Genomic DNA, 144179 nt, shown 5'->3' on the forward strand with positions numbered 1-144179 from the left:
ATAATGCGCATGGGGGCACTTCGCTGCGCGGGATGCGCTAAAGACTCGAGAGGGATTACATATCCCAAGCTGCTTTGAGGCCCCAGGAGCCGGCCATTTTCACCTGCACCTGCACCCACTTGACACCAACGAGTGCTATAAAGAGCGTGGGGGCACTTCGCTGCGCGGGACGCGCTGAAGACTCGAGAGGGACTACATATCCCAAGCTGCTTTGAGGCCCCAGTCGGCAGCCATTTTCACCTGCACTCACTTGACACCAACGAGCGCTATAAAGCGCATTGGGGGCACTTCGCTGCGTGGGACGTCAACCCCCTAACATTTGACCATTCAAGTAGGCATCATTGATCTTAGCTCTATGCGCTATTGCCAACACTGTGCCATCCCATAGGTTGCTTCATTATACTGATACTCTGTAGAACATTTTATCACCAATAACCATCCCAGATGGGTAAAAGGAAAGCAATAGAGGCTGGGGCAGGGGCTGTGCTAAAAGCTAAGCGAAAAACACACAAGCATGCAGCTAGTAACTCCGTTATGGACAGAACTGACTCTCTTTTGGGTGAATGCAAGGGAATTTTAACTACTCCTCAGGAAAATAATTCTAACGGCACTGTGGGGGAGCACTCCTTAACCAATAGGAGGGCTGGCCCAAAGAAAATTGCTGAGATTTTTGTGGAATGTGGGCCACAAGACACAGCCACTACAGGGCAGGGAGAGGGCAGGAAGGTTATCACCCACACTGCTCTATCTCTAGTGCAGGAGCCACCACTGGGCTCCAATGATTTCATCCAGTGCAGCAACTGCTTTAATCCGTTAATTAATGCCCTAGAATCACATGATGACATCAACCCAGGTATACGGGTGGATGGGCTAGCAGCCGCAAGCACACACTCAACCCACATAAACCCACAGCACACTCAATGCATACAAGATTTAAAAAAGGAAGTACTAGAACTTAAGCTCATGGTTAACTCCTTCATTGCAATAGTAAAACAGTTAAGTCATGCAGATGGCACGGCCACCATGACCCTTACCCAATGCCCAACCCTACCAGGCACCATGACAAATCTGCCCATTCTTTCAGCACCCAGCTGTGATGGCCTCCTCCCAGTTGGTGCTAAGACCAAGAACTTACTCAACCCTCCTTCGCACAACAGTTTAGGTGCAGGGAAAACACTAGACAACCATCACAAAATCCCCAAACTCATGAGCAATACTGCCCCAAGATACTCTGCACAGCCTGCCATTGATTGGTCTCAATCAGGTAATGTAGTTCTAATGGTCAACGTTCCCAAGTTAAACACATCAACACAGAAGGAAGGGGTAGACTCTATTAAAAACAAGGCAATCCATTGGATTCGCCATGGAAGAGGCTGTCGCTCTGTAATACGCGAGGACATAATCAATGTAGCAAGATGGCCAGAGCCGGGAACACACTTTGACATTTTAAAACTGACACTCAAGGACGGGACCATGGTGAACAATTTGGTGGCCCTAGGTGCTAGAACAAGCCCACCAGCACATTTGCGCATCCAGTTCAAATACCCTAGGCCACCTGCGCACTACGGGGATTGCCCGAGCTACTGCCCAGCAAAAAATGTATCTACCCTTGGCGAGAATGTTTGACTTAAAGCTTCATCTAAAATCTACGCTGATGAACCACGCAACCAACTAATATCAATCACCCCCAGGTCTGCTGCATTCCCTAACACTGCCAGTGCAAGTATTCTCTCTCCCATTCATGACATATTCCCCAAGACCTTTGACAGTTTACTGTGCAAATATGACAATACTGCACCTTTCATCTTGAAGGAATATTGCCCACCAAATCAAGAACCGATAGCCAAGCCTGCAAGCACTTCCCTCACCAGGGCCAGGTCAGCTCCACTAGAGGAACATCACCACTCACCCCAGGTCTCACTGACCAACATAGGCATTGATCTAGTGCAAAAAAAAAGGGAGCACACTGCCTCACACTCCAGCAAAAAGTTGGCCCCAATGCATTCTAATGACTGCATTTACCATGATGCTTTGGGGCTATTCGAGCTGAAATGTAAGACAGGGTGCTCCCTTTTTGGATTGTGTATTTAATGGCTCCCGGGAGCCTTTGAGCTGACGAGCTCTGGTGAAGCACCTGTGCGCCTACTGAGTGGTACAAAAACCTGAGAATACGTTCAGGCTGCATTTCAAGCAACCCCGTCTGCCACACTCTGCTCTCCGCTGATGACGGCTGAAAGCCAGAAACATGTGTCCGGAGATACGGCACTCGCCGCACCAACTTATGGTGAAAAACTTTCTACAACATTACAGCACTTGCTGCACCCATTTATGGTGAAAGACTTTTGAAAGATTATTCTAATTCATTCTAATGACTGCATTTACCATGATGCTTTGGGGCTATTCGAGCTGAAATGTAAGACAGGGTGCTCCCTTTTTGGATTGTGTATTTAACGGCTCCAATGAGCCTTTGAGCTGACGAGCTCTGGTGAAGCACCTGTGCGCCTACTGAGTGGTACAAAAACCTGAGAATACGTTTAGGCTGCATTTCAAGCAACCCCGTCTGCCACACTCTGCTCTCCGCTGATGACGGCCAAAAGCCAGAAACACGTATCCAGAGATATGGCACTCGCCGCACCAACTTATGGTGAAAAACATTCTACAACATTACAGCACTTGCTGCACCCATTTATGGTGAAAGACTTTTGAAAGATTATTCTAATTCATTCTAATGACTGCATTTACCATGATGCTTTGGGGCTATTCGAGCTGAAATGTAAGACAGGGTGCTCCCTTTTTGGATTGGCATTGATCTACTTCTTCCCACTCAACCATACCTGCCAAATCAATCTCTGGCAGCTAATCATGTAAATACCAGGCAACTAGACAGGATAGTTCAACCACTCACTGGGGTACGACTTGTCTAATGGAACGTGGCAGGTTTGAAATCTATTCCCCCTCTTCCATCCTTCACCTCTTTTATTGATGAACATGACATATGCTTATCAAACTTCTACATCCCTGCCGTGCTCAGTACTAGAGGCAGGCCATCAGGGGGCTTGACTATTTGGATCAGAACATCACTTAACTGTCATATATTTCAGCTACCCACCGATTCTCCCGACTTGTTAGGTCTTCGTCTATCATTCGGGCCTGACACTGTTGTGAACATTTTCAATATCTACCACCCGAGGGGTCGGGGGGGGTCAAGTCTCCAAAACCCTTTGTGTCCTGGCAGCCCTTTTGCAAAACTGTCCCCGCCATCATAAAACCATTGTGGCAGGTGACCTCAATGTCACATTCGAACCTCTAGACTGGAATGATCTCAGGTCCACAGATGAGGAGGATCGAGCTTGGTCTATCCCCACCCTGTCCATTCCACCCATTAAAAGATGGACGCAGGTCGCAATCCAAGTTAAGTTACTTCAGGCTCAGGGCGTTAAATGGCAGAACCAAATCAGACGCCAAAGGCCATCACACATTCAACAAAACCAACCACACCAGCAGAATCGACTACTGTCTATTTGACATTAGATTATGGCCCCTAGTCATCGATATGACGATCGTTGAAAGAACTGAAAGTGATCATAATCCTCTCTCTGTTCACATGTTAGCCTTGGGCAACCTCTCGCCCATGATTAACTTCTCAGTAGCAGCACCAGAGGGTATTAGCCTGGTTAACGACAAACAACACTTAAAGTGGGACAAGGTTGCGGCTCGGCCCGCACTCATCAACGCAGCCAATAACACCCTAAAGACTACATTAATGAACCTAGAGGTGGGTCCCGCAATCCCCTATTAGGAAATAAGCTTAATCCACACCTCATGCTTCAGGGATATCGCAGCCCACTTCTCAGTATCCACAGACTATGATGGCAAGAGACCCATAGGTAGGTATCGCTGGTTCAATAAAATGTGTTGGTCCCTAAATAAGCGCTTAATCCAAGCTATTAAATCTAAGGATGCCGCCACTATCCGCCTAGCTAGAAAGTCCTACAAGTCAGCCATACGCAAAGCCAAGCGTGACCAAGACGATAAGTGGTGGACAGCACTTAGTGACGCTGTGCGCGAGAGGAACTGTAGTCTGTTCTGGTCCCTGGCAGCGCGAGGCCCAGAAAGCAGTGGATTGGACATTACAACCAACATCGCCCCGAAAGACTGGGTAGATCATTTTAGCAGGCTGTACTCCTATGACCATGATAGCCCCACTACTGCCTGCATGGACCCCTGCCTAAACACTTCTTTAGCACCCACAACTGAAGTACCCCAGCTGTTCTCTCAAAGTGACATAACTTATTCCCTAGGCATCATAAAACGTGGCAGGGCCCCTGGCTCGGATGGTGTCCCAGCAGACCTGTTTTCAACCGACATAGCATCCTGGTCAAGATACCTCACCATCATAGCGAACGCAATAGCATCAGGGGCGCCTATCCCTGAGTCCTGGAAAGGGGCTATTGTTATCCCAATCTTTAAAAAGGGCGACAGATCACTCCCCTGCAACTACAGACCAATTAGTCTAATTGACTGTGTGCAAAAAGTCTTCTGTCCCTGCCTCTTGGGAAAGATCGAAGACTGGATGACTGAACATGATATCCTTAGTCTCCTCCAAGCCGGTTTCCGGAAGAAAATATCTACCACTGATCAAGCCCTCAGGTTCCTATTTTTATACTGGAAAACAGTGCTCATTGGTAAAGGGAGAATTTACGTTGCTTTTGTGGATCTAAAGTCTGCTTTTGACCTAGTACCTCGCAACAAACTGTGGGACACTCTCTCCCGAATGGGAATCCCGGAGCATATCGTAGCAATATTGATACGGCTCGTCGAGGTCAACTACGCATGAATTAGGTGGGACAACAAGGGGCAACTAACTGATAGAATCCATGTATCAAGGGGTGTGCGGCAAGGGTGTGTCCTTGCCCCGACCCTCTTCTCTCTGTATATCAATGAAATCGTCCCTTCCCTGCTTAGAATGGAGGCTGACGCACCATCACTTGGCACACAAAAAATCCCTGTCTTGCTCTTTGCAGATGATACTCTCCTGATATCCAAGACCCCTAGTGGACTAACAAAACTCCTCACGTGCTTTGAGAAATTCTGCTCAACGCGGGGACTTGAAATCAATGCCTCTAAAACAAAACTAATGACCTTAATCCCCATTGATCCTTTAGAGGGAAGTTTACACTAGAGGGCACCACACTTGAGAAGGTGGGCATTTTCAGCTACCTGGGTATAACATTGACTGACAACATGTCTTGGAAATCACACATAGGAAAGCAAGCCTTAAAACTAAAGCAAACAACAGGGGCACTATCAAAAAACTTCCACCTCTCATACACAAAACCAATTCGCTCAGCAATACAGATATATGAAGCCCAGGCTGTGACCTCAGCACTTTACGGGGCTGAACTATGGGGTTATGCCAAAATCCAAGACAAAACCATTGCTGAGAACAACTTCCTGAGAAACCTTGTGTCCCTTCCGCCAAACATTCCACTGTTCCCCCTTTTTAAGGATCTTGGCATAAAACACATCGGTCATAAAGCCCGCCTACACCCTCTGCTGTATTGGCGGCGTCTCTGGACTACCCCAGAGCTTGAAACCTTTACTGAAGCCCTGCAGGTTATTTTAAAAGCTGATCATCTTCACAGAATCCCCTGGCTACGATACATCAAGGGGTCACTTTACTCACTCGGGCTCAGTGAACTCTGGAATTCACCAACCACCGCCGTCTTTCCCTCGAAAAGCTAACTAAAGAGACTATATTGGCAAATGGCAGATCACGAAGATATAGGGGCCGCACTTCACACTACATTATCTTGTGATTTTGTTAACCTAAAAGAGACATGCAAGTATGAGGCTTTTTGGGACATAATCACGGTCCCAGTGGAAAGGAAACTGTACTTTCAGCTCCGCATTGGAACGCTACCATTAAGACTTTTCACCAGCCGCTGGTCACACAAAGAATCAACCGCCTGTCCAGCCTGCAAAGCCCCTGTTGAGAATCTCCCTCATGTCCTTTTTGCCTGCCCCGCGTACACTGCCTCACGTAGGAAATGGCTGGCCCTGGCATGCACACTGCTTGGAGTCCACAGCTCTTAAATCGCCCTGCGACTCCTCATTCCAGACACTAGGCCAACGCTAGTGATCGCCGTTGCCAAGTTCCTCGGAGCTAGATGGTTTGTCAGAAGGAAATTCTTATCCGGCTAATGATTCTAACAAGAATGGCCCATCACACTGTGTGAGTGTATTTTATCTTTATTCAATTTTTTTATCAATATATTTATTACCTTGTGTATTTATTTGTATTTATTTGCTGCTATGCGCTTTTATGGCTCTTGTAGCCGAAATAAAGTTTCTTTGACTTTGAAAATATATTAAAAATGTATGTTAAAATGATGTTGAAAATATATGTATATAAACAACTTAGGTAAAGTTTAAAAAAATGTCAACAGTGACAAGTTGAAAATGTACACCAAACAACAGCATTTAAATATAATGTACATGTTTTGTTTAATAATAAAAAAGCCCTAAAGATGGTTTATGGATTTAACATTTTGTAAATGTTTATTTTTAGGAGGAAATATATATGTTTTAAATGTAAAAATATAAATTCAGCTTTGAAAACAAATACATTGAGAAAAATGTATTATGTCCTACATATATACTACTAAGGGCCCTATTACAACTTTGGCAGTCCAATCTCCAGACAGCCCATACGACCGTAGTGAGACGGTCGCCAAGCTGGCTGCCTCCCCATTGCCATACTACAAAGTCCCCACCGGGCTGGCTGGAGGACACAGTGCGGTGGCATTGGCTTCGGCTCTCAGAGAGCACCAGCAGCAAACTCAGAATGTGCACTGCCTGTTATGGGTGCTGAAAGGGTGGCCCCACCATTGCCTATGCCATGGAAATAAGTAGTGTAGCGGCCCTCTGTGGCCCCGCCACTGCCTTTCTGCCGGCCTTTCCATGACAGGGTCCCCACCATGGAAAGGCCATAGAAAGGTAAGACATAATCTGCATGTGGTGCTGAACTCGACACCACTGTAGTTAATTACAACTTGCACTGCCACCAATCTGACGAAATCTCTGATCCTGGTGGTGGTGGAGGAGTGCTGGTTGTCCGACCACCAGCATCATAATGTGGCGGTCGGACCGCCAAAGTTGCAATGGTCTCACCCCCACTGTGGGTAATGTCGTTCATGGACCGCCGTATTCATATTTTTCTTATGTTTCCAAACACAGACAATACTGTTGAAATAAAGCAAAGTATTTCTACTGCATACAAATATAATTGCTACCAAGGATTTTAGAACAAAAAGAACAACTGTTTTAGGAAAGTGTTGGGCACTAAAGGAGTGAAATTTACTATTCCCAAGCTAAGCTAAACCAATTTTGTGACGATGTTTGACACTAAATGTCAAGTAATTTATACTTTTTTAGTGCCTCATTTGCATCACTTTTTGATGCAAAAGCGGCACAAACTTAAGTTTGCACCACTTTTGCGTCAAAAAGCGGCACAAATGAGGTATTAAAAAAGTATAAATACAGGTCTTAGTATTTTCATTCAAATCTATAACAATTTGGGAAAAGTGTTGGACCCTAAAAGGGTGTCATTTACTAATCCTACTGAAACCTATATAAATTTGAAGAAGGTATTGGACACTAAAGGGGTGAAAAATATTATTCCCTTTCTACTCTAAACCAATAGAGGGACAGTGATGGACACTGAAGGAGCAACATTTAATGGGCCTTATTATGAGGTTGGTGGGCTGACCACTGCGCTGCCAACCTCGTGGAGAGAAGACCACCCCTAAGCTGGCAGTCCCCCCGACCACCATAGAAGGTTCCCAATGGCCTGACCGGCAGAAACTCCAGAAATCTGAGGTTTCCTTTGGTCAGCCCAGTGTAAATCATGTGGCAGCATTGCCCTCAGCTCCTTTTGGAGCCGAGGCCAATGCCGTAGCACAGAGGGTGCTCCCAGCACCCTTGGAATTAGCACTGTCTACTGTAGCAGACAGTGTGCTTCTGAAGGTGCTGGCAATGGGGCCCTGGCACAACCCACAACATGGTTGTAAGCAGGGCAGGGGCCCCCCTGGCGCACCCACCACCGGCTTTTCACCAGCCTTTTCATGGTGGGCTCCTACCCTAAAAAGGCTGGTGGAAACTGAAGTTGTGATCAACACGGTCGAGCTGCTTTAATCACTATTGTGGCTGAGCACAACGTAAACCGCCACCTACCCATTGGGAACCTTTTTCCTGATCGTAGCAGCAGTGCCCTGGTGGTCGAACTGCTAGGATTGTAATTTGGTGGTCAGGCTGCCAGGAGCATGGCGGTCCCACCACCAATGTGAGTCGGGCGTTCTAAAGACTATCAGACTTGCAATCAAGCCCTTACTATTTCCACTCCAATCTAAATCAATTTGGGAAAGCATTAGACACCACAAAGGGTTAAATTTACTATTCACACTCCAATTTATACCAAGTTAGAATATGGATTGCACACTAAAAGCATAACATTTATTATGACTACTCAAATCTATGCCAATTTGAAGAAGGTGTCAGGCAGTAAACAGGAGGAAAATACTATTCCTACTCCAATTTAACCATATTCGGGGAAGGTGTTTGACAGTAAAAGGATGACATTTACTACCCCCACTCAAATCTATTCATATTGGGGGAAGGAGTAGGAAACTAAGGGCCTCATTATGAGGCTTGTGGCCCAAGGTCTGCCAGCCTTGTGGTGACAGGTGGACCACTGCAACTGTGGCAGTCCAACCACCACATCACGAATCTGAAGATCGGATCACCAGGAGAACTCCGTCCCCACTGGGGACATGGTTTCAGATGGTCTGACGGCAGTCTGAGTTGTACTCATCCAGGGGGGTATTGAGTTCAGCACCACCTGGCTGATTACAAAACTACTCACCACCAGCCTTTCAGTAAGCCAGTGCTAGGTGGCCCCTGTCCAGCACTGTCGGAATGCATCAGAATTCTGAGGGTGTTGGAGAGTCCCCCTGTGTGACGGCATTGACCAATGCTGATGCACAGTTTCCACTGGGCTAACTGGCAGAAATCTTGGTTTCTGCCGGTCTGCCCAGTGGAAACCTCAAAATGGGTCTGGTGGGGAGCTCCGCAGGGGTCTCCTCACTGCCAATCTTGATGTCGGCTTGTCCGAATGCCAGACTAGTAATGAGACCCAGAGTAAGTGACACTTACTATTCTTACTCCAATTTAACAATATGAAGGGATTGTGTTGAACACTAAAGAGGTGGACTTTACTATTCCCACTCCAACCAAAGCCTATCTGAAGAGGATGTTGGACGCTAAAGAAGTTAAACTTACTATTTTCCCTACAATCTAAAACATTTTTTACAAGATAATATAAATTAAATAATTGATATACACAAGGATACTCCATAGTTACACACAAATTAACTATAAAATATACTCAAATGTAATCTAAAAGCACAATATCCAAAACCGAAAACCTATACATTCAAATTTAAACATTAACATATAAAAATAATTTACTATTAAGAACTAATATATTTTTTTATATTTACAACTATCCCTAAACTTTAATCCATAAAAAAATACAATCAAAATCCAAAATTAACAATCATAAAATAAAAAAATATATATTTTTTATCAATTAAAAAAATCTGAAATATTTGTCTTATTTAAATTTCCCATAAAAAATATAAAAAGCACAATTCTTATATAAAAAATATAAAATTATATCTTGTGATTTAGCTGTACTTTTTAAAGATATTTTATATTTTCTGGTGTAATTTTTAAAAATATTTTGTTTAATATAATACTATTCATATACATTTTAGTTAATTACAAATTTGGATCTATTAAAAATGTTGATATAACAAAATAAACTTAAAAACACATTTAAAAATGTAGATAATATTTTAAATAGCAATAAAATAATTGACATAAAATTTACTATACCATCATTATCCCCTAAAAACTCATGATCCTGTCACTAGCAAAATGATAAATCAATTATTTGTATACATTAAGACAACTAAAAAAACAATTTTCAACAATTTCATGACTAATATATTCTCTTACTAAAACACAAGTAAAAAAATTAATAAACCTATAGAATCAAACACACTACAAATACTTACAAATAATATTACATATATTTTATACATCAATATTTTTAACAAAGATGTTAAAACACCACTTAAAATGATATTGTATCATTAATATTTCTGTTGATGACAATAACATCTCAATATGCTTGACACAATATTATTGTACTACATTATTTTTTTCCAACATTTTGTTGAATCACCCCAATATGGCATCATTAGACATCAAACAAATGGATATATAAAAAAAAAAAAAGATCAACCAGGAGTGATACATGAGACTAATAACTCTAGATATGCTGATTGGTTATCATAAATAATCTACAAATAAATTGACTAAACTTAACTGTTTTTAATGAACTGGAAACTAAGCCACAGCTTTATGGAATGTTAGTTAAAGAAAAAGCATAACCACAACAACGTTCAGTCAAACCAGTGTTTGAAATGCTGTACCTCAAAATCATTACAATGCCCACCCTCTTATAAAGTCATAACTAAACACAAATTACATTACTAAAGGCCTACATAAGGTAATAAACAACACGATCCTACAACCTTCAGATATGCAGACTATAAACTACTAAGGCCCTCATGTATGATTTTAGCATTCATAAAACTTTTGAAATGATAAATCACAGGGTTAGTGAATGCTAAAATCCTTTTAAAAATATGTTTTCATTATTTGAAAAATGTTTTCTGAATCATTAAAAAAGTTTAGAAACCAATTATAAATCAGTGTATGATAGGGGCATGTTAAAGGCATCCCTTCACAATACCGAATCATTTTCGAATACATTAATATTTTGTTACCAAAATATAGTTGTAAAATATATTTTATCACAACCTCAAAGAAAATTATGATCCCTTTCCAAATGGGAAGGAGTCTGCAATGGAACTCCTACCCTTTGCGAATGTTTAAAAAAATACTTTATATGAGTAGGTACTGGTCCACAATACCACTGCTTACTAGTCAAATACGTTTGTAACACATATCATTTTTCTTTTTATATAGGTCTTATTTTACATGTAGGAAAATGGCCTGTATGTAAAAAAAAGTTGCTTTATTGAAATCACAGGCACAGTGGTTTGCTGACCCCAGCAGGCCACCATGCCTGTGATTGTAGCTAATCATATTGGGTCGGGATGCGTAACCTACCTCATTAAGAGGTATGAGGTAGGTCAAACTGTGACCCACTACTGTTCTGTATTTTATGAGCTGACCTATTAATACTTAGGTCAAGTCAAGTCAATCTTTATTCGGCCACTATACTCCACCATAAAAGAATAAAATCACATTAGCACATCCAAATTAAACTATTCTTCAATTGAGATAAATATTAAAAAATGTCACAGCAATTCAACTACTAGTCATCCTAAAAATACATAAACTCATCTAAACAGACATGAGCACTTTTAGGGGGATATTTTGTGCAATAAAACAATATTCACAAACATTAAAATGCATAGGCTCTTCTTATGGCAAGGGCAGAAGTTGCATAACTGAGCACAGCAGAGCAAATATTGACAGAGAACAGAATTGCAAGTAAATTAATCCCTCCTTATAAGATCAAAACTTTTATTCAACAAAATGGGGTGCAAAAATATCAGTCTGGGTGAAACACGAAACTTGCAAAACACCATTTAGTGAGGGGTAGATTGTTCTGTCAGCCCATTGCAAAGCAGACAGTAAACATTGCGATGGTACTGGGCAGAGGGGCACCTGCACTGCCCATGCCAAATGCATGGGCAGTGCAGTGGCCCTCCTGTGACTCTCTGCATCTGTTCTATGCCAGCCTTTTCATGGTGGTGTTACCGTCAAAAAAAGTCTGGCAGAGAACAAGGTCGTAGTCCGCAGGGCAGCTCTGCATGTAGCGGATCCTGGCATTGCTGGTGGTTTCCTGGCGGTCTGAGCACCAGGGTTTTATTAACAACAGTGGCAGTCCTGACTGCTCCGCGAGTGTGGCAGTCTAAAGATCACCACACTCGTAATGAGGCCCGAAATCTATGTTCCAGTTTAGTTATCCATGACAAATATGGCTCCAGGCTAGGGACTGTGCGAATTTGCATCTACCTTGTGACTGTGGACATATCTAAAATGCCAACCAGTCTGGATTCCTCCTTTGCAGAATCATAAAATGATATTAATTTTGCTTTAGAATTAGCAGCAATGTTCTCCGGGTTATCATAAAGGTACCTACAACCTAAATTATAAAAAGTGCATTTTATCGATGCCACCCATGGAATTAATGCCATGTTAGCCAATCTTGAGCAGTCAATCAACACTATTCTGGAAAATTGGGCTTGGGGGGGTATTCCATGTTTTTAACGATAGAAGAAGTGTTGCCAACTTAATACAGTCTTCTTTGAACCCTCCTTCTAATTCCGCGTGAACAATAAAACTTGCAGTTCCTCTGTAGCCTACACAAAAACCTGCTTTTGGCAGTCTGAAGTTTCCACTATGCTGAATGGCCCCAAACATCAGCTACTTAAGTTTCTACTGACACTTTGGCTCTCTTTATGGGTTTGGCAGTCTGTGGACCAATGTGGCAGAGTTGGAGGTCCGACTGCCATCGGGTTGATGGTCAGACACCCGTATTACGAGTCATGCTGGCCTATTGAGCAAAGACTGCTGAGGTCCCGCTGGCACTGCTAGGCAGTGCAGACCACCTCTATCATGAGGCAGCACCAAAAGGCCAGCAGAGACAGTGTTTCCGCTGGATACATTATGAGGTACCGGTCCAACCACTACATCTCAGCAGGAGGAACAGAGAGTCACTCACCTGCAGGCAACCTTACATATCCGATGCTGCCCTGGAGCCCATCACGCATGTTGTGCAGCTGCTGATGATCCTCAAAGGTGCACAAAATCCACACCACCGTGGATGCAACTGACTGTAAGTACACACAACTACCTGATTCATAGAGCTCAACAACAGATCTTCTCACCGTCAGCCACATCATATGGGGATAGAGCTACAGGCACAAACTACCCTTGTCATTGTGTCCCAGGTCAGAATCAGACACAAATAAGGACACATTCACAGTCACAATGCACCCCCTTTGGGCAAGTCACTAAAAATGCACTGCAACACTACACAAAAACTTGTCTACTGAACTCAGGCATGGGGACATTGAAGGGTACACAACATTGCCACACACAACACCAACAACACAGCAACATCACATCTACAATTCAACTCACACTCACACATTGTGCATGTGCCATGGACTGTCATCAAATTCAACACACATATGTATTGATGTGGCAGAGAACACAAACACCACTACCATTAAATAGCTCTGCAATGGACCCACACATCACCCACATTTCAACATAATGGAAGGAAATGGGGTACACAATACACAGAGAGACAAATATACAAAGATCACTATGCGAACAATAACTGCACAATAGGGGTGGCAGCATCAGGAACACTCAGGGAAGGAGGCAGCACTGGGACACATATTACTTTGCACAGGCCACTAAAACAAAATTTGAAGAGGAACTGGCCCTACATGTATCTCAAGGACATACACTACTAGAGCCAAATGACATGCCTATCTGTAAAATGTGGAAGTGCAAGACAACAAAGCACATCCAACTCCAACTGCATGGGGCATACATCTACATGAAGTAGCTGCAAGGTACACACAGCTAAATGGACACATGCACAGTCAAATGCAAACAAAGGTTGCACAATTTAACACTCTCCATGTCTGCACAAACAAAATTTAAGCTGCCACACATTAGATGAATCCATAATCCACACCAGGGCCTAACACCATAAATGCTCACATTGCTCAACACAAGTTGAAATACTTATTATGACAAACAATACACAATGCCATGACACCACCATTGCATTTACACTCACGTATACATACAGTCAACATATAACCTTGTCTTGGGGGACACCATCACTGACCACAAAGTCAGATACTGCAAACAACAGCAAATTGCTCAGCTAACACAAGTTATCCAGGAATAGCATAATGGTAGAAAGGGAATTGCAGTACAAATGTGTGCCCGACAAAACAACAGCTTGATTTATTCAGAACCAAATTGGAAAAGTCTGAGGCCATTGACCAGTCCATTATGAAGTGTCCAGGTACAACACTTTGCTATAACTTTACTCCTAACTGCCAGGGAACCTACACCAGAAGGGGCATCAGACTGTCCCCTCTGGGATCATCTTTGGAGAGGGGGGGGTGGATTTGGGAGGGGTGGGTTTGTGTTTCGGAGGGGTGGACTGCTTCTTAGGAGGAGTGGGCTTCTTCTTGGGGAGAGAGGTTTATGGGTGCTTGCAGAGGGACAAGTTTGACAGGGGAGGGCTTGGAGGTGGGAGGGATGGGTTAGGAGGTGGGTCAGGCCTCTTGGGTTTGGGATGGGGTGGAGGGAGCAGGGGAAAGGTCAAGGTCTGTGTCAGAGTAAATGTCATGGGTGTGTGCTTGTGGGAGGTATGCTTGTGTGTAGGTGGTGCGTGTTGCGTGGGTGAGTGTGGGCATTTGTGTGTCTTGGGGGCTGGAAGGTGGAGTTGCTAGTAATGTAGGAGTGGTGGATGTGTGTGTGGCTAGTGGGGTGGTGTCTCCGGGTATGCTGGTAGTGGTGGGTGTGTCACTGACTGTTGTGGTGGTGCCTGTGGGTATGATTGATGTCGTGTGTGTTACAGAAGGGCTAGTGGGGGTGTCTGGGGAAGTAGTGACTGATATGTGTGTGGGTTTCTGTTGTTTGCTTGCATGCTGGTGTGTTTTATAGTGCTTGTGTCTCTGTATGCTGCTCTTGTGTTGAGGTGGGTGCGTGCAGATTGGTCTGTGTGCTTGGATTATGTAGGGAAATGGGGGATTTGGAGTGGAAAGAGGGAGGTGGTAGGGTGGACGGAAGGTGGGGGATGACTGATTATCCTCAGTGTGGGTGTGAGAGCCTGAAAAGACATCTGTAGGCCAGACATTGCACCATGAATGCATTCCAGGAATCCATTGGTCTTCTGCAGTTGGATTGCCAATCCCTGAATGGTATTTGCAATGGCTGCCTGACACACAGAGATACTTCTCATGGGTCAATAGCCTCCTCACTGAGGATGGCAGGGGTAACAGGGGCTGTGGCAGAGCTGCCTGTGGCAAAGGAGATGTCCACCCTTTTGGGTGAGTGGGCACAGCCAACTTGGTGGGGAGCAACGGGGAGGGTGGCAATAGAATTGGGGGTGGCGGACAAAGATATTACAGGAGTTTGCTCTGATGGGTCCAACACCAGTAGGGAGAGGCCACTGGTGAAAGAATCTGATGATAAAGATGATGTTGTTCTGGTCCACCATGGCACGTCCCTCACCCTCCAGGCCACTGGGTCCTTCTGTGGTGTTGTTAGAAATTAGGGGGCATATTTATACTCCGTTTGCACCGAATTTGCGTCGTTTTTTTCGACGCAAATTCGACGCAAAACTAACTCCATATTTATTTCAATTTCAGCTTTATTTCGGTAAAACAATACCATCAAAGCATGCCGACACAATTCATACATTTCTAAAAGAAAACAAAGGTAATTTGGTAAAAACAGTAAAATCAGACCCATCATAAGATTAAAGAAAATAAAATCCAGGACTCCCCCAAGGCCATACAGTACAGTTAGATAAAAAAAAGAATAAGCAATTGATCGATTAAAACACTATAGAAATACACAGTACACATCACTTTACAAATCACCATAAGAATATTATAGAATAACCATGAATACAATCTATGTGCACAAAACAAATGGGATTGATATCTGACTGTTAATAGCAACGGCTGTGTACTGGCAAGAAAGTTCACTTGGTCTCTAGAACTATAAGTAAGCACAAATAATGACCATTATGAAAATAGAATTTCGTGCTTCTTTTGTAAGACATTAGTCCCTAGCATACCAAAGTGCCTCTAAGAATCTTGGCAATGTGCCTACCATCATCACATGTGGTCTTGTTTTGCTAGTTTTTAAGAGCTGAGTGAGAATCCCTAATGCCCAACGATTTATTTTTCCCATACATGCCTATATTCGGCTGAAAGCCATAAAAGGCAAACGATCAAGTATTACAAAAGACACATTATTCCAACAACAATTAATATTCATTTAGCTACTAAAAACCGACTGTCTGGATAAAAGCGAATATTAATCTTAAAAGCTATAAATAGGAATCAATTACAGTATTACATTTTTATAAAGCCCTTAGAATTTGCCTCCAGTGCCATCAGGCACTTATTTTGCTTTGGTAAGGGAGGACTATTTAAAATAAAATTAATAAATAACTGAATCCTAGAGCCTTAGGCCCACCTTGTCTCTAATAAATGAAATTGCTAGTAAAAACCGGCTTAAACCAAAAACAACATATGGTATCGTACTAGATCTCAAGAATCTTGCTGCTTCAATATAGTTCCTGATTCCAACGTTCCTGCAAATAGGTCGAAGCCATTTCCTCCTTGGTTTATCATAGGCATTGCAGTTTAAAAGGACATGGTCCGTCGTTTCAGGAGTCTCCATATTACACAGCCCACAAATCACCTCTTGTCTTCTCCCATTGAAGGGGCCCCATTTAGAAGTAAAAGCCTTAACCTGGAGAGTCCCATATCGAAGCTTCATAAATAAAACTTTTGCTCGTCTAGGTTGGATAGTATCTATCCATTCCTCAGCATACGGTAATGGTTTAATATCCAGGAAACTTAAAGTAAGTCTACCTAGATCCTTGCTGTAAAGAGGGCTGTTTAGGGTAAAGTCCCAAAATACTTGTTTTAGTTGATTCTTAGATTGTTTTGTTAGTGTATGTGGTTCTTCCCAGTAAAATTTCAGGCCAAGAGTGTAAAAGCATTGTCTTATATAATGGAGCCACGGGAGGGAAATTGCCTTGTCCAAGTCTATAATCTCAATTAGCGCTTGCCTATAATGGATTAATTCAGGGGTAGACCAGAGTCTACACCAGTAAAGCAAGGGCCTCAAGGCTGCCAATTTACCTATTTGTTTCATGTTAATATCATAGGTTAAAGGAATCAGTGGAGTAGATGGAGGGAGACCCAGTACCCCCCTCATAAAATTATTTTCCTGGGTAACCAATGGAGTTAGATTTATGAATCCCCAGAGTTCAGCACCATATAGGGCAGCAACCTGTGCTTTGCACCTATAAATCTCAAATACTGGTGAAACAATACTAGACCTTGAGCATTTGTAATTTTTGCCAATTGCCATGGAGCTATGCGCTAAGGAAATAGCAGCTTTGTTAACATGCGGTGCCCATGACAATTTGGCATCAAGGAGTATCCCTAGATAGTTGAAATTTGTTACTCGTTCCAATGCCTGCCCTCTAATCCGAATGTTTCTCTTGAGTGCTTTATGAGGGTTAACAGTCAGGTATTTGGTCTTGTTTGTATTCATTTCTAATCCCTTCAGGCTGCAATACTCGCTAAATTTATCTAATAGAGTTTGCAAGCCCATGGGAGTTTGGGATAATAGGATGGTATCATCTGCAAAGAGGAGGGCGGGGACAGGATCACCGTTCAATCTTGGTGAGTCATGGTTGCTTTGTTTCAGATAATGAACCAGATCATTAATGTATAGTGAGAAGAGGGTTGGGGCAAGCACACAACCCTGTCTCACCCCCCTCTTAATAGGTATTGGGTCTGTCAACTCACCCTTTGGCCCCCACCGAACCTTTGCATATGTATTTTCATGTAGTCTCTCTAGCTGGCTCAAGAGGTTCCCTGGCATACCCTGTTTCCCTAGTGCAGCCCATAAGAAGTCTCTTGGCACTAGATCAAAAGCTGCACGCAGATCCACAAATGCGATATAGAGATGGCCTTTCGTTAGTCTAGTATATTTCCACATTATCGTCAATAGCCTAAAGGCCTGATCGACTGTGCTCGTCTGCTGTCTAAAGCCAGCTTGGTATATAGTCAGTATGCTGTTTCCATCTATCCAGCTGTTAATCCTATTCAGCAGCTGTCTAGCATATACTTTTTGCGTGACATCTAAGAGGCTAATTGGTCTATAGTTCCCTGGTTCATCCCTGGAACCTTTTTTGAAGACTGGGATTATTTCTGCCCCTTTCCATGTCTCGGGCACAAGACCTCCCCTTGCTATAGCGTTACTTAAAAGATTTAGATAAGGTGCCCAAATTTCTAAACTATGTTTGAACAGATCCCCCGGGATCTTGTCCAAACTGGGGGCTTTCCCCAGCTTGATTGCTTCAATGGCGTTCACCGTCTCCTCCAGGCTAAATTGTAACTCGGGTATGATGCCCTGAGTAGCTAAGGTTTTATGTCTTGAGGGATAGAAATCAAGGCTGGGGGGATCAGAATAAAGGTGTGTAAAATAGTTAACCCATGAATTGGGATCTATATGATGATCAGTAGAAATTATCCCCCTTTGCTACCATGGGAAACTATTTTCCAGAAGATCCTAGCGTCACTGGTTTTTGCTGCTTCCAGGAGATCTTGCCATTTTTGATCCTCCCAGTTACTTTGGGCAGTTGCCAGTGTTTTCTTGTAACTGGTCCTTGCCTGTTGTATGGCCAATTGGTTCTTTTGCTTTAGAGCCTCTATCAGCTCTCTTTTCCTCTCCCTACATTTGATAGTGTACCATGGGCTGCTTGGGGTGATCTGCACCTTCTCCTTTTTGGGCTTGTACCGTGGCTGTTTGGTCAGGAAGGGTCTTAGTGCAATACTCATTGATTGGTGAATGGCCGTGATGGGGATATCAGTAAGTTCATTTTCAACATAAGGCTCTAGGAGATTAGAATATGTATGGTAAATATTTGTCATAGTCTCCAGATTGCCTATTATTGCAGGCCATTTTATATCCCGTCTGTTGTTACTGAGGAAGGGTTGTAACTCCACCTTATTATGTTCTACATATTCCAAATCCAAATCTAGGAGGTGGGCGCTAAGTTCAATTATTAACGGGAAGTGGTCGCTTTCCCTTCTTTTATCTATTTTAAAAGTCACTAATCTTCCCCATGTACTTATACTATGTAAAATATAATCTATTTTCGAGGTAGAGTTGCCTCTCTGGAAGGTATCCAAATTAAGGCCTCCTTCACCCACTCTACCATTACATGCCCTCAGTCCATGTTTTAATGTAAGGCCCATAAGTTGCAATGCAGCCACTGTGCCTGGAACAGTTTTTTCTATTGTTAAATAAGGAATTGCTCTGGCTCGATCTTCTTCTTCTGCTAAATGTTCAAATCCAGTTATGGGTTCATAATTACAATTAAGGTCACCCCCTATCATAATTGTCTCTCCTCCTGGGATCTTTTTAAGCAGGTCGTCTAATAGAGTTATTTCAGGCGACTCCAAGTTTGTCCTTCTAGTTCTTATGTATACATTGAACAAGTGGGATATTATCTTATTTTTTCCCCCCATTACCAACCATAAAATGTAATCTGACTCTGTGGCTTGCATACGTATCTGAACATTTAGTGAGATTTTCACCCAAACAGCCAGTCCCCCCGACGGTCTCCCTCTGGCAGCTGAAATTGCACTAATAAAGTAGGTTTTATATCCTAGCTTATACGGCGGGTCTTTAAGCCAAGTCTCTTGAAAGAGACAGACATGGTATTGATCAATATAGTCCTGCCATTCCGGGTCTGTAAGCTTATTTTTTAAGCCTGCTACATTCCAGGAGATCATAGTGATAGGACCCCTCCCGTTTGGGGTTGTAACATTAGAAGTAGGGCTCAAATATGCTGTCGAGTCTTTCCTACGGGGCAAAGACTCCACTACATTCCCTGCCCCTGTAACATGAGGATCAAACCCTATGTGGGGCTCACCTACTGTTGGGTCCCCAATTGGTCCCACTTGTGCCTGATCGATCTGGAATCCATATTTATACTTTGGCGTTAAACGCGTCTAGCGCCAAAGTTCATGGAGTTAGCATCATTTTTTTGCGGGAACACCTTCCTTGCGTTAATGATATGCAAGGTAGGCGTTCCCGTCTTAAAAAATGACTCCGATGCATATGCGTCGTATTTATACTCCCGGGCAAAAATGACGCCCGGGAGTGGGCGGGTCTAAAAAACCCACATTAGCGCTGGATTTTAGCGCCTGGGTCAGGGCAGGCGTTAAGGGACCTGTGGGCTCAGAATGAGCCCAGAGGTGCCCTCCCCTGCCCCCAGGGACACCCCCTGCCACCCTTGCCCACCCCAGGAGGACACCCAAGGATGGAGGGAGCCACCCCAGGGACATTAAGGTAAGTTCAGGTAAGTATTTTTATTTTATTTTTTTTGTGGCATAGGGGGGCCTGATTTGTGCCCCCCTACATGCCACTATGCCCAATGACCATGCCCAGGGGACAGAAGTCCCCTGGGCATGGCCATTGGGCAAGGGGGCATGACTCCTGTCTTTGCTAAGACAGGAGTCATTTCAATGGGGGTTGGGCGTCGTAAAAAAATGGCGCAAATCGGGTTGAGGCGATTTTTTTGCCTCAGCCTGACTTGCACCATTTGTGGACGCCCATACGCCATTTTCCCCCTACGCCGGCGCTGCCTGGTGTACGTCGTTTTTTTTAACGCACACCAGACAGCGCCGGCGGCTAACGCCGGCTAACGTCATTGAATAAATACGGCGCCCGCATGGTGCTTCAGAATGGCGTTAGCCGGCGCTAATTTTTTTGGCGCAAAACTGCGTTAGTGCAGTTTTGCGTCAAAAAGTATAAATATGGCCCTAGGTCTTTGGTTGGCAGTCAGGTTATCCCCTGTCCAAGCAAGGGCCCACACTCTAGTCAGGCTAAAAGAGAATCACCCACAGCTAACCCCCACTCATCCCCATGGTAGTTTCACACGAGCAGGCAGGCTTAACTTCAGGGTGCTAGGTGTAAAGTATTTGTACCAACACAAACAGTAACTTAAGGAAAACACCACAAAACGACACAACACAGGTTTAGAAAAATAGAAAATATTTAGCTAACAAAACAAGACCAAAACGACAAAAATCCACCATACACAAGTCAAGTTATCAATCGAAAACCAAAAAGAGTCTTAGTGGTGTTAGCGTGAAAATGTACCTAGGTGCGTCAAAAATAACCCTGCATGGGCGAGTGTGCATTAAAAGGGGTTTGCGATGCATCAATATAACTCACGAGTGAGACTGTGTGTCGTTTCTCCTTTGGTCGGGTCAGCATGTGTCGTTTCTTCTCTCCCTGGAGAGCGGTGCATCGATCTGAATAGCACTCTCGGGTCCGGGCAGGCTTTGTGTCGTTTTTACATGCCCTGCGATGTTTGCATAAGAAATCCTGCCGCACAATGATTAGAAAACCACGCAGCGTGGGTAGCGATCACACCAGCCTCCGTCAGCGATGCAGCACATCGTTTGTCCAGCTGCGAGCATCAAATATTCAGCCGCGCATTGGAGTAGTGTTGATCTTTCCCCCGCACGGCAGTCTGTGTGTGGATTTCTTACTCTTGTTCTGCCAGCTTCTACTTTCAGGGCCCCAGGAACTGGATGGGCACCACTTGGCAGGGTAGGAGTCTCAGCAGAGGCTCCAGGTGCTGGCAGAGAGAAGTCTTTGCTGTCCCTGAGACTTCAACAACAAGAGGCAACTTCACTTTCAAGCCCTTGGAGAGTTCTTCACAAGAAGGAAGGCACACAAAGTCCAGTCTTTGTCCTCTTGAACAGGCAGAAGCAGCGACTGCAGGATAGCTCCACAAAGCACAGGCACAGGCAGGGCAGCTCTTCTTCCTCGGCTCTTCAGCTCTTCTCCAGGCAGAGGTTCCTCTTGGTTTCCAGAAGTGATTTAAAGTCTGTGGTTTTGGGTGCCCTTCTTATACTCATTTTGCCCTTTTAAGTAGGATTAAGTCAAAGAAAATTCTCTCTTGTTTGTGAAATCCTGCTTTGCCCAGGCCAGGCCCAGACACACACCAGGGAGTTGGAGACTGCATTTTGTGAGGGCAGGCACAGTCCTTTGAGGTGTGAGTGACCACTCTTCCCCTCCCTCCTAGCAGAGATGGCTCATCAGGACATGCAGGCTACACACCAGCTCCCTTTGTGTCACTGTCTAGAGCGAGGTGCAAACAGCCCAACTTTCAAACTGTCCCAGATAGGGAATCCACAAACAGGCAGAGTCACAGAATGGTTTAAGCAAGAAAATGCTCACTTTCTAAAAGTGGCATTTTCAAACACACAATCTTAAAATCAACTTTACTAAAAGATGTATTTTTAAATTGTGAGCTCAAAGACCCCAAACTCCACATGTCTATCCGCTCCCAAAGGGAATCTACACTTTAATCATATTTAAAGGCAGCCCCCATGTTAACCTATGAGAGGGATAGGCCTTGCAACAGTGAAAAACAAATTTAGCAGTATTTCACTGTCGGGACATATAAAGACATTAGTATATGTCCTACCTTAAACATACACTGCACCCTGCCCATGGGGCTACCTAGGGCCTACCTCAGGGGTTTCTTACATGTAAGAAAAGGTAATGTTTAGGCCTGGCAAGTGGGTACCCTTTTCAAGTCGAATTGGCAGTTTAAAACTGCACACACAGACACTGCAGTGGCAGGTCTGAGCCATGTTTGCTGAGCTACTATTGTGGGTGGCACAACCAGTGCTGCAGGCTCACTAGTAGCATTTGATTTACAGGCCCTGGGCACCTCTTGTGCACTGTACTAGGGAAATATCAGTAAATCAAATATGCCAATCATGGATGAACCAATTACATACACATTTTGTATAGGAACACTTGCACTTTAGCACTGGTTTGCAGTGATGAAGTGCCCAGAGTAACAAAAACAGCAAAAACAGAGAACAGCACAAATCAACAACCTGGAAAACAGAGGCAAAACGTTAAGAGAGACCACACCAAAGATGAAAAGTCTGAAAGGTGTCTTGACCTAAGGTCTTGTGGCCAGATGCATCCGCACTCAGCACTGCCCTGTCTCCGTCTCTTCCCTAGGCGGATGCTGCTAAATACAAATATAAATAGGGTCATCACATGTCCATGATCATCCATGAACAACAGTTCAGATTAGCAAACATTATCATGATGTCAAGTAGGCCCCAGCATCAAACTTCACCTAATTGGCCTATTCATGTGCCACACCATATGCATGCATGCCATCTGAACTGCCAACAGTTACCAACAGGAAAATAAGGATCTCAGACAATTGCATGGGTGAAGTTGTACAATCACAATAACCATTGAACTAGTAGGAAACCTCAACCCCAAATGCTTTCCCCATGGAACATACCTCAGTGACCTGCTGTCATACAACGGTAGGCCACACAGATCCCACACAATGTCATGTACACATCTGGTTGTCAAGATACATAATGACCCAATAATGCCATGTTGCTGACAAAAGAACATTAGCCTGGAGAAGGTGACATGGAAATACTCATGTGACACTGCAAGCAGTTCCACAATGAACAGTTCACCAAGTGATATATGTCCCAATGGAGTCATGGAGGTAGTACTGGTGTTGCTCAGATAGGCCACACATTTAGCATGGACATGGACTCTGTAGACGTCATGTGCCACATGTCTAAACTCCACAAACAATGAATCAGCAAGCCCTAGGGAAATCACCACTAATATCTGTCACCCCTTACAATGGCATACTCTGAGTGCCTGGGTAGATGCCATTAGTTCCTTGGATGTTGGAGTGGCCTAGAGATTTGCAAGCACTTGTTGAAGGCCGTCAACATGTTGCCCAATTGGAAGGTACATCATTGTCTCCATTATGGCCAGGGAAACCCAGATGTCTTTGGATGAAAGCTTGCTTACAAACACATGTGATTTAAACATAACTGCACGTCACTTAATGATGCAGGCCAAATGTCAGGTTATAAACCTTATTCATTTTGCTACATGAATCTACATCAATGGCATAGATATGCACAGTGTGCGTAAAAACGCTAGGTCTACCTATCATTTCCCTCATTGCTACTGCAGTTGTGCATGCCAAATGACATGCTATGATGCCTGAAGGCTTGTGTCAGCCAATAACTAGTGGTGACACAATCCTGTATGTAAATGTCTCATTCCACAGACAGGTTAACATGAACATACAGGTGATGAAATACAGACATCATCCCATCTACACAGATAGCCCATGCATGAAACAGCAGCTTACAGCTGTTTTGTTAAGGAGAAAGGGACACATCCGGACACATGCAGGCACAAGGAATGTTGGCATGGCCACAGGGATGGCACATAAATCATGCCAACAGACATTCCCCACTTACCAAGGGAAAATGTTGACCATTAGCTGCAACCAAAGAACAATATATGCTCTGTTACATGTATGATGGCCATATTCACATTACAGACTGTAGTGAGGCACCCGCATCTGTCATATGCTGAAGACAACTATCCTCTGGGTGCCAGATGCCAGAATACTCATTTCACCAGACACATGGTCGAGGGCACTGATCCATGACTTCCTTACCTGTTACCTTTGGCTTGTAACACTGAGGAGTAGTGGTCTGTTACATATTATTTACAACCACTACAACAACAAACAGTACTTGATTGATCACTGTACACAGTCACATGTTGTCCCTGGAGATCAAGTTGTTTCTGGATTGTACACAGTTGTGTCCTAGGTCCCTAGGCCAATGGGCCAGGCACAACAGTATACATCACATGATGATCACACAGTCACTCATCAACAGTGTTATACATTGCTCATTCCCTAATCCTTAGGAGGAGCTGTCATAAACGAATACATTCACTTGGCAATGTGAGTGGCAGGAATATGCCCTGTACTCACACCCTTGTGGCTGCTATTCCATCCTCAAATGCCCATCAAGGCCTGGGTAGGCCACCACTGTAATTAGGGCCTTTAGGGGGGTCAGGGTCCGATGTGCACTTGGCCCGCAATGATAGGACAGCCTCAGCTGGACCTCTGCAATCTTATGTGCCCCGCGTCTCAGGTCTTCCCACCTCTTCTGATAGTAGGCACTCCACCGGCTGTGGACCCCAAGGCTCCACAGCTTCTTGCGGATGGCTCTCCATAGTTCTTTTTTCTGATGGCCATTGATTTGCCTGGATGCAAAAGACAAATCAAGAGATTACAATCACAAGGTTTGTTTACAAATAATTAAGTCACAAACATGTCACTAACACCAAGCTACCACTTTCCTGTTTGTTAATACTCCTCAAGTGGTAAACACACAAGCCAATAAGTACCAGGGCCTGACTACAGAAAAGTGTATTTGTATCTGCAGACTAACCCACTACCGTGCTCATGGCCTACAATGGCTAAGCAAGCTTATTTACATAAAGTAGCCCTTGCCCCTGCTCTAGCAACCTATACTGTGACGTGAGCCAGAATGAAACACCACACACCTATGTGGCTTCTGAAGGGTAAATTCCTTAGGCATGAATGGACCAACACATTCACGCTCTGTGAGAAGGACTCACTGCATACAGTCCCTACATGCAACTACCAGAGTACAAACTTCAACATTACACGAGCAACAATCAAGGGGCTGCCATTATGGGTACAGAAAGTGTACTCCTTGTCCATGTGTGAACATGCAGAATGACAAATGTAGATTCATGCAACTTCAGGGTTCATGCAACGTCAGGGTGTGGGCTCCTTTGGACATAAGTGTCTATCCTACAGAAATGGCATCCAACAAAGTCATGCATTGTACAGTGTCTGCTATGTGCCAAAGCTACTGAGTCACATATCATGGCCTCCCAGGAATCAACATACTTTCTGCACTGTTGGGCTGTCAGTAATGCAATACGCCTGTACAAGATGAATATGACCTTTGTGAAGGTGATGACAGAACTGTGGGAGTAAGGGACATCTAATGAGTCTGAGAGACACATTGACAATGATGCTAAATGCATACATGGACTAGATCAACGGTACTCAAAGTACGGCCCGCGGGCCGCCAGCGGCCCCACGGACCTAGCTTGGCGGCCCGCGAGACGCACACCAAACGCCACATCATAATGGCAGCCATATGTAAACATAGAAGAGGGCCGCAGGAGCATGTTCCTGCGGCCCTCCTCTATGTTTACATACGGCGGCCATTGTTTATGGCGTTGCCCTGACGATCCTGGAAGCCAAAGCCCCATAAAAGTCAGCGCTTGCAGCTAACTTTTATGGGGCTTTGGTCGTCTGCTTCCTGTCACCGGCTCCACGTCTGCTGCCCGCCTGCCTGCTGTTCCACATTTGTGGCATCTTTACAGTGCTTTGAGTCAGGTAAGGCTCTTTGGTTATTTATTTATTTGTTTTTAATGTAGTGTGCAGATGGCGTAGTGTGTGTTACTGGGGTAGGGGTGAGAGCAGATGGCGCTGTGTGTGTTACTGGGGTAGGGGTGAGAGCAGATGGCGCCGTATGTGTGCGCGCTGTGTGTGTTACTGGGGTAGGGGCATTGTTTTGAAAAAGGGGGTGGGGTGGTTGTTCCCCCTCTAAGCCCCGCCCCCCGCTGTCACTTCAGTGCGGCCCTCGGCCGCAAACCATACTGCAATTTTGGCCCCCGAGAAAAAGTTTGTGAGTACCCATGGACTAGATTAATGATTTACTTCTTGCTCTACCTCGCCACAGGGTCCTTCCAACATACGGTAGCCCCTTCTGCTAGTATTTCCCAACCTATGTTCAGTCTGGTATTGAAGGATGTCCTCTCAGCAATCTTGAAACAACTTGACAGCTATACCCGATTTCCCCGATGTAAAGTTTAGCCCATATAAAGGCTGACCTTTATGGCTTTGCTCACATCCCACAGTGATGGGGGCCAATGTTGGCACACATGTTCGCTTGGTCCCACTGCAGACCAATGAACAAGTTTCTTGCAGCAGAAAGAACTTCCATTCTAGCAACATGCAAGTTGTCTGAAGGTGGATCTCTGTATTTTACCTCTGTGTCCAGAATGCAGAACAGCACCATACCTCAGCTGATGTCACAACTGTACCCAGAGAGTGCCTGCCTGGGTGGTAAGACATATCTGTCCCAATTGTGTGTGTGCAATGTCAGGTGCTACAATCCTAAAGTGAGTGACTCATTGTTGCACATATGTCCCATTCCTTCACAGGAGACTCCACATATCTAAAATGTTTGTTGGATTTTGACACAATTAAGGAATCCAACTATGCCAGGAAACATCTACGTTAATGAGGCCCATGTAAGAACATGGTGGGTAGTGTAGTCGAATTCTCCAAAATAACGAAGTGACACGAATCTGATAACAATTGAGTATATTTATAAGCAATACAGCCGGGAGTACAGTTCAGTTCTGCAACTGAAACCACATTCATAGACATAGTCTTAGTCGATGTTTAAGTTCCACCTCCTTCATAGTACTTACAATTAACAAAGGTAATAATTCTTTAATAAACATCTGACTGCTTGTTACAAAAATGCAGCTGTAACATTTATAAAATAAGTATACATCTTCTAATGTGCACAGTGTCCTTCTATCTTACCCTCTGAACTCTATCAATATGTCCTCCCTACACGTCGATCAGGCTTTAACGTTTTACGGTCTGTCTCCCACTCCCTGCCAGCCTTGAAACACAAACATCTAGTGCTGTGTCTCCCTTTCAGGCCTACCACGACTTACCCCTTCTCCTAACCCTGGTATCAGAGAGTGGCTCAGACTCTCCCCTGTCTATGTGTCCTTCTAAATTATCTGTGGTATGCGGAGTCTGGATTTAACTGCTTTGCCCTGCACATGGCCTCTTCCTTCATTCTCCATCCTGTCCTTGCATTCCAGTCTAACATCGTACCCAGATTGAGGCCTGTATTTCTCTCGTACAATGTACACTTCTTCATGTTTCCCTTCTAAGTCGTATGTTGACCAGGTTAGGCCTTCTTTCATTTTCTTGAGGCCTATTACAGTAGTGAAGCGGGCTTTTGGGCTCCTGAAGGCTAGATTTTGCTGTCTGGACCGGACTAGTGAAGCCCTCCTTTACTCACCCGGAAAAGTGTGTCAGATCACTGTAGCATGCTGCATGCTCTAAAACATCGCCCTGCAGAGTAAAATTCCGGACATCCCAGAGGAGGAGGATGCTGTAGTGACACCAGGTGAGAATCCTGAACTTCCAAAAGAGCATGACAGTGGTGAAGAGGAAGCAGCTGAGTTGTGGGAAGATCTCTTCAACAGCTACTTCTCATGAGTTTAATTATGTCATGAAATGTAATGACTGTGACTGGACAATGAACTATTGTTGTGAGAATGTGTGGAGTTTAGTGGACTAGCAACAACTAGGGAGTTGATATTCTGCGATATTCAGTGAAAGGCTGCTTGAAGAATTACCCTTTGACATATCTCCACCTTCACCTTTATGATGTTGCTTTGTTTATTTTGGTTTCCTGACAATGTACCTACGTTTCCAGTTGCTTGCTATGTGATTTGTATTATAGGCATTTTTCAAGCCTATACTTCGTGTTTTGTCTTTGTACAGGTACGCTCATCATGACATCCTCGTGTGGCCATTTCAGAGTTGTGACATTGGCAGGTATCTGATGCTGATCCGACATAAAAGGTGGACATGGATTGTTCCAGGTAATGTAGGTCACAGGTTTGAGGTATATGAGACCTGTGCAAAGCTGTTTGCACAGTGTTTGGGTGGAAGGTCAGAAGTGTAGATTGGATTTGTTTTGTGTGCTGTGCGAGTCTGATTGCATCATGTGTGTCATCTTGTGGGAATGAAATATGTGGTCATAGATTGCAACCAATTCATTCACCCTTCACTTTAGATTAACACTCCTCTTGTATGTCCTGTATGAAACTGTAGATGTGTTTCATCACTGCAGGCCACAGTGTCTGTGCCACATCACTGACATATGTTTGGGTCATATCACCAGATGCATGGTCATTGGATTAAGATGGGCCTGTGATCAGGAACTGTTGTACTGCTATCTATCTGTATCTTGGATTATGTGATGTTGGATTACTTTGGTGTGGTATGTGATAAGGCTCCAGTGCTGACCTCAACCACTTTAATGTTTGCCTATTCTACAGGACAATGTGTGACAAATTCCTTCCTTCCATGGTCTGAGTGGCTGCCCCTTGGAATATGTACTTTGACTCAGTATGAGTCACACAATCTTGTTTCAAAAAGTCCAGACATATGGACAGACTATGTATTGTACACTGGAATAAAATATTTGGTGTGACCAGACATTTGTACATATGTGTTTGTGTGCAATGATTGTAATCCTCAGCAGGACACTGTGCACCTGTAACAAATCCCTCCTTGCACAGATAATTTCTGTCTACATCATATGGTCCACATGGTCTTACATCTCTACATATCAAAAGGTGGAAATTAAACAAGCAGACCATAAGTTTGTGATGGGTTGATTTATTACAATGCTGATGAAGGAATATAAGATTTGGATAGAAAAGAAGACAAAATAAAGTGAAGGTGTCAGTTGTGGTGAATGAAGTCATTGAAGTATTTGCCACACCACTGGGAGTCCTCCTCCCATTGGAATTGGTCAGTGGTTGAAGATCAGGCAACAGAGTGAATATGTGACACACAAAGGAGCTGCTTAGGGAAGAGGTCACTTGCTGGCAATGGTAGGTGTCTTGCTATCCGCACCACCTGGATTCTTCTCTGGACATCCCAGCTTGCCTGGTGGGGGGTCTGCTGCTACAGAGGCAGAGGTGTCTGGGCAGGGTCCTTCCCTTCCAGTGGCTGGCACTGATATAGATCAACCTGGTATTGAAGAGTCAAAGAAAGGGGAACATTGCTTTAGATAAGCCCTGCTCAGTACTCTGTGAATGTCCCTCATCACCCTTGTTAGAGAGACCATGTTATTATTATGGGCCTCCCACTGTTCTCACAAGTCCCTATGCATGTCCCTCTGTAGTTGCTTGATTTCCCTGAGTTTGGTTACTCACTGGATCATCAGGCCTTGGGACTCCTGTTAGACCCCCAAGGCGTGGCTGGGGTATCCTGGCCAGGACTAACCCTAGTGGCCACAACCCACTGGCCCACAGCATCCCTCCTTTGTACCCTACGCTCACAGGCCTGTGCCCTTGCCACAGGGGGCCCTCTCCCACTGGTTTGTGGACCCTTGTTGTCTAAAGTGTTACACTGCAACACAGGACCCAGGATTGATGGGCATGAGATGGTACACACTGTGCTTAGTACACAGGTTGGGGGGGCGAATGGCTGTCTGTGATATTGAGACAACCGGGCTGGGATGTGTTGATGTGGTCATAGTGAGACTCATGGTTGGTGTCTGACCCGGTTGCACAGATGGGTCAGAACTGTCCTCCATATTCAGATATCCAGTAGTGTGTTCTTCACTGAGGGCTTCATCCAGGGGGCTAGTGGCTGTCTCTTCTGTGGTCTCTGTGTGCCTCGTGGCAGCTCAACCTGTTGATGTGAATGATACAAATTTAGTGGTTGAATTGTGACATCTACCTCCAACAACTTATTGTTTCACTAAGCACAGACGTTGTACAAAGTTAAATTGCAGTTATTCCTAGTGTGTCAAGTACCCATGGTATTGGTTGTATTGATCTGACATTTTTGAAGCATGCCAATTCAATCTAAGTCAAGCAGCTGCTAAAATGTGGAGACCATTAGCACTTGGGAAGATGGCCAGAGAATGCTATCTTGCTACCAGTGCAGGCAAAACTGTGACTATGCAAGATATATATTTGGCCATTTTGTTGCCTAGTTGATTATGATGCAGGTAGACCTCGGAGTTTGTTGCATATGTGCCTGGAGTCATCATGTGGTCAGCGCAGTGTAATGTATCTGCCTGCCAATACCATTCTTGTTATTCATCTTGAGGACTTTAGGATCTTTAGGATCATAGTTTTGCACGTGGGTAAGCTGCCCTTTCTGTCCTCAATGGTTTACTCTTGGGATTGGAAGTCAAGATGGGGCTAGGTAGTCAGACACATCTCAGAGTTGAGCATGATCTGTATCTTGCTTACTCCTATGTGAGTGAACTTCAATTGAGAGTTAGCAAGCAAGGGCATTTGGACAAGTGACAACTGGTCTGGTGTTTATAGGTACTGAAACAGTGCCTCCTGGGATTTTGTCATGTCACTCTCCATACTACACACACTTGACAAATTCTATCCTCCCAAGAAAGTACACTTCAAATGAGAGTTCACAAATAGATTGATTTGTGCTAGTAAACATTGCTTTTGTGTTTGGAGTGTGAGACACAGGACCTATTGGCTTTGCATTCTGGTCACTCCCTCTACTACCCACCACTATACAAACGTTATCCTCTCAGGTGAGTAAACATCAATTGATAGCTCACACACATGTGTTTTTGGGCACGTGAACACTGGGCTTGTGTTTGGAGTTGGAGAAACAGAGCCTCCTGGCTTTTGCAGTCATGTCACTCCCTCTACTTCATCTATTTGATAAATGCCATCTGTCCAAGTGACTACACTTTATTTGTAATTTTACAAAGAAGGGTATTTGGAGAAGTGAACACTGGACTGGTGGTTGTAGTGACAGGAACAGAGCCTTTGGAAAGTTGCAGTCATATAACTCTTTGTAATACACACAATAAACAAATGTTGTCCTACCAGGTGAGTGCACCTCAATTGAGAGGTGAGGCACAGGGGTATTTGGACAAGAGAACTCTGGTCTGGTGTTTAGAGTAACAGAAACAGTGCCTGCTAGGATTTGGAGTCATGTCAGTCCCTGTACTACACACACTAAACAAATGTAAATATTCCAAATTGAGTAGAGTTCAATTGGGAGTTGCCAAATAGAGGTCTTTGGAGAGGTGAAAACAGGGCTGGTGAGTTGAGTAACAGTAAATGAGGCAAAGGTGAACTATGAACATGCAAAACATAAACTTTTTGTGACATTTTTATTGTTGTGACATACCAGACTCCACTCCCCCAGGTAGTCCTGTCAAGCCCTCAGGATGCAGGATAGCCAAGACCTTCTCCTCCAAGGGAAAGAGATGTAGTGGGGCACTGGGAGGGCCACTGCCAGTCTTCTTGGCCTGCAGATCGTTCCTGGAGAACAGGGAATGGTCCCTGTCCGTGAGGTCATTCCATCTCTTCCTGATGTCCTCCCTTGTGTGTAGGGTGGTACCTACTGTATTCACACTGTCGACTATCCTGTCCCACATTTCCATTTTTCTACTGAGAGGAGTGTGCTGGAATTGTGCCCTAAACAATTGTGGCTCTACTCTTATTTCATACATCATGACTCTTTACTCATCTTCTGAAAAACTTGCATTTTTAGAACATGACCGTTGGAAAAAAAAGTAGATGACAGTGATTTACTAAACAGGGAAAGTGCAAAAGGGTGTGAATGGGTAAAAGTGTATGCAGGGTATTCTATGGGATGGTAAAAAAAATAGGAGTGCCTATAATAGCAAAAAATGGGAAAATGGTTGTCAGTGTTCTTCATTGTGCAGTGGAAATGGAAAAGATTGTGGTCTGTAAAGGGGTGTGTTTTTTTTAAGGTAAATCAGCTTTATTAAAATCAAAATACATATGGGTTATATACTAACAATACAAGATATCTATCATAATGATAGTGATATAATTTTAAAACGAGTTGTAAAAGCTGTTTAACATTTTAAAGTATAAAAAAGGGGAGGAAACAAGTAAAACGGGACAAGACCATTTACAATGTGAAAAATGCATAGGAACTTCAACAGTTAAACATAAGAAAGTAATATTCAAAAAAGCATAAATGTAAGCTAAGTTAAAATTCACTCAAGAACAGAGAAAATAAAGAATTCATGGTGGCTTAAAATGATCAGATAATGTACAATTAGTAGAATTACAAGCAACAGCATTAATATAATCAGTCAAAGGTAACCAGTACAAATCTCTGTTTATGGAAGGGCAGCATAAAGCGGTAAAAGCAATATCTAATCTATGGCAGTGACACACATTATTCCACCAAGCTTTATAGGAAATATTGGATGAATTTTTCCAATTGAGAGTAACTTGTTGAAAGGCCAAAGCTAACATGAGATCCAACAATTTTAAGTTATCATCATCTGAAACAATGTCAGCAGAGAGACTACCTAAAAAAAAACACCAGTGGAGATAATTGGGATTGCCAATGAAAAATTCAGGTAAGTTGACACCAAATTTCCTCTAAAAAGAGACAGTAGGAGGACATTCAAAAAGGATATGCATAAGATCTCCCTTTGGCCTATTGCAGGGCCAGCAACTTGGAGTGGAGGTTACAGAAAATTTTGCTATAGTAGAAGGGGTAAAATAAAGTCTGTGATAAAGAAAGAAAAGTGACTGTGTGGTAAAAGCTGATCGGGATATTTTATAAGATCGATGCCACACCTTATTCCAAAAGGAAACAGTTCAGGTACATCCCAAATCCAATTCCCATTGAGATTCAATTTTAGATTTAGGACGCGTCAAAACAGGAGACTGAAAAAGTTTATAGATATTTGATGCCTTAGGATATGAGATAAGAAAGGAGGACAAAGAAAAGGGTAATTCCAAAGAAGAGGGGGAAGGCAAGGAAAAAAGTACATCAAGAATAATATTAATAAGAAGAAGATATTTAGGCATAAATGAATTAGGACAATGAAATAGAAGTTGGAATTGTGAAAAAGAAAGTGGAGTATTATTTGAGAATAAATCCTTGACCCAAATTATATTTCTCTGTCACCAGAATTTTCAAAATAAGTTTTTTTTATTAATAGTGATAAGGCAATTATGCCAAATAGGGGAATTCAGAAAAGAGGAATGAGAAACCGAAGGAGGTAAATAGTGAGAACGCAGAAGAGAGCAAGTATGTTTAAGAAGCAGAGAGGAGATAAGTGAAATATTATAGGAAAAGGATACCACCTCAATAGGGGAAAAAGGAAAAAGAAAATAACACTCAATATCCAACCATAATGGAGTAAACCTAGAGTCTGACAGGGAGACCCACCTGGAAGCTTGGTGCAAACAAAAGGATTTGTGATACAATCTAAAATCAGGAAAAGTGACTCCTCCCTTCTGTTTAGAATGGCGAAGATGACTAAGAGAAAATCTAGATTTCTCATTGTTCCAGAGGAATTTAGACAATTTGGAGTCCAATTGTGTAAAAAAGGTACCAGGTAAAGGAAGCGGAATCATGGATAGGATATATAATATGTTAGGAGAAATCATAATTTTAATGGAATCAAGATGACCCCACCAAGATAAAAATAAGGGATTCCAAGCCAGAATCAATCTATCAACTTTCTCTAAAGCCTCTGGAATATTTACTTCAATGGACTTTTTAATGGATGAAGTGAACCAAATACCTAAATATTTAATCTTGGAAGAATTCCAGTGAAAACCAGTGATATCAAACGATGCTTTAAAACAAAGTTTTGTTAAAGGGAGGATTTCAGTTTTAGCCGAATTGATCTTATAACCTGAAATCAAGGAAAAAACCCTTCATTTCCCAAAGTAGAGACGGAATAGAGAGCTCAGGGTTTGAGATATATAAAAGTATATCATCTGCATATGCCGTTAATTTTAAATGTTTCTCGCCATACTGGAAACCTTCAATTTTAATTGTATTTCTAATACTGGATAGAAAGGGCTCGAGAGCTAGAATAAATAGGAGTGGAGAGAGCGGACACCCTTGACGTACACCTCAGCGTAATACAAAATATCTAGACAAGTTCCCATTTGCCGATATCGATGCCATTGGAGATTGATAAAGCAAAGAAATAAATGAAATGAAATGAGGCCCTAAATCATGCCAGGCTAAAGCTTTTAACAGAAAAGACCAATCTTACCGGTCGGATGCTTTCTCAGCATCTCTGGAAATTGCCGCTAGAGAATACGACAGAGCGGGAGCCTTGCTGAGTACATTAAAGAATGTTCTAGAATTGTCAGAAGCAAGTCTACCTTTGACTAAACCGGTTTGTTCCTTACTTATCATCGCAGGTAAAAGGGTATCAAGATGTAGGGCTAATAATTTAGCAAAGATTTTATAATTTGTATTAAGAAGAGGGATTGGTCTAAAATTTTTACAAAAAGTATGATCCTTACCGTCCTTTGGAATTAGGCAAATCGAAGCTTCCTGAAATGTGCCCCCTGTAAAACCAGAATCTATGAAGAATTGGAAAAGTTGAAAAAGTTTAGGAAGTAACAGGTCAGAAAAATGTACAAAAAATTCTACTGTAAATCCATCCGGACCAGGGGTTTTCCCTTTTTTTAGAGATTGAAGGGCTTTAAAAATTTCTGACAAAGTAATATCTACTTCAAGTGAAGTAGCATCATATTAGGGTTTGGAATATTCTTTAAATAATCATCAATCTGTAAGGGGGTTGGGACTGACTCAGGAGTATAAAGTGTCTGGTAATAATGAATAAATTCAGCTAAAATATCTTCATCCTTAAAAAGGGACTCACCAGTATCTGAAACTATAGACTTCACATTATGGCGTTGCTTTCAAACTTTTAAATAATTAGCCAGAAGCTTCCCCGCTCTATTCCGACCTCCATAATAACGAGCACTACTACGTAGAAGAAAAGAGGAAGCATTATCCGTTGAGATTTTGTTAAATTGCAGTTTTGCCTGAATAAGTTCTTGTATATTAAAATTGGAGGAGGAAGAATAGTACTGATGTTCTAAGCATTTAATTTTGAGAAGTAGTGCTTGATGCTGGGCATTGAATTTTTTTTTTTTATTACAGACAAAATTTATTATATGACCACAAGCCGCAGCCTTAAACGAATCCCATAACAATTGTGGAGAAATGTGAGAATCTTCATTAAATCTAAAAAAAATTGTCCACAAAGGCAACAAAGGAAGTGGAAAATTTAGAGTCAAGTGATAAATAATTATTACATCGCCACCTATTGGACTTGGGATGCACCGGGAGCAAGTCAAAATCTGTAATGACTGGGGTATGATCAGATATTATCATAGGTTCAATGGAGGAGTTAATAAGATTTTGGGATAATGATTTAGAAACAAAAATATGGTCAAGTCTAGATAAGGAGCCATGTGATGGAGAATAAAACGAAAAATCCCTATTATCAGGATTGCAAGTTCTCCATGAGTCAATTAAACTACATTGTGAGAAAAATGCCTTAAATTTAAATTGTTTATGCATTTTATGGGGAGAAAATGTAATTACAGATTGCCTATCTATAAAGGGATCAAGAATTTAATTGCAATCCCCTCCAATAAGAAGAAAATCATCATTATAATGCAAACATTGTTTAGTGATAGTGGGCCAGAAAAGATAATCTGAATTATTTGGACCATAAAGATCATCAATAGTCATTGTAATCCCATTAATACTAAGCCTCACAAAGAGACACCTACCATCAGAATCCGAGTCTTGTGAAATAACATTAACTGATCATTTTTTATGGCAAAGCACAATTACACCATTTTTCTTTGGGGGAAAAGGGAAAACAGCACGAAAAAGGATGGAAAGTAGTCAAGAAAAAAAGAAGATACAGTACATGTCAAATAAAGACAACTGCAAAAACATACCTGAGATGAATGAACAATAAGGGAGGGGTGGTGACAGCACAGACTGAAGACGGCACAGCAAGGGAATGGAACGCATCAACGGACAAACGTTACGAGCATAAATAATGATTATAGAACACCAGGAACCTGTGGAAAGAAAACAATACATTAACAAAAAAGGGTCTGTAGTCGCGTCAATATAGTATACTGTATAAACTGCATATAAAAGACCATCAATTTTATCGCAATAATAGTGAAAGGGCATAATAAATTAAGAAACGTATAAAGTCAACGTTTAGAAGGACCAGCTGTTTCCATAGAATTTGTAGAGTGTATTCGTAGAAAATAACAAAGAACTGCAGGAGAGGTAAATGAAGTGGTCTTGTTTTGATATGTCACTTTGAACAAACATGGATGGAATAATCCAAAACGAGCTCCCAAGTCACGAAGCTGTGGACGAAGATCCAAAAACTCTTTCCTCCTGTCTGCTGTAGCTTTGGACACATCCTGTGAAATGAAGATTTTATTTCCTTGCCAAGAAATGTGTTTTTTGGTTTTCACTGAGTTAAGAATTCTAAATAAGTCAGTAAATTCAAGAAAGAAAATAATCAAGCCTCTTGGTTTAGATGTGGAGGAATGCGGAGAACAATGACCAATGTGGTGCGCTCTTTGGATGTTTAATACTGTAGAAGATGGTAGATCCACCAACTGTGGAAAGTATAAGGTGAAAAATGAAATTGGGTTACTCCCTTCAAGACCCTCCGGTAATCCATAAAGGCGAAGATTATTGCGCCTATTTCTGTTTTCCAAATCCTCCGTAAGAGTCTTCAAGGTTGCCACTTCCTTCCCCAAACTAATAATTTTATGTGTTTCATCCTGCACGTTGCTGACTCTTTGTTCCAAAGCAGAGACTCTGTCCTCCAGTTGAGACCACTTAGAATCAAGATTTTGTATCTGAGAATTAGTTTCTTCAATAAAAGGACGCAATGCACGTATTTCGTCAAGCACAAGTTCAAGATAGATTGGCGAGGGAGATTTTACTGGTGAAGATGGGTCCTGTTTGGCCCTCTTATGAGTGGATGCAGAAATATGCTGAGTAACTTTAGGCGAAGAAGAAGAAGATGAGGAAGACATCTTTGAAATGGAAGAAGACGCTGCAGCAGAATTGTCCAATTGAAAAAAGTGCGAAAGTTTGTCAGCTGAGGAGTACTAATGCAACAGAGCTTTTATTTTCTAAAGTTTGCCCATATAAAAATAAAAAACCCTCAATAAGGAAGCAAGTGACACAGGAACTCCAAAAATATGTTAGCGAAACAGCAAAAAAAAAAAAACAGGCTTGCGCAAAAAAGAAAGTCAAATATTCAAAAAAAGTATAATGTAATGGTGAGCAAAGCTAGTCAAAATGACCGCATTCATGAGGAGAAATAAGAAAACGTGATTAAAGAGTCAGGAAATATGCTAGGCAGCCCAAAAAATGATGAAAATGCTCACCAAAACATTCCATGGTTGTTTTCAGAGGAACGACATTAAAAAGAAGAAAAAAAACGGCTCAGGCGGTAGAGATTTGTCCGATGAGGGGCGGAGCACCGTTATCAGGCTGCCATCTTGGTCGTCGGCTCGCACGCGGATCCAAGGGGTGTGTTTTTTATTATCCTTTGCAGGTGTGTTCGGTGTTGCAATGTGTGTCAGCTGTGTTGTTTTCAAATTCATTTATGTGTAGTTGTTTATTACTTTGCCGACTGCAGACCACTGTAGTTCGGGCCACCATCGACTGAGTGCCATGGGTTTCTGCCACATTGGCTGTGGGCTTGTGATATGTTCGGAGGTTGGTTGTGGGGCTGTCGGCGCTGTAGGTTGGACCACCATTTTCCAGGCCTCTGTGCCACTGGCATTCTCCCTTTTTTGCTTGATGGTTGGCGGTCCTGCCTGTATGACTCGTAATACGGCTGTCTGAAAGACCACCAACATGGTGGTCTTTTTGGGACCGCCAACATGGCCGCCTGGCGGACTGACTGCCAAACTTGTAATCAGGCCCTTAATTTTGTAAAGCTGCACCATCTCCTGTGCCAGCTTTTGCCCTAGTCTTTTCAAGAATCTAAATATAGCCTCTTCCACTGCCCCCATTTTTAGCATCCCTTGAGTTGCTAGAATATCCCATTTCCCATTTGATCTAATAAAATACCTAAGTAATTACAAGTTTTTGTTTTAGCAATAGGCCTCTCCTTTAAGCAAAAAGTCTTGGAGTTAAGATTTTTGGGGTCCTCTGACATTAAAAGGACTTTTGGTGATTTACCTTGAGCTAAAAACCATCATAAAATTATTAAAACTAAACTTTTTTGGAAGCCCTTGTGTGTATGCGCTAAAAGGAGAGCACCATGTGTGTTCAGTAGTACCGGCACAAACTGGTTACCAATACCAGGCATATCTTGCTGCACCTGCTTAATGCTATGTCTAGGGAATTGATATAAAATTAAAAAGTACATAGGAGAGTGTGCAGCCCTTCCTGACTCCCCTAACTACTCTGATTGGGGCTATACAGTCACCATTCAACGAATAACACACTCTGGTGGTGGATTCCTCGTGGAGCCACTTTATAGGATCTAATAAAGGGGTATCTATATACGCCTGCTCCATAAAGACCCACAGTAACACCCTATCACCATATGGAATGTGCAGAGAGGTCCATAAAGGCCATACGCAGAACACCTCCCCTGGCCAGCACCTATTTACCCAAAATGAGTTTAAGGTCTAGCGACTGCTCTGCAGTCCCCAGTCCCAGACAGAAGCCATAATGTATTTGGATTAATAAATGAGTTTTCCTCAGCCCAAGACTAAATCTCCCAGGATGACCCGGCCAAAAGACTTCATTGTTGAATCAATCAATGAGATTGGGCGATAGCATGGAGGTGAATTCCTGTCACATTTTATGTAAAGAGGAACTATTATTCCTTCCATCCAAGAGGCGATCTGTCCATCTTTCACTGTAGTCCTCAGGACATTTGTAACCAAAGGGTCTCAGAAGTCTAAGTTGGCTTTAATTAGATCAATAGGGACCCCATCTGGGACAAGGACTTTACCAGCAGTGGCACTCATATTACATTTGTGACTGAGACTAGATCTACAAGGTCCACGACCCATCCTTCTTCACACTCATACCCACCTTCATTTCCATTTATTCTTTCCGTGTTTTCTGGGTTAAACACTACCAAGAAATAACTGACCCATACCTGTTCGGAGATGTGACACATGATCTCATCAGATGGACTGTCTGCAAAAAATGGGCAACTAACTATGCTCTTGAGCGGCCTTCTGTGAGTCCTTCTACGCCCTCGCTCTGACTTTATGCATCCTCTGTTTAAGGGCTTGATTATATTTGGATCCTTCCATTCTAATATTTACAATATTGTGCAGAATGCCGCTAATGGTCAATTTGAGTGCTTAGAGTGCTACTGTAATTTCATGAGAAAACCATGGATAAGCCACACAATCGTTTAGTGTTTTTTCAGAAATTAGCTCACCTGATATAGCTTTACAGAGTTCATCAAAGTTATACAAAATATTTGCCGGGTCATCTAACATGGAAAGGCAGCCCAAGGCCTCCTTACAACTTTTAGAAATCAAATTTTCAAAAAATGTATTAGGGTCAATAGAACCCCACTGTAGACAGACCACCCCTAGTCACTGAATAAGTGACTGGAGCTGTTGTTTTCCCAGATGAGCTGGTCATGTAAATAGAAAGTAATTTTAAAACAATAGGCTTGTGGTCACTAAATGGGAGAAATAGGATCTTATAATCAAAGAGGTGCTGGGTCAAATCTCTTGATATCCAAAATCTATTATGAAATCCCTTATGCTGCCTGTAAAAGTGGGTGATTTTTGGTTACCATGCCCTTGAACACCTAATGAAAACATTAAGTTTAGGTATCAAATCATATAGTTAAGGTCTTCACTTTAGGCTCTATGTGTGAAATGGCCACTACTACCGTGCTGAACATCAGTGAGTCCACATATACATTCCACATCATGAGGGCATTTGGTAATGTTGAAATGAACTGAAATGAGCGAACTAAAAACATTCCCTCAATCATCTTGACTAGTTCTTCAAAGAATACAAATATGGTGTGATGTGTAAACTTAAAATAAGAATTGATGAAAAGGAAACTAAACTGACTAAGCAAATGGAGATTTAAAATTTAAAAGCAATGCCTTTATTCTATTAACTTGATTTCTAGGGTCCTGACATGATTTGCCTCAAAAATTGCTAATCCACCCTTCCCTCTTCGCACAGCCATTGGGGTGACATTAATCCTGACAGCAGTTCACATCATAATTCTCGATAAAAGTCAACCAGTCCTCATTTTTCAACTTTTTCCAAATCCCCGCAATTTTTCAGGACAACAAAGGCATGCCTTTGCCAGGCCTGTTAGACTCAAATGTGTCACAATTATCTACGGAGTGATTTTTGGGAGAGGTTTGTTGGTCATTAATATTCACATCCCCATCTGATAATCTCAGTGACCCACAATTTCACACTGGGTAGAGTCAATCACTTATCTCTAGGTCACAGAATACAGAGAAATGATTATTAAGTGGGAGTGAAGGATTTAATTGCTTACTAGTCTAGATGTGCTTCAGACTCCTCACCCCACTTACCCATTGGGTGGCTGTATGTAAATGTCTGTAAAAATACCCAAGTGGAAAGATTGTCAAAGCATCAGATTTCCTTATGCCTACCCGTGCATGGAACAAGATATCCCTCGCAGTCATAGGCTTCAAAAATTCACAATCACAGTGTTGGCTGAATAATACCTCTCTAAAGGGCCAATGCCACCCGCTCTCCTTACAAATAGGATCTTATGAGCAAGGTCCCAATGGGAATTTACCATACGTTTTAACCAACAGAGTACCTTCTTCTTAAAGGATGCTGTTGTTTCCAAGGAACATGGGGATAACCAAGATACATTGGCCAAAATCATGATGTAGAGACTCGAGGCTGGGGAAGGTCAAGAACAGTGGGAGGGTTTGACTCAACAGCATTACTGACTCTCCGGGATCTCTTATTAGATGCGGGTACTAAAGAACTAGTCCTTTTAGATAAAGAATGAGAGGGGCACATAGTTCCCCATGATTTGTTGAGCTGGATTATGATGCTGGGCCCCTCCCTGGGGCCTCTGTTGCTTATATCACAAAAATGCTGTATCTGATGAGATAAGGATTGAGAAACCTTGGCTCCGGAAGGTTGTGGAGCTGGAAAAATTGGAGGCTTGGTAGTGGATGAAGTGGCGAATTTAGCTGGTTGAGCCACCTCTTCATGGTTAACTCCTTCTTTGCATGAATGCACTAATTGTAGTTGTGTTAAATTAGCTTCAATACTAGCAAGGCACTTGCAAACTGGGTGCAGTTTAACATCTAGTAAGTTGCTTATACATGTCTTTAAAAGACACCAAAAGTCACCAGCAATAGAGAGAGATTGAACTGGAATGGACAGCCCATTCAATTTCTGCCCCTGTCTCCCTTCACTGGAAGCCTGCTTAGGTGGTCTTTTCTGCCATTTAGATAGTCTCTCTGCCTCCAGGGACCTTAAAACAGGGGCTAACAGGGGGCATTTGTAAGATTGCAATCCACTTGCTGGGTGGAGACACATGCCCCCCAGTGCTGGGCACCCGGGAGCCCAGGAACCCATTGGGAGAATTGGGAGACGATGTTGAGGCTATAGCGGCCTCATTATATGAGGGCCCTTTTGCCCCCAATGAATCCACAGGGGATGATGAGAGGGTTGATGGAAAAGGTACCAAAACATTCTCTGCAGGTAAAGAAAGGTGGCACTCAGTCAGTTTAATTTAATTTGCCACAAGGTCAAAGGCTCTTACCAAAAAATGATCGAATAGTCAGCATGAAAGCTTTGTTTCCGTATCCATTCCTTCTACTGGGGTTGCCTTTTTTCTCCATGACGTAAGAGAAATAAGTCAGCAGACCGCGATTAATCAGACAGACTTTTTCCCCAGCAATGAGAAATTACCCCCAAATCAGGGTCAAGGACTGAAAACAAGCAGGAGGGCACAGCCCAACATCTGGTGGGCTATGACGGGCTAAGACGAGCCCATCTTGGTCCAGTCTTGGCTCGTGCACAGCCCTTGGCATGTCCTCCACTGCGGGCAAGCAACTGTGCTTAGTTCTTTCATCAGGCCCATCCTGGAGTTGAGGGAGGCTGGGTAATGAAGTCCCAGCCCAGCTGCTATGGCGCAAACAAAGTGTCCTGCTGGGTCGGCATGTCTCACTGTGTTCTGCACTGCAGGGAAGTGACCATGATTATCTAGCATGTCAGGGGCTGCTCTGGTGGTGAAGGAGGCTGGGGGATGAAGTCCCAACCCAGCCGCTATGGCCAAAAGAAAGTCTCCTGCTGGGTTGCTGTGTCTTGCTGTGTCCTGCGCTGTGGAAAAGTGACCACATTTCTCTTGTGCATCAGGGCCCACCTTGGAGGTGAAGGAGGCTGGGGGATCAAGCCCCATCCCAGCTGCTACTGCCAAAACAGTCTCCTACCAGATCGGCGTGTCTCACTGTATCCCAGGCTACGGGAAAGAGACCACGCTTAACCTAAAAGGTAGCAAATCAGGGCCTGCCCTAGTGGTGAAGGAGGCTGGGGGATGAAGTCCCACCCCAGTTGCTATGGCCCAAACAAAGTCTCCTGCTGAGTTGTTGTGTCTCACTGTGTCCCACACTTCGGGAAAGTGTCCAAGCTTATCTAGCGCATCAGGGCCTGCTCTGGTGGTGAAGAAGGCTATGCAATGAAGTTCCACCCCAGCCGCTATGGCCCAAACAGTCTCCTGTCGGGTTGACATGTCTCACTGTGTCCCACACTTGAGGGAAGTGGCCACGCTTATCTAGCAGGTCAGGGCCTGACCTGGTGGTGGAGGAGGGTGGGGTTTGAAGTCCCACCCTAGATGCTATGGCCCAAACAATGTCTCCTGCTGGGTTGGCGTATCTCACTGTCTCCTGTGCTGTGGGGAAGCAACCACGCTTATCTAGCACATCAGGGCCTGACCTGGTGGTGAAGGAGGTTGGGGCATGAAATCCCACCCCATCCACTATTGCTCAAATAAAGTCTCCTGATGGGTCCGTATGTCTTACTGTGTCCCCAGGTCAATTCAAAAAATACAAATGTATTTAATAAACGTTAGTGTGCAAATTGATGTGCCATTTATAGCAAATGCAGCTTTAGTACTTGAAGCTGTAAATTCTGGTCACAAGGGTGGATTTCAATTCCATTTTTTTACAGGGATTGGAATTTCAACCCATGTGTTTTCCACATGTGGTAATTACTAGAAGAAATAAACTTTCTTCCCCTATGATTCTTTCCCTAGTCAATTTCAGCAGATTAAAAGTGATGAAATGTACTCTAGGAAAATGTCTTGTAATTACAGCGACAGGCAGAATTTGCTGGAACAGGCAGGCAATGCTCAGTATCTGAAGTAAAACTGAAAAGAGAAAGTTGTTACTGAACTAGATAAATACCTCACTGTGTGGTGTCAGTGTTTACCAATGCAGTAAATATGTCATCTTTCTCCAGGACTTTCCTAGTCTAGACCTATTCTGTTAAAACAAAGCTCATAAAACACAGAGGTCTAGATTTAAGGAAAGTGGTGATGCACCCAGTGCCACGTCACTTTCTTTGTCCCCCCTCCCCGCTGCTGCCCCCTAACACCACCATGTGTGCACTGTATCTAAGATATGGAGCACCAATGCAGTAGTTAGGGAAACTAGCGTCAAAATGTTTGATGATAGTTCTGTACTTTACTGGATTAGCATCAAAAATATTGATGCTGATGCTGCAAAGCCCATTGAAAACAATGATGTGCCTCCTTTTAAGGCCTGCTCTGAGCAGGCAGTTAAGAGTGCCTGAAAAAAATTTAAGAGCTTTCTTTGTGCCATGTTTTCAGCCCCCCTAACGAGGGAAAGCCCCCTTTGCATTACATTATGCCTGGCACAGGCATAATGTAGTGCAACGGGTTACAAAGTGGCGCAATGCATGCATTGCAGCTCTTTGTAAATCTGGTGCAGCGATTTTGGCTTAGTTGGGCCACATTAGCATCAAAAAAATGATGTGGCACGAGGAGATGCCAGGGGCTGTTAAATCAGCCCCAGAATTTCTAAAACAACCTAAGGAAGAAAAAAGAAAAGCTCAGATTTCCTACTCCTTGAAATCTAGGTCATGTATTTTTCTCACAAAGCGGACATGGACAGAGGTTTAAACTCAATAACCAAACAGATTTGCAGGGCCTTGGCAGTGCCACTCTGCAAAATTGTTCCATTTTGCTTGTGCTATTTAAAGGGCCCTAAATTGTTGCTACATTTCTTTTTGCAGTATGATTGCATGCAATTTCAGGACAAAAAATAAAATTACTTCTGTAGTACATGGCCATGATCCTATCGAACACAAACTGGACCAGCATGGATTTGGACCACAGTAAAGCCACTCTAGGGAATGGACTGTTTTGCAGAGAATGTTTTACCATGCCCGCATCTGATGTAGGTGTGACAATTTTTCAAGCAAGTAATGGATTGATGAGTAAAACAATACTATCTCGAAGTGTAGCTGGTAATGCTTTACTCTCAGTTATGTTTGACAATTGGATGACAACAAAACTAAACTGCATTAGAGAATGTTTTCGTTTGAATTAAATGAATAATTGTAGGAGGCTGGCCTGGCTTATAGTGGGTACCTTGTGGTACTTACACCTTGCGTCAGGTCCAGTTGTCCCTTATTAGTAGAATAGAGGTGTTTCTGGCAGCTTAGGCTGTTAGAGGTAGCTATGGCAAAACAGCTTAGGCTGAACTAGGAGACATGCAAAGCTCCTACTATACCACTTATATAATTTAGCACAATATCATAAGAAGACACAATACTCAGAGTTACTAAAAATAAAGGTACTTTATTTTAGTGACAATATGTATCTCAGAAGATACCCTCACTTAGGAGGTAAGTAATATACACAAATTGTATGTACACAAACCCAAAACAGGTAAGTAACAGTAAGAAAAGTAGTGCAAACAATGTAGAATCACAATAGGATGCAATAGGTAGACATAGGCCTAGGGGCAACACAAACCATATACTCCAAAAGTGGAATGCAAATCACGAATGGACCCCAGACCTATGGGAGGTTGTAGAGGGTCACTGGGACTGTGAGAAAATAGTAAGGGTGTCCAATATACACCACCCCAAGACCCTGAAAAGTAGGAGTAAAGTTACCCTACTACCCCAGAAAGACAGTATACTCGAGATAGGGTATTCTGCAAGAACCACAACTGCTACCAAAGCACTGAAGATGGATTCCTGGACCTGAGGACCTGTAAAGGAAGGGGACCAAGTCCAAGAGTCACGCAAGTGTCCAGGGGGGGCAGGAGCCCACTAAACCCCGGATGAAGGTGCAAAAGGGCTGCCTCTGGGTGGGAGAAGCCAAAGATTCTGCAACAACACAAGGTGCCAGGAACTTTTCCTTTGGTCAAAAGATGTCCCATGGCGTGCTGGAGGATGCAGGAGTGTTTCCACACAGAAATATTGCAAACAAGCCTTGCTTGCTGCAAGAGTTGTGGTTGAGGATTTTGGGTGCTACTGGGGCCCAGGAAGGACCAGGATGTCGCCTCTTAGAGGAGGAGACAGAGGGGGTGCTCAGTAACTCAGAGAGCCCCCACAGATCAGGCAGCACCTGCAGAAGTACCGGAACAGGTACTTAGAAGACCTGAAGACAGCGGTCCACTCAGAGTCACAAAAGAGGGTCCCACGACGTCGGAGTCCAACTCAGCGAGTTGGGCAATGCGGAGCGAGTGCTGGGGACCCAGGCTAGGCTGTGCACAAAGGAAGTCCTGGAAAAGTGCACAGAAGCCGGAGCAGCTGCAAATCACGCAGTGCACATGTTTGCAGTCTGGCGTGGGGAGGCAAGGTCTTACCTCCACCAAATATGGACAGAAGGGCCACTGGACTGTGGGAGACACTTGGACCCAGCACCTGTGTTCCAGGGACCATGCTCGTCAGGATGAGAGGGGACCCAGAGGACCGGTGATGCAGAAGTCTGGTGCCTGCGTTGGCAGGGGGAAGATTCCGTCAACCCACTGGAGATTTCTTCTTGGCTTCCAGTGCAGGGTGAAGGCAGACAGTCCTCAGAGCATGCAGCACCAGGAAACAGTCGAGAAAGACAGCAGGATGAGGCGCTACAATGTTGCTGGTAGTCGTCTTGCTACTTTGTTGCGGTTTTGCAGGCATCCTGGAGCAGTCAGCGGTCGATCCTTGGCAGAAGTCGAAGAGGGAAGTGCAGAGGAACTCTGGTGAGCTCTTGCATTCATTATCTGAGGAACAGCCCAGAGGAGAGACCCTAAATAGCCCAAAAAGGAGGTTTGGCTACTGAGAAAGGAGGCTTGGCTACTAAGAGAGGTAAGCACCTATCAGGAGGGGTCTCTGACGTCACCTGCTGACACTGGCCACTCAGAACTGTACATTGTGCCCCAACACCTCTGAATCCAAGATGGCAGAGGTCTGGGACACACTGGAGGATCTCTGGGCACCTCCTCTAGGAGGTGCTGGTCAGGGGGGTGGTCACTCCCCTTTCCTTTGTCGAGTTTCGCGCCAGAGCAGGGCTGGGGGATCCCTGAACTGGTGTAGACTGGCTTATGCAGAGATGGGCACCATTTGTGCCCATCAAAGCATTTCCAGAGGCTGGGGGAGGCTACTCCTCCCCAGCCCTTCACACCTATTTTCAAAGGGAGAGGGTGTAACACCCGCTCTCAGAGGAAATCCTTTGTTCTGCCTTCCTGGGAGCAGGCTGCCCAGGCCCCAGGGGGCAGAAACCTGTCTGAGGGGTTGGCAGCAGCAGCAGCTGCAGTGGAGACCCCGGAAAGCAAGTTTGGCAGTACCTGGGTTCTGTGCTAGAGACCCGGGGATGCATGGAATTGTCTCCCAATACCAGAATGGTATTGGGGTGACAATTCCATGATCCTAGACATGTTACATGGCCATTTTTGGAGGTACCATGGTGACGCTACATATAGGTATTGACCTGTGTGTAGTGCACGCGTGTAATGGTGTCCCCGCACTCACAAAGTCCGGGGAATTTGCCCTGAACAATGTGGGGGCACCTTGGATAGTGCCAGGGTGCCCACACTCTAACTAACTTTGCACCTAACCTTCACTAAGTGAGGGTTAGACATATAGGTGGCTTATAAGTTACTTAAGTGCAGTGTAAAATGGCTGTGAAATAACGTGGATGTTATTTCACTGAAGCTGCAGTGACGTCCTGTGTAAGAATTGTCTGAGCTCCCTATGGGTGGCAAAAGAAATGCTGCATCCCATAGGGATCTCCTGGAACCCCAATACCCTGGGTACCTAGGTACCATATACAAGGGAATTATAAGGGTGTTCCAGTGTGCCAATGACAATTGGTAAAATTAGTCACTAGCCTGCAGTGACCATTTTAAAAGCAGAGAGAGCATAAACACTGAGGTTCTGGTTAGCAGAGCATCAGTGATACAGTTAGGCACCACACAGGGAACACATATAGGCCACAAACTTACGAGCCCTGGGGTCCTGGATAGCAGGATCCCAGTGACACATATCAAACACACTGACAACATAGGGTTTTCACTATGAGCACTGGGCCCTGGCTAGCAGGATCCCAGTCAGACAGTAAAAACACCCTGACATACACTCACAAACAGGCCAAAAGTGGGAGTAACAAGGCTAGAAAGAGGCTACCTTACTACAATAATATAGTGTCCTCCCGAATGAGAAGCACTGCAAAAATTTTTATCTTAAGTTGTATGAGTTAAAGTGCCCCCTGCTGTACATTATAAGGATATTGCAAGTCACAAGGAGTTCCTATATCAGGATGTGGAACTCCGAGGTCACTTAAAATATCCTCATGTATACAAGGGGGTATCTTATCCTATATAATATATGGTCACACAATCACCTTTCCCAAACCGCTTAATACCTTGTCACATAGCTCTTCCATATGAAAGAGCCAGTACACTTGCAAACATGGAAGATAAAAATAAATCATCTAATGTGAAAGTAAACACAACGAAAGCCTGTTAGATACTTGTTGCAAACAGATATTAGAAACAGTTCAATACAAGACAGTTTTTTTTAAAAAGCTGCATACCTTGGAATGTGTGGAAACTTGCTGGAAAATCCTTCTCTATTTAATGAGAGCAAAAATTAAATATGTTTCCTGTTTGTCATTGTAAGCTAATAAAATACGACAGAAGAAAGAAAAGCAATGTATGTTTGTTGCTTTAAACCACTGTTTTGATTATGCTCTGTTACCTGACCTGCCTTTCACCTCAGCTCCCGTCTCTGGCAGGAGACATTGCAACATAAGAACTTGAAGCAGTAATCTTATAACAGTCAAGTTCTGACCAGTGGAGCCTGCTAACAGGGAAAAGTTGTGGTTGCAGCACAGGACAGTAATTAAAAGAAAACTTACCTGCCTCATGCCGCCTCGCTGCCCAGGTATTAGCCGGGTCCAGCTCCCGATGCACAGGCTCCCAAACTTCCCCGAGCCAATCTAGACATTGCTTTCATGCTGATATTACCCAGAATGAGAGAAGCGCCAGGATTGGATGGAGTGGGCTGGTTTCAAGCTCCAACAGGGAGTGGGAACTTCTGTCTGCTAGTCTCCATTTACAAACCTGGAGATATCTAAGTGTACATAATGGTTTGGCCATCCTAAAAACAGCCAGCCAAAACAACATGTGCCTTTGTGGTGCCCTGTGTCCACTACTACTCCTGCTGCAGTAGAGGGATGGTCACACCCTCAAGACTCCCCTCTGGCTCCATCACGTAAAATAAAATGATAATAAAGCAGTTTCATTAATTGCTTTACTATCATTTTATTTTACAAGTATTCATCTCCTGGCTCCAGCAGTGTGGCAATGCTTCCCCGCCTTAATGGAGGGGCCATCGCTGGTTCTGGAGTCTTTCCTTTATAATTAGCAACTTTGTCCGTCACATGTTGCTAATTCGGAAGAAATTAGTAACTGCAGTTTATACAAGGATTACAGAATCCCATGTATCAGATATTTATTCGGCTATGAACACAGGAATAGAGAGAACTTATTTACGAAGTCTCAGGATCCATGAGAAGCATTCAGGCCTCTATTCAAATGGCCAATAGATGGCACTGAGGAGGGAGTGATGGTCATTGGCTTCTGCAGAGTAGGCATAAGTCTTCACATCTTACTGATAGGGAGAAATGCCTCTTATCATTTCATACCTAGAGTACAATGATAAAAGGGGAATTATTGAAATTCGTTCATGGTATTGTGCATGTTCAGACTACAAGCGAGGGAATCCCTCTGATTTCTTTTTTTGGCCAAGCTTTTGCATTTCTCAGAGATTTAATACTTAGGATGACCATGCGTTCCTTGTCCCTGGAGTATACTTACAATTACTCCAACATGGCTGTGCATGTGAGTCACTTTTGGGGGTATGTGCAAGGGAAAAATTCCAACATGGTGCTTTGCATGGCCAACAGATGGTACAGGTGTAGTGTGGTTAGTTTTACGTATTCTTTGCGCTTTAGCTTCAGGCTTTAGGCCTTTGTGCATTTTGCCCTGAATATGTTTTATTCATTTGCTGACAGCTTACAGCCTCTGTGCACTCTGCTCTACATGCTTTTTATTAGGCTTCGTACTGTTATTTTTCAAATAGCCAGTTCTACGGTGTTGTTTTTTATTCATATCACACTGTTTTGCCTACTTCAGCACTGGAGTTCTCCATAACATATTTACTCTGTGCTTCAGTCAAGGATACAGTCTGGTACATTGCCGATAGACGTGGTAAGAGTTTAGACTTGGCATTCCTGCGTATGAACATTTTGTGATCACGATGACATGATAGTTATAAAATCACTTCCTTGTCCCAATACACGCAAGAGGGAGATTCCGACCAGGGAACCACAACTTGACGCTGACTGCCTCGTTGCAGATGCTGAACCAAGATCACAGGTCTTTGCTCAGGTATGAGGGCTGATATCCCCATAGTGATTCTAATAGGCAAGCTAGAAGCTTAACATGCTGTGCTCTAGATAGAACAAGCAGAGGGAGAGTAGAAACTGTTTGACAATATGATAGCTTTGTTTTTATGTTTTACTCTCCTGGTAACTATCACAATCCTACTGTGTTGTATCGTTCTGGTTATTGCGGCTCACGCCTTAATATCTAAAATACAGTCGTTTTATTAAAACATTATATAAAACTTATACTGTCTTTGTCATTTGTATATGAGATCATATTGGAAATAAGAGAGTTGGTTTGGATCTGAGTAACCACGACTTCCCTGAGAAGTTCCAAAGATGTCATGCGCTCGGCTGCCAAATCATTCCTTCCACATGGGAGAAATGAGGCACTGCTAGTTAGCTGGAGCAAAAACCGGATTTAGGGTGACAGAGTTCTTTACACGTGGGACAGACTCAGTCCCCCACACCGTTATCGATCCTGCTACCTAGAAATCCAGTAGTCTCATTTAGAATAATGAGAGCCCACGCGACACAGGGACATAGGATAGCTGGTACTTACCCGGGTATGCTGAGCTTTTCATGCCCCATGGTTCTTTAGTCATGGCCTGGCAATCACTACAAATATGTGGTTATGCTACTAGCAGCTGCAATGAGTTTTTAGCAGAGTGGTGGTGAGGATTATGCCGGGGTGGTGGAGGTGCGTGCACATAAGTATTAATATAGATGTATCTTTGTAATACAATAAAGTCAAAAGTAGAAAACGTTGGATGTAGGGTGTGAGGAAGGTAGTTTAAAATGGCATTTGATGATTGACTAATGATGCAGTGAAAAATTCTCTAAATCAACATGTATCTGACAGCATCAGTAAACTAGAGAAATAAGGATCTGTGAGCAGTATTACTGCAAGCTCATGGTGAAAAAAGTCCAGAGGCATAAATGCTGAACATACATTAATCACATTATATCCAGATAAGGTTGAATAATACTAGCCTGGATGAAAAATGCAAACACAGGATAATTATTACAGTATATGTTTTCATGTATAAGATTATAATCAATCAAGACCCCTATCATATTCCCTACTCTCATATCTGCTAAATGCCTCTGGGAATATCTCTTTTTCAGTATTATCTATATTGGTTGGAGTGGAGTAGGATTTGTTGACAATGCCATTGGTGGTACTGAATGCAGTAGTTTGACAAGCCTAAATGACTCTATTTATCCAGGTAACATGGTGTCTAAAGGGTTTGTTATAGCATGCTCTGACAATTACCTGCATGGTTTGTAAAATGAGAGACCTAGATCAACAGCAAAATTGTCACTTCTTAATGAAAAAAGAGTATGAGGTTACAAGCCTGATAAAATTATTTTCAAAATAAATACGGACTCATCTATTTCTTATACGTTGGATTATGTGCCTCTTATTCAATGCTGAATACATAAAGGATAATATAGTGTTTGGCTGATGAGGTACTTCATCACATGTGCTGATCTGCCTACTGTATTTAGAGTCCGGCGAGCAATCATGTTCAAGCCCACAGAGTCAATGCTAGTTCCTCTAGCAGAAACCTTTGTACTGATAGCCCCACTGACACTGGGTTGTTGGTATAAAACATCTCTGACCCTCCGCCTGAGGGCAGATGTTCTGACTTGCTTTTTTTAAAATTGTTTGGAACTGCCAGGATATGGCTAGTGGTCAATAACAGAAAAGAATAAAAATAACCCCAATCACTTTGAAACAAAAAAACTCACAAGGCATTAGGCTGTTAAAAGCTTGATGTGAGAAATGAAACATGGTTTACACTCAGCAAAGTTTCAGTGAATTGGTTATGGCATTGGCTCCCTTGAAAGAACACATTTCTCCATCAGACATCTGGATATCTCTTAGTACGGAGGGTGTTCATCTGCCAAACATAAAATAACTATCTGAGTTCCAAACCAACTGTGGAAATGCTTGTGTGGTAACACATATACACCTACTATGTACAAAGAAATCATAACTTCAAGACTGAATATCAGCTACACATTATTTGTTTTCTGTAAAATAAATGAATTGCTTTCCCTTAAGCTTGATCCAAATTCAAAACTTTGGGGACTATTCTGAGTATGGTGGGCACACCACCAGCCATCGGCAGCGGTAGTCGAGAAAAGGCTGCCAAGCTGGTGGCATCCCGACCTCCACATTCCGATATTCCTTGGGAGCTGGGGGTGTGTGGGAGCTGCAGTCATGCCAGCTGCATGCTCAAACTCCAGAAAGATTCAAAAGCCAATGCCGGCCATACTGTGGTGCCGCCAGCCAGTCAGGCGCACTGTGTCCTTGCAGTGTTTTTAGCAAGTGACACATTGTGCACACCCGATTTGCCAGCATTGGAGGGCACAAAGTGAGCAATGGCTCACATGAAAAAGGGGCATAATTGCCCTAGAGCCTTAATGTTGGCAGTGGCTGCAGTTCTGAGGCAGTGTTACCACCCAATTCATTATCGAGAGGTTGGACTGCCGAGGAGGCGGCGGTCCGACCGCCGAAAACTCGACGGCAGAACAGTGCCCATCATACTTGTGATCTGCCCCTAATTTGGGAAGATCTTTCAATAACCATTGATGACGCAGAAAAAGAGGGTCCGACATATATTCATATATCATGTAACCAAAATCGTATGATGTAGTGTGATTTTAGTAAAGAAAATAATGTACGAGGGAAATTGTGCCCTCGGAGTAGTTTGCCAAAATTATAAACGTGCTTTATTAATCAGGAGGAATTGAAAATGTTTAGTAATTCGGCATAATTGCAAATGTGTGCCATTATTTCTTATTGAAACTGTTTGTGCTTAGCTTAAATTTAGTAAAGACTTTGGCCTAGTTGCCTGGTCTCAAATTCTAACTGCGTGGCTTTTTCCTTGAACTAATGTACCATATATTCTTGCTTAAAGTTGTATTTTTCCAGTAGAGATGACTAATACACTTATCTCCAAGGTCTCGTACTAGGCCAGTTTCATCCCCTTTGAAGCAAGGTCAGTCTCTGCAGGTGCGGACAATGAGGGTACAGATACCAAAATAATTGGCAAACCATGTTGCAACTTGTGTTCCAAGGCTCCAAGGACAATGTATGCATAAATGAGTACTAGTAGAAAGACATTTTTCATTGGTCAGTTTGAAGCCACCCTATGAACCCTCCAATGGAAGACCCTGCAGAATTTGGAATGTTTCTTACTTAAACCCACTGGACAAAGAGGAGTCAGCCATTTTCCTTGATGCCATTTTTGATGCCAAATGCCAGACGCCATCTTAGACGACATCTTGATGCCCCTTTTCTCTATTCCAGAGAAAGAGACTTTGAGAATTCTCACCCTAGACACTTTAACTTTAATTTGCCCCGTCTTGCCCATGCAGTAATTTTGACTCAATCTCCTTGCTGCTGCAAGGAAACTTGCCCTTAACTTTGCCCCTTTAAAACTCTGCCCCATGCTGATCGAACCGGTACCTGAAGGATGAAGACTTTATTGAATGCTGATTGTAATTGGTAATTATGAAAGGATAATTGTATTATGCATTGTGTTTTTCCTTTAAGGTACCAACTGCTATTTTGATAGGGCCCAAGTTAGAAGTTTTCCAAATTTGTGTTGACTAAATTAATTTTGCATGAAGCCCCACATGCCAATGCTAATTAGAGATTAGTCGAGGTATGCAATTGATGCACCATGTTGAATTGAAATCTTGTCATGCTGATCGATGTATGAAATTAGTCAAATTCAGTTGCTTATATTAGTGATTTGTATTGCAATAACTGAATGTATCATTATTCAGATTTTGAGTAGGTTGCGTTTCTTCCGCCGTTATGGACAGCTAGTAATGTTTGTATACATATATCATTTGGTTTTGAGACTTATATACATTGTGCTAGCTTTGTTAATATAGGGAAATAAATTCACTAACTTTTAATAAACTGGTGTGGTTATTCATGACTGAAAGGTCATGGCACGTCGAAATACCAACTGTTATTGATTCCTAATGTGTTATTTCGATCTATTAATTGAGTATTGGTTATCGGATACAATAGTTATTGATTATTGATTTAAGTGACCCGACTATTCTAGGATGAGGAGAGCCGAACTCGGCTAAATGGTTCACCGACCTCCAACGTGTCCAGGTACAGGTAATTTATAAGGGCTGGACGCGTTATCACCATTACATGACATAATATGTTCTTAATGAACTGTTAGACATTAAATAGTGATACAGAGGCATTTTTACTAACTTAAATCAGTTCCATTGTTTTGGAGTCCGATTGGCCCAAAATTAAGAAATTCCTTAAATCTTTAAAGGATTCATTTACGTAATAGCAGAAGAGGTCAAGGAACCAAATTGCTAACCCTTCTCTTCAGGCTGGATAACAAAATAAAACAAATATATTTTATGGTGATGCCTTTCCTCCATTTTTAAAATCTGACATGGCACATGAATGATATAATCAGAGAAAATTAATCAGGAAGATGTCAGAGTCGGTTGGCAACCTAAGAGGATCTCTTAGCAAGGATGAGAAATAATTCAGATGCTCTACAGGTAGAATAACTACTATAGATTTATATTTTTGTGTGGAAAATGGCTAAACTCTACAGTAGGTAAGGATAATCTGATTGTGAATAATTTGTTGCCAGCAATAGTTCAACGTGCCCTAATACCCTGGGGACCCATTTGGAAAACAAAAAATCTAATCACATTATTTTTAGCACTTCATTCACACATGTTTAGCTTCCTTTCCCATATGGGGAGCAATTAACTTTTACCATAGTGATACCGCACAAACTCACAAAACCTGTGACTGATATAGGTTTTCTAGAACACCCCATCATAGTCAGCTGGCCAAGGTGCACAGCACACTCACTCATGAAAAATGCCTCTTAGGTGGGTGAGAGATTTGTGTTATTTACTGAACAAACCCAGTTAGGGTACAAGACGTGCTCATCTCAAATGATAAAATATGTCCCATGTTTCAAATACAGAAAATGTTCTTTCAACCTCCTGGGACTAAAACATCTTGATGATTTGTTGATGTTAGCATAGGAGGGAGGTTACTGTGAAGTCCTTTTCAATGTCCTCTCTTTCTTCTGCGCTTGTTTTGAAATGGATGATTAGTGCCTGGCTGCAAGGAAGCAGATTTTGACCCAAGGAGATCCTCACTTTATGCTTTTGGCCCTCTGGGTTTCAGAGTGCTGCTGTGAGTAAATTACACTATTGGAGGCTCACTCATGTTAAACTTCTGCTAAAAAAGATGGATTTCAGTTATGTTCTTTCAATGCCAATCCCTTACAATAAGGTCTGCTGCAATGCAGAGTGGGTTAGAAGCTCAGCATAGGTTGCATATGAAAGTATGTCCATGTGGTTGCATGCTGTCTCCTGACTAATCTTGGTGTCTGCATACAGGTAAAACTGACAGATACAACCCCGAATAAATAGATTATGACCTGCTAAGGCATTATAATTAAATTGAGCTTCAAAAAATATATCTTTTCCTTTCCTTTTGTATGAAGTATAAAATTTATAGTATTTAAACAATTTAAACTGCAATTATAACTTTAGAAATCTTTTTAAGGTAATTAACTGCCTATCCTTGACAAGCAGCTGCAAGTTCCTCTACCAAAGGAAACATGAAGAACAAGAAAACATTTGGCTCCAGTCACAATTGGAGATATCTTTGAAGTTTGGAGAGAAGAAATCACACCTGGGTGGCTGAAGCTGAGCTTAGACTAAGTGATTCTTTCCAAAGATCCTTCACGCTGCTAGAAAGTTGTGCAGGGCCGTGGGACATCCCTAGGGTTGATAATCAAAGGTGGAGAGGTGATGTTGCTTCCCTGTATTGGGAAGGAACAGCCAGCTTTAAAAAACATTTAGCTTTGTTCACAAGAAACAACAGCTGGAAAGAAGAGGAGTAACAAAAGGATGAACTCACCCAGTGAATGAACTCTTACCTGGAAGGACTGCAAACATTTGTTAGACTGTTCCAAATCTAGCTGCAGTTGCACCTGGCCTCCCTTCTGAGTCCTGTAGCAGGTGTGCTTGCTGGAGTCCTGAAAGTGGAAGGTTCCTTTGGACTGTGGACATGCTCTCTGTCCCCAGGTTTATGTACTGCAACCTCACTGTCTACATTCAAGGCTGACTTAAAAAAATATCATTTCCCACAATACTTTAGATAGCCCAAGTATACTTCCTTTGAGAACTTTTTAATTCATTGCATTCTGTACAGGTGTAAAGTTCCCTCTTTTTGGCTCTCACCTTTCAGACTCTTCCTTTGCAGCATCTCACACTTCCGCCTTCCACTGCCTTTCCTCCTGCGCTGCTCTGTTATAATTGGTCACACATGCCAATTTCATCTATTAAAGGGTCAGAAAGATTTTTGAGTGGACTGCAAAGGTCAATGAGGTCGTTTTTGGTATTAACATGTAAAGATGGGCAGTAAGAGAGCATTCTCAATGAAGACCTAAGTTATATGTAGTGTCATAAGTTATTTCAGCATCACTCAGGGACTGGAAAGCGTAGACCACCACATTGGATATGGAATGGTAAGATAGTAAAGAATTTAACCTATAGTATTTAAAATGTGCTGTAATCCAATCATAGCCTGTTCAAGAAGGACCGTAACCTCTGCATCTTGCAAAATGCGCAGTGGTGCCCTCCTAATTTGTCGTGGGGATGATCTCTGGGTTACCAAAGCTGTGCCTTTGTCAGCAAATATAGAGTACGACAGGTAAGAAAGAACGCATCCTTGTTTTAAATCTTTCTTAATAAAAACCTTTTCTGTCAACGAGGTGTTATAATCCCATTTTACCTGTACCCATGTGTTGGTGTACAGAATATGTATCTCTCTGTCTCAGTAATGTCAGTGCAATTCCCCTTGATAGCAGGTTTGATTAGAATCAACTTCCGGCTATAACATCAAATGTAGTTATAACCCTTTCGCTGCCAGGCCTTTCCCCCGCAGGTGCCAAGCCTTTTTTTGGCTATTTGGGGCAGGGCACGCTTAGGCCCCAATGACTTTTTGTCCACATAAACTACCCACGCCAAATTTGCATCCTTTTTTTCCAACATCCTAGGGATTTTAGTGGTACCCAGACTTTGTAGGTTTCCCTGAAGGAGACCAAGAAATTAGCCAAAATACAATGAAAATTTGGTTTTTTTTTTTAAAAAATGGGGAAAAAGGGCAGCAGAAGAAGGCTTGTGATTTCTTTTTTCTTCTGAAAATGGCATCAACAAAGGGTTTGTGGTGCTGAAATCACCAGCTTCCCAGCTTTCAGGAACAGGCAGACTTAAATCAGAAAACCCAATTTTTTAACATACTTTTGACATTTTACTGGGAGATACCCCATTTTTTTCGATTTTTTGTTCTTTCAGCCTCCTTCCAGTCAGTGACAGAAATGGGTGTGAAACCAATGCTGGATCCCAGAAATCTAAACATTTCTGAAAAGTAGACACAATTCTCAATTCAGCAATGGCTAATTTGTTTAGATACTACTAGGGTTTCTTACATAAAATAACAACTGAAATAAAAAAATATTGAAATTGAGGTGATAAAAACAGCCATTTTTCTCTATGTTTTACTCTGTAAATTTTCCGTGCAATGTCAGATGTTTGAAAGCAATATACCGTTACGTCTGCTGACCTCTTCTGGTTGTGGGGCTATATAGGACTTGTAAGTTCATCAAGAAACCTAGGTACACAGAGCCAATAAATGAGCTGCACCTTGTAGTGGGTTTTCATTCTATACCGGGTATGCAGCAATTCATTTGCTGAAACATAAAGAGTGAAAAATAGGTATCAAGAAACCCTTTGTATTTCCAAAATGAGCAAAAGATAAGGTGTTGAGGAGCAGTGGTTATTTGCACATCTCTGAATTCTGGGGTGCCCATACTAGCATGTGAATTACAGGGCATTTCTCAAATAGACCTCTTTTTTACACACTGTCTTATATTTGGAAGGAAAAAATGTAGAGAAAGACAAGGGGCAATAACACTTGTTTTGCTATTCTATGTTTCCCCAAGTCTCCTGATAAAAATGGTATCTCACTTGTGTGGGTAGGCCTAGTGCCTGCAACAGGAAATGCCCCAAAACACAACGTGGACACATCACATTTTCCCAAAGAAAACAGAGGTGTTTTTTGCATAGTGCCTACATGTGGATTTTGGCCTCTAGCTCAGCCGGCACGTAGGGAAACCTACTAAACGTGCATTTTTGAAAACCAGAGACCTAGGGGAATCCAAGATGGGGTGACTTGTGGGTGACCAGGTTCTGTTACCCCGAATCCTTTGCAAACCACACAATTTGGCAAACAAAACACTTTTTCCTCACATTTCGGTGACAGAAAGTTCTGGGATCTGAGAGGAGCCACACATTTCCTTCCACCCAGCGTTCCCCAAAGTATCCCGATAAAAATGATACCTCACTTGTATGGGTAGGCCTAGTGCCCGCAACAGGAAATGCCCCAAAACACAACGTGGACACATCACATTTTTCCAAAGAAAACAGAGGTGTTTTTTGCAAAGTGCCTACCTGTGGATTTTGGCCTCTAGCTCAGCCGGCACCTAGGGAAACAAACCAAACCTGTGCATTTTTTAAAGCTAGAGAGCTAGGGGAATCCAAGAAGGGGTGAATTGTGGGGCTATCACCAGGTTCTGTTACCCAGAATCCTTTGCAAACCACACAATTTGGTTAAAAAAAAACCTTTTCCTCACATTTAGTTCTGGGATCTGAGAGGAGCCAGAAATGTCCTTCCACCCAGTATTACTCCAACTCTCCCGATAAAAATGATACCTCACTTGTGTGGGTAGGCCCAGTGCCTGCAACAGGAAATGCCCCAAAACACAACATGGACACATCACATTTTTCCAAAGAAAACAGAGGTGTTTTTTACAAAGTGCCTACCTGTGGATTTTAGCCTCTAGCTCAGCCGGCACCTAGGGAAACCTACCAAACCTATGCATTTTTTAAAACTAGACACCTAAGGGAATTCAAGATGGGGTGACATGTAGGGCTCTCACCAGGTTCTGTTACCCAGAATCCTTTGCAAACCTCAAACTTTGGCAAAAACAACACCTTTTTCCTCACATTTCGGTGACAGAAAGTTCTGGAATCTGAGAGGAGCCACAGATTTCCTTCCACTCAGCATTCCCCCAAGTCTCCCGATAAAAATGATACCTCACTTGTGTGGGTAGGACTTGTGCTTGCAACAGGAAATGCCCCAAAACACTATCTGGAGACATCAAAATGATCAAATACAAAACTATCTATTTTTGCGGGGGCACCTGCGTTTTTGGTCCTGGGCTCAGCAGCCTTCTAGGGAAACCTACCAAACCCAGACATTTCTGAAAAGTAGACACTGAGGGAGTCGAGGGAGGTGTGACTTGCGTGGATCCCCCAATGTTTTCTTACCCAGAATCCTCAGCAAACCTCAAATTTAGCTAAAAAGTCACATTTTCCCACATTTCTGTGTGGGATCACTGCACCGGGACAAATTTCCTACTACTCAACGTTCCCCTCAGTCTCCCGGTTAATATTGTACCTCACTTGTGTAGGTGGGCCAAGTGCTTGTGACAGGGAACAGCCAAATACATGTTGATATTGAGGTGGAACCAAAGTGGGTCCAAAAGGGCAGTTTAAAAAAAAACATTTTTAGGCTGACAAGTGCAGCAGAATTTTTATTGGTATAGATGAGACAATGCTGGGTGGTAGGAATTTTGTGGATTGCTGAAGATTCCGGAAGGTTTCATCACAAAAATGTGGGAAAAATGTGTGCTTTCCAACAAAGTTGCAGGTTTGCAGAGCATTGTTGGTAAGGAAATGGTACAGGGTGCATGTGAAGCACCCCACCCTGGAATCAACTAGATGTTTCGTTTTCAGATGTGTCTAGGTCTTGTGGATTTTTCTACATGGCAGCGTGCCAAAGTAAAAAAAAAGTGCAGCCCTCACCATGCCAAGTGGGACGATTTTGAGAGTTACCAAGCTCTCATTGCCCAAATGTAAAACAAAAACCAAAAATAATCAATTGTCCTTTTGATTTCCAGGGGATAAGATGTTTTAGTGTGCGGGGGAGAGCTGAAAGACTGTTAGCCCCTTCAGTTCGGGTGGAGGCATAACCAGGCCCATACTGCTTGGTAGCCACCACCCCACTATTTTCTTTTCTTTTTTTCATTCCCTGGCATCTAGTAGACTTTCATTCCCCACGGACTGTGGATCGGGGGTAAAGAACAACTTTGGCCCCATTTATTTGGGGTTGGGGTATGGCCATACCCCCAACCTCTTATTTTGAAAACAAAAATCTTTCCTGGTCTCTGGTGGGCTTTCTGCCCCCCTTGGGGGCAGATGGGCCTTCCAAAAATAAGCCAATCTGCCCCCATGGGGGGCAGTTATGGCCAACAGTAATATGCCCTCATAGGGAGCAACTCTTGCCCAAGAGGCTGCCCCCCAAACAAAACACACAAATACACACACACCAATTCATGGTGTCTAGAAGTTTCTGCCCATGTTGGGGGCAGATTGGCCTAACAAAAATAGGCCGATCTGCCCCCAAGGAGGGCAGAAATGGCCTAAATACAATTTGCACCCCAGGGGAGCGACCCTTGTCTAAGGGGTCGCTCCCCATACATAAAAACATAAAGTAAATGAAAAAATATATAAATCCCTGGTATCCAGAGGTTTCTGCCCCCCGGGGGCAGATCCGCCTAATTATATTAGGCCGATCTGCCTCCAGGTGGGGCAGAAAAGGCCTAAAAATATTTTGCCCCCCCCCGGGGAGTGGCCTGTGCCAAAGGTGCCGCTCCCCTTATGCGTTAGTATAAAAAAAAAATCCCTGGTGTCTTGTGGTTTCTGCCCCCCACTAGACACCAGGGATTTTATTTTGTTTATTCATACTTGCGCATAATGATATTAGGCCGATCTAGGCTGATCTGCCCCCGGGGGGAAGAAATGGTCTAAAAATAATTTGCCCCCCCAGGAGCCACTCTTCCCTGAGGGGTTGCTCCCTACACATAAAAAAATAAAAATAACCATTTTTTTTTTTATCCCTGGTGTCTAGTGGTTTTCTCCCTCACAGGGGGCAGAAACGGCCTAAACATAATTTGGCCCCCAGGGAGTGGCCCTTGCCCAAGGGGCCGCTCCCCTTATGCGCAAGTATGAATAAAATAAATAATCCCTGGTGTCTAGTGGTTTCTGCCCCCGGGAGAGCAGAAAGGCCCAAAAAATAATTTGGCCCCACGGGAGCGACCCTTGCCTAAGGGGACACTCCCCAAACATAAAAAAATTAAAATTAAAAAAATATCCTTGGTGTCTAGTGGTTTTCTGCCCCCTTGGGGGCAGATTGGCCTAATAATAGTTTGGCCCCCTGGGGAGTGGCCCTTGTCCAAGACCAGCTCGTCCGGGGCATGGGAGGGGTTAAAGTCTGTGAATCAGGTAAACACTTTCTGGCATGGCTTTATTCTGCAGTGAACTGCGATGGAGAAAAGGCAAAAGGGTGGCTATGTTATTCGCTGTGCCTCAATTTGGCATATAGCCATTCAGAAACCAAGTAAAATATTCATCTCTGGTACCAACATATGTACTTCTAGCAGAATAATTGATTCTTAAAACTTCAACTCAGTTTCTAATTGACCTATTAGTTGGTGGTTTGCCGGGTGAGCATTAGCGCCCTTTTTTTGGATTGGATGTAAAATGGAGCCATGTAAAAAATGTCTTGTACAAAACACATAGGACCTCATTTACAAGCAAGTTGCACCACCGCTGCGTAAATATTTTTGATGCAGCAGTGGCGCAACCAGTGATCTACACTGCTCCATATTTACAAACTGACCCTTTTAGCACAATGGGTCAGTTTGTAAAGCTCTGCGTTACATTTTACCTGCGCCAGGTATAATATATACAGTGTAGGTGTTCCCATGAAAAGTCACACAGAACTGACACACTGAAATATACAACTTTTAACTCCACCACTTTACGACTTCAATGCATCAACATTTTTTTTTTTTTTTTTTTTTAAATCTGTTTATTAAACTTAAAGTTAAACAAGGTCTGGACATAGCAGTACATTACATATATTTAGGCGAAAAGTCACCTATCTTCTAACTTTTATACGTTACACAGTATTGATACATTTCAATGTACTGGCTTTCCATGAACATCCTATAACCAATAACATTTGACATGATAAATAATATTCTTAAGTATGTGTTTCGGCGTCCATTATGATAGTGGGAGCGTGAAGTTGTACTGGCTCCGAGGGCTACACTACTATGTGTGTTCTTTGGTATAGGGGGATAGTTGTATCCTGGGTCAGTCGTTGGGTGAATGTGATGCGGGCTAGGCCGAGTGATGCAGTAATTTGGATCTATTCTTGAAAGATTCAGTTATTTTGAGTAGATCTAGGGATAGCGTGTTTTGAGTTCATTAAAGGGTGTAGTTCATGGGGGGTATTTGTCATCTCTAGATTCAATTCTAACTACAAAGAGATCCCAATTTTCAATCCCACTTTGTATCTGACCTCTGTGCTGTGATAGCCTCAGAGTTTGAGCTTCCGCCAATGTGTAATCGTGCAGGTCACGCAGCCAGATAGAATGGGGTGGGGGCGTTTGGGGCCTTCCAATGTGTGGCTATCAGACGTTTATATGTCACGAATGCTAAATCTACAAACTTGTGGGTGTGCTTATCTTTTTTTTTCCGGTGTCGTATATTAAGTAGACAAGATTCTGGAGTCTGGATAAGCGGTTGGCCTGATAGGTCTATGGTTGCGTTGACGATTTGGTTCCAGCCAGTGTTGATCGTGCGACATTCCCAGACCATATGGTAAAAGGTCGCCGCTGGGGCAGCGCATCTTGGACATATGGAGTTAGCTCCTGGATATATTTTATGAATATGAGCTGGGGAGAGGTAGGCCTGATGCAAATAATTGAATTGCGTGTATCTTAGTCTAAAGTTGCGTGATACGGACTTAATCGAAGTGAGGGCTGTGTCCCAGGATTTTTGTGCTATTGGTGTAGGAAGAGCGGAGTCCCAGCGAAGTTTGACCTGGGTTAGAGCTTTACAGCTTCTTGATAGGAGTATTTTGTATAATTTGGTAACAGTGTGTTTTGCCTCTCCCATAGAGAGTATTGCAGTAAGTAGAAGAGATTTGTTTGGTTCACTTTGACCACAGCCCAATGTGTTGCGTAGGAGATTATTGATGGCGTTGAATGTCAGAAAGGCTCGTGGCTGCATTGCCCCCGCAGCCGTCAAGTCTACGAACTTGATTGCTCTGGATTCGGTATATAGGTCACCTGTATAGAGGGTATTAACCGTTCGTAAGTCATGATGAGAGGATAAGGCATGGAAGCCCGGGATCTGTGGTATTGGGATCAAGGGAGAAGAGGGGAGTGATGGCATTTTGCCTTGTACATATCTCTTCCAGCAATGCCTGGCCGAACTAAGCAGGGGAGTATTACGTCGTAGATGAGGGAGCCCTGTTAATAACCATGCCAATATCTGTGTAGGGGTTATGTAATCCATTATTGCTGTGACCTCTGCGTTGGACGGCTCATTGAGCCATTTGGTGACCCATTGAAGTTGGGCTGCTGCATAATATAGCTCGAGGTTCGGCATACCTAAACCACCTTCCTCTTGCGGGTATTGCGTGGTGTTTAAAGCTACTCTGCGTCTGTCTCTACCCCAGAGTAAGTCAGTTAGTAGTGAATGCGCTTTATGGAAAAACGAGCGCGGTAAGGCCAACGGGAGTGCCGAGAAATAATATAAAAATCTCGGCAATATTAGCATCTTGACTATTGCTATCCGGCCCATGGGCGAAAGGGGCAAGGAACTCCAAAATGCCAAGGAGCCACGGGTGGAGCGGAGAAGCCTATCTAGGTTACCTTCTCTTAGATCTGCCATAGAGTGGTACACTTGGACACCCAGGTATTTGAAGGTTTGGTACGACCATGTTAATTGATGTGTGGAGGATGATGTTTGTTGTTCAGAGGGCAAACCAGTGAGGGGAAAGATACAGGATTTAGACCAGTTCACACGTAAGCCAGACACCAGAGCGAAGCTATCCAATATATGCATTATCTTGGGCAGGGAGTCAGAGTGGTTGCGTAAATATATCAGGGCATCATCTGCATACAAAGAAATTATATGATATGCTTCAAACTCCCTTATTCCCCATTTATGTGTGTACCTCCTGATCTTAATTGCAAGTGGTTCCATAGCTATTGTGAATAGCAATGGTGATAGTGGGCAGCCCTGTCTGGTTCCTCTGCACACAGGAAAGGCTTCCGATACCATCTGGCCGGTTTTAACTCGGGCAGTTGGTTTGGAATATAGTGTTGTGATCCAATTAATGAAGCCGCTCTTGAATCCGAACATCTTAAGAGTGTTAAATAGATATTCCCAGCCTAGCGTATCAAACGCCTTCTCGATGTCTAGTGACACAGTCACGCTTTCTGGGTCAGTAGTGTGGTGCATGATACGAATTAGGCGCCTTATGTTAATGAAAGTGTTTCTACCCGGGATAAATCCCGACTGATCTGGGTGTATCAAGTCAGGTAGATGGGGGAGTAATCTATTTGCTAGAATTTTCCCAAGAAGTTTGCAATCGGTGTTCAGCAAAGAGAGTGGTCTGTATGATCTGACATCCAAAGGGTCCCGCCCAGGTTTTGGTAGGACCACTATTAGTGCTTCCCTCATGGAGTCTGGTAATTGTTTTCTGTTGCGCGCTTCATTAAACACCTCTAACAGGGGTTGCAACAGGTGAGTACTTTGCGAGTTATAATATTCTGGCGGTAAACCGTCTGTGCCAGGGGTCTTGCCTCGTGCCATCTGAGAGAGGGCCAAGCGGAGTTCTTCGATAGTGATGGGGCCGTCTAGGATATCTGCGTTGTTGACGATGCTCGAATTTTGGGGAATCTGAGTTAGGAATTCGGCAAGTTGCTGTTCTGTGGGAGGTGTAGAAGATTGGTATAACATGTGATAATATGTGTAAAAGGCCTTGTTGATGTCAGTTTGGGTGTTGACCACTATTCCTGTTTGTAATTTGATAGCTCCTATCGGCGATGATTGCGGTGATTGGCGCACTAGCCACGCCAATAGTTTGCCCGATCTATCCCCCTCAGCATGTTGTCTCATTTTAAAATGTCTATAATTGTGTTTACCGAGGCTGACGTCCGTTTCTCTATATTTTGCCCTCAGTGCTATAAGTGTTTCTGGTGGTGTATTGTTTGTTGAGGCTTCAATCTCTGCGCTATGTATTTTGGCTTCCAATTTTAGCAATTCTGAGGACAGCATTTTCTTAATGCCCACCGATGCTGCCAGGCAGTGCCCTCTAACTACTACTTTATGGGCATCTCATTCGGTAGCTCGGGTTGATGTTTAATTTTTATTTAGAGAAAAATAGGTTGATAGGCATGTGGTCAGTTCAGTGTCAAAGGGGGGGTCAGTTAAGGCGTCTGGTTGTAGGCGCCATGTTGGAATGCGGGCATGAATGTATCCCCACAGCAGCATGAAGTAGTGTGGATTATGGTCTGATATGGTGCGGGCTAGGTAGCCAGATGTAGTTACCTTTGGGATTATGTTAGATGTAGCGAAGAACATGTCTAGTCTAGTATAAAGTTTGTGTACTGATGAATAAAACGAGTACTCGCGTAATGTGGGGTGGGAAGTTCTCCATATTTCAGTAAGCATGTTATTAGCAGCCCATTCTATCAGATCAAGCGATGCTCGTTTAGCCGGTGCGCGTTCTAGTGGGGGAATAGAACGGTCTTTTAAAGTATCCAGAACGCAGTTAAAGTCTCCACCCCATATGGCATCTATTGCGGGATCGCTGAGCATGCTACTGCCCGTTGTCCCTAGAAAGTCGCGTTGATTTGTATTAGGAGCATATAAGGTTATCAAGGCTAATGGGACACCATCTAAAGTGCCTTCTAGAACTACATACCGCCCGTCTGAGTCGCACTGTTTGTGGGACACAGTATATGGAACCCCGGGGGCTATCCAGATTACAGTTCCTCTGGCATATGACGAAAAGGTGGTCCCATATAATTGTCCTTTCCACTTTGTTTTAGTTAGTGCCAACAAGGATTTATCTAAATGGGTCTCCTGTAGCATGGCTATGTGTATCTGGTGCCTCCTAAGATATGTGTAAATCCGATGCCTTTTACTTGCGGAAGCCATGCCCTTTACATTCCATGTTAGGGTTTTATATTGTGTAGTATATTGTGTATTTTGCGATGCCATAAGGTTTGAGTAAGATATTCTGAGGGGATACCGCTCGGGGTTGTGTAAGCCCACATTTTCTTTGCTATTTGGTATCTATACCCAACAACTAGCTTTCTAGCTACTGAAGTGTGTGCCTTGTTTTTAAAGTTTACATTATGGTGTGACGCTCTAAAATTAGTACATGTCAATATACATAATAACAAAACTTTCCAGTCAACTACAGCTACAAGATCTGCTATGTTTAACGACAGTAGCAGATGAGATAAAAACAGGGGTATAATAAAACTTGTCTGCTTGGGGTAACAGTCCATATAGTGTGGAGGGTGATCCATGGTTACGGGTGTTGGAGTGGTTTTAGAACCGGCCTATTTTGCGGATGTTGATCTCATTGCCAGGACCGAGCGGCGGCAGACCAGACACACAAGCCAGGGAAAGTATTTATGCAATTGTAAACAACGACAGAGACTAAGTAGTAACAGCAGAAGAAATGGTATCCTGTACGTGGAAACAAGTATTTAACAGATGTCGTCTGCTGTTCTCGGAGTGAGGTTTGGGCCCTGCTCAGTTTTCGTTGAGTCAGAGTTTAACTCTAGTTCAGGTCCAGCTTCTGATTGCTCGGAGAGAGATGTCGGTGATACATTGGCAGAACGCTGCGCAGACTGTAGTAGTAGCGATCCTTCTACTCGTGATTGTTCAGGGGAAGGTTTGTTGGTTTGTTTACTGCGAGGTTTACGTTTGTTTCTCGGGGGTAGGTTTTTGTCGTTAAGTGGTGGAGGATCAGCTAGTCCTTTTGCGTGAAGCCATGTCCATGCATCCTCAGGAGTAGTAAAGAATAGGGTACGAGTGACGTCTTGTACTCGGAGTTTAGCGGGGAACAGCAAGGAGTATTTAATATTGTGTTCTCTGAGACGCTCTTTGACCCGGTAAAAGGAGTTTCGTTTTTTTTGTACTGTGAAGTCTGGGTAGGCGGTTATTTGCGTGTTCCCAAAGTGTATTGGGTTTAATTTTCGGAATAATTGTAATATAATGTCTCTGTCGCGGTAATTCAATAGTTTTGCTATGAGGGGACGCGGATAGGCACCCGGTGGAGGGGGTCTGCCTGGAATCCTGTGGGCGCGTTCTATTGAAAAGAACTTTGGAACGTTATTTTTCGACACCGTTTCAGTCAGCCATTTTTCGATAAAGAGTTCTGTATTTGGGCCTTCGACGCGCTCTGGAAATCCCACAAACCGAATGTTGTTTCGTCGCGACCTGCCTTCGGCTTCTTCTGCTCGTCGCTTAAGTGTCTCAACTTCTGCTGTTAAGGCGCTTAATTGGGATTTAACTTCTAACATAGATGGTTTAAGGTGTGACGTATCTTTTTCAAGTTCAACGACCTTTTCTGCTAGCGCCTGCTGGTCCGTACGAAGCAAGTTAACATCTTCCGTGATTGAGCCAATTTTCGCTTCCAGAGTTGTTTTAGTTTCCAGTATGGCTTGCAGCACTTTTTCGAATTGTGTTGAGTGTGTTTGCAATGTCTCTTCCATTTCTGAAGGGTTTGGTATGCGTCTGTGGCTCCGGGTGCTAGAGGTGGGTTAGTTGGGCCCATGGTTCCTGGGGGTGCACGTGGGGTCTTTGGTTTTCCCATCAGATGGTACACGTTTAAAGTTATTGCCAAACTCCGAATTCAGCGTTGTGTTATTTTAGTTTTGTCAAGGAGGCTAAGTGCTGCAGCGTCGGCGGCGTGTCACTTGCGATGCATAGGAGTTAAACCACGGCACAGTGTCTGCGAATGACAGGCAGCCTCCACCTTTCCCCACACTACGCACTCGCCTGTTGGCACTGCGAATGGCTGTTCCTATTTCCGCTAATTTCTGCGCCGTTATGGTATCGGCTCTGTTTCAGCCTATCTACTAGGTACTATTTTTCTTTGCCTGCCCTTTTTATGTTGATCAGTCTCGCTCTCTCTCTCAAATTTCTACAGCCTACTATGGCTACATCACGTTGTTTTTGGTCCCTTAGTAGCAATATTACTGTGTGTCTAGCGGTTTTCCCAGACGTTTATTCTATCAGCCGGGGGACCATCCGTTCTTTACTGAAACACAAGAGGTCTATGGGGGTCCTTCCGTCCAGTTTCCTTCAATCGGACGTTCGCCGGGGAGGGAGTTTCAGGGATTCGCACCTACCGCCTCTTGGTAGCCCTGTAATGCAAAGCCAGCACGGTTTCCGCCAGCTTAGTTTATCAGATCAGGAGCACTAGAGTGCTTCTCAGCGCAATCTCGCTGCAGTGGAGGGCGCCGCGAGCGTCTCTCGGGACTGTCGCGAGTTAGGCTTCTATGGTAGCTCCCACGGGCCTACGTGCATTGCCTGGTGGGAGATGGTTTTCATCACTATAGTGGGTCTGGACGTCTTCCCCGCAGCACTTCGCCTCCACCTCCGGCCGGGAGCTCTGCTATCCCATAGCCAGCGCGGCACCCACCGCCACACTCTTCCAGGCCGCAAGCGCTCAGAGGCTTCTCGGCACGCCTGCGCGGCGAAGGGGCGTCTTGGGCAGTTCCCACAGGTCTGTGTGTGTTGCCCCTTGTGTCCCACTTTCAGGTTCCTACACTTACTGCTTTGCGGTAGCTCCACGTTGTGTAGTCAACGCGGTTCCGGCTGGCTCAGCTTTTCGTTTCTGAAGTCCACGGTGCCTCGCAGCGCGATCGCGCGGCGCGGCAGGGTGCCGCTGGTAACTCTTCGGCCCGGCGCGAGTCGCTCGGCTTGGTTAGCTCCCTCGCGTCCGCGCCCGATTCCACCGCCGCTCCGCCGGCTCCGCAACTAGGAGGGGATGTTTTTACCTCCGCAGCGGGTCGGATCGCCTTCTTTGCAGGATTTTGATTATAGGCCGGGTCGGAGCTGCGAGTTATACGTCCGACCCGGTCGCCATCTTGGACACGCCCCCTGCATCAACATTTTAACACCTTCTCAGACCAGGTGGAAAATTGATGCATGGCTTTTTACAATGGGACTCTCCTCTGTGTTCGCACACATTGCTGGAGTAGCTTTAGTGCCAACAGATGCATCAAAATTCCTTATGCATCCGTGAAAACGTGCACAATGGAGCTCTGTAATGTAAATACAGCACATCCATGGTTTTGTTAGGGGTTTTGAGACAGGCGCAGGAAATCTGATGCATTGATGACAATGCGTCAGTTTCTTGTAAATGATGGCCATAATCTCCTAGCCCACAAAGCAGGATTTCACTCAAATAGGCCTGTGGGATCTGTGGGTAACCCTAATTGGGTCGGGGGCAGCAGCAAGTAGGCTCGGATTAATGCTACTGATAGCCCTGTCTTGGTCAACCTAAATTGTCCCACTCTCCCTTTCTGGTATCTGGTTGAAAGCTCTTGGATCAGCTTTAACATTTGTAGATTCTCAAATCAAGCCCTTAATAACAACCTCCCTGCTATCTGAGTCATTGATGACAGTCACATTGGTGTGGGCAACATAAGGGGCCTCATTTTGAGTTTGGAGGTATTTTGTCAAGACCACAGCAGTGGCGGCCACAAAAAGAATGCCATATTTGTGGTATTCTGACTGCTGTATTAAGACTACACAGCAAAGCCTGCTAAAATCCAGCCAAAATTCTAAAACCGCAATGACACTGGAGGATGGGAAAGAGGCAGCCCCACCACCAGCACCACCAGCCCTCTAAAAAATCTCCCATCCTATTATGACCCACAGATCACAAGAGCGGTTCTTCCATGGCGTAAAACCAATGGCGGTGCAAACCGCAACAGTCGGCGGTCACATCAGTAATACACCACACCACATTGGATAGTTTGAAAAACCCACACCTGACACACATCCACAAGCATGACACACCTATATACTGCACTATAAAACACACCTCTTCTCACCCCACAATCCTTTACAACAAAAATATGCCATACACTGCTGGATAGAGGCCGCACAAAAAATATTACTAACCATAGAATAGGCACCCCTACTCACCTAACATAGCACTCATCCCACACTTGCACAACACACCCAACACATACCTTAGTACCCCAAGCATTCAACACCACCTGCCAACAACTCACATCGCAGCCCCCACACCTCATCAACAAGTGTTTTTTCTTATCATATTTTTTCTTCCTACCCTTTTCGTCCACCACTACCATGTCCCCACAAAAATATCCCCATTTCACAGGTGATGAATTGAAGGTCATGGTGGACGAAATCATCAGAGTAGAACTATTTGGAGCACAAGTGCAGAAAACATCCATCACCAGGAAAATGGAGCTGTGGCAAGGAATAGTCAACAAGGTCAATTATGTAGGCAGCTTTCCATGCACAAGGGTGGTCATCAGGAAGAGGTGGAATGACCTCAGGGGGAAGGTGTGTTCCATGGCTGCCAGGCACCAGATGGCAGTCCTCAAGACTGGTGGTGGACCCACCACCCTCCTCCCCCAATGTTCACGTCATGGGAGGTGAAGGTCTTGGACATCCTGCATCCTGAGTACCTGACAGGAATACCTGGGGGAGTGGAGTCTGGTAAGTTGCTGCACCAGTATGTCACCAAACCATTTTGTCTTGCGTGCTCACTGATCACCTTTAGACATATTAAGGCAGCCCACTTACTACCCCTGTGTCCAAATGTCCAAATACTCCCCTCTGGCATACCACATGTCATCTAAACCCACCTGGAGGCACATGGTCTGTGAACAGCATGGGCAGTACAGGGACTGACAGCACTACAACTCCCAACCGGCACTGTTCTAGCTGTAAAAAAAAAAACAGAACAGTTTAATAGCTTTGCATGTGAAACTAATAATCAATTCAACCCACCTGACTTCTCCTTATTCTATACTCCATGCTATTCTATACTCTATACTCCATGGCAATGACATGAATGCTATGGCCATCTGCCACTACTATTACAAGTAACACACAGCTACAGCTGTGACCCCGACAAAACTGGCCTTTAAATCACCATCCACACAATGTCAGGTACTCTCCTGGGGGGGACACTGATATGGGAAGCTGGATGTACGTGCAGTACACCCATACAGAGGCTCAGGTATAATGGTCACACCTATACTGTTGGTTAGCTCTGTTACCATAGTACATTGTGCAGCTGTTAGTTGAATCAAAGATGCTATATACCTAACTAGGAGCTGACTTTGCATTCTCAAGTTATTAATTAGATGAGATATGAGTAAATGAACAGTCATCTAACCCCCAAGATACTCAAACATCTTGCATACAAGGTGTATGCAATTGGATATCTCTGTGTCCCATATAGCTCTAAACCAGATTTGGAACCAGGTGTCGTTGTCATATCTGGGGATCATGTAAAGGCTTGAAGACAGTCACGTTGGACACAGCATGTCTAGCAGTCAAACTTTGATATTATTTATAGCATTACTTTCAGCAACTGTGTTACACTTCTCCTACAGGTAACATGGACAATTTCACCATGGAAATGACACCTGAAACTGCCACTACCCCTCTGGATGAAGGCCTCAGTGAGGAATATTCCCCTAGATGTGTGGACATTGAGGACGGAGCTGGCCTATCTAGGACACCCGGTCAGTCAACAACTGTGAGCCTCACCCTGCCCACATCGACTCCTCCCAGCCCTGTTGCTTCAACATCACAGGCAACCATTCATCCCCAAAACTGTGATCCATGGACAGTGTCTACCATCTTGTGCCCCCCAGTACCGGTACCTGAATCTCCTGTGGGAGTGGGAAAACTGTGCCAGGAGCACAGTCATGTGGGGGTAGGGTGTGTGGGAGGGATGGTGTGGTCTAGACCATGGAGGCTCCTAGGTATACAACTGGCCAGGACACCATCTTCCAAGTCTTGAGAGCTTACCAATAATCCCAAGGTGTGATGGGTCAGGTACTTACCATGATTGGAGAGCTCAAGCAGCTGGAGAGGGACAACCACCGGGAAGTCATGCAGCAGTGGCAGGCCCAAAATGCCCACTTGGCTTCCATTGCAGGGGTGCTGAGAAACATGAATACCACCCTGAATAGGTTTTGTACCTATAAGCTGGCCCCTTCTACTAGCAATGAGATATCAGCCCCTACTACATCTGTGGCTGCTAGTGGAATGGAGGCCCTGCCAGAGGAAGGATATGCCTCAGACACCCCTGCCTCTGTAGTTGAAGAACAGCACCTACAAATGTGGACATCCCCCCAAACATTCATGAGGAGCAGATGCCAAGACCAAATCCACTGCCAGGAAGTGACCTCTTCTGATTGGTACCCCTTGTGTGGCACAGATACACCCTGTTGATTGTTTGATTATCCTATTGTACAAGGACACTGGACGTGTGTCTTCAAATGTTATAGCAGCTAACTTGATGATTTTATCCAGCATGACAGCACCCTTTACTGTTTACTTTGTGTTATATTGGACTCAATGTACTCATTTTTCAGTGCACTCCTCAATCATTATTAGTTAACCACAGATCATGTGTGAGAGTTGTTTATCAACCATATTTCACTGTCATCCATAACACCTCTTGCACAAAAAGTTTCCCTCAAATGTGAATCATTTTTTATGTTCCATCTCACATGTACTGTTTAATCAGGCTAACTTTAGCAGTGCCTAATAATGATACACATTGCTCAAATTACTGTTATTGACCTTTCCCACATATCGGTTGGGAGAATGCCACTGATTCCACAGTGAAGTACTGCTGCTAACTTCAGTGTTTCAGCATAGGTGTCAATCACTACCACCCCTCAGACTTCTGAAGTTACAGACGTGCCAGTCTTTCAGTATCCCAATAGGCAAACATATTGGTTCAATGTACCATCAGCTAAAGACTTATCACATACCCATACCATAGCTCCCACTGAGCATAGCCCATGAAGCAGACAGAGTTCAGTACAAATGGCCCCAGCCACTTACCATTGTCAGGTGTCAGTAGGCATGCTACTCACCTATGTCAGTCCTGATACACATGTACAGTGGCCTGCAGTGAGGAAACACAGCTACATACATATTAGTTATCTACAACATAAACCATTCTGATGGTTAAGAGTATAGATAGCACAGGATGACGTGTCAGAGACACAAGACCATACACATGGCACCATTGGGCCCACCTCCCATGGCAAACAGGTCTGTAGTGTGGAATAGGACACTACCAACCCGCTGCCTGACAGTACCTGATTCAATCCATGTTCACCTCACGTGTCAGTCTGCAAATGCCACCTGCCTGTGACACTGTCTGATACTGCCAAATGAGGATGACCCTGTGAAGTAATCTGTAAAATATAAATTTCAAACATAAGGTATAGGCCCCATTGAAACGAAAACATTACACAACCAATTACCGTATACAATTGTAACTCTGACTGTGCATTGTGATAGACTTAGACTATGTAGATTAATAAGCTGCAGACTACTCCATGTAATATTCGGCATGTACATCTTAGTTATGGGCTTTGAAGCTACTTATGACCTCTCTGATGGTCATACTAAGATCATTATCAAGCATTCCTAACCTCACTAATAACCACTGAGTCACTTACCTTATATAACATCCCATACCTAAAGTCAGGTAAAGAAATGATTGATTAAATCAGCCCTGATGTCACCAGCTTTATCCTCATCATAATCATCCTCACTTGGCAAATCTGCATTCTCACCCACAGGAATGGCTGGCTCCCTCTTATCCAGAAAAAATGGGATTTGACATCTCAGGGTGAGGATGTGGATCATGTAGCAGGCCACAATAATTTGACATACTTTGGTGGGCGAGTAGAGGAGGGCTCCACCAGACATCAATGCTATGGAATATTGCCTTTAGGATCCCAAAAGTCCGCTCCATGACATGCCTTGTCCTTCCTTGGGCCTCATTGAAGTGGACTTCCCCTGCCTTGGTTGGATACCTCACTGGTGTCAACAACCAGAGATGGTTTAGGTAAACGGAGTCCCCCGTAAAGAAGAGTTTAGAAAGAAAAACATAAGTAATTGCTATCCACACATTTGGTAGCAAATAAAAGTTCCAGACACAGGACATATGTGACTTACCAACCAGCCAGGCCCTCTCTGTGTATTGTTGTGTCATCAGCAGTGGGACATTGCTGTTCCATATGATGAAGGGATCATGGACTCAACCTCCAGATTTCTTGCACAAACTTGTGAAATGTAGAAGTCAGTCAAACAGGCCACTTGGACATTAATGGAGTGGAAGTTTTTCTTATTCCAATGCATCTGGTAATTGGCATTTCGTGGAACCAAGGCTTCATGTGTGCCATCTATGCCTCCAACCACATGCAGAATATGTCCTAAAGCATAAAAATCAGCTTTCACGAGGGCCAAATCTTCACGTTGTGGAAATCTGATGAAGATTTCCAGGTGTTTCAGCAATGCAGGCAGTATAGCCTTCAAGACCAGACTGAACATAGACTGAGACATCCCTGCAGTTAGGGCCACTGTATTTTGAAAGGACCCTGTGGCCACGAAGTGCAGCACTGACATGACTTGTACAATGGGTGGTATCCTATAGTGATTACGAATGACAGGCATCAGATCTGGCTCCAACTGACAACAGAGATCCATGATTGTATGTCAATCCAAGCAGTAGATCAGAATCACATGTCACTCCTACATGGTCTGCAGGTCTGGCAGTGGATGGTACGCTGGAGGTTCTCTCGCTCTTCTTATGCCAGGGTAACTATGTGGGTGAAAACCAGAATGCATGTCTATCACAAATTCTGTACAGCATTAGTATGATTAAACCCATGTCATATATAATTCTCTAAAATGCCACACGAAATTGTTATAAAAATTGTACATAGAACATACCTAGGCAAATAATGGATTATTCCTGTATTCACATCCACTTTTCTCTATCATGTTTTAGAAATGGAGAAGCATGTCACTGACAGTCTATGTGACAATAACATTCCTAACATGTTGCACATAAATGGTACACTTATACCATATTTCAGATTGTCAGTCTGCTGACTATGCTACTACATGAAGTTTACTTAATACATATACATTTTACATCCTGTACATAATACATGCACATTTCTACATGTTTACTCAAAGCTAGCAGGTAACACAATGTTTTACAGCTTGTGACGCAACTTTTAAATACTTTGTCATTCATTTATGAGCCTTAAAAAGGCAGATGCCTGACCTACTGTTCTGGACTTTAAGAAGTGACCTAACTATGCCGCCTTATGTCATCATGGCAGTAGGCAGATTCAACGGCGGTGGACATTGACATTGGAAGGCATTGCTGCCTTTGGTGGTCTTGCACCAATGGTGATGTCTGCCCGCAGTGAAGGTCATTTGCATTGCGGACATGACCGCCATCTCAGACTTCATCTCTCACTTGACTCCTGCCACTGCTGCCACCAAGACCTCCACGACCTGAGCTGCTCTGTACTGCCTCTGGGAGCAATCATGCCACATCCTACAGGTGATAAGGCCCCTGCCTTCTCCCCAGAGGAGCTTGAGAAGCTTCGAAGGATGACCTAACCCTGTATGGAAAGCTTTATGGTGCATTAGAGGAACAGGTAATTGCAATGCAGTTGCAATGATAAAGGGTTAAGTGTATGATAATGTCCAATAAATGTGTAGGAATGAAGGATTGTGGTAACGTGTGTAGGTAGATGGGCATGTGCATAAGTGTACAGATAGATTTTGGACCTGAGACTTAGTAGAGAGTGTGTGAAGTATGTCCCCTGAATCAACTGCTGATTGTAATACATGATCATTGAAGGTGGTTTTCAAATTATTTGGAAAGATATAGCATGTTTAGAGATATGCTTATGGTCTGGTCCCCTTTCAAGGTGACACCTGGTGCTGGATATGCATGTTGTATACCTGTCTCAACATAACACATGGCCTGACTGCAGATGGTCATCCCTCATTGAAGGGGATGTTGAAGGTTAGTTGTACTAACTTGTATTTTCACCCGGCTTGTTTTGTTATTGTGTATATGGGCATGACACTGTCTACTTGCCTTTGCCATCCATGTAGGTCAGAGCCCATCAGAAAAAGGGGCCAGCAGAGCACCCGTTATAGGAAGTGGTGGGAGGACATAAGACGCCATGCCCAGAAGATCACATGCTGGGGATGTCCTCCCAAGGAGGACGGGGTGCCCATCGGACCTTGACCCACACAATTAGCCTGCATATTGGCGGTGGCCTTCCCAGAGTTAGATGGCCGTTTGAGGGCAGAACAGCAGCCACAAAGGGGGTAAATATAGACTTGGCACTTTTTCATCCCTTTACCAGGTTAGTGTATAATGTGAAAGATTCTAAACTGTGACAATGTGGTAAGTGTAAAGGGTCAAAGATCTCCAAGGAACATACTTATGTACAGTCTCCAACATTGGTACACAGGTGTGCACATACTATTTTGTATAGGGACAAATTACTCTCCTATGTTGTCCCCTCTGTACAGAAGCATATGATAATGCACATGTGACTGTTTCATCTGTATACCACTTTATAGCTTTTATTACCCTGCTGGTTGTTCCTTTACACCTGCAGTTTTATACTCCAACATCAGGATGGTAAGTTGTCCAGGTCCCTGCTCTCTGTCCATTCCAATATCCATTGATCCATACCTATGTGCACCATAGTCTGACAAGTTGTAGTCATTCCTATTTCTTAAACGATTTCTGATGACTGACAGCATCATGTGAGGCTGTTATGTCCATCTGACATTTCACATGCCATACATGCAAAACACATTCTGACTTGTTACAAAGTGAACCCCTTTGGTAAGTGAGGGATATAAATCGGCCTCTGTAATGCGTCATCTGAGTGGACATATAATAACCTTGGCGAAATTGCTAGACTCCTATTGAATCACATGTCAGAGCTATGAATATTAGCATCATGTTCATGTTCTGTAGGTGGGAACTGGCTAGACAGCTATTTCCTTAGCCATAGTGTTGTATGCATGATAAATAGGCCAAGAGATCTTACAGTTACAATCTTAACTGGTTCTTGCTAGCATCATGTGTACATTGAAAGGTTCTGTCATGAATGCACATTGTCATGAGTTATAAACATAATTTCTGTTGCTCTTTTGGATATGTTTTGAATCCTTGTTGTATGGAAACTTATTGTTTGCACAGACACCAATTTGGTGTAGGTGTAGCAGTTCACATACAAAAGTGAGTGGAATGGTATGTGTATTCTGGCATTTGGCTTGCATCAGGTGAGTGTAGTTGTCATGGTAGTCTCAGATGTAGTTTATGTATCAGAGAGCATATTTATACTCTGTTTGCACCGAATTTGCATCATTTTGTTTTACGCAATTCTGGCGCAAACTTAACTCCATATTCATATTTTGGTGCTAGACATGTCTAGCGCAAAAATATTGGAGTTAAAGTCATTTTTAGCCTGCACAAAACTACCTTGTGTCAATGAAATGCAAGGTAGGCATTGCTGGGCAAAAAATTACTCTAAGGCCCTAGCGCCTTATCAATCCTCCTGTGCAAAAATCACGCACGGGAGGAGGAGGGCCTTAAATAATGGTGCTAAGCCTGCTTAGAGCCATTATTTAACGCCTGGGAATGGGCAGGCGTTAGGGGACCTGTGGGCCTTTTTCCATGGTCAGAGACCATGGAAACAGCCCACAGGTAACCTTCCCTGCCCCCAGGAACACTCCCACCCATCTGCACCCACATCTGGAGAACACCTAAGGATGGGGGGACCCATCCCAGGTAAGTCCAGGTAAGTATTTTTATTTTTTTGGCAAAGTGACATAGGGGGGACTAACTTGGGCCCCTCCACATGGCTCTGTATCCAATGGCCATGCCCAGGGGATTTAACTCCCCTGGGCATGACCATTGGGCTGGGGGGCATGACTTCTGTCTTTACTTGGACATGAGTTATGTCCATGGGGGTTGTGCATGGAAAAGAATTACGCTAATCAGCTTAGAGTCATTTATTTTTACTCTAGATTGACTAGCGCCATTCTTTCCCGCACAAACTCGAGTTTCCCCTACGCCTTCCCCACCCGTTTAGTGTCAATAATTTTGACGCTAACTGGGCCTTACCGCCAGCTAGCATCATAGCATAAATATGACGCCCGTCTGGCGTCCAGGAATGGCGCTAGCCGGTGGTATACTTTTGACGCAAACCTGCGCTATCGCAGGTTTGCATCAAAAAGTATAAATATGGGCCTGAGTTTTTCCAAAACAGGTAAGGCTTTTCATGCCTGATGTGTGGATAGTGATGTTGCCATTCAGTCATTGGGGTATTGATGGAATAATAGCATGATACGTTTAACTGTATGTGACCTTCATGGGCATGACAGGCATCCATTGACTTGAAAGAGTAGGTATACTACCTGTGGTTGTGTGTAGGTAAATGCTCTGAGCTTATTAGTCCCTGATATGAGTGCTACAATCTGATTTCAGGGTGACAATAACTTAAATGACTTGGTCCAGAAAGTAGGTATCAGCCTTTCCTACATCACTATTGATGCATGTGTAGGTGACATGTTCAGTGTCTAATCTACATTTGGTTATGCCAATTAGAGTAGTTGAGTGTTTGCCACTGTGAAGGTTGTGAACTCAGTGACATGTAGTGGGTATGGCTGGTATACAACATGCTGTCTTGGGTTTACTATACAGTGAGTTACCTTGCCTGGTACATGACATCAGGCCAAATTGTTAGTATGTGTTGAGTTTGTGTATGTCATATGTAGAAATCAATGTTACCTCTAGTTCCCATAGCTTGGTTGTGGTTTACTATGTTGCTGTGGATAGGTACCCAGTATCATGTGGCCAAGTCACCTTGCCATGGAATGGGTAGTATGATAGCACTACTGATATTATGGTATTGTAGGTGTGAGATATGTAGCTTAGCTGGTATGTGACTACGTTATTATTGAGGGGTGTACATTGAATCTTGTTGTGACATGATGTTGGCAATAAACTGGTTCTTCTTGGGGGTGTTGCACAAAACTAGATGGGATTTTACTAATGCGTACAATGTGATGTAAGTGGCATGTAAAGAATGTGACGACCCTACCTTACTTTCTGTTTTCCAGCATCAGCATCAACAGGCAAAGGAGACGGGGCATAGCTGAGCGAGGAAGCTGCTGACCACGGGACTTCCAGTCATGAGAACACCTACACCGAGGAAACCAGTGGTTCGGAAGGCGAAGGCAGTGACACATGGAAGACTGGATCTAGTTCATCATCTTCTGAATCCTCCTCCACTGGATACTGCCTGACAATGGCGGACTCATCTCTGACCACCCCAGCACCATCTCTGTCTGCCACCCCGCTTCCTATCACTACCCTCCCTGTAGCTCCCCACGCAGTTGACTGTGTCCGCTCCCCCAAGATGGTGGGCGTCTTCTTTGCCACAGGCACCTTTGCCCCAGCCCCTGTTAGCCCTGCTATCCTAAGTGAGGAGGCTATTGACCTGCTGAGATCAATCTCTGTGGATCAGTTGACTATCATGAATGCAACATAGGGACTGGCAACTTAGAAACAACAGAGTAATGCATTCCTAAAGGGCATTCACTTTGCACTGGCTGGCCTACAGAGATCATTTCAGGCTCTGACCTCCAAACTCATGGCAGCCAGTCACCCATTGCCTCCCGCCCCTCCTCCACCTTCCTCTTTCCAATCCCAATACCCCCTTCCCCACCCCAGCCAAAGCACACAAGCAGACAGGCATGCATCCACCTCAACATCCAAGGATAGCGCAGACAAACCAAAGCACCACAAGACACACCACTGGCATACACACAAACAACATACACCTGCACACACAACAACAGTCACATCCTGCCTTGACACCCCAACTACCCCCAGCGTCACAGACAGCACACCTGCAGACCTGCAGACACCACACCAACATTCACAGATCCAGCCACCACACCCATCCTAGATGCAAACAGCAACCCAGTAGACCCTCAGACATTTACCCCAGTCACCAAACCCAGACCATACCTCTAGTCACCACTCCAACAGGCAGCCACTCACCCACCATGGCATCACCCAGCACCTCCAACCCCCTCAGCCCTAGACACATAACCGCCCTCACTCACTGTGAGAAACTGGGGCTGATTGCAGAGGCCCCCTAACTTTTTGCCCCCATTTTCCACTTTATGCTGGTGTTTTCCTGACTCTGATGGTGCCCTGGGTACTGCTAACCAGTCCCAGGGCCTGTGCTCTGTGTAAAATGGATATGCAAATTAGGCTAATTATAATTGGCTAAGTTAACCTACCTATAAGTCCCTAGTATATGGTAGGGCATGTAGGTTTAGGGACCACAGCATAGGTGGTGCACACCTAGGTGCATTGCTGAGGTGCCCAGTGTCATTTTAAAAGCAAGCCTGCCTTGCTGGCTGCTTTTAAATTAAAGTTATATGCAAATTCGACTTTGGAATTAAAGGTACTTCCAAAGTCTTAAACTACCTTATTTTTACATATAAGTCACCCCTAAGGTGTGCCCTATGTGCCCCTAGGGCTGGGTGCCATGTAACTATAAGCAGGGACTTTATAAAAATAGATTTATAAGCCCTGGTGAGGTAAAAACAGCCAAATTCGTTTTTCCCTCATTGAAGTAAATGGCCTTCATAGGCTAGAATGGGCAGACTTTATTTTAAATTTTAAAGTCTCCTTAAATGTTACATACCAAGAATTTGGTATCAAATTGATTGTTATAATAAATCCCACAACTTCCAGTTGTTGGATTTAATATAACTAGTGCAGGTAAAAAGTTTAGACTTTACCTAAAAAGTTGCCAATTTCAGCTCTGCATTGTTTTTGCTGCTGTGCTCTGATTGGCCAGCCTGCAGCAGCTTCTGCCAGGCTACTTTAATGAGGTGTGAAGTGGCCTGACTTCACACAAAGGAATGTGCTTGGGGGAGAGAATCTCCCCTCAGCAGATGGTGAGGCAGGAAGGGGGAGGGCTGCCAAACTGGTCTTCAAAGGCAGAGAAGGACATCTGGAGCACCCAGCAACACCCCCACATCCTGCAACCCCAGACAGCTAGGTGCCCCCTTGATTAGATTAGGAGAGGGCAGGAGAGGGGTGTGTTTATGATTTTTAGCCACACCAGTGGGTGGGCTCAGCCAGATCTCTCCTCCAAAAATCAGATTCATCCATTTTGGATTTTTAGAGACTGTTGCCTTCTGGGATGGATTTTTGCCACACTTCCCAGGAAGTGGTCATCACAGGGGGACGACCCTGTCCCTGATTGGAGGACCAGGGCCCCCCTGCTTTTCACCCAGGAGCAAGGATAAAACTGGCAGACCTGCACCCACGCCTCAGATCCCCACCAAATTTCAAGAAGAAGGAACTACAAGGAGAAGAAGGACTGCCCTGCTGGACCCCTGGCCTGCACCTGGACCCTGCACTCAGAAAGACTGCACCAGCTGCACACTTGGGCTTCACCACAAGAAGGACTTTGCCTGGCTTCCACTGGTTCAAGGAGGGACTCCCTGTTTGCTACAGGTGAAAAATTGCTAAGCAGAGTCCCCTGCACCAACTCCTGAAAAAGTGACCAGCTGACCACTGCCCAGTGGCCAAAAAGGAGTTTGCGCCAGGTGCACTCTGGGAGTTGAAGTCCGCACTTCCCAAGGACCATCACAGAACTTCTGGACCCTTGGGGTGAGCTGTGGACCCCAAAAGAACCTTAAAAGAACATCTGGGTGAAGCCCCAGAAGTTTGGAAAAGATTGGAGAAATTTTAGAAAAAAGCTCCATAAAGTGACCGACTCGACGCGGAAATTCTAGCCGGCTTGCCTCAACCGCGACCCGGCCTGACTTCGTGGTTCGTCCCGGTCAAGAAAAACATCCGAAAAAGAGACTAAGTCCGAACGTAAAAAGTTGACCGGGACCTTCCAGCCATCGTATCCGAGAAGGGCTCCACGGACGTCGGATCAAGATCCAGGTTTACCCCGGTCGAAGGATTTTCATCTCGAAAAAACGACTAAGTCCGAAGGTAGAAATCACCACCGAGGAAACCGACTTCGCGTATCCGGACAAGGGCTCCAGGAGGTCGGATCCAACTGGCAGGTTCGTCCCGGTGAAGAAAAACTTCAAAATAAAGACTAAGTCAGAAGGTAACTTTTTAACCGAGGCTTCCCGCGACCTGTATCCGAGCAGGGCTCCATCGCGGTCGGCCTGAAAGTTTGACTTTGTCCCGGTCCTGGTGCAACCAGATGACCCGATTGGCGCTTTTTGTTTCTATGCGCTAGAAAATAATAATACTTTAAAAATTCATATCTCCGGTTCCCCTGAACCGATTTTAATCGTTTTTGTGTCATTTTAAAGATAAAAATATAAGCTATTTTTATAAATTGGTTTTGGATTTTTAAACTGTTTCCTGTGTTTTATTTAATTACTGTTTTGTGATATTTGAATGCTTTACACTTTGTCTCCTAAGTTAAGCCTTGACGCTCGATGCCAAGCTACCAAGGGTAGAGCTGGGATTAATTTACTGAGACCTAACTGTACTTTTGTGGAGGTTTGTGGCTTGTTGCTAGGTATAGGTACCTACCTGCCCTACCAATAACCCATTTTCCAACATAATTGGAAGCAGCGACGGGATCCTGTACTTGTGTTCAATATCACGTTACAGTTTTAGATAAAACAAATTAAAAATCCTTTAAATTGTCCTAGTGCAAAAATTGTTTTTAATTTTTAATGTTAATTTTTTTTTTTAATTAATTTGGATTAATTTCAATTATTGAATTTTTGTAATTTTTTCTAAATTCTTGTTTCCAATTTTTGCAAAAAGTTTTTGTTGACACAAAACTAGGGAACCATGGAGCTTGATCTGGCTAGCCTACCCACACTGACAGTAGTCCAGCTTAGGGGGTTGTGTATTGAGAGGGGGTTGCCTGCAACCACTAATCTCAGGAAGGAAATCCTGATTAAATCCCTGACAGCATGGGCTGAGGCCCAAGAGGTAGAGACAGAGGAAGCTCCAGAGGAGGAACCAAAAGAGGATGATGCTAACTCTAACCACTCAGGGGAGGAAAGGCATCAGACCCCAAGTGAGGAAGAGGAGGAACGGTCCTCACTGGACACAGTCACTAGGGGCAGACCCAAAGCTAGTGGTAGGAAGAGGGTCCTTTCAGGAGGAGAGAACCCATCCATCAGGGAAAGAGAGCTGGAAGCACAGCTAGCCTACATAGCTTTGGAGGCAGAGAAGCTGGCCCTAGAAAAGAAAAAGTGGGCATACAAAGAGAAAAGAGATGGAAGCAGCGATAAAGAAGCTGAGGTGTCCATGGGTGGGGGAGTTTGCCCCAGATTACCCAAGGGGGTGGTCCCTGCTTATGTAGAGGGGGATGACATAGATAAGTGGCTAGGGGCCTTTGAGAGGGCACTCCAAATGAGAAGGGTTAAGCCTCAATACTGGGGTTCCCTTTTGTGGGAGTTGGTCCCCAACTCAGGGAGGGATAGGCTTCTGACCTTAAGGGGGGAGGAGGCAGATTCATACCCTAGTATGAAAAGGTGCTTAGCCAAGAAGTTTGGTCTGACCCCAGAGCAATATAGAATGAAGTTCAGGGACACCCAGAAGGTCAGTACCCAGTCTTGGGTTGACTTTGTAGACACCTCACTGAAAGCACTGGAGGGCTGGATTATTGGCAACAAAGTAAATACTTATGAGGGGTTGTACAATCTGATCATGAGAGAGCACATCTTGACCAATTGTATCCAAGAAAGGTTACGCCAGCATCTAGTGGACTCTAAGCTGACCAACCCTAGAGAGCTAGGGGAGGCAGCTGATGAGTGGTTGAGAACCAGGGTGGTTGTCAAGTCCCAGGGGGGAGACTCCAAGAAGGGGGGGACAGGTCCCCAAAAACCTAAGGAGGGAGGTGGTAAGCCCACCACAGAGACTCCCTCTGTACCCCAGAACCCTAAGAAGGAGGAGAGTAAATCCCACTCCCACTCTGACATGCAGAGACAGGGAGACCCAGGGTTAAAAAAGCTCTTGGACAGTAGGGCTTGCTTTGACTGTCAGCAGACAGGTCACTTCAGAGGAGATGCAGCCTGTCCAAAGAAGGTGGTTAGCACTGGGCTGTCCAGTGTAGCCATAGAGGAGGATTCCTCAGATGATGAAGTCCTCCTAGCATTGTGCTGGGAGACAGGACCAGATGGTAAGCTGGTGATCCCTGAGGGTGGGAGTAGGCACTTCCACCACATTCAAGTGAATGGGATCCCTACCACTGGCCTGAGAGACACCTGTGCCAGTCACACTGTAGTGAGTGACCGGTTAGTGACCCCAGACATGTATGTCCCAGGAAAGACAAAGAAAGTCAGGATAGCCACAGGGGAGGTCACCTCCAAACCTGTAGCCATAGTGCCCCTAGAGAGGGAGGGTATCCTTGACTGGATTAGGGTGGTAGTCAGTGCTGACCTCCCCCTAGATTGTATCCTGGGCAATGACCTCCCAGAGGTGAGTCTGGTCACAGATGGGGTGGTCGCCCAGGGCGCCCCCCCAACCCAAAGTCCTGGGGAGTCAGTCCCTACAGTTAGGAGACAGGGGTCCCCAAGAAAAGGAAAGAAGAAAAGGAAGGGTAGGCCACTCTTAAAGAGAGTTCCAGGGAGCCAAAGGCCTTCTGCCCCAGTAAGGGGGGAGCCCAGAGTTGGCACTGGTGAGGCCTCACCTGACCCCAAGGAAGTCCTGAGTAGTCAGGCAGCTGTCCAGATGCAAGGTGTTGCCCCTGCACTGACAGAAGGGAGAGTGGAAGGAGGGTGTCTGCCACAGGAGCTGGTAGCCCCCCACTCTAGACAGCAAGAGGGGTACCAGGACCCCAAAGATGCCCCTAAAGCAGCTCAGCCACCTGTCAGTGGAGAGCTTAGGGTGTGGTTCTGGGTACTGACAGCTGTCAGTAGCCTCTGCTGGGTGCTAGCCTTCCTGGCAGCACTGTACTTGGCCTGGGAGGCAGACCCCAGGGCCAATAGCAAAGTAGGCCCCCTGACCCTATTGGTCATGGTGGGGTTGCTCAAGTGTTGGGTGACCTCTTTGGGTAAGCTAGGTGTTGCCCTAGCAAAGTTAGGAGTAGGGGAGGTGGGCACCTCACTACCCAAGTTGGCAGAGAGAGAGGAGGAAGACCCCCCTAGAGGGAAGTTTCAGTTTGAAATGGGTCCTTTCATTGTTGGGGTGGGTTCACTACCCAGAGGGAGAGACCCTGACAGGAGGATGTAAGGCAGAGTAGGCCCTGCAAAGGGACAGCCAGTTTTCTTCACTGTCTTCCTCGCCTAACAAGCCAGGAAGACTCTCCCAGGGTTGGGCTGAGTCTCCTGGGCGTTTGGGCTGGGGGGGGGTTGTGTGAGAAACTGGGGCTGATTGCAGAGGCCCCCTAACTTTTTGCCCCCATTTTCCACTTTATGCTGGTGTTTTCCTGACTCTGATGGTGCCCTGGGTACTGCTAACCAGTCCCAGGGCCTGTGCTCTGTGTAAAATGGATATGCAAATTAGGCTAATTATAATTGGCTAAGTTAACCTACCTATAAGTCCCTAGTATATGGTAGGGCATGTAGGTTTAGGGACCACAGCATAGGTGGTGCACACCTAGGTGCATTGCTGAGGTGCCCAGTGTCATTTTAAAAGCAAGCCTGCCTTGCTGGCTGCTTTTAAATTAAAGTTATATGCAAATTCGACTTTGGAATTAAAGGTACTTCCAAAGTCTTAAACTACCTTATTTTTACATATAAGTCACCCCTAAGGTGTGCCCTATGTGCCCCTAGGGCTGGGTGCCATGTAACTATAAGCAGGGACTTTATAAAAATAGATTTATAAGCCCTGGTGAGGTAAAAACAGCCAAATTCGTTTTTCCCTCATTGAAGTAAATGGCCTTCATAGGCTAGAATGGGCAGACTTTATTTTAAATTTTAAAGTCTCCTTAAATGTTACATACCAAGAATTTGGTATCAAATTGATTGTTATAATAAATCCCACAACTTCCAGTTGTTGGATTTAATATAACTAGTGCAGGTAAAAAGTTTAGACTTTACCTAAAAAGTTGCCAATTTCAGCTCTGCATTGTTTTTGCTGCTGTGCTCTGATTGGCCAGCCTGCAGCAGCTTCTGCCAGGCTACTTTAATGAGGTGTGAAGTGGCCTGACTTCACACAAAGGAATGTGCTTGGGGGAGAGAATCTCCCCTCAGCAGATGGTGAGGCAGGAAGGGGGAGGGCTGCCAAACTGGTCTTCAAAGGCAGAGAAGGACATCTGGAGCACCCAGCAACACCCCCACATCCTGCAACCCCAGACAGCTAGGTGCCCCCTTGATTAGATTAGGAGAGGGCAGGAGAGGGGTGTGTTTATGATTTTTAGCCACACCAGTGGGTGGGCTCAGCCAGATCTCTCCTCCAAAAATCAGATTCATCCATTTTGGATTTTTAGAGACTGTTGCCTTCTGGGATGGATTTTTGCCACACTTCCCAGGAAGTGGTCATCACAGGGGGACGACCCTGTCCCTGATTGGAGGACCAGGGCCCCCCTGCTTTTCACCCAGGAGCAAGGATAAAACTGGCAGACCTGCACCCACGCCTCAGATCCCCACCAAATTTCAAGAAGAAGGAACTACAAGGAGAAGAAGGACTGCCCTGCTGGACCCCTGGCCTGCACCTGGACCCTGCACTCAGAAAGACTGCACCAGCTGCACACTTGGGCTTCACCACAAGAAGGACTTTGCCTGGCTTCCACTGGTTCAAGGAGGGACTCCCTGTTTGCTACAGGTGAAAAATTGCTAACCAGAGTCCCCTGCACCAACTCCTGAAAAAGTGACCAGCTGACCACTGCCCAGTGGCCAAAAAGGAGTTTGCGCCAGGTGCACTCTGGGAGTTGAAGTCCGCACTTCCCAAGGACCATCACAGAACTTCTGGACCCTTGGGGTGAGCTGTGGACCCCAAAAGAACCTTAAAAGAACATCTGGGTGAAGCCCCAGAAGTTTGGAAAAGATTGGAGAAATTTTAGAAAAAAGCTCCATAAAGTGACCGACTCGACGCGGAAATTCTAGCCGGCTTGCCTCAACCGCGACCCGGCCTGACTTCGTGGTTCGTCCCGGTCAAGAAAAACATCCGAAAAAGAGACTAAGTCCGAACGTAAAAAGTTGACCGGGACCTTCCAGCCATCGTATCCGAGAAGGGCTCCACGGACGTCGGATCAAGATCCAGGTTTACCCCGGTCGAAGGATTTTCATCTCGAAAAAACGACTAAGTCCGAAGGTAGAAATCACCACCGAGGAAACCGACTTCGCGTATCCGGACAAGGGCTCCAGGAGGTCGGATCCAACTGGCAGGTTCGTCCCGGTGAAGAAAAACTTCAAAATAAAGACTAAGTCAGAAGGTAACTTTTTAACCGAGGCTTCCCGCGACCTGTATCCGAGCAGGGCTCCATCGCGGTCGGCCTGAAAGTTTGACTTTGTCCCGGTCCTGGTGCAACCAGATGACCCGATTGGCGCTTTTTGTTTCTATGCGCTAGAAAATAATAATACTTTAAAAATTCATATCTCCGGTTCCCCTGAACCGATTTTAATCGTTTTTGTGTCATTTTAAAGATAAAAATATAAGCTATTTTTATAAATTGGTTTTGGATTTTTAAACTGTTTCCTGTGTTTTATTTAATTACTGTTTTGTGATATTTGAATGCTTTACACTTTGTCTCCTAAGTTAAGCCTTGACGCTCGATGCCAAGCTACCAAGGGTAGAGCTGGGATTAATTTACTGAGACCTAACTGTACTTTTGTGGAGGTTTGTGGCTTGTTGCTAGGTATAGGTACCTACCTGCCCTACCAATAACCCATTTTCCAACACTCACCCACCCAACAGATACCCACAAGCATACCTCCCACAGACATGCACCTAAGGCATCCACAACAACACCTCATACAAGCACTCCTCTTCCTCCACACCCAACCACTTTCTTTTACTGTCCCTGTGTGCAGAAAAGCTTTTCTGTCTGAGTTTAACCTTTTCCTTACTCCTCCCCATGACACCCCAAGACGATCAGATTCCCTCCCCAAGGCCATCCCTTCCACCTCCAAAGCCTCCCCTACCCCCCTGCCAGTACCCATACACCTTCTCTGCCAAGAATTTGACCCCTCCCAAGATGACACAACCCTCCCCATGCCAAAACCCCCTCTCAAGCCAAAGCTCAAACCCCCTTCCCAAGCCTAAGCCCAGATGCCCACCGCCCTGGCCAGCACCCCCTCCCCAGTTCATCCCTGAAATGCCTTCCTGCCCCCTTGATGGCCTTACCTGTGGAGGTTATGTGGAAGTCTGGAGTCAAGTTGGGGCACAATATAGTGCCTTTGGTGCACAAGATTGTTTTTATATTGGACTGGCTAATGGCCTTGAACTTTCCTACTTATTGTTTGTAAAATATATATATAGAGACCAACCAGTTATTGATTTTCTGGTTACATCTTTGTCCTGCTTTTCCTTTCCAAGGTTTGAGTTGTTCCTGGCTGACATTGGTTGTGTGTGAGTATTTGTGTGTGTGTGTGTGGTGGTTGTGCCTCCTGTATTGTTTGGTCAGTATGTGAGGTGGTGTGCAGTGCTTTTGGCCCCTGGGATAGGGTGTGTATTGTGTGATGGGCATGTTTATGTTGCAGACATGTTGCTGTCATGGTATTGTGTATTGTTTCTGTTGGCAAGTGTTTGTTGTCGTGGTGTGTGGCTTTGTGTGGTTTGACTGTGTAAGTGTGTGTGTCTTGTGTATGGTATGATAGGTAAATATAGACTTGGCACTTTTTCATCCCTTTACCAGGTTAGATAGGTACAATCTGCTGTGTGTATGATGTGTGTGTCGATTGCTAAATTGTATGATTGTATAATTGTGTGTGTTCATTCCCCATTGGGTTTACATTGTGTTGTCTTTGTAATGAGTCACTGGCCAGTGGCGGTTGTCAGTGCTTGACAATTTGTTTATGTGCGGTTGTGGTGTTGTTATGACACGTTGGTATGTTCTATTGATTGTGCGAGACTGGGTCTGTGCTGTGTTGCTGTGCATAAGTGTGTGTTCTTGTTGTGTGGTGTGTGTGTGTGTTGGCTGCAGTGTGTGTGCTGCGTATGTGTGGGTGTATTTTTTGTTGTATGTGAGTGTGCGTGTCAGTGTACTGTTACGTGTGTTGCCCTCGCAGCTCCCTCCCTATGGTATGTTATGTAATTGTACAAAATGTCACAATATGCAACTGTAACAGGTGATTGTGAGTACTTACGGTTGCTTTTGTCGAAGATTCTGTTGTCTTTCTGCAATCAGGAGCAGCTGCATGACGTCTAGTTGTGGTTCCATGCCAGCTCTGGAAGAGTATGGCTTTCTGGAGGTGAGTGTCTCCTTTTATACAGTTCATTTGCTCCTCGGTTTCCATAGTGGTCCGACAGCAGCGGAAATGTTGGCAGTGTGCAACCTCGTAACAGGTCCGATGGAAACTTGGTGTCCGATGGCCTGCTGGTGTCTTTATTTGCTCGCAGCGGTCTGACCACACTGGCTGTGTCAGCGGTGCTTTGGCAGGATTCTGTATGCACCACCGCCTAAGTCATAATTTGGCGTTGCTCTCCCAAAGCCTGTTGGTGGTATGACTATCAACAAATTGGCCCTCGGACCGCCAAACCTGTAATGAGGCCCAAAATGAGCCACTAATATTGTTTTATTTAGTTTCTGGTGGTTCTGGTCTAATTTGTTCACATATCCCCAAGCTTTTCTTGTGTTATGTGACCTGCAGATGGGGTTTAATACTAAACGATTTCAATTAATTTAGTAGTTTGTTTGAAGAAACACAAAATCCAAAACTGCTTACCTATTTTAGAGAACTGTGTGTGTGTGTGTCTGTAATAGGGTTTTCCTTAGGGAAGTGGCAAATCAAGAGCTGAATATGCATGTCCTTCACCAGGTTTACCTCAATAGCCTATTTCTGTACAGGTTAGTCTCCTGGAGGTTTCACTACAAATTTCGGTCTGAAAGTCAATTATCATCCAGCAGGCAATAAGTTAAATTTCAGTTAAATTGGCCTTTGATTATTTTTCCATGATCAATGTACTGGGATTTTAGTTCAAGGAAGATGATAACATTTTTACCACAAAGTGTTTCTCCCCTGACTGGTTAAAGAAATTCTGCATTAAGATGTTCTGAAAAGAGGTGGTGTTGGCCTTATTTTTTCTATCCATGATCCAAAAACTGGCAGCTTTATCCACAGTTCAGGCATATGGGATAATTCTGCCTTGTTCCTCACACTCAGTATTGCAATTGCTAGTGTTACAAAAGCATATGTCCAGGCAGAGGTCAATGACCCTTGCAAAATTACACCCACAGACCGCACCACCACCCTGCAATACCATTTTCCACTTAATCAAAACATCTGTATGAAACAAAGTATTTTTTGGTTTAGGGGTCAAAGGACCCCAGCTGTATTTATTTACACATACAAACAAACAATGCACTTTTAATCAGTTAAGCACCGTAGACCAACAATTTTAAATAATTTGTTCACAGAGCTCAGATCCTAGCCTTAACAAAGATGCTAATACATGGGAGTTTCCTATCCATATCTAAGTAGTTCCTGTGCATCCTTCAAAAAGAATGACTTGTCAAGTGAGATCATGACTGGTAGCAAAGTTCTCTCCTCCTAGAACAGTTTGTCCAGTAAATCTGGAATTGGGTAGGTCCCTCCTTAGGGGCGGGCCACACCTCTGATTTTCCCAACCAGGGTGTTTCTGTGCAGGGGACACATCTGCCTGCTAGGATATCTACCTTGGACACTCCCTAAACCCAACTTGCTCCCACCAGGGTCCTGTGCTAGCTAGCACCCACTGCGCCTTCAGAGGTGATTGGTAGATAAGGACTGCATGCCAGTGACACCCCCCAACCCTCTGGTCCCCTGGAACCTCTTGACTGTTTGCCAGCACCCCTTGGAGGATCCTGTGACCCCATAGCCACTTTGTTCTAAAAAGAATGCCTTAGATGGCCGGCCCAAACTGTCCCAACAATCATGCCCTCACATGCCACAGGCCAGCATAGTTCACCTACTATCTATCCTACCCACCCATCCAATGGCATGGGCGATGTAATAACCAGGCCAACAAAATTTGTAAGCTTAGTACCTACCTTAAATAAGTGTGCACTATCCTGTAAGAAAGTATGGTTGTCCTTCATACAACCATGTGCTATGGATGACAAACATGCTGATCTGAACAACTTCCCAATCTCAATGTTCATGTGTCTGACCGAGTCTTTAATGGCCTTGACTGACTTACCACCTTTCCAGGCCCACATGGGAACCATGTGTGACCATGCTAAAACAGTGTCTGGTAACTTTTCCGCAAGTCAGCCCATCTAACAAATAACTAGCTTGAACAAGTCTTTCTGTCCAATCTCAGTAAGATCGTTGCTGCCAAGATGCACAATAATAATCCCCAGGCTTGTAAACCCTGGGGGTAGGACTTTGTTCAATGATGTAATCAGGCTAGCCATGTGCAAACCCCCATGACCACAGAAAGTCACTGATAACCTGCTGCCTTAGTTCTAGTTGCGTAGCCAATGGCATCATAGAACTCCTAGGCCCACCTCACATAGGAGTGGCCCAGGATCAGCACAACTGTATCCAATCTGCTTCTGCATAGACAGGAGGTACCAGGGTATCCAGAAGTTCATCATGCTCCTTATACCGAATAACAGGAGAATAGAGAAAAAGGGGAGGTGTAGGAAAACAGTATTAGTAATAAGGAACTTTCTTACATAAAGCTTATAACAATTTGACTGTCCCCCACAGATCCTTTGCACTGGGGGTGCAGCCAGTCCCATCCCTGCAGCAGCAGTCGAGACTCCAATTTTAAAGGAGTGGGAGCCATACTCCAGTAGAATCCAAACCCACAGATTCTAAGACCCTGTCCAACACCCTCCAGAGCTGAAACTTGGTGAGTGGTGTACCATCTGCAAGCACCAACAGCGTCTCCTGTGGCCCGCTAGTATGGTGAGACAATAACGTTTCTAGATTCCCCAGGGGGCAACAGTCATTACCTTGCACCCTATGAAGCAAAATGTGCTCTTCCCTTCCCATCTGGTCAGTCTTCGAATGGGTAATTATGAGGGAACCGTTCTGCAAATTGATATCCACACACTGCAGACCTCCTGTCATATTCCTTTTGTTTTTGGCCACCGACTCACCTACCCTCAAGGCTCCATAGAAAGCCAGTGCAAATGCTGCTCTGAAGAGCCAGACTTCATCTTGTACTACAAATGCCCCGCGGGGCAGATATGATCTCCACCAGCTGGATCATGTCTATAGGAGGCTTTAAAGCCCTTTGAACCAGGAAAGCCTCTGTCCCATTGTGGCACCCAAGCATCTTTGGAAAGAAGTATATTGCAGAGATGTGCCACCTAGCATAGGAAGCTGCTACCTCTACCTCCTCAGGGAGCCTAGAAAAGCAAGGACTGCCTCCAGAGTGAACCAATCCCCCCCATTCCCCCCTCCCAAAAAAGCTGCAGTATGAGCTGCATGCACTTCATAGGACACGCCTCATCTTGGGTGCTAAACTGGCTGCCACGAGTTCTGGTAAAGTGGGGAACCAAGCTGTCACAGTCGCTCTGGCAAGGGTGTGGGGAATTCCGTTGCTCCTGGGTGATGGTACCTGAAAGCCTGCAGCCTGAAATGAGATAAAACATCTGCTGCATTGTTAGTACACTCAGGACATGTTTCGATTTAAAGATGACATTCGGTGTCAATTTCTTTTAGTAAGTGAAGAATCAATTTACACCTGCCTTCCTGCTGATTGATGCATTCCACTGCGGTCATGTTATCAGAGTAAAACACCACAGACTGGTTGCAGAATTGTTTCAGCCAGACCGTGAGGGCCAATAGAAAGGAAAACAGTTCAAGAAATCAATATTGGACAACAACCTCGACTCCACCCACTCCTACGGCCTCGGCTGGGCACACCACTTGGAGCCAAGGGTGTCACTGAAAACTTCACTGCCTGCCCCATCAGTAAATAGCCCTATCTCCTCATTGGACGTGGTAAAGCTGGGCCACACTGCTTCTACATTAAAGTCTTGTATAAATGTCTCCAACATCTTCATATTCTGGCAAACTCCTGATGATAACCTAGTATGATGTTGTTTTGCATTCAAGTCAGCTATGGCATGAGCAACTGACCTGGAGAAGGGGCAGCCATTGGGGATGATGCAAAGAATGAAGTTCAGTTGTCCTACCACTACTTGAAGCTGGTGTAGCGTCACCTTCTTAGACCCTAAACCATCTCTCAGAGCCTGGGAAAAAGCATCAACTTTTTCCTTGGGGAGCCTGGATTCCCCTGCGACTGAGCCTACCTCAATGCCAAGCAATTCAATAGTTGTGGTTCTGAGACAGGGGCACCCCAAAAATCCCCATTAGCTCTTGAAATGAATGCAATGTCCTCAAGCATTCCCCTGAGCCAGGAGCGGCCAAAAATAGGAAGACATCTAAGTAATGCAACACCAACTGGTGCCCAGACCTCTGCCCAAACACCCATTTCAAGAAAGAGCTCAACTTTGCAGAAAAAGAACAAGATACAGCTCATCCCATTGGCATGCACTTGTTAAAGTAAAAAGACCCACCCTCAAATTGAAAACGTAGGTGGAAATCCTCCAGGTGCACAAAAAGCAACCAGAAAGTGCACTAAATTTCTGACTTTGCCAGCAACGCTCCTGGCTCAAGCTCCTGCATCATTGTGATTGCCTTACCAAGAGAAGCATACTCAATGGAGTCTAGGGCCTCATCAGTTGCTTCATTCACTGACTGATCCATGGGTGTAGAAATGTTGTATATCAGATTGTTCACCCCTGGCTCCTTAGGAACCATCCCCAAGTGGGAACATACACAATTATCAAGTGGGATAACCATGAATGGGCCACCAATCCTCCTCAGGTTAAGTTCCTTAACAATCTTAGTCCTGGTAACATTTTGATTAGACCTGAGAGACTTCTAGTTCTTGCAGGACACAACACCTGCACACCCCTCTGTTGCGATCCTAAAGCCTTACTTACAACCCTCAGACAGTGCCTGTGATGCTACAGGATTGGAATAAACATGCAGCCAAGACACCATAACCTGCCTGTTAATCAGGGATGGAGTCTTAATCAAAGGGTTCATCATTCCTGTTTCTTATTTCCCCTGTCCTTGGATTTTGTGAAGCATTTTGAATTGGGGTGGGATGGCAACTAATTGAAGGAACAGCAATGCTTAAATGTGCATGTCTAAGGGGTTCTGGTGCAGAAACTTCTCCCCGAGCCGCTGCTCGCCCCCTCACCCACAGAAGAGGGTTAACTAGGGTCAGCCTTCAAGGTGCTGCGGCTTCAAAAAGCACAAGCAGGTGTTTACAATAATCTGGTCCCATGCCAGCGTGGGCCTAGTAGCATTGGTTCTATGAAACTCCTTTTCATTATCTCTCCAAGCTGTACCCTCAAACTCATCATGTGTACACACCATCCTGTTCTGGTAACAGGCTAACTCCACACCCATATTTGAGAAACCTTCCGCTATGAAAAATTGTGAAACCTTTCACCCAGTTTATGAGTGTCTCCTCAACCCCCTACTTTTATGGCCCATAACCGTAATCCTTAGAATGACAGCACTCCATGCACCACTTGCTTTTTTCACTTTCAAGCCTATCAGCAATCAACTCACACATGTCAACATAGCTCCCTTTGCATATTTTCCCTCATCTCAACTGGGACATGGCTGCCCAACTGGTCATGCTCCAAATACACATCTCCCAACTGGGCAATAAAGTACCCGCAGCCACTGTCTTTTGAATCAAGGGTGTGGTTTCCCCTGGCGTTGGAACTACTGGGGACACAACTCTGGCACCCTGGGCTACCCCCAATCAATGGTCCTTGTGTTAACTGCACTGCCTGACCAATGTGGGATGGCCTGCTGGCCCCTACTGCAGAGGCAATGCTAGTCTGAGCCTGGGGGCTAGCGCTCCTGAACTATCAAGTTGCACAACCAGCCTCCTCGCCCTCTCCACTTCATCACTCTCTGGCACACCAACCAAAGCACCACCCATCATGGAGGAAGACATCATTCCCACCTTGGATAGCCAGGGCAGGACACTTGACAAGTACGCTACCGGATCCGGCTGGGCCACAACCCCTCTGATTCCTGCACCAATTGCCAAGCACCTGTTTCCCATCTGGACAGTGCTACTACTTGAAGCCAGCACCATTACAGACGAGACTCCACCTTGTGCCACAACAGTGTAAGCAGTGGGTGCTGGTGGGACCTCCAAGGGGTTCCCAGAAAGCACACTCTCTCCCCCCAGCAGTTCCCTTACCACCACATGCTCCCCATAATGGCCCCCTGACTTCTATTGTGCTTCTTAGTGGGGGTGAACTGCCACCCTAGAGGCTACCCCCATATGTCTGGCCCTTACCTCTGGGTCCAACAGTTCACTGGCCTGATCCCTGGGAGCCTGTGGGCATAAAAGGGCAAGAGTTTAATCCATGGCATCCAGTCTGCACATCAATGCCTCCAAATCCACTTCCACTCTTGTGCACTTGTCATCATACGTTGAGCCCCCTGGAATCCTGTCCCTCATACCACGCACAACAGGCACAAAAAACTGACCAACAAGACTCTGCCACCAACCTTGCCACCGACAAATTCCTCTATGGCATGCAAGACAACTAAAGCCAACATGAATCTAGGCTGAAGAAAATAGACACCCCTAAATGTAGGGCACTGAGCCCCAATAATTCAGAGCAGCACAACCCAGGCCTGACCCTGATTAGCGCTTTCAAGATGGGTGCATTCAGACTGGCAGGAGGCAGTGAAAGCTGCTGTTTCAGGCGACTTGTGCACCGGCCTGTCCCATGTGCAGTGCACATGGGGCAGGCTCGTGCCTAAGAGGCCTGAAACAGCATCTTTCTTTCACTGCCTACAGCCCTGGCCTGATATCAGGTCAGGGCCGTAGGCAGTAAAAGGTGCCATTTCAGCCTTGTTTGTGCACCAGTGTGCACAAACAACAACAAAGCAAAGAAAAAGATGAGGATTTACCTGGGTCTTCCCGGGGTCATCCCCTCCTTTTCGTCCGATGGTGACGATGAGTCCTCTCCAGCGGCAGTCTCCCTACTCTGCTCCAGTGCACATTCCAGACCAGTTATGGGCTGAACAGCAGAAGCGCAGGCTGTCTGTGCTTACACTGTGCAACCTGTACTGGGCTGCAGCGTGCAACGGGTAAGCTCTGCTCCACTGGCATGGCTAGCGGAGTTTTTTTGATAACTCCACACTCCAAGCGGAGCGCAAAGTTCCAAAAACTCTGCCAGCTCCACGAGCTGGGCTGAGTTTCCCACACACCTTTAGCTTTTAGTATTGCACTCCAACTGGAAATCATCCTGGACTCATGGAGGGGTTCTATAATAACACCCATTTTTAAGAGGGGAGACAGCCAGCGACCTGAAAATTACCGCCTTACTGTGGTACAAGTACTGAGGCAAAACTCTTTGCAGGGCTTCTGCTGTCAGCACTGACACTGTGGGCTGCAGAAAAACACACTATCCATCCTAATCAGTCAGGGTTTATCTGTGGGCTTGGTACAGAGACAAATATGTTGGCGCTTTCAGCAATTATTGATAAGTATGAGGTAAATAAGCATCCAGATTGTTTGTGCTTTGTAGATTTCAAGTTGGCATTCGACTGTGTACAGGGCAATCTTCTGCTGCACAAATTGGCATGTCTGGGTATTTCCAATTGCCTCTGGAAAACAATCCAATTGCGGTACTCAGACACCTGGGTTAAGTTGAAAATTGGTGAAGGATCTTTTATATGTAGGAAAATGTAATATTCCCAAGTTCTAAAGCAAAGATGCGTTATTGTGCCATACTTGTTTATCCTGTTTTTGGCTGATTTACCACAAGCCCTGGACAAAATAAATGCTTATCCTCCCAAAGTAGACAACAAGTATATTTCGAACCTATTATGCACCGACAATGAGACTCTGATAAGTCAAACAAAAATAGGTTTTCAATGACTTATTGATAAAGTATCAAGCTATTCAGTACTCAGAGGCATGGTAATTAACAAAAAGAAAACCAAGGTCATGGAGATGACCAACAAGGTACAGAAAAGGCATAAATGGTATCTACAAGGTCACCAACTGGATCAGATTAAGACTTATAGACATCTGGGGCTACTATTTAGTGATAAGTTCCACCAGCATCGACAGGATTTACAGAAGGGAAATATGTTACTCCTTGCATTTCAGACATTACAGAGATCACTAGGTGGTCCAAGCTATTTGCTTTTGCTAAAACAAATATCAGTAAGATTACTCATAAGTATTGCCTGCAGAAGTGTGCTACTGACGCAGTGAGTTTAAATGTAGTCCTTTCTAGGACATTTAGAGCTCTCTTCCACCTCCCGTGCAATGCCTCTCCAGCTCAGATAAGCTTGAGTTCGGCCAAGTAAAGCAAATTATTGCAAGGAAAATAGTTCATAACAATTTGAACCAGCTGTGTCAGGCCTTTGGCAAGAAATACAAAAGAATATAAATGCCCCAGCACAGTAGTACTTAGAAGCTGTGATTGAAGACCTGGCTGTCTGTCCACTATGGGAAATGTCTCTGCCTTTAGAATCTTTAAAAACTAATAATGGGCAGATGAAAAAAACTGTCATTGCTAAAAGATAAAGGGCTTTTGTACCTAGATCACATGCATAGATGATCATACATGAATAAAAGATTCTAAAACCGTTGCCCAATCTAGAGACTAGTTGTTCCAAATATCTGAAAGTTGGTTCTATTAGGTTGCAGTTTGGTTTCCTATCTGGGCATATCCACGTGGCCCCTTGGACCTGGGATATGAAAACAACTCACCGCAGATTGTGCAAAATGGGGGAGGAAAACATTATTCATCTGAGTTGCATATGTCTGGCCCTATTAAAAGAGAGAAGAGAGTTGCTAAAAGGACCCTTTAATAAGCCGGGAATTCAGTAATGCAGGCAAGCTGTGATGCCATGCTTTAAGTCATCAAACACTTCTTGAAACTGTAAATTGACCAAGTTTTTAGAGTTAGTGGCAAAAACATTGGCAATCCATGACCATGTCTCAGCTTAATGATTAATTTGTTCTATGAATATGGTCATGATATCATCAGGTAGCATAGTTAAGCTTGTGCATTGTCACAAGTTACCTTGTAATCCGGAAACACCACTTTTTGGATCCCATCACACAATATTAGCTAAGCACTTTTTAGAAAATTAGCAATGAATTTTGAAAGGTCCTGGTTGGTGCCTGTAATTTGATGCTGGAAACAGTTTTTATGGTGATTATCATTCAATATGTTTTTAACATCAATTAAGCACTTTATAGAAAATTAGTAATGAAATTTGGAAGGTCCCAGTAGGCGTCTAATCTAACCTAATCTAATGCTGGATACTTCTTTTACGGAGTTTATAGTACAAATTGTTTTTAGTATCATCAAAGCAGTTTATAGAAAATTAGTTATGAATTTTGGAAGGTTTTGGGCAGTGCTTGCAAATTTGATGTTTAAAATTATTTTATTTCGTTGTCTAAAATTTTGAAAATATGTTAGTATGCAGTACCTGTGTTATTGTAAGATTTTAATGAATCACCCAATATATTACTTACTAATATGCCTGTGAGCAGAAATCACACTATGGCCCAATAAAGTACCACGCATCAGGCTTTAGTCTAATGCATTTCAGTGTGGTGGTACGCATCACCGCACTAAAATGCATTAATCACGCATTATATCGCTGCTCAGATGTCGTGAGGAGTGCTGCTATAATGCATTATGTCATTGCTGTTTGAGCAACAGTAGCGTGGTGCGCGCTCTCCCAGCTGGCTAAGTGGGCTGGGCTGATCAGCTCAGCTTTTAGCTCTGTGAGTACAATGTATCTAGTTAGACTAACGCCCCTTCCCTAGCCACGTCACGCCCGCCTTGCCCAGTCCTGCTGAGCCTTCACCGGATGTCAACATCGGTTCACCTCATGCCCCCAGCTTGGACCACAGTTGGCCGCCATATGCGTGGCTCCCCTGATTGGAGGGAGCCTTTCTAATATTATGTTAACACAATTTATTCCAGGAAACTTGTTGCAAATAGAAAATGTTTTTGTGTTTTCTTTTTGAGATACACAATCTTTATTATTTTAATTTTTAACAGTAGTTAAAGATTAGGACTAAACTATCTAATTGGTGTTTAATAGTTTTTGCGTTCCCTATAGGATTGTTTGTGCCCTATTACTCTGACTATTCAGAGTCCTCAGGTCTCTGGGATTTTTCTTGTGTTTGTAGGATTCAAAGGGTGTGATGTTAATGCATGACTTATTGACATGTGTGACCGTTTCAGTTTCTGGCACAGAACGTTTTCTTGTGATCTGACTGTGAGCATGTTCCATGAAGTTTGTTCAGTAATAACATTGATATCGGTTGCAAAGGCTTTAATTTTTAATGAGTGAGCTTCATGCTTTGCTGTTTACCAGTGTATCGCTCTGCTTTTTTTCAAGGACTATAATTTTAGGTACACTTGGTACATTTGGCAACCTAACACGGTGGAACAGCTCAAAGTTGAGCTGGTTTTGTCTTATACTTAGCTTATTAATGTGTTTATCTTTCTTATATTGGACTCAGTTGAGGAGAGTATTCACACTGCCCATCTCATTAGCTCAACCTAAGGCCCTGATTTATACTTTATGTGTTAGCCATTTCTTAATGCCACCCATGCGTCAAATTTATACTTTGCGACATGGAAAAACATCGCAAAATGAATATGCACCATTTTTCACCGCAATAGCGTAAATAAAACGACGCAAATGCAGCAAACAGTGCTAAGGAGCCTGAAAATGGATCCCAGAAGCCAGGAGAGACCCCAGGAAGACCTCGATCAACCAGGAACCAGCCAGGAGGACACAAACAAGACCCAGGGGTGAGACAAGAAGAAGAGGAAGTGTTGCTTCAGTGTAGAGGAGCATCAAATACTGGTGAGAGAGGTGTTGGAGCACCAGCATCAACTATTCATCACCTCTAAGTTGCCAATTGGGAGGAGAGAGGCAATTTTGCAACAGGTTGTCGACAAGATTAACCGTGTGGCAGAGGTCATGAGAACTGTTACTAAGTGCAAGAAATGTTGGCATGACTGCAAGCACAGGACAAAGGAAAAAATGGCAAGGAACAGGAAGACAGCACTGCAGACCAGAGGTAGGAGTCCAGCACCGCAAGAGAACTTGGACCAGTTGGAGGAGATAAATGCAGCCGTCATCCCAGAGGAAATCATCAGTGGGATCGCAGGACAGGACAGCGCAGACTACCAGGAAGCAAAACATGTGCAAGGTAAGTTGCATGGGGGACAAAAATGCATAAATCTCAAGTGCAAGAAGGGGGAGGCACATACCTACTACACAATGCATGTCAGTCCTGAAGATCAGGCAGTGGAAAGGGCACAGGGGCATGGCATGGGTGCATGGGTTGTGCAGGGGCATGGGTTGTGCAGGGGCATCCAGGGACACAGCACAGCACAACACCAACAACCTTTGCATGGGGGTACACCGCCATGCCAAGGCTCCTGGAAATGCTGAAGCAGACCAGGAGGGTAGGGTAGAACGTAAAACTGGGCTGCTGTCAAAGGTCAGCTGGTATTGTCAGATTGTAAGCTAGAGGGCAACGCCCAGTCTCTGGCCATTGGCTCAAGCCACATTTACCATTGACAACACTTGCCACTACTACCTGTGCTGTGTGTGCTGGTCAATTAGGAAATGGCAATTAGGTGCCCATGGCACAAACACACTCAAAATGAGGGATCAGTACGACTACGTGATCGATCACCATCAATCCCTATCCAAGTGCAAATCCTGTCAACTGCTTATGTCCATAGACTCAATAGACATCAGGCACTGTCACATACATTATGAAGTACACAGCAGTAATCCCATACCCATGGTTCCCATTCTAGGGTCGGGTAGACCCTGTGTCCGTGTCACAATAGCTGCAATGCCACCATTAAACATCTCATGTGTCATAGTGTTTAGACTACTGCATTGAGGAGGAGGACATATGTGTGTAGCTGGGCAAACACACCTGCACAGTCATAAGAGGAAATGGAACTCTTCCAGGTCCATAAGTGCAATGCAACGTAGCACACATACGCAAACATCAACATGAGAAACTACCAATGGTGACACCTGTATTGTTTCATAGAAATGCAACACATGGTCTGGTGCTAGGTCTCAGTACCGTATAGGTGTATGTGAAAAATGATAGACTGGGACAGGGCCAAATTGTTATGTGTGGTGCATGTGGAATCAGCAGACCAACAGGCATTGCAAAGCCTCACCATGCTAAAGGAATCCGAGAGAGGGTTGATTAGAACAAGAAGGTGGCAAGCCACAATTTGGACAGAAACCACACCTAGAAGATGTGACCAGACAAATCCCCCAACTTCCTACACTACATGTGACATGCACGTGGTGCATATGCCTGAGAGACTGCAAACATTGATGACAGGAACAATGCATGGGAACCCAGATTACAACGTACCACCAATAGGAAGTCAGTGATGTCACATTGCATCTGCCACCACACAGACACACTAAGGGGGTCATTCCAACCCTGGCGGTCGGTGTTAAACCAGCGGCCAAACCGCGAACAGGCTGTCGGGAAAAAAAATTGAATTCCGACCCTGGCGGAAACCGCCAACAGAGACCGCCACATTACCACACAGCCCGCCACGGCGGCACAAACAAACAGCGCGGCAGTCACCGCCAACAGACAGGTGGGAGACAATGTACCTCCCACTGTATCACAACCTACCAATCCGCCACCTTTTCCGGGGCGGTAGCCCCGCCGATAAAAACACGGCAGAAACAGCCATTTCGAAGGGAAAACGCTCACCTCCATACAGCCCACGAGGAATAAGGACAGCATGGAACCCGAACTCCACATACTCCCAGCGATTGTGTTCCTACTCCTCTACCAGGAGCACGAACGCCGGCGCAGAAGACAACGGTGAGTACTGCACCTACGACACAGGGGAGGGGGTGGAGAAAATATTACGGATACACACATACGCGACACACCCACCCTCACCCTCACCCACTACAACACACACATCAATGCGTATCAACACATCAGAGTGACACCCCCCAAACCCCCCGGAAGAATGCAAACACAAAAGGAAATTATTCTAAACATTGGAATATATTGTATTACTGGCTTAAAAATATAATTCTACATCAAAAACTGTTATATACATAAATGTACAAGTCCGAGCATTGTAGCATGTATTGTCCGTGGACCACTGGGCCCAAATCACATGGGCAAAGCCCACACAAGATACCTGACTCCAATGGAGAGAACACTGCAGGGGCATCAGATAGCAAAACTACAGGCACCTCAGGGGGAAGGGAAGGGGGGGGGGGCACCTCAGCCAGATGAGTCCACGACGCCAGATCCACGAGGGGCCTCCATGGCCACTGTTCAATCCTGGGGAGTGCAAAGCCACAGTCTCTCAAGTCTCTACAGTGGGTGGGTTGCCCAGTGTTACATCCTGGGGAGTGCAAAGCCACAGTCTCTCAAGTCTCTACAGTGGGTGGGTTGCCCACTGTTCCATCCTGGGGAGTGAAAAGCCACAGTCTCTCAAGTTTCACAAGTGGGTGGGTTGCCCACTGTTCAATCCTGGCGAGTGCAAAGCCACAGTCTCACAAGTGGATAACAGTCTGCACTGGTTCTGGGTGGGGCCTGGTGCCCAGACTGCTTCGTGCAGCCCTGCCCGACTAAGATGCGGGCCAGCCCCTGGCGCTCATGGTTCAGCTGTGCTTGAGACGGCGGTGCCCAGTTCAGCGGTGCTTGAAATGAAGGGCCCAGTTCAGCGGTGCTTGAGATGAAGGACTCAGTTCCGCGGCGCTTGAGATGAAGGGCCCAGTTCAGCGGTGCTTGAGATGAAGGGCCCAGTTCAGCGGTGCTTGAGATGGCGGTGCCCAGTTCAGCGGTGCTTGAGACGGCGGTGCCCAGTTCAGCGGTGCTTGAGATGAAGGGCCCAGTTCAGCGGTGCTTGAGACGGCGGTGCCCAGTTCAGCGGTGCTTGAGACGGCGGTGACCAGTTCAGCGGTGCTTGAGATGAAGGGCGCAGATCAGCGGATCTGGCCATAGCGTGGAGCTCACTTGCCATCTGTCCTGTGGCTGGCGGTGCCTTCCTGCCCATCTGTCCTGTGGCTGGCGGGGCCCTCCTGGGCTGCAGTGCCGGGCATGTTGGTGGCCTCCTGCCCACCTGGGATGGGGCTGGCCGGGCCCTCCTGGCCAGCTGGGCTGATGGCGGTCTTGTCGGGCGTGCTGCCCTTCCCAGCCTTCCCTGATCGCCTGTGGCCCTTCCCCACCTTGGGCGGTGTGACAGCTGTCTCCACACCTCCTGCCGGAGCCATGGTAGGGGTTTTTGTGCCTGGTGTCTTCACCCTCTCGCGCCGGCCACTGCCTATCTTTGATTGTTTCTCCGGGGGTGGGCTGCCCGTGCCTTGGCTCCGTACTGAACTGGCTGCCCTGGTGGGTGGGGGACTCCATAGTCCATGGCAGACTGTCATGACAGGGCCCGGTTTTGTGGTGACTGAGGTGCTGACTGGAGTCCTATGACATGGACGGGGTGGGGGAGTTGGTGGAAAGAGGCTAAGTTTGGACAGGAAAAGCTTTTTAGGAGCAATGGGAGGGGTAGGTGTAGTGGGTATGGGAGTGGAGGAAGAGGATGTGGTTGTAGGTGTTTGAAGTCTGGTGTCTTTGGGTGCAGGTGCTTGGGCTGGAGGCTGTCGTGAGGTGGATGGCTGTTGGGTGGGTGGCTGCCTGCATTTGTGTATCTTGGAAGAGGGGGTCTCAGACACACTGGGAGAGGACACAGGGGATGTGTAAATGGCAGTGGGGGTGGTGACTGCAGGTGTGTGCGGGGGGTTCTGGTGTGTGTGCTGGTGATGGACGTAGTGGCTGAAGATGTAGTGCATGCAGGTGTGAGTGGAGACGTGACAGGGAGGGAGGAGGGAGACGAGGAGGAGGGGACACAGTGGAGGCAGTGGGTGTTGGTATGTCTGTATGTGGCTGTTGTTTGTGTGAATGCCTGTGTGATGTGTGGTGCTTATGTCTGCCTGAGCTTCCCTTGGGTGTTGAGGTGTGTGCAGGCTGGTCTGATGGTGTGTCTGGGATAGGCAGAGGTACAGGTGATAGGGTCTGGGTGGAGGAAGTTGGAGGGGGGAGGCTAGAGACAGGGACAATGGCTGCCATCAGTGCTGAAGCCAGAGTGTTGAACGATCGCTGAAGGGCAGCCTGACCAGAATGGATGCCCTCCAGGTATGCATTACTCTGGTGCACCACTCTTTCCACACCCTGGATGGCATTCAATATGGTAGACTGCCCAACAGTGAGCGTCCTCAGGAGGTCAATGATCTCCTCACTGAGGGCAGCAGGGGTGACTGGGGCAGGGCCTGAGGTGCCTGGGGCGAAGGAGATGCCCACCTTCCTGGGTGAGCGGGCACGGGGCAAACGCTGAGGGGCTGCTGGGAGGGCGGTGCTGGTGCGCTGGGTGGCGGCTGTACCTGTTGTTGCGGGGGGCACAGATGTTGCCGCTACCACAAGGGAGCTCCCTTCAGAGGACGAGTCTGTGTCGCTTATGTCTGCCCGAGTCCCCGCTGTGGAGCTCCCCTCGCCCTCCGTCCCACTGGTGAAATGCAATCCGTTGCATGGCCCTCCATGGGCATGTGGGATGCAGCTCCCTCGTGCTCCGATGCCACTTCTCCTCTGCCTGATGATGCTAATGCACACATGAACAGGAAAACCACAAAAAAGGGGGGGGGGAGAAAATAAACACATGTTGAGTGCATGCATTGGCGACACCGTTGGCGGACACGACAGACACAGAAGCCCCCTGCACTACGCCGCGCACTTGGGGTCCACTACTCAATCCGTGGGACATGGCCTACAAGCCTATGGACGACATCTGCACACATAGATGACACAGGGCCATGAATAGCTGTACTTGGCACCCTACAGAGGTGGGGGGCGGAGGCACAGGGCCATGCCTTACAGAGGGGCCTAGCCTACAGAAATCACCCTGGCCTAGGGATACCCACAGCCCTCCTCCCCCACCCAGACACCTCCACTGCACGCAAAGTCACCAGAATAAGAGTGTACTCACCCCCTTGTGTCTGCTGTGATGTCCTCACGCGCCCATCCAAATCGGGGTAGGCCACGCCAGGATCCGGAACATCAGGGGGGTCAAAGGCCGACTGGCACCCCTCCCACGTTGGGAGGCCATCCCCAGCTGAGCCTCTGCCGTCTTCCTGCTCCAGCGTCGGATGTCCTCCCATCTCTTCCGGCAGTGGGTGCCCCGTCTGTGGTGGACCCCCAGGGTCCGGACGTCCTTGGCGATGGCACGCCAAATATCAATCTTCTGGTGGGCGCTGACCTATGTGAAATGTACAGGGGGAGAAAAAGAGTCATCACCTTCTGCACCCTAAATGTGATTGGCCCCCCATCCCTACCCTTGCCATGTTGCACATGCTCTCATCCGTCGTTTGATGTATGCCTCAATCGCTCCCCTCCCCACCATCTTACATCCACCCCACTCAACACAGGCATTGGCCACTAAGCATGGCCCCAGTGTACTTACATGTTGGTCTGGGGGACCGTAGAGTAGCGCATACTGGGGGAGGACCCCATCCATGAGTTTCTCCAATTCCTGAGCAGTGAAGGCAGGGGCCCTTTCCCCAGTCGCATGAGCCATTGTCTCTTCCAGACCGAGGTCACAGCAGCACTTGCAGTGTAGGTCCTCTCCTGTCGAAGATCAGGTATCGAGTGATTAAGCCGATAGAAAATGACGGTCACGCCCGTGGCGGTGCGTACCGCGGCGGTGCGTACCGCGACCGCCGGCGCACATCGTCATTGGCTCCTGAGACCCATAGGGTTCAATGTTAACCAATGCTGCTTAGCGCCGCGGTCTTTAACCGCCTACCGCCACGGTGTGCCACGCCAGCGCATTTACCTCACATCCCATTGTCGCACTTCACAGGTCAGGCAGCCGCCATTTCAAGGTCCCACATGGCTTACTTTTTACTGCGTCACACATACCTAGGCCTTGCATCAACACTCATACAAGCCATTCAATGCATTGGGAATCGTGTTTTGTGCAAGCTGTGGTTACATACCTGTGGGTTGATTGACTTTGTGCTCGCTGTTGTCCTTCATAGGCACTGTCCGCTGGAACATGCGAGGAGATGGAGGAATCTTCCCGTGTACAGACCGCTGGTAGACCTGTCGACAATGGAGGAAAGACATGTCATACTGACATACAGGCTTGACCGAGCCACTATTCATGAACTGTGTGCCCAGCTGGAGCCAGACCTGATGTCACCAATCCGCCAACCCACAGGGATCCCCCCTCTAGTGCAGGTGCTGTCAGTACTCCATTTCATTGCAAGTGGGTCATTTCAAACAACAGTGGCCATATCATCAGGGATGTCCCAGCCTATGTTTTCCAAGGTGTTGTCCAGAGTGTTGTCTGCCCTGCTGAAACACATGTGGAGCTACATCGTTTTCCCTGAGGTGGGGGATTTGCCTACAGTGAAGGGTGATTTCCATGCCCTTGGACATATCCCCATCATAGGTGCCATTGATGGGACCCATGTGGCTTTAGTACCCCCCAGCAGGAGTGAACAAGTGTACAGAAACAGGAAGAGTTATCATTCTATGAATGTACAGATGGTGTGTTTGGCAGACCAGTACATCTCCCATGTTAATGCTAAGTTCCCTGGCTCAGTGCATGACGCGTACATCATGTGGAATAGCAGCATCCCTTACGTGATGGGTCAACTCCAGAGTCAACGTGTGTGGCTAATTGGTGACTCGGGTTACCCCAACCTGTCATGGCTACAGACCCCAGTGAGGAATCCCAGGACAAGGGCAGAGGAACGGTACAATGAGGCCCATGGGAGAGCTAGGAGGGTGATCGAGCGGACCTTCGGCCTCCTGAAGGCCAGGTTCAGGTGCCTCCATATGACAGGTGGATCCCTATTGTACTCACCAAAGAAGGTGTGCCAGATCATCGTGGCCTGCTGTATGCTTCACAACCTGGCTTTGCGATGCCAGTGCCTTTTCTGCAGGAGGATTGTCCAGATGGTGGTGTTGTAGCAGCTGTGGAGCCTGTGGAGAGTGAAGACGAGGAAGCCGAAGAGGACGACATAGACAACAGGAACGCAGTAATACAGCAGTATTTTCAATGACACACAGGTAAGATTCCAACCCGGCATATTACATATACTTAACCCCTACTACCTCTCTACTGTCTGACCTTTTCCACCAGTGTATGGTAACTGAGTTGTGACTTTCCCTTCCAATTTCAGAGATGTGGGCCCCACTGCGTGACATCTGCTTTGTTTCCCCATGGACTACAGCTGTGTGACATTGGTATGTTGGCATCACAATGTAAATATGCATTTTTGGCACGGTAATGTCTAATACATTTGTACAAACTCACAACCAGACTCCTGATTCTTTTGTGCAATAACTGTGTTTATTTCAGTGCTCTATATTGGTGGGTGATTGCAAATCGGTGAGGGGTGATGGTGGAGGATTGTCCATGGCAGAGTCCAGACTATTAGTATCACAGGTGCATTGTCCAAATGCCTGTGGAAAGTGGAGCATGGGCAGTATAAGGATGGACAGGGTGTCAATGTGGGACAGTGGGATGACAATCAGGGAGGTATCCTTTCCTGGCGGGGGTCTTGGCATCTTACTCTGTCTTCTTCCTGGATCTCAGGGCCCGCTTGCGGGATGGTTCTCCTTCTGCAGGGGGTGGGGTGCTGGTGGCCTGTTTGTCCTGTGGCGGGGCCTCCTGTCCACTAGCGCCGGCAGAGGTGGTAGGCAGTTTTTGGTCCATGCTAGTGTCAGGGGCCCTTTGTGGTGCCAGAGTGTTCCGCAATGTGGTGACTACCTGATTCAGAGCCCCTACAATGGTGGCCAGGGTGGAACTGATGTTTCCTAGTTCCTCCCTGAACCCCAAATACTGTTCCTCCTGCAGAATCTGGATCTCCTGAAACCTGGCCAGGACCGTCGCCATCGTCTCCTGGGAGTGGTGGTAGGCTCCCATGATGGAGGAGAGGGCCTCGTGGAGAGTGGGTTCCCTGGGCCTGTCCCCCCCCTGTCGCACAGCAGTCCTCACAGTTCCCCTGTTTCCCTGGGCCTCTGTCCCCTGGACCGTGTGCCCACTACCACTGCCCCCAGGTCCCTGTTGTTGTTGGGGTGGTGGGTTAACCTGCGTGCCCTGTAGTGGTGGACACACCGCTGATTGACGTGTCCTGGGGACAGAGGTATGGGCCCGCTGGGTGGGTGCTGTGCTGGTGTTCCCAGAGGGGGGAAGGTCTGCTATGGGCTGTGGCTGTCTGAGGGGAACCGACTGTCCAGAGGTCCCTGATGGGCCGGGCTGGTCATCTAGATCCAGGTCGACAGAGCTGCTGTCCTCACTGTGGGCCTCTTCTGGGGGTGGAGTGGACATTTGTGGACCCTCCTGCGCGGTGACATGGCGTTCGGGTCCTGCAGGGGCATAAAAGTATGGTTATTGCATTTGTGTGTGCCATAGCGTGTAATGGGTGGGTGCCCGTGTGCCCCAGTGCTGGCATTCCCGTGTGGGGGCTTTTGTGACGGTGGTTTGGGGGGGATGGGTATGTGCAGTGGGCATGCTTTGTTGATGGGTGTCCATGCTTTGTGGTCGCATGCAGGGCTTGGGGTTGGGATGGGTGGGCTGTGATAGGGAGACATTTGCAAGGGGCAGGATGTGATGGGGGTGAGGGTGGGGGTATGAGTTGGCATGCTGGTGGGGTGGGGGGATGAAGTAGTGAAGATGAGACTTACCAGAGTCCATTCCTCCAGATACTCCTGCGAGGCCCTCAGGATGAAGGATTGCCAAGACCTGCTCCTCCCATGTTGTAAATTCTGGGGGAGCAGGTGGGGGTCCGCCGCCAGTCCGCTGCACCGCGATGTTGTGCCTGGATACCATTGAACGCACCTTCCCCCGTAGGTCGTTCCACCGCTTCCTGATGTCGTCCCTATTTCTTGGGTGCTGTCCCACAGCGTTGACCCTATCGACTATTCTGCTCCATAGCTCCATCTTCCTGGCAATGGTGGTGTGCTGCACCTGTATTCCGAAGAGCTGTGGCTCTACCCGTACAATTTCCTCCACCATGACCCTGAGTTCATCCTCCGAGAACCTGGGGTGTCTTTGTGGTGCCATGGGGTGGTGTGGGTGATGTGTGGGGTGGATTGTGTGGTGATGTGTATTGGTGTGTTGTGTGAAGTGCGTGGAAATATTGCTGGGTGAAAGTAAAATGCGCGTCTGGGTGCTCAGTTCTCTTTTTCTCAGTGCGTGGTCCCGATTCTGTAGGAGTGGGGGTTTGAGGGTGATGTGGGTGTGTGTTTTATATTGTGTTGGGTGTGTGGTAGTGGTGTGTGTATGTGTATCAGGTGTGTGTATTTGTAATTGTCCAATGTGGCTGTGTTTTGTAAGTGTGTGTGTATTTTGAGCGCGCCGGTGTGTACCTCCAATGGTATACCGCGGTTGAAAGACCGCCGCGTGGATTCGTGTGTCGTGATAGTGTGGGCGTATTTCTGTTGGTGTGACGGTGGAGGTTTGGTCATCGCCAGTTTCTCGCTGCCCTTTGGTGTTGTGGACTTTTGTGGATGTCTGTATTTTGGCGGTTTGCCTGTTGTGGGTCAGAATGACCGTGGCGGTTTACCGCGCCCGCAGCGGTATGTTGGAGGTCTTCTGACAGCGGTAAGCGGCTTTTACCGCCAAGGCTGGAATGACCACCTAAGTGTACATTATCTCATTGCAGAGGACAATGGCTCTCCTGTGGATCTGTCTGCCTTGGACTACCCAGATGACATGGATGACCAGCTGACAACCGTCAGCCAGGAAACCCTCCAAGATATCCTGGAAACCCTCCAAACACTACCTCCAGTCGCAAGGAGGAGCACACATGTAGCAGCCATCCCAGAGGAAACACCCACCACCCCAATTCTACCATCTGACAGCTCAAACACAGCTGAGGACTCTGATGACACTGGGACCACCTTTGAGAGGACAGTTGTGGGAGTTCAGCGGGAGCTGGCTAAGGAGGTGTGGGTGGTCAAGCAAACAATGTCAGCCAGCCTTGAGGGGATGCACATGTGCATGATGACATCCGCAGAACAGTCAGCAGCCATACAAGTCACACAATCACTAACAGTATGTGAGGGACCTCACCTCTGCTGTGAGGGAGTTTTCCACAACACCTGCCTTCCCAATCTTGCAGCTAGATGCATGACAACAGGCTGGACTCCCTCGGGGCAGACATGGCTGCCTACCACAGGGATGTTGCTGCCATACTCAGTAATCAGCAGCTCCTTCTTGCTGCAGTTATGCCATATCTAGTTCCACAGTTGGCAGCTGCCAGGAATTTGGAGTCCACTTCTCCAACCACTGAAGTGTGTGTTGCCCTCTCAAACCCACCACCACCACCATCAAGGGCAGAGGAGACAACACACACATAAGAGGATGAAGATGTGGAAAAGATTATCTTCACCCGTAGCAGTACCAAGTAGCACCAGCCCATGCCACATGGGCACTGTTTTTTCTTTGTCCTGTGCTTGACAACACACCAGTGTTGCTACATTTGGTGACATGCACTCTTCACCGACACACTGTTAACCTTACCACTATGGACTGTAGTTGTCTCTCACTACCCAATTGGCAATTCATGTTCCTCTGCACTGAATGACACTTCACCTCAGCATGTCCAATGACATGTTCCTCAACCTTGCACTTATGTTCCGTCACAATAGAATGCTTTACACTAATGGGCTCACAAACCTGGACTATGTAAATATTGCACTACAGCACCTTAAAATAAACAGCACCTACACAACCACTTGTCTCTGTGTAATGTGACACATCTACTCTGCTGGAGACTTGTGAAGCATGTAACATGTCAATGGTCACAGAGTGTCAATACTAGAGTGCGGAAATAATCTGGGCAGATATTTACGCACAAGGGCCAGGACTTCTAAATCTTCTGTGCTGCCTTTGCCTCATTTCTGAAGTAAAAGCAGCACAAACTCATAACATATCTTGTAATTTGACAGTTTGCACTGCTGTTGCATTAAAAAATGAGGCAAAGGCAGTGTGATAATAGTCTATTTCAGGCCAAAGGTATCTATAAGATGAAACTCAATGCTGGCCACATCCCCAACAAGACAGTCATTGTGTATGTGACATTTGCCTCAAAACATACATGTCACGCCCACAACATACAACAGCTGTGTAAGAGTGTTTGGCCAATAACGTCAGCTGGGAGTGCAATTAAAACACCTAGGCGTGAATTTTGTACACCTCATCAGAAATTGACACTACTCAGTTTAGTAGTGTTTACATAAATATCAGGCTGCAGGCAGACGACCCACAGTGCCCAAGATTCCATCACAGGACCCAAATGATGACAGCTTTAAAATCACACCTACCTGTCCAATACATGGGAACCATTGTCACCTCGAGTGATAGGTACAATGGATGGGAGACGCATAGAGATTTATCTTTGCTGTGGCTACCAATGTGATAGCTCAGTTGGATGTGGGAATTAACATGTCAAGAGTGGGATATGGATGCAGGATGGAATACCCAGGCCATCTGAAATTTGTCACTATGCACTCATGCAAAGACCCAGATTCCCAAGCATATGACACATGCTGTAAAGGAGTAACTAAAACATTAACAACTATGTATAAAAGAGAACTTAAAACTATGTCACACACCTACACTAACCTAACCTATCCTAACTATACATTACACACAACTGACCCTAACTACCCTATGCTATACCTACTTACCACATTTAACTAAACACTCTTAACATTTAACCTCGGCCCCCCCTTATATGATGGGACACATGTAGGACAACATATACTAACCTAAACAGATACTAACTAATACTAAACAAATCTAAATATATTTTTAAAAATAGAATACACAAAAGCCCCAACATTCACAAACCAACATGTAATAATACGAAACACCCCACTCCCCAACCTACTTATCCTATTTAAACTAGTATCCTACTCTAACCTATCACTAAACCCCCTTAACCCACTAAAAAACTGGATAAGGAAAGAGGAGGGAGGGGACGGAATTAGGGGTGAGGTAAGGCAGGAGTTCAGAGGTTTGCCCTCTTCAGAGTTTGTTTGATGGACTTCAGCCTATGGCTATTTCTGTCCATGTCCCGCTGGAGGGTGTCAAATTTCTTGAGGACTTTCCTCATGTCCCTCTGTAGCTGTGATATGGCGGCCATGTCAAAAGCAGCTGATGTGGTGGTCTGTGTATCAGCAGTAGTGGCTCCTGCATGTGTCGTGGTCAGGAGTGCTGCAATGGAAGGTGCATCAGGTGTTGTGGGTGTTGCTCCCGAGGTTGAGGGTGCAACAGGTGGGGCTGATGAACTGGTGGCCACTGTGCTAGTAGCTGTAGTAGTAGTGGTGGCTCCACTTGTTGTGGCCAATGCGGTCCCCCTTGGCTGAAAACCCACCATTCTCCTGTGTCCCTCTTTCTCCAATAGCATCTTGCCATCATCCCGAACCCAGACTCCACATCCAGGATGTACCTGAACCCCACTGCCCACCTCTGGAATTTCCTAATCTCTGTAGCATTCATGTTGGCAGCTGTAAAATTGAGACGGGCAACCAATAGTGTCATCATTGTGTGATGCATGTACAGATGATAATCTAACACTCTCCCTCAAATTGCACATGCAGTCCAAATCACAGCACAGATTATATATTGTCCCTGAGGAATGACATGACAACACTGCCTAACTATCAAGAATTTAACAGCACAGCAAAGCACATCAAGGGGTGTACCAAATAAAGTGCTCTGTGCAGTGATGTAGTGCAATGTGTCAACACCAGAGCAGTACGCGCTCTATTGGCGACAGAAATGCAAAAACCCAGCACTCTCAAAACAACGTAATTTATGCATTGTTCTGATATGTTGTGGTTTAACCTTTTGCTTTGCAGAGTTCAATCCTGAAAACTTATTTTTAATATGCTTACAAATACTGTTCCTTTGCAATGTATTGCTGCAGGTTTTCAGAGTGTGTTAGGGTGTGGCCCCTTTCCAGGGCCTTCCAGAGACTTTCCCTGCAACATGCCTGGGCGTGGTTCTGGGTTGGGTCAAGACTCTATAAAAGAGAGCCAGCCCAACTCCCAGTGCTCACTATTCAGAGGTCCCGGTGCAGAGAAGCAGCTTCCTGCTGAGCTCCTGTCCCGGTGGCTTATTTGGATCTTCCAGTCTTCTGCCCTTCATCCTTCATTGGTGATCATTGTTCCAGGCGGTAAGACGGTGGTTGGACTGTTCCGACACCATTATTGAGAATTTTCATATTCTTGGTTTAATTCTTAAATGAGTAACAGATTACTTGCGCGCTACCATTTCTTGACATTTATATGGTAGTTTACAAATAGGCAAGACACGCGATTTGTTTCATAAAGGTTTGACTTTGTTATTCATTGTGTGCTACCATTTCTTGACATTGGCATGGTGGCTTAAGAATCGGCAAGATGCGCGATTCGCTTTATAGTGTTTAAACATTGTTGTCCATTGCGCGCTACTATTTCTTGACATTTACATGATGTTTTATGAATTGGCAAGACGCGCAACTCGTTTCATGAGGATTTAACTTTGTTGTTCATTGCGCGCTACCATTTCTTGACATTTACATGGTGGCTTAAGAATCGGCAAAAGAAGCGTGATTCGTTTCATTGTACTTTGATCTTGTTATTTATTGTGAGCTGTTATTTCTTGACATTTACATCGTGTTTTACGAATCGGCAAGACGCGCTATTCGATCAATGATGATTTGACTTTGATATTCGTTGCGTGCTACCATTTCTTGGTATTTTACATGGTGACACTCGAATCAGCAAGACGCACGATTCTCTCCTCGATTTTATTTCATGTTGTTTATTGTATGCCACTATTCTAAGATATTTATTATGTAATATTCGAGTTGACAAGTTATGTGATTTGTTTCCTGAATCCATATTGTGTTATTCATGGTGCACAATCCTTTTATGGTGTTTACTATATATATTTATATCTGCAATATGCGCAATTTGTGTTGAAACATTTTAAAAGTACACAGAAGGTCAGAGTTTCTAGATGCAATATTGTATGGTCCTAGTATACATTCTCAAAATAGGATTTACATGACTGGTTTAAAATTTTGTCAGAATGTTTTTTCTGATTCTCATGTAAAGGAAAGTACTTGAATAAGAAAGTTTTCATTTAATTCATCTTGATTCCCTTACAGGTATCCAGCCATCTTGAAACTTAGTCATTTTAAACTTAACTCTTAGATTGTTCACGTTTTCAGAGTGACTAGGCTTAGAATCACAGTCTAGTATTGATTTCAGTAGATATAATTTTCATATCATGTTTTCTAACCTTTTTCTTACTACAGGTCTCCTTCCCAGCTGTTCCTTTCCTAATCCCCTCTTCCCCTCTTGAACTCTCTCAGTCTCTGTGATTTATCTATCAGAGTCTTGGAGCTGTTCAGTGGTGGACGTGTTGGGAACGTGAACAGACCCAGAGGATCTGGTGACTCTGACAGAATAGTGAGCCCACAAATTATTATCCTTCTGGCTTGTGTATGTTCTCAGCATGGCCACGCTAGACGAGTTAGTCAAGGCTACCACCCAGCTCCAAGCAGAGGTGGTATCATCCAAAGCATTGACAACTAGCTTAGCAGAGAGAGTGAGTCAGTTGCAAGATAAGGTAGAGAAGAAGGAACAAAGTCACACAGGTGTGTCTTGGCCAGGTACTTCTTCACAGGCTTCTGGAAGTAATCCAATTTCCCTAAATGTTCCTTCTGCAATTCCTTTAGCACCCCCAGAACGTTTCTGAGGTGACCCTTTGAAAGCGCAATCTTTCCTGGTTCAAGTGGAACTACACTTCACCTGCAGACCAAATACTTTCCCCGATGCCCAGTCCAAAGTAGCTTTCTTGTTATCATATCTGTCTGGGGATGCAGGCAATTCCTCTTGTGCGTGAAAATAGTCCCATGTTGTACAACTGGAGAAATTTTGTTTGTGAATTTGAGAGAGTTTTTGATCGTAGAACTGTAACACAGTCAGCAGATCATGAATTATTAGATTTACGCCAAGGGAATCAAGACCTAGTGTCGTATTTAGCCACCTTTAACCGGCTGGTTGCCGAGACATCCTGGCCTGAAGAAAATCAAGCGGTCTTGTTTTACAAGGGACTCAAAGAGGAACTAAAAGATATCTTAGCGCGAATCGATCCACAACCTACGGACTGTCAAAAATTAATAAATCTTGTCTTGAGACTTGATCATCGTTTAGCAGAACGTAAAGGAACGCGCAAAAAGATTGAAAAATATTCATGGCGCGTTCATGATAACAGAGACTCAAGAACTCCGAAAGAAAGAACGCCGGAACCGATGGAAATTGGAACCATCAGAAGACCTTTGACAAAAGATGAAAAGGACCTACGCAGAAAAAATTTACAATGTCTTTATTGTGGGAGAAAAGGTAATTTTGCCAAAGATTGTCCAATCAAACCAAAGAACAAGCAAGGTCCAGTTCAGAAAGTCGCAGCCAATACACCAGTCGAGTTGGAAAACTAAAACACCCAAGATGCAGAGAAGGGTTGCTCTTGGGTGTCACCGTGGACCCTTCACAATCTAGACATCTTAAACTGGAAATAAGAGTTCAGGTCAAGAAAAAGATCTATTTCAAAAAAGCTCTAGTCAATTTTGGGGCTACTGGGAACTTTGTTGATGTCCAGTTGGTTCGTGCATGGGGGATCCCATGTATTGAAAAGAAGACCCCAGAAATCATGCAGGCAGTCGATGGAAAACTCTTGACTGGAGGTCCGGTAACTCTTCAGACTATCCCCTTGTCAATGATTTGTGAAGATAAGAATCAAAGAAAGAAACATAAAGAAAAAATCATCCTTGACGTGATCCATGCTCCCCAATATGGGATTATCCTCGGCTTGCCATGGTTAATTCATCACAATCCGGAGATCAATTGGGCAGAACGAAAAATAGTGTTCTCATCTGTGCTATGTAACGAACAATGTCTCCAAAAGATTTAAGTTCCAAAAGTTTGTAACTCTTACATAGCTACTGCCGCGGAGAAAGAAATTCAGCTGCCCAAACAGTATTCATCTTACAAAGATGTATTTGATGAGAAAGGAGCAGAGACTCTACTTCCCCATAGATCTTATAACTGTCAAATTGATCTAGCCCCAGGTGCGATACTTCCCAACTGTCGTGTATATGCCCTGTCAGAACATAAAAATCAACATTTACGAAAATACCTAGATCAATTTTTGGAGAATGGCTTCATTCGCCCCTCTAAGGGTGTCATTACAACCCTGGCGGTCGGTGTTAAAGCGGTGGTAATACCGCAAACACGCCGGCAGACCAAAAAAGGGAGTTATGACCGTGGTGGAAACTGCCAACAAAGACAGTCACTTTAACACACCGCCTGCCACGGCGGTACAGACAAGCAGCGCGGCGGTCACCGCCAACAGACAGGAGGAAGACAATGTACCGCCCATAGTATCACAACCCGCCAATCCGCCACCTTTTCTGGGGTGGATTCACTGTGGATAAAAACACGGCGGAAACAGTTTCTGCAATGGGAAAACGCTCACCTGAACACATCTCACGAGGAAGGAGGACACCATGGAGCCGGAATTACAAATCCTACCGGCCCTTCTCTTCCTACTCATCTACGACCACCAACGCCGGCGCTGGCGAAGACAATGGTGAGTACTGCACCTACGACAAAGGGGAGGGGGGAGGCAAAAGTCAGGGGACACACACGCTACACCCCCACCCCCACCCCCACCCTCACATATTACAACACACACACCAATGGATTTACAAACATCACAGTAACAACCCACAACCCCCCCGGAAGAATGCAAACACAAAACAAAATCAGTTCAAAATTGTAATGTATCAATATACATGTCTCAAATATATACAGATATATTATAAAATCATTCAAAAGTATATACAGTACGAGAAGTAGTGCAGATATGCACATATCAATGTCCGTGCACCACTAGTCCAAAAATGCATGGGCGAGGCCCACACAAGATACCTGTCCACAAACGGAGAGAAGACTGCCGGGGCATCAGAGAGAAATACAACAGGCACCTCAGGGGGAAGGGAAGGTGGGGCACCTCAGCCGGATGAGTGCAAAGCCAGATCCACGACGGGGCTCCATGCCCATTGATGTATCCTGGGGAGTGCAAAGCCACAGTCTCTCAAGTCTCTACAGTGGGTGGGTTGCCCACTGGACCATCCTGGGGAGTACAAAGCCACAGTCTCTCAAGTCTCTACAGTGGGTGGGTTGCCCACTGGACCATCCTGGGGAGTGCAAAGCCACAGTCTCTCAAGTAGATAACAGCCTCCACTGGTTCTGGAGGGGGACTGGTGCCCAGACTGCTTCATCCTGTGAAGGACAGACAGAGTGGATGGATCTCTCCACTGGTTCTGGAAGGGGAATGGTCTCCCCGTGACAGTTCCTGTCCCGTCACTGTCCCAGCTGCACATGGGATAACGATGCTTGATGTGGCGGTATTTTCCTTCTTCAGCGGTGCATGCCCTGTTCAGCGGTGCTTGCCCTGTTCAGCGGTGCATGCCCTGTTCAGCAGTGCTTTGCCATGGCGGTTCTGGACTGTTCAGCGTGCTTTGCCATGGCGGTCTCTGGACTGTTCAGCGGTGCTTTGCCATGGCTGTTCTGGACTGTTTTAGCGGTGCTTTGCCATAGCGGTCTCTGGACTGTTCAGCGGTGCTTTGCCATGGCGGTCTCTGGACTGTTCAGCGGTGCTTTGCCATGGCGGTCTCTGGACTGGGCATTGGTGTGTGGCATGATGTTCTCTGGACTGGGCATTGGTGTGTGGCATAATGGTCCCTCATTGCCCAGCGGGGCTGTGGCTGCCAGGGCCCTCCTGGGCATTGACTCTGGCGGTGGTCTCCTGACCAGTGACGATATTCGGGCCCTCCTGGGCACTGACTCCGGCGGTGGCGGTGGTCTCCTGACCAGTGACGATACTTGGGCCCTCCTGGGCACTGACTCCGGCGGTGGCGGTGGCCTCCTGACCAGTGACGATACTTGGGCGCTCCTGGCCAATGACTCTGGCGGTGGTCTCATGACCACTGACGACGGTGCTGGCAGTGGCGTCCAGGCCGCCGGGAAGGATGCCGCCCTTCTCCGCCGTGATGCTCACACCAGGCTGTGCAGACTTCTTCTGGCCCTTCCCCACCTTTGGAGGAGTCACAGCTGACTCTGCAATCCCCCTGGGAGCCCTGTGAGTTGTTTTGCCTCCAGGAGTCTTCACACGGTAACGTCGGCCACTTTCCAACTTCAGAGCCTTTACAGGGGGTGGACTGGCAGTGCCTTGGCTCCGTGTCACACTGCCTGCCCTGGTGGCCGGTGCACTCCACACACCTTGAACACGCACCAGTGGTACTGGAAGCTTTTTGGCTGAGGCGCTACGACGGGACTGATGAATTGGGGGGTGGGGGCAAAAAGGTCAACTTTGCAGAGGGACAGTTTCTGACGAACACTGGGATGGGTAGCTGGAGGGGGTCTGGGAGTGGAGGAAGAGGAGGTGGTTGTAGGAGGTGTCACTTTAGGTGTTTTGGGTGCAGGTGCAGGTACTGGAGGCTGTCGTGAGGTGGATGGATGTTGGGTGTGTGGGTGCCCGCGTTTGTGTACTTTGGGAGGGGGCGTCTCAGACACACTGGGAGAGGACACAGGGGACGTGTAAATGGGAGTGGAGGTGGTGATTGCAGGTGAGCGGGGTGTGGTGCTGGGTGTTCTGGTGCGAGTCCTGGTGCCTGTAGATGTAGTGCATGCAGGTGAGAGTGTAGACGACACTGGGAGGGAGGAGGGAGATGAGGAGGAGGGGGACACAGTGGAGGCAGTGGATGTTGCTGTGTCCGTATGTGTGTGATGCTTGTGTGAGTGCCTGTGGGATGTGTGGTGTCTATGTTTGCCTGAGCTACTTTTGTGTGTTGACGTGTGTGCATGCTGGTCTGATGGTGTGCTTGGGATGGGCTGGGGTACAGGGGATTGGGTCTAGGTGGAGGAGATTGGAGGGGGAGGCTAGACACAGGGACAATGGCTGCCATCAGTGCTGAAGCCAGAGATTGCAGGGGTCGCCGAAGGACAGCCTGACCAGAATGAATGCCCTCCAGGAATGCATTACTCTGTTGCAACTACCTTTCTACACCTTGGATGGCATTCACAATGGTAGACTGCCCAACAGTGAGTGACCTGAGGAGGTCAATGGCCTCGTCACTGAGGGCAGCAGGGGTGACTGTGGCAGGGCCTGAGGTGCCTGGGGCGAAGGTGATGCCTACCCTCATGGGTGAGCGGTCACGGGTCGAACGCTGAGGGGCTGCTGGGAGGGCGGTGCTGGTAGGAGAGGTGACGGCTGTACCTGTAGAAGTGGGGCGCACAGATGGTAAGGGAGCTCCCATCGGCGGACGAGTCTGTGTCGCTGGTTGGTGATCCGGTGGCCGACGTGAAGCTCCCCTCGCCCTCCGTCCCACTGGTGCATTCTGAGTCCGTGGTGTGGCCCTCCATGGCCATATGGGATGCAGTTCCCTCGTGCTCCGGTGCCACTGTACCTCCGCCTGATGATGCATATGCACAAAAGAACAGGGAGAGCACAAAAAGGGGATGGGAGACAGAAGAAAGACAGGTTGAGCACATGGCATACCGCTACCGTTGGCGGACAATACAGACAAGGCAGCCCCCTGCACTACGCCGTGCTCCTGGCCTCTACAGATGCAATTTCTGGGATCTGGCCTACATGGCTATGGTGGACATCTGCACACATGGATGCCACAGGGGCATGTATACCTGTACTTGGCACTCTACTGCGGTGGGGTAGAGTGCCACATGGCCTGCATTACGGAGGGGCCTAACTTACGTATTTCTGCCTGGCCTAGGTACACCCACAGCCCTCCTCCCTCAGCCAGCCCCTCCACTGCGCACCAAGTACCCAGAATGAGGTTGTACTCACCCCCTTGTGTCTGCTGTGATGCCCTCAAGCACCCATCCAACTCCGGGTAGGGCGGTGTCAGTGTTGATGTGTGTGGTGATGTGGAGTGGTGTGTGGGGTTTTGTGCATGGATGTTGTGTGGGTGATGGTGTTGTGTGCCTCTGTGTGGTGGGATTGTCCATTCTGTGCTGTCTCTCTGGCCTTCGTGACTAATTTTTGGTCGTAGGTGTTTGTGGGTGATGTGGGTGTGTGTTTTATATAGTGTTGGGTGTGTGGGAGTGGTGTTTGTATGTGTATCAGGTGTGTGTAATTCGAATTGTCCAATGTGGCGGTGTTTTGGAGATGTGTGTGTATTTTGAGCGCAGCGGTGTGTACCGCCAATGGAATACCGCGGTTGAAAGACCGCCGCGTGGATTTGTGGGTCGTAATAGCATGGGCTTGTTTCTGTTGGCGTGGAGGTTTGGTTTTTGCCAGTTTAACACTGACCTTTGGTGTGGCGGACTTGTGTGGGTGTCTGTATTTCGGCGGATTCCGAGATGTGTGTCATAATAGCTGTGGCGGAATTCCGCGGCGGTGTATTGGCGGTCTTCTGCATGGCGGTAAGCGGCTTTTACCGCCAATGTTGTAATGACCCCCTAAGTTTCCTGCAGCTTCGCCTTTGTTTTTTGTTTCAAAAGCTAATGGAGAACTTCAAACTTACATCGACTATAGGGGTTTGAACAAAGTCACCATCAAGAATAAATATCCTTTACCCCTAATTCCGGTTTTATTGGAACAAGTAAAGAGAGCAAAAATCTACACGAAGCTTGACCTTCGAGGTGCTTATCATTTGGTCAGAATGAGAGAGGGTGACAAATGGAAGACAGCGTTCAAGACAAGATATGGCCTTTTTGAATACACCGTCATGCCTTTTGGTCTGTGTAATGCTCCAGCAGCATTTACATTTTTCTTGAATGATGTTCTTAGAGAGTACCTCAACATATTTGCCATAGTCAACATCGATGACATTTTGATCTACACAGACAATGAAAACGAACATGTCAAGAAACTTCTTGCAGCCCTTCCAAAACACCATTTATATTGCAAACTAATCAAGTGTGAGTTTCATGTTACCACAGTTGAGTTTTTAGGGGTTATTCTTACCCCTCAAGGTATGGTGGGGGCAGAAAAGAAAGTAAAAGCCGTGTCTGATTGGCCCACCCCAAAGACTAATCGTGATGTACAATGTTTCCTGGGGTTTGCAAATTTTTACCGGAGGTTCATAAATCATTTCTCCCAGACAGTGGCTCCAATCACTAAGCTACTAAGAAAGAAAGAAAAGTTTGTATGGTTCACAGAAGCTGATCAAGCCTTCTCGACTTTGAAGTAAGCGTTCTCCACTGCCGCAGTCTTGACTCATCCTGATGCCAATCAACCTTTCATAGTGGAAGCTGATGCTTCAGATGTAGCAATAGGAGCCGTCTTATCACAATGAAATAAAGACACTGGTCAAGTTCATCCTGTAGCTTATATGTCTCGGAAGTTGAACGAAGCTGAACAGAACTATGTCATTGCTGAAAAAGAGCTTCTGGCGATTCATGACGCCTTTAAAGAATGGAGACATCATTTGTTGGGTGCCAAAGACACTGTCACAGTATATACTGATCATCATAATCTTCAATTCATGAGTTCCGCCGGACTTTTGACCCCTCGGCAATTACGCTGGATGCTTTTTTTTACCGAATTTGATTTTGTAGTAACCTTCCGGCCTGGTAAAGATAATCGCAAGGCTGACGCCTTGTCCCGTCAAGAGTCTACCACGTTGCCTACATTTCAAGCCTCCAGAGCTATCATTGCTCCTGACAAGGTTCTATGTATCATAAAAACTCAAGAATTCTTTGAAGAAATTCGCAACTCTTTCACTGTTGAAAAATGGCAAACATGGGCCCAAGCAGTTCCCAAAAGGACAATCAAGCAAGGTTTACCCTTTCATGACGCTTGTTTGTTTGTACCCACTACCAAACTTCGCAAGATAGTGTTTCATTGGTTGCATGTTATACCTACGGCAGGTCACCCAGGACTCACCCAGGACTCCTAAAACTCTTGAACTGATCCAACACTATTTTTGGTGGCCTACCCTAACAAAAGATATAAAAGCAATGGTAAACAACTGTGAAGTTTGTGCTCGCATTAAAACAAGTCATTCAAAACCAAAAGGGTTGTTACATCCACTTCCAACCCCAAGTCGTCCATGGGAGCACATTTCTTTAGACTTTATTACCGGTCTGCCAGTGGTTCAACAGCATTCAGTAATTCTGGTGGTAGTAGATAGTCTCACAAAATATGGACATTTCATTGCCTGTAAAATTGCCCACTTCTAGTGAATTGGCAACTATTTTACTGAACAGAGTGGTTCGTTATCATGGACTGCCAAAGGTTATCCTCTCCGATCGGGGGTCACAATTTTCCTCCAATTTCTGGAAGACATGGTGTAAAACACTCCAAGTGACATCTATTCTATCTACTAGTCACCATCCTCAAACAGATGGTCAAACGGAGAGACTAAATCAGACTTTGAAACAATACCTACGTGCCTACGCTGAAAAGGCACTTCATTCTTGGACATCTATGCTCTGGTTAGCTGAGTTAGCTTACAATAACTCATTCCACACTTCTATTGGCGTTACACCCTTTTTTGGTTTATTTGGCTATCATCCTGACACCCTGCCCATCACAATTCCTCAAGAAAGTTCTCTTACTCCAGCTGTGTCAGAAACCATTCAGCATTTACATCAAACCCACAAACTGATTCAACAGCATTTAGAAAAAGCCAAACAAAAATATAAAAGGCATTGTTGGACTTTTTTGCTTATGCAGGGTCATCCCCAATCTTTTTGCCTCCTGCCTCCTATTTTGTCTGACCTGTTGCTGTTGGTTTTTTAGCTCTGAGCACTTTACCACTGCTAACCAGTGATAAAGTGCATATGTTCTCTGTGTAAATTGTAATGTTGATTGGTTTATCCATGAATGGCATATTTGATTTACTAGTAAGTCCCTAGTAAGGTGCACTAGAGGTGCCAGGGCTTGTAAATCAAATGTTACTAGTGGGCCTGCAGCACTGGTTGTACCACCCACACAAGTAACCCTGTAATCATGTCTCAGACCTGCCACTGCAGTGTCTTTGTGTGTATTTTTACACTGTAAATTCGACTTGGCAAGTGTACCCACTTGCCAGGCCTAAACCTTCCCTTTTCTTACATGTAAGGCACCCCTAAGGTAGGCCCTAGGTAGCCCCAAGGGCAGGGTGCAGTGTATGGATAAGGTAGGACATATAGTAATGTGGTTTATATGTCCTGACAGTGAAATACTGACAACTTCGTTTTTCACTGTTGCAAGGCCTGTCTCTCTCATAGGATAACATGGGGGCTACCTTTAAATATGATTAAAGTTTAGATTCCCCTAGAGAGTAGATGGACATGTGGAGTTTGGGGTCCCTGAACTCACAATTTAAAAATACATCTTTTAGTAAAGTTGATTTTGAGATTGTGCGTTTGAAAATGCCACTTTTAGAAAGTAAGCATTTTCTTGCTTAAACCATTCTGTGACTCTGCCGTGTTTGTGGATTCCCTGTCTGGGTCAGTTTGACAGTTGAGTTGTTTTTCACCTCTCACCAGTGACACAAAGGGAGCTGGGGTGTAACCTGCATTTCCTGATTAGTCATCTCTGCTAGGAGGGAGGGGTTGAGTGGACTTTGTGTGCCTTCCATCTTGTGAAGAAATCTCCAAGGGCTTGATTTAGAGCTTGCCTCCTGTTCTTTGAAGTCTCAGGGACAGCAAAGACTTCTCTCTGCCAGCACCTGGAGTCTCTGGAGAGACTCCTGCTCTGACAAGTGGTGCCCTATCCAGTCCCTGGGCCCTTGAAAAGAAAGCTGGTGAAAATCCAAGGAAATCGACTTCGGACGACTCCAGACCAACGCCGCTGCTGAATCCGGTAACGCCGTCTGCACCCGACGGCGTGACCTTCGCTGGAACGCGACACTCTTCGCAGGCCCGATGCCGCAGCAGCCCCGCTGAAGTCCGCGACTCCGTGGAAGTCGCCGCACCACGTCGTGACCGACGCCGCTCGAAGTGCACGGATTCAACGTTTCGCACAGACGCCGCAATCCCCGACTTCGTGCATCAGCTTGTTTTCACTCTTCAACAAAGGTACTGTACTTGGGGGTCTACACGACTCCATGTCTGGCGCCGCTGGTGTCGGCTTGTTGGGAACGACTCCGTCACGACGCCGTGTTAACATCTCATCGAAGCATTTTTGTTTCTAAGCACTATTTTTTAGTTTAATCTCTAAAAATTCATAAATTGACTTGTGTATGTCGGATTTTTGTCATTTTGGTCTTGTTTTGTTTAGATAAATATTTCCTATTTTCCTAAACCGGTGTTGTGTCATTTTGTAGTGTTTTCATTAAGTTACTGTGTATGTTGGTACAAATACTTTACACCTAGCGCTCTGAAGTTAAGCCTACTGCTCTGCCAAGCTACCAAGGGGGTAAGCAGGGGTTAGCTGAGGGTGATTCTCTTTTACCCTGACTAGAGTGAGGGTCCTTGCTTGAACAGGGGGTAACCTGACTGTCAACCAAAGACCCCATTTCTAACATTGGTGATCAGCGGTTGGGATTTGGACTTGTGTTTGTACTTGACATACAGTGATTAAGTGTACACTACGGTTTGAGTTCAGACCACTACGTGACCACATACTACTTGTTTGGTGATCTTTTGCTTTTTCTCTTAAGGACTCCTTTTTGTTCTACTTCCATGATTTTGCTGATCCCTTGACGGATCCTTTTTACTTCATTGGGAACTTAATTTCTGCCTTTGGAACTTTGCACTTGTGACCATCATGTCTCAATCTGGAGATGCAACAGCTGGAGCTGTGTTTGAAATAGAGAAACTGAAGGAGTACTCAGTTGCTCAATTGAAACAGTTCCTTAAAGATCTTGACTGTCCCACTGAGAGCTCCACCAGGGAGGGGGAGCTGCAAAAGGCACAGAGCGCCTGGGAGAAAGTCAAGGAGGCTGGAGGGCACCCAGAGGAGGAGAATGTGGGTGGGGAAGTGCAGAGGATACACAGTGGTGTAGTGGAGGTACCTGTTATGCCTGGGGAGGGTCACCTGGAGGGGTAGCAGGGTGTCATCCAAGGGTCTGACTCCTGAAGAGTTACAGGACAGACAGGCAGAGAGGGCTCGCTGGTTGAAGTTCAAGGAGTTGAGCATGCAAAGGGAGAAGGAGTTGGAAGAAAGGAGGAGGGACTTAGAGGTCAAAAAGGGGATTTGGGCTTATGAGCTCAAAATTAAGGAGCTGGAAGTCATAAGGGCTGAGTCCCAGCTGGAATGGTGGCAGCAACAATTTTATATCCAGTGCTGCTGAAGAAGTGCACATGCCCAGAGATGTGATGCCCTACTTGAGGGAGGGAGTTAGCACAAGCCAGGAGGTTCAGGGGTATGAGGTAGCTCCAGTGGTGCACAGGGTCCCTTAGGTGGATTGGGGAACTGGCATGGGGAGTCATATTCCTACTGGTGGGAGGGACACTCTACTGACTCTAGGTGAGAGTGACAGGGAGAGGGGTTCCCCCCAGGTAGAAGTCCTGGTTATGGAGTGTGAAGATATCCCAGAAGAGTGTGGGTTGAGTGTCAGGGACAGTCAGGTACTGTGTCACCAATCTCAGGAGGGAGATGTGGGGTGCTTTTTCAAATCAGAGTCACTGGATGGTTGGGTGAAGGGTACTTTGGTTAATTCAGGTGAGGGGCTGAGTGATGTAATTGCTGGAGAGCATATGTCTAGTCCTTATTTTCCAGAGCTACGACAACACCAGGTGGAGTGTGAGTTCTCTGACCCCAGAGAGCTTACAATGGAGGCAGACTTCTGGGTGAGTCCCCGTTAGTCTGAAGAGGCATTTGGGGGTGCTCCTGAGAGGAGTGGTCTAGGTAGTTCCCAACCAGGTGAGGTAGGGAAGGATTGTAGTGTCCCAGGTAGGTCCCAGTGTAGTGGGATGGGTGAGCGACCCCATGTCCAGTCTCAGAGGAGAGGGAATATGGATGGGTTGAGGCCCAAGGTGCCCGAGATCCGGTCCCAGGTCCTGGAGGGTTCCATGAGGGAACACCAGGAGGGAAGCCTAGCCTGTACCATAGGGCCATCTGTTGAGGGAGACCCCACAGTGTCAGGAGAACTTGGGGGGGCGGCTGTAGCCAGCGTCCCACCAGTTCAGGTGTCTGGCAGTACCACTCCTAGTGAGGGGTGCAGAAGTCCAGACAGAGGGTTGAGAGGGGGTTGCGGACCCCAGTTGAGAACGTGGAGGGTCAGGGGTCAGCTCTGAGAGCAGAGCCCCCCATGAATGACCTTGGTGAGACCATTTCTGGGTTGGGGGAAATCCAGACTCTGTCAGATGGACTGAGGTCAGGAGACCTGCGCCAACCATACTCTTGTGTGGCCCTTGGGGACGGTGTGTCCCTTAAGGGGGGTAAGTGGGCCTCCCTCGAAGTCCTGGTGTGCCAGGCAATTGTTCAACTGCAGGGTGGTGACTCTGGGTTGAATGATCAGGTTCAGGGGGTAATCTCTGACCTGATGGGGGGTAGGTGTGCTCCCAAGGACGTCCTGGTGCGCCAGGCAGTGGTTCAACTGCAGGGTGGTGACTCTGGGTTGGATGACCAGGTTCAGAGGGTAAACTCTGACCTGTGGGGGGTAGGCATGCCCCCCAGAAAGTCCTGGGTTGCCAGGCGGTGGTCCAGTCTGTGGGTACAGACCCTGGACTGGAGGATCAGGTTCAGGGTGTCCCCCCTGACCTGGAGGAAGGGGCTACTGCTAACAGTGCCCATCCCATGTTGTCTTCTGAGGGGGCCACTCCTAGTTGGGGGGTGCAGGACCCCAGAAGGGAGGGCAGGGGGAGGGAAGCCTCACCCCTGGCCCTGGTCCAACCTGAAGGTACAGACCCCAGGTTGGCAGACCAGTTGCAGGTTAACAGCCCTGCACTGGTGGAAGAATTGTGCAGGACTGCTTCTACAAGCACCCTGACAGTTTTTGACTCTGGGGGTGCCGCTTCTGCAGGGAGGGTACAGAGCCCCAGAGGGGAGGACCAGGGTCAGGTTGTCATCCCTGACCTGGTGGAAGAGAGAGTGGTCAAAGGGTGCCAGGCACCTGGGGCTACCGCCCCCCACTCTCCGCAGTCACAGTGGTTGGAGAGGCCTGAGGTCGGGCTCTCATCCCTGACAGTTGTCCGGGGCCACCGTGGCTTGCTGTCCTGGGGGGGGAACGAGAGTCACACCCCGGGGGTGGAGTGGGCAACACCACTGTGTTGGCCCTGGTGGTACTATCTGCCCATTGGGATACATCTGTGAGCAAAGTAAAGTTAGGTGCTGCACAGATGGTGTCTGCATATGTGGAGAAGGGTTCCCCATGGGTTAGCTTAGTGGGCCCTGAGAGTATGGACAGAGGGATCCAACTGGAGTCAGGAAGGCGTAGAACTGGAACATGTCCCTGCTGTTGTGGGCCTGGATCCTTGTTCTATTGTCCCAATCAGGGAAGTACATCAAGGTATTTATTGTTCTCCCTGGCTTTAGGCTGGTAGGGGGTCCTGTTGGACTTTTTTGCTTATGCAGGGTCATCCCCAATCTTTTTGCCTCCTGCCTCTATTTTGTCCGACCTGTTGCTGTTGGATTTTTAGCTCTGAGCACTTTACCACTTCTAACCAGTGATAAAGTGCATATGTTCTCTGTGTAAATTGTAATGTTGATTGGTTTATCCATGATTGGCATATTTGATTTACTAGTAAGTCCCTAGTAAGGTGCACTAGAGGTGCCAGGGCTTGTAAATCAAATGTTACCAGTGGGCCTGCAGCACTGGTTGTGCCACCCACACAAGTAACCCTGTAATCATGTCTCAGTCCTGCCACTGCAGTGTCTGTGTGTGTATTTTTACACTGTAAATTCGACTTGGCAAGTGTACCCACTTGCCAGGCCTAAACCTTCCCTTTTCTTACATGTAAGGCACCCCTAAGGTAGGCCCTAGGTAGCCACAAGGGCAGGGTGCAGTGTATGGATAAGGTACGACATATAGTAATGTGGTTTATATGTCTTGACAGTGAAATACTGACAACTTCGTTTTTCACTGTTGCAAGGCCTGTCTCTCTCATAGGATAACATGGGGGCTACCTTTAAATATGATTAAAGTTTAGATTCCCCTAGAGAGTAGATGGACATGTGGAGTTTGGGGTCCCTGAACTCACAATTTAAAAATACATCTTTTAGTAAAGTTGATTTTGAGATTGTGCGTTTGAAAATGCCACTTTTAGAAAGTGAGCATTTTCTTGCTTAAACCATTCTGTGACTCTGCCGTGTTTGTGGATTCCCTGTCTGGGTCAGTTTGACAGTTGCGTTGTTTTTCCCCTCATACCAGACAGTGACACAAAGGGAGCTGGGGTGTAACCTGCATTTCCTCATAAGCCATCTCTGCTAGGAGGGAGGGGTGGAGTGGTCACTCTCATCTGAAAGGACTGTGCCTGCCTCTGACAATGCCGGCTCCAACCCCCTGGTGTGTGTCTGAGGCCTTGCCTGGGCAAGGCAGGATTTCACAAGCAGGTGTGAGTCCCCTTTGAAGAAAGGTGACTTCAAAGACTAAAATGGGTATAAGAAGGGCACCCAAATCTACAGATTTTAGAAACACATCTGGAACCAAGAGGAACCTCTGCCTGGAGAAGAGCTGATAGCTGAGAAAGAAGTGCTGCCCTGCCTGTGACTGTGCTTTGTGGAGCTTTCCTGCAGTGCTGCTTCTGCCAGAGTAAGAGGGCAAAGACTGGACTTTGTGTGCCTTCCATCTTGTGAAGAAATCTCCAAGGGCTTGATTTAGAGCTTGACTCCTGTTCTTTGAAGTCTCAGGGACAGCAAAGACTTCTCTCTGCCAGCACCTGGAGTCTCTGGAGAGACTCCTGCTCTGACAAGTGGTGCCCTATCCAGTCCCTGGGCCCTTGAAAAGAAAGCTGGTGAAAATCCAAGGAAATTGACTTCGGACGACTCCAGACCGACGTCGCTGCTGAATCCAGTAACGCCGCCTGCACCCGATGCCGTGACCTTCGCTGGAACGCGACGCTCTTCGCAGGCCCGACGCCGCAGCAGCCCCGCTGAAGTCCGCGACTCCGTGGAAGTCGGCGCACCACGTCGTGACCGACGCCGCTCGAAGTGCACGGATTCAACGTTTTGCACAGTTGCCGCGATCCCCGACTTCACACATCGGCTTGTTTTCACTCTTTACCAAAGGTACTGTACTTGAGGGTCTACACGACTCCGTGTCTGGTGCCGCTGGTGTCGGCTTGTTGGGAACGACTCCGTCACGACGCCGTGTTAACATCTCATCGAAGCATTTTTGTTTCTAAGCGCTATTTTTGAGTTTAATCTCTAAAAATTCATAAATTGACTTGTGTATGTCGGATTTTTGTCGTTTTGGTCTTGTTTTGTTTAGATAAATATGTCCTATTTTTCTAAACCGGTGTTGTGTCATTTTGTAGTGTTTTCATTAAGTTACTGTGTGTGTTGGTACAAATATTTTAAACCTAGCGCTCTGAAGTTAAGCCTACTGCTCTGCCAAGCTACCAAGGGGGTAAGCAGGGGTTAGCTGAGGGTGATTCTCTTTTACCCTGACTGGAGTGAGGGTCCTTGCTTGAACAGGGGGTAACCTGACTGTCAACCAAAGACCCTATTTCTAACAGGCATTATGACAAGAAACATTGTGAGGGACCGCAATATCAACCAGGTGACAAAGTGTGGCTTTCCACAAAACATATAGACTTCAAGAAGAAGCACATGTTTAACCCCAAATTCATAGGTCCTTATACTGTCCTTCAGCAAATCAATCAGGTGACCTATAAACTACAATTGCCCAGATCCTTACGGATTCATCCAGTGTTCTACACTTCCCTCTTGAAAAAGGCAGTCAAAAAAGTTCACCCTCATCCAGCTCCTGTTCTAGTACAAGGGGAAGAAGAATACGAAGTCAGGAAAGTGTTGGATTCTAAACTGAGAGGGCGTAATCTATGGTACTTAATCTCATGGAAAGGTTTTGGTCCTGAAAGTAACTCTTGGGTTTCCGCATCTGATGTTCATGCTCCAGTACTTGTGAGACGCTTCCATCGTCTTAATCCAAGCAAACCAGGCCCTAGAGCGCGTCTGGGAGAGGGGAGTACTGTCAACACCAGAGCAGTACGCGCTCTATTGGCGACAAAAATGCAAAAACCCAGCACTCTCAAAACAACGTAATTTATGCATTGTTCTGATATGTTTTGGTTTAACCTTTTGCATTGCAGAGTTCAATCCTGAATACGTATTTTTAATATGCTTACAAATACTGTTCCTTTGCAATGTATTGCTGCAGGTTTTCAGAGTGTGTTAGGGTGTGGCCCCTTTCCAGGGCCTTCCAGAGACTTTCCCTGCAACATGCCTGGGCGTGGTTCTGGGCTGGGTCTAGACTCTATAAAAGAGAGCGAGCCCAACTCCCAGTGCTCTCTATTCAGAGGTCCCGGTGCAGAGAAGCAGCTTCCTCCTGAGCGCCTGTCCCGGTGGCCTATTTGGATCTTCCAGTCTTCTGCCCTTCATCCTTCATTAGTGATCATTGTTCCAGGCGTTAAGATGGTGGTTGGACTGTTCTGACACCGTTATTAAGAATTCTCATATTCTTGGTTTAATTCTTAAATGAGTAACAGATTACTTGCGCGTTACCATTTCTTGACATTTATACGGTAGTTTACAAATAGGCAAGACACGCGATTTGTTTCATAAAGGTTTGACTTTGTTATTCATTGTATGCTACCATTTCTTGACATTGGCATGGTGGCTTAAGAATCGGCAAGATGCGCAATTCGTTTTATAGTGTTTAAACATTGTTGTCCATTGCGCGCTACTATTTCTTGACATTTACATGATGTTTTACGAATTGGCAAGACGCGCAACTCGTTTCATGAGGATTTAACTTTGTTGTTCATTGCACGCTACCATTTCTTGGCATTTACATGGTGGCCTAAGAATTGCCAAAAAGAAGCGCGATTCGTTTCATTGTACTTTGATCTTGTTATTTATTGTGAGCTGTTACTTCTTGACATTTACATCGTGTTTTACGAATCGGCAAGACGCGCGATTCGATTAATGATGATTTGACTTTGATATTCATTGCGTGCTACCATTTCTTGGTATTTTACATGGTGACACTCGAATTGGCAAGACGCACAATTCTCTCCTCGAGTTTATTTCATGTTGTTTATTGTATGCCACTATTCTAAGATATTTATTATGTAATATTCGAGTTGACAAGTTATGTGATTTGTTTCCTTAATCCATATTGTGTTATTCATGGTGCACAATCCTTTTATGGTGTTTACTATATATATATATATATATATGTATATATATATATATATATATATATCTGCAATATGCGCAATTTGTGTTGAAACATTTTAAAAGTACACAGAAGGCCAGAGTTTCTAGATGTAATATTGTATGGTCCTAGTATACATTCTCAAAACAGGATTTATATGACTGGTTTAAAATTTAGTCAGAATGTTTTTTCTGATTCTCATGTAAAGGAAAGTACTTGAATAAGAAAGTTTTCATTTAATCCATCTTGATTACCTTACAGGTATCCGGCCATCTCGAAACTTAGTCATTTTAAACTTAACTCTTAGATTGTTCATGTTTTCAGAGTGACTAGGCTTAGAATCATAGTCTAGTATTGATTTCAGGAGATATAATTTTCATAATGTGTGTTCTAACCTTTTTCTTACTACAGGTCTCCTTCCCAGCTGTTCCCTTCCTAATCCCCTCTTCCCCTCTTGAACTCTCTCAGTCTCTGTGATTTATCTATCAGTGTCTTGGAGCTGTTCAGTGGTGGACATGTTGGGAACGTGCACAGACTCCGAGGATCTGGTGACTCTGACACAATGTTTCACAATACAAATGCAGCAAGTACTTAACATGGGCCTGGCCGAATAATCCCTATCATCTGGATAAACTGCAAGGCACCCAAGACCAGTGATGTGTAGATGTCATTGGCAGGATGGTATGCCGTTGCTAATCATAAAGGATCAGTGTTGTTTGGGACACATGCATGTTTGAGTTAGATGACTGTCATCTACACTGTGACCATCACACCTACCTACATATATGTGCTTCCCGTACTCCAGTTCCTCAGGGGGGATGGGCATGCAATACTTCATCACAACTGTCAAGGACAACCACAAAGCCATGTCCACCTGTACAAGGATTCAGTGAGTGGAACACATGTGAGGAGGGCTGCCAACTAGGAGTGAGGTATCCATTGGTCATTCACATTTACATTCATGTTTCCATTTGTGGGCAACCATCAACACCTGATCTCCCAACACATTTCCAAAATCACACACATTGATGCCATCACACGTCTGGCCTTGATCTGCATGCACACCTCTTACATACCACATAGGTGTCACGTAAATGGAGTACAACATATGGGGCTAGATTCTGGGGGACAGTTATCCATACAGTCCTACATGTACATTACAATACAGGGATGTGCAATTTTGTGTTGAAAACTGATGCATCACTGTCTTGTGAAAATGAGGGTATGACTTGCTGACAATATCCTGACACTGGAGCACTTCCAAATCAAATGTGGTCCTACGTGTGGCTACTAATCACCTTGTTCACATGCTGCTGCCTATTGCGCAGCACGAGAATCCCAAGATATGACTCTCTGCCTGTGAATGTCTAACCCTTGCATGGAACACTATGTCAACCTCTAGTCAAGTAATATATCAGGTCACGTGCCCGCTCATCATATCTTGCAATGAGTGCAACACACATGAGTCACTCACACAACAGCTGCAATCAATACACTGGACAGACATTTTCCCACTTACTGGATACGTCTGGGTCCTCAAATCGAGCCACTTCCCCGATGGTATAGGGGACTGGTCCACCTGTAAGACATAGAAAGGAAATATGTGCTCAATGTCTGATCACTGTACAAACGTGTGGACAGCTTATCACAGTGTGTAACATTTTTTATGAGTGAGCTGCTGATCCTGCATGTAGACATTCCAGTGAGTGATAGACACACAGCTGCATACATGCCCTGGACCTAACAATCATGTGGAGCTAAACCTGACTACAAAGATTTGTGGCTAATCCATTTCAGATGGTACTCCATGTCATGATCTGTAATTGGGTGACAATTTCAATGGCACTTCCCTGGAGCACTGCAATACAAGTGACTCAGGTATTGTGGCCTGTGCATCAAGGGACAATGATTAACTGTGTGATGGGCATGTGGGTAATTTTTCTGCCATCAATTATCGTGCATTCATTGGTCTATGACAGATGTGGCACAGTTGTATGTAGGTAACAAATGCCCTATTGGAAGTGTCCCCTAAACCGTATATGCCCCCTTTGCCAACATGATGGCAAGGATCATGTGTGTGTAATGATGACAATGTAGCGCTAATCATGGATAGCCCACTTTGCTGTTCCAAAACAGTGAAATTTCGTATGCTGAGAGTGTCTTAGCTGATCATCATTGACAGAATGCATGGGCACAGGTGTTGTCATTGTACCTCAAATGTGTTACTGAGGGCCATATGTACCAAGATCAGGTTTTGTGAGTCACACATTGTGAGACTTAGCAGCTGGCAATTAGCAATTTGGATGATCTGAGGTAGAACACTGTCAATGACACTGTTTGCAATTAAAAAATGGGGTAGCAAATGACCTACCTCATGAATGATGATGAGGTAGGTGTCATTTTGCAAACCCCTTGGGAATGGCGGCACTCACAGGGATGCTGGCCTGCTGGGCTTAGCAGACCACCATGTCTGTGACTGCTTTCAAATAGGGATATAAATATTTTTTTAATTGGAGCCTTATTTCAGCAGGGGTAAACAGAAAGTATTTCAAAAACCTATGTTGTGACCCAAAAAATAATTTGGATGCATCAGTGGTCCATGGGACAACTTCCTGCTCAGAAACAATTTTTGGGCATACCCTTACAAAGCGGCCTCTCCTTTTGCAAATGGGTTAGCACTGACTTAAAACGGATGGTAACTGCAATTGTTTAGTGCCAGCATTTCTGCTCAAGAAAGAAACAAGCAGTGGTCTGCAACTTGATAATTAGATAGGAACGCCCATTCTTAAATGCCACTAGCAAACCTTGTTTTGTGATTGTGCAATGCGATAGCATAATGGGCAAATTGGGGTTGTGCATTTGAATGAATATTTTTCTTGACGTAAACACAGAAATTCTGAAAACTAGGCTGTTTGTGAAAATTATAAATAGCTTGATCCATGTGGCTCTAATAAATAGTCAGACATGACTCAACGAAGCACTGGACTGCATTGTTAACATGTATAAACATGTGGAATACAATCTCAGTACTGGTACATTAACAGTTTGTTCTACTTGCATTCCACATGGCCACAAACATTGCATGCAGCACGTCCAAAAATCTGCTACTGTCACCCAGGATTATTCTACTGTACACAGTTGTCAATGTGATACTCACCAACAGGGCCACCGATCACCACACCCAGGTGGTTCAGCTGGCCCTGTTCTCGGGCCACTAGGTCATCCCAGCAATGCTTCAGGAGGTGCTCGTTCCTTGATTCGTTGAAAACACATTTCAGGTGGTAGAGCACATTTCCCCAATGCAGCCGCCTTTCCTCTGTGTGATACCCCTGTATCACACGGTCCCAAAACTCCAGCATCATCGGCAGAAACCAGCCACACAAAAGACCAACTCTCCCCCTCACCCATGCAGCTCAACCTCGTCCTTCCAGACATGTTATCACACATATTTTTAAAGTATAAAAGGGAAAAGACAAGGAAAATAAATCAGAAAAAAGGAAACTTACAACCCAAATTACAAACCCCAATTAACCCAACTGATCTAACCCCTAAACAGACACCTGTCAGTACAAATACAATTCAAACAACACTAAAATACACAAAAACACTTCAACAGGTACAATATACAAATAGGCTATACAAAAAGACACAAGATAGACACCACAGGATACAATATACGCAAACCAAACAAGTGAAACACCAAGACACAGCCACACAGTCAAGAAAAAGCACAGACTGGAAAGTGAAAGTGAAAGTACACCCACTGTACCATGTCTGTAAACAGGATTTCTTATTAGATCACTTCCTGTCCCCTTCGTGTCCTGTTTACCGTCTTGTGTGTATTTTTTGTTTTACGCATTGATAGTATGCGTGAATATATTCGAGGCATAACCTACATGTGTGGCAAAATACCACGCATTACCAGGAAACTACTAATTTAATGGATATCCGCATGTGTTGGGTGAATTAATGCTAGGGCCCCATTGATATTTAGTTTGAGGTTGTGTGGTTTTTCAATGCATTTACGTCAAAATTTCTTACTCAAACAGTGTTTGCGTGAATTTTAAATATTTAACATGCATGTAGCCTCTAACTAGATGAAGATAGGATGGTATGGCCTGCAGTGTGTTGTATAGTGGTTGGCCACATGTGGTAGAGCATGCAACTGCGGCGACATTTATACTATCTTTGTGCAGCATTTCCTTTATCTTCTGACGCAGAAGCGGTGCAAACATTCAAAATACAATTGTAGTTTGTAACTTTGGGCCAGATGTAGTAAGATATGATTTTGCGACTCAGAAATTGCGAGTTGGTGCAACTCGCAATTTCCGAGTCGCAAAATCATATGCAGAATGGTGTCTCAGACACCTTCTGCAAATCGCAAGGGTGTCACAAAGGGGTCGCAAATTGCGACCCCCTTGCGATTCCCTGCACTCACAGGGATGGTGGCCTGCTGGAGACAGCAGACTTCCATGTCTGTGACTGCTTTTTTAATAAAGCAATTTTTTTTTTTGTATTGCAGCCCGTTTTCCTTAAAGGAAAACGAGTTGCAATACAAAAGAAAAAATGAAACCATTTGTTTTAGTTTTTTCAGAGTAGGCAGTGGTCCATTGGACCACTGCCTGCTCTGAAAAAATATTTTTGGCGACATTCACAAAGGTAAGGGGACCGCTTCCCTTTTGCGAGTTAGCACCCACTTGACATGGGTGCTAACTGCGAATTGCTTTGCGACCACGTTCACAAAGCAATTCTGCATTGCAGTGCGAATCGCAAATAGGAAGGGAACACCCCTTCCTATTTGCGAGTCGCATTCCCATTTTGCGAGTCGGAACTGGCTTGCAAAATGCGATTGTGCATCGCGATGTGCGTTTTGCATGGCGCAAACTGCGATTTTTGCAGTTTGTGCCATGCAAAACGCTTCGTACAAATGGCCCTTTGGGTTGATTTTGCATCAATAAATGATGGCAATGCTGCGCTCCAAAAGTAAAAATCATGGTCTGTGTGTTTTGTGTGTGAATTAACTGTTGCAACAATATGTATGCTTCTGATGGAACGGCATGCAATACATTCAGCGTAATGCTCATGTATGAATGTGTTACAAATAGGTATCTACATCAAATGGCAATCAGCGATGTACAACAGTCATAATATGTGTTTGTAATATGTGTTGACTCATTTGATGTGTGTAGTTGTTTGACTTTGGGGACATTATATTTCCCACGACAAATAATACACAGGGATGATTGAGAATGGCTGATGAGGGCTATGTTGGATATGTTACCCCCTCATATGTCAGTAATTGTTGGCTACGACTTAATGGAGACTTGTGTGTAAACTACCCATACGTCAGCCATTTGTACATGTTTGGTAGGTACAGTGTTTGCGACACTGCCTCAATTCCAATCATAATATTGTTATGTACACGTCAGTTTGACTAATGACAATTACATATGTTACTCATGTTGCTGTGGTGAACCTGCAGCCCTGGCTGCATGTGTTCACATTTTTTCTGAGGTACATTGCACAAAAGTGTTCTGTTCAAGTGTGTGGGCATGTGTACCCTTGGTGTTACGGTTTTGTACAGGTCTAGTCAGGAGTCTGTTGGGGCAACCATTGAGTTCACAGAGTATGTTGCAAGGCAGAATTGTCCTAAAGCAGAAGAGCAGCTAAAGGCATACAAGGGGATAGGGCAGCTACAGTAAGGGAGATAATACAGAAGAGTGAATAGAGAGCAACCTTACTGTGGATAAATATGTAACAGGTCAGTAATGGACAAACATGCAGGGCTCATCACTAAGATTGTACACCGGGTAGGGCTCAGAACTTCCCACACCAACAGGAAACGTCAGTGCCTCTGTGCAGATTAATCTCACAGCTAGTCATCATGCAAGCCCCATAGAAAGGTTGCAGCAGAAGTGAATCTGTGTCTGGACCCTCAGGGCACAAACATGGATTGTCCTTACATACACAAGACTAGCCCTTGTTTGTCGGGCTGGAGACACAGGGGGTCATTCCAAGTCTGGCGGGCGGCAGAGGCCGCCCGCCAGACTTCCCCCCTCCGAAATACCGCTCCGCGGTCGAAAGACCGCGGAGAGTATTCTACGTTTTTCCCTGGGCTGGCGGGCGGTCGCCAAAAGACCGCCCGCCAGCCCAGGGAAAAACTCCCTTCCCACGAGGATGCCGGCTCGTAATCGAGCCGGCGGAGTGGGAAGGTGCGACGGGTGCTGTTGCACCCGTCGCGTATTTCACTGTCTGCCAAGCAGACAGTGAAATACTTGTAGGGGCCCTCTTACGGGGGCCCCTGCAGTGCCCATGCCAGTGGCATGGGCACTGCAGGGGCCCCCAGGGGCCCCACGACCCCCCCTACCGCCATCCGGTTCCCGGCGGGCGGACCGCCGGGAACTGGATGGCGGTAGGGGGGGTCGGAATCCCCTCGGCGGCGCAGCTAGCTGCGCCTCCTTGGAGGATTCCAAAGGGCGGCGGTACACTGGCAGGAGACCGCCAGTGTTGCCGGTCCGACCGCGGCTTTACCGCCGCGGTCGGAATGCCCTTGGGAGCACCGCCGGCCTGTCGGCGGTGCTCCCGCGGTCCTCCAACCCGGCGGTCATTGACCGCCAGGGTTGGAATGATCCCCACAGTAACAAATCCTGGAATACAGCCATAGCACAATGTCACTGTTAGGCAGTAATGACTACATGCAAAACTAGACAAAGGATGGGGGCTGGATTAGCTTCCTGGAAACCAGGTGATAGAACAGATACATAGCTAAACACTTATATACAGGTGTGGCTGATAGTACACTTATCAGACACAATACCCCAAGAAGAAACAGAGGGAGAAAGGAACCAACTAGGAGGCAAAGGCAGGCACAGGGAACAGGCTCTGGTTGATGCAAAGACTGGAACAGGTCTGGGTAACAGAAAGCAGGCGCTGGCAGAAACAAACACAAATAAGGCTGAGAAACAGGGAGCAAAGTCTGACTGGAACAAGCAGGCACAGCACTGTGTAAACAGAGAGCCTGTTCGGGTGTAATCAGGACTGTCACACAATCCAACAAGGGCTCTGGTACAAAAATGAACTGTACTCCAATGCACAACGAGGAGCTTCAGGGAATGGCAGCTTCTAAGCTGTTCCAGGCAGCAGCAAGTCCAGGACAGAGTCACGTGGCTGGGCTGCACAAGAGAGCTCACAGGTGTGCGCAGCTTCAGTCTCTCACAAGTCCTGGAGAGAATCCAGTATAAGTGGACAACCAAACGTTTCCCATATGAAGCAATGGACAGAAGATTACAGGTCTTACCGACTACCAGGCAGTGCATTATGGGACCTGAAGTCCATGCAGGCTAATGTAGTTCTTCTATGGCATGCCATATGGAAAAGGGAAGCAAACAGAAGTCAGAAAGGGAGTCTGGGTGAGTGTTAATGATGATTCCCAGGGTACAGATAGTCCATTTATAGAGCCCCCTAGAGATTGGAGGTCAAAGACTTAACACATGGCAGTGGCAGGACTTATTACCAGGGATGGACTGTACAGGGCATGTGTTGTGACCATTACTTGTCATACCTGGGACACTCATGCTATCAATTTTCAGGATTGATGCACCTCTTGTCACACAGGCTCCTTGCAGAGATGGCAAATGTCACACTTACTAATGCCAGGGGTCTGTTCATACATTCCTGTTACCACTGATATTTCACATCCACTGCCTCATGTATGAGGCACCTATTTACCTTATGATTGGAGATGTCATAGTTGTGCGTCATGTGCTCGAGTAGACCATGTTGGCAACATGGATGTGTGTCATATGCTGTGGTCCTATGATTTTGTCCTTCATATGTGAATTTCAAAGATGTTTTTTTTAATATGCATGTGATGTTTGCTGTACAATCATACGCATCACATGTGATGTTGCATCAGAAGTAGTGAGATTTGTCTATGTGACATGCTCCCTGAGGTAATACTCACATTCCTATGTGATGGCTAAATAAGTAACCAGAGCAGGATTGTTTGATAAAATGAGGTGTTTAATTACATATCCTTACAATGTGTTTAGAGTGACTATTGGTAAAAAAGGTTTTGAACAATCTGCTCTCTGTGGCACATTCCTGCAGTTGTGTTTGGATGTTCCCCCTCATTTTCCCTGGCACCATCTGCTTCGTCCTCCTCCTCAGGCAGTTCTTGCTCGGGTTCATATAGGGGGATGTTCCTCCTAACACAAATGTTGTGCAGGATGGCACAAGTCAACATGATCTTGTAGACCATTTCTGGAAAATATAGGAGGCTGCCTCCTGTGATGTCCAGGCACCTGAATCGGGACTTCAGGATGCTAAAGGTCCGTTCCATAAATGGGTCGTGTCTTCCGATGTGCCTCATTATAGGCACGCTCTGCTACTGTGCTTGGGTTGGGGAATGGGATCATGATCCATGGCTGGATCCTGTAACCCTGATCAGCTGAAAATGAAAATAGGATTAAGTATTTTCTTAGTACTTGCACAAGGAATGTCATGTAGCATGGCAGTTGATATCTTGTGTCATCTGTGACTCATATGTGTTTGTGGCATTGTGTGAGATCCTGGACTTCTGTGAGGTTTTTTCTGCATTGGGTTGTTTGACTTGACAACTTGTGTTTGGCTCATTCACCTGATATCTATGGTTTTGTTTCCAAACTGCAGTTGAGTATGTATGTACCATGCGTTGTGTAGTGAGCAACATGTTTTAGTGTGCTTTCACTGGAGGGGACATGATACCTCCACACACAGAATAGATTCCGATGTGGTGGTAACATGGTTGCACTACATGGCCTGGACATCCCATCCACTTAGACATATGTAATTGCAGATGAAATCCAGAAGTGAGGCCCCTTTGATGAGCCTTCTTGACAATGTCAAAAACACATCTCCCTAAGTTGGCAGCACAGAGGTGTTCAGAATTGCCAATGCACAATTGTCCCATGTGTGACTTGGTTCTATGTAGACCTTTCTAGTTCCCTCTACCGGTGGCTCATGTGCAACTGTGCACCTACACTACCCAACTTGTTCCAGGTAACCTGGCTAACTGCCTTGTGGAGGTGGATGTATCTGTGCAGGAAGGGCCATCTCCCTGTACATCTGTTATTTTGATTGCAAATCAGCTCTTTCAGTATGTGCAGCAGTGTGCAGTTTGCATTAGTGTCACATCACTATGTGTTCATAACACAGTCCACTTCCTTATTGCTACCTGGCAACTTCACCCCAGGAGTGATGTGTGATGTTGGCACTGCCTCAGTGTTTCCATGTCACCTACATGTGAGTCAGCATCATCATGCTATGTGTCTCATGGTGTTTGACCTGCAGCAACACATTTGCACACCCCTTCCACAGTACTTATTTTTTGGAGGGTGTGGGATTGACTATGTGGCCTTATGTAATAGTAAATGGATCATCTTCCAAGTTGTACTTCTAGTGCAGGCAATGTCATTGTCACTGTGGGCTTTTACATTTGTCCCTTGTAGCTCTAGAGTGGATCTATTGTTATTGGCAGGCGTCATTTGTCCATAGGTGTGTATCCCATTGTGTCAGGGTGTACAACATAACTATCTGTGTCACACCTCAGTGTCTTCCTGCCCACGTGTCAATTTAGTGGTGTATGGATTTGTATTGTGTGTCCTACAGGGTTGCTCTGCGTGTGTATATTGCTAGGTTTATAGACTTACCGACAGGAAGGCCATTGCCATATTGTCCGTCCTGGAAGTGCTGATTGATGGTGCTGTGGCGAAAGATGAAGGAATCATGTACAATCCCAGGATACTTGGCCAAGATGTTGGTAAACAATCCCTGGTGGTCAACTATGGCCTGCACATTTATGGAGTGGGTGTGCTTTTTGTTCCGGTATAGAGCCTCTGTTGCAGCAGGTGGTACAACCCAGATATTGGTGTGGTCAATTGCACCAAGCACATGCGGGAAGCCATGTATTTGGTAAAACCCCTGTTTGATCTCCTTCTGCTGTGTGTTGGGGAAGCTGATGAGGCGGGGTGTGAGGGAGATTATGGCATCTAGGGCCTTGGGAAGGAAGGTGGAGAATGAGGGCTGTGATACCCCAGTGACAGGGCACCCGTGGTTTGGAAGGAGCCACTTGCCAATATGTGCAGGACAGCTAGCAGCTTGGTCACCGGTGGTATATTGTGTGGTGTCTTTCGGCTGGCTGTTATATGTGGCTCAATTTGACACAGCAGCTGCTGTATGGCTTGCCAGTTGAGTCTCAAGGGTTGTCCTGGTCCTGAAGACCCTCTCCTGCCTTCGTCGTTGCCTTCGGGGGCACTTTGTGGTGGTGGTGGCTTCTGCCGTTGGTCCTGTGCTCTGCGTCATCTGGCATGCTGCATCAGTAGCACCTCCATGTTGTCCTTCTTAAGCAATAATGTTGCTTGTGTGTGTTTTCCTTAAGTAGTGGTGTGTTTGCCCCATTTTAGCACCTGCCCTGACCCAGGCGTTAAAGGATGACGCAAATTGGGCTTTGCGTTGTTTATCGATACCGCCTCCCACCCGTGCATCATTTTTGCCCTGTTGGATAAATATGGCGCTAGGGTGTTTGAGTCATTTTTTGGACGGGAACGCCTACCTTGCATCTCATTGACGCAAGGCAGTTTCACGCATCCTTGAAATGACGCAATCTCCATATTTTTGACGCTAGACATGTCTAGCGTCAAAATATAAATCTGTAGTTTAGTTTGCGCCGGATTTGTATAAAAGAAATTATGCAAATCCGACGCAAACAGAGTATAAATTTGCCCCTGAGTGTCCAAAATGTGTCACTGCTTCGAAAGTGGCATAATCATCACTTTGAGGAATGCTGACAATTATTATTTTATAGCGTGCTTGACAGCCTGGTGCGCTTCGAAGCCCTGATTGGAGTTGATCACATTTCACAGTAGTGACAAGTGCCTATTACAGTAAGTTACCAGGTGACTCTGCAGTCTGATGTGTGCGGTATATTTAGCTAGTCATAGAATGTGCATGAGAGGTACCAGACTTTTGGGCATTGTCATATTTTCAGTCTTTTCTTGGTGGGGAAAAGATTCACATTAGCTTATTCCCATGAGCAGTTCATCATATTGTTAACAGGTCGATATGTACTCATAGGGTCTTTTGCAGTCACATTCAATTTTTTACTGCATATAAGTTTTTATTAAAGGACAGCGTAGCTCTGGATACAAAACCCTGTAATTATTAACTCGTTAAACTTACTAACCCAGGCCTTAGTAGCCCGTGGGTGCTAAATGATGATCCATGTATTTTCTGCTTTTGCATCTTGCAGACATTGAAGACTTCCACGGGCTTGTACTAATGCCACACAGAGGTGTATGCGCACGTGGTAAAAACTTTCTCTGGGATATTTCCTGCATTGAGTGGCTTGCTCTTGTCCTCCAGACATCTAGCCAGAAGGCACAATGGTGATACACTTGGCACTCTATCCATGCAACATGCATGCCGTCATCATTTTGCCATCCCATGGTTAGTGGCTGCATGTCTACCTCATTGGAAAGTGAACCCTTTTTAGGTAGACGCCTCCAGTTTTTCAGTTTTTTTGGGAGTCAACTCCTGGTATTTCTGACCCCCTATTTGAGGACACTGCTATCCAGTTTTCAGTGTCTGTGTTGTCCCCCGAAAACAAAGTTGAATTTGGCTTAAATCCTCACTTGGCATATCTAATTTCACTATAAAGCCATTGTAAATGGCATACAAACCAGACCTACGGCATGCAAAATTGAATGTCACATGTGGACTGAAGCATTATATTGTGACATGCACTTTATAACACTGAAAACATTACACAGACCTCCACTAAAGCCTTGTCTCCTACAGCCCGCAAACTCATAAGTTTGTGGACAGAGTTGTAAAAATAGCCTCCTCTACAGACCCAAAAACCTGTTTCTAAGGGCTTAATCAGTCAATGCCTAAAATGACCTTTTTGTCCATAAGATAAGGTGGATAGTGCGCAGAAGGGATACATGCCTACATTTATCTTAGCATGTGCCTTCATAGAATAATTGGCCAAAATACATTTTCACTGTATTAGGTTTAGCTGTTCCCATAGGAAAT

The sequence above is a fragment of the Pleurodeles waltl genome, chromosome 1_1 (genome assembly GCF_031143425.1).
Source record: "Pleurodeles waltl isolate 20211129_DDA chromosome 1_1, aPleWal1.hap1.20221129, whole genome shotgun sequence".
NCBI classification, from domain to species: Eukaryota; Metazoa; Chordata; class Amphibia; order Caudata; family Salamandridae; genus Pleurodeles; species Pleurodeles waltl.